Source organism: Carassius carassius, chromosome 6 (assembly GCF_963082965.1).
Source record: "Carassius carassius chromosome 6, fCarCar2.1, whole genome shotgun sequence".
In the NCBI taxonomy this organism is placed as follows: Eukaryota; Metazoa; Chordata; class Actinopteri; order Cypriniformes; family Cyprinidae; genus Carassius; species Carassius carassius.
Window position 1 is genome coordinate 18,276,028 of NC_081760.1, and position 144,179 is coordinate 18,420,206.

At 39.8% G+C, this 144,179-nt stretch overlaps 1 protein-coding gene across 2 annotated transcripts; it reads right to left on the bottom strand.

The window, feature by feature from the left end:
• Positions 1-3,134: 3,134 nt before the first annotated feature.
• Positions 3,135-83,243, bottom strand: LOC132142455 (growth hormone receptor-like). 2 transcript variants are annotated; one of them, XM_059552340.1, is made up of 9 exons: positions 83,045-83,243; positions 41,337-41,431; positions 15,713-15,830; positions 15,344-15,513; positions 11,925-12,103; positions 11,645-11,798; positions 11,186-11,273; positions 7,232-7,301; positions 3,135-4,233 (listed from the first exon to the last, which is right to left on the bottom strand). In XM_059552340.1, the coding sequence occupies exons 2-9, from the start codon at positions 41,422-41,424 to the stop codon at positions 3,622-3,624; spliced, it is 1,479 nt and encodes a 492-aa protein (XP_059408323.1). In that variant the 5' UTR covers positions 41,425-41,431; positions 83,045-83,243; the 3' UTR covers positions 3,135-3,621. The 2 variants fall into 2 exon arrangements, with proteins under 2 accessions (XP_059408323.1, XP_059408324.1); XM_059552341.1 differs by lacking the exons at positions 41,337-41,431; positions 83,045-83,243 and having other exon boundaries at positions 15,344-15,564; positions 15,713-15,831.
• Positions 83,244-144,179: the final 60,936 nt, after the last annotated feature.

A 144,179-nucleotide genomic window follows, 5' to 3' on the forward strand; every position in this document is an offset into this window, starting at 1 on the left:
TCCAAAATTTCACATGGTTCAATGTGTGTGGAATGCCACAAACACAATTTCTGAACATCTTTTGAGTTTTTGTCCACATTGTTTACGGTGTGTGTAAACCAAAAAAACACAATGCACACACGTGTTTCAGTTCATCTTTATTTGACCATATGGGAATGTGATTTTCCCAAAGGTGTCAAAATTTATAAGAGAAACAAAAGCTTATTGAAAGTAGACAAAAATCATCTAATGTACAAAAACTTTATAATTCTAATATATACTGTAATTTTGTTATAGCAGACATATTACTATATTAATCTTTCTTAAAATATATACGCACCTTTCTAGTGTGTTTTTCTATAGTTGATCTGCAGGTATAGCAGTGGAGTGTTGATAACACTTATAACAACAGGAAAAACGTACATGAGTAAGGCACAGACACATAACATTCACCACAGAGAAACAGCCAATGAAAAATAATCCATCAGAGGAAAATGTTTCTGAAAAATCAACTGACATGAGTCTGACAAAGTGTCAGAAAAAAAACCCTGCTTCAGTCTCTCTAATGCACAGATATAAAACCATGTGCACACATGCACACATGCTTACACACACATTTACACTCTTTTTCCACACATGCTTATACTCACAAACACACTTGCACTTCATATATGGCACACTTTAAGAATACAGTACAAAATGGAATAATGTATAGCGAATGAAGGTGCTGAACCTGCAGAAACACGATTAGGTACAACTTTCTGCAACATTTGGGATACGTTACACAATTAAAACCCTGATTCATTTCTAGCAATGAACATTAAACAAATGTCAAAATTAAAAGTGATCAAATAACAAGCACATTTACAAATGACACCAGAGATTTCAATTAACATTTTTGCTTACAATAAAAGCTGTCGCTCAGGCATTTGACGAAGTTCAAAAAAGCTACTTTTCATGCTGTTTTAATTTTGTGTATTATGTGGGGTTTGGGACTAATACTTTAAACACGAACTCCAGAGTTCATTGTATTCGTGGAAAGTGCTGTAGTCTAATAAAATAAAGCCTCAACATTCACCACGTGAGGCCATTATGAACTATTCAGTTTAGCCTGGTGGTGATGCTGCTTATGAACACAGTGATTGTTTTGCTTTATTCACTGTCTGAGGATCAGTGTATAAACTACGATGCATCAGTAGAACACTCTAATGAGATTGCGTCTTGTGGCTCATCATCACAACTATACATTCATTACATCATCAGTTGCTCAACAAGTTTTTTTTTTAATTCATATTTATTCTGTTGGAAATCAGAAACAAATTTCTGCTTCATGCAGGTCACTGTTAGTGTCTGACATTTAGCACACTCATCTCGTGAAGTGTTGTCACAGTGTTATGTTTAGTGTGCATATTTTTGTATTCATGGCTTGTAAATGCTTCTTGTTCCCGAAATAAAAATAAAATAAGAATTACATCTAGACATCCAACAGCAGACACTGGATGAGAATCACAGTGAAGTGGGTGGATGGCAGAATATTTTTCAGTTCTCTCATTTGTCCAGTATTTCAAAAATATTCCTGCATTATCTGATTTTCAAGGTCTGAAAGTGTTCTTTAGTTCCAGCCTGAACGGCCGATTGTTTCCTGACACCTGCTCCAGAAATTCATCAAGCAAGAGGCTGTCACACAGCAGCAGGTTTGGCATGAACAGCCCTGTGATCATGATAAACCTTGAGTTCAGCTATATAGTATATGTGTGTGTTTGTGTGTGACAGTGTAGTCTATGAGAGATTACGCAGTCTGCATGGTTTCATTTGAAATGAAAAAGACATGAAGAGTGATGGTTTGAATCTGAGCGCTGGCATACATGTTTTCCGTATTCTTCATTTTCCTCAGCATATGAATTGAGTGACACATTCTTTGTTCTCATGTCATTTCACCATAAAGCACATCTGGATGAGACTCAGGCTCTAGAAACTGAATAAAACCTGAATCATATGACTGCAAGAGGACACTGATGGGCAAAGGCCCTTGTCCATGACATCTTTATTCAAATAAAGCTATATATTTCTCCACTATACATTGAGAGTTGTGTGCGTAACTGGTCATGGATGACATGTGACGGATTGAGATTTCCCTCTTTAATATTCCTTCTGTCCATTAAATAAACATGATTTCCTTATTTGAGTCGTTTCTAGTTCGACCCCAGAATCTGCTCTGTCCATGAAGTCTGTGATCTCATCTCCTCTATATGATAATCTCTAGGGCTGTAGCTATCGAATATTTTAGTAATCGAATATTCTACCGTAAATTCCATCGATTAATCGAGTAATCGGATAAAATGTGTTTTTGCTTAATTAAAGTGCAATATTAATTATGCAAGAGAAAATAAGACTCCGTTAAACTGTAAATTCTGTTTTTATGACTGGATTCCGCGATTCCCTCCACGTTTTCTGCATCGCGGATATCATAGGGCCCTAGTTGTGGAATGCCAGCTCTATCTTGCAGTGGACACACGCCACAATGTTCTCTTTACGTTTGCCCGCGCCCTCAAATAAAAACACTGCTGACTCCTTGCAGTATGCGATTTCGGACTCAGTGCTTGTGTCTCCTTCCGCTTTTTCGTGGGTGACGTAAACGCGTTGTGTCACATTAAAAAAATAATTGCCAAAGAACCTGACGTGAGATTTTAAATAAATTAAAAGAAGCTTTGAGGCAGAGGAATTTGCCTCGATCATTTTTTGTAATCGAGTTACTCGAGGAATCGTTTCATCCCTAAAAATCTCTCTCTCTTGCTTCCTATAGGCTCATCATCCACCAAACAGCAGATTCTGTTGAAGCTCATGTTTTGGCTTCAAGCTCCATTTATATGGTGATTTACTGATGCTTCTCTCTCCAAACATGAACCGCAGTTATTAAAGATTGATTTCATCGGCTGAAGGATCATCATGAGAAATAACAGTCAGTCTGTTTCTCTCAGCCTAACATTCATTTATTAAACACCATGACTGTCCTGACTGAAAGACTTCATTGCAAACACTCACAATGATTATTGATTATCTGTTTGATCTCTGTATGAAATAAACGACAGTGACTCTTGCCTGTTTCACACCACGTGAAGCTTAATGAAAATACAGCAGCAAATTCAAATGTGACTGTTTTACTTAGAAACAAGCATTATGACGGTCATCAGAATTAAGTTGCTGATAAATATTACAACCTTAATAACCTGTAAAATCTTATTTAGATAAATATGGAAATATGCATCTGAATGGTAACTAAATAATTTACATGACTTTCTCTAATTCAAAAAATGTTCATTTAGTCCATCAACAATGTGTTGTTACTTTAATTGTGCAGGACCATCGTTGCAAAAGTAGACTCATGCTTCAATTTGAACAACCTTATTTCTTAATATAAGCAGTGAAAAAATATGCTGTGCTGACGGTTGTGCTTTGAATCAGCCTTCCTGCATGCGAATGTACTCATTCTGAACTAAAACACCAGTAATATTTCCTATCAAAACAAACCAGCACAGACTGCGTAACACCCGGGCTGTATTAGTGTATTAGTATGAGGCAGAGTGGGTGGGATTGTATGTCACATGTGCATTACCAGACGCTGCAGCATTTGCTGATTTTCTCTCAGTTTGTGCCTGATGAATGAGGTAGCAAAGGCATGGCAGCTTCGCTTGGGTCTGTTTCACTCACGCTCAACAGCGCCTCCATCTGCTTCTCCAGCAGTACCGCTATCTGACTGCTCTTGTCCATGCCATCATCCGCTCCCTCTTTAAACTGCAGGTAGGGCATGTTTTTCAGCATGTCAGGCAGGCAGGGTACCAGATGCAGCACCCCACCAGGCATCAAGCCATTCACACATGTATAGAAGTCCTGAATCGGAGGTGGTGCAGGGGCCGAGTTTAGAATCATGCTGTAGTCCATGCCTGGAGTGGACACAAGCTCAGGGTGGGCGTGACCAGAGTTTTGAGGGGGCGTGGTTCCCTCACAGTAGGAGGCGGGGCTACAACAGTGAGGAGCAGGACTGCAGGTTGTCTGAACATACTGTTGTCCATCGGGGCAGGTGACGTGCTGGGTGATCGGCACATCCTCGTGTTTATAATGAGATGGGAAACTGTTGGCCATCGAAGGCGGACACATGTCCACGCTCACCTGGTACCACGTCTCCATGCAGTACTGTGGTGACTTATAGCCGTGAAAACTGGAGAAATGAAGATTGATCGCGTCAATCTTCCCCTTCTGGGGGGACAAGAAAGGACAAAGGTAAAGCAGATGCTTCTTCAGATTAAGTTCCTCACGTGGTTTCTAATAAATCATTCAACAGTGAATAGGTTTACATGCAACCAAATAATTAATTTGTAATCGGATTGATGGCTAAATCGGAATAAAATTTTGATTGGATTGAAGGTTGTTGTTTATTCCTTTTCTAATATGATTGAGAGTGCATGTATACACTCGATCGAATTGTACCCCGAAATGGAAAGGACTGTGCATGTGCAATGATGCAGAAATAGTGTAATGACGTATGATGTGCTGAATGAGCTGTTCTTCATAAATGGATAAATATGAATTCTGCTGTTAAAAACAAATAAAGAAACCATGTGGAAGAGTGGTTATTATGTGCAAACAGTGCGAAACTTGTGACATATAAACACACTAAATGTGTCCGTAAATCTAGAATAATTACTCCATCTACTAGCTTATCCTTTTCATTAGCTTTCTGTGATGCTGTTCAAACAGTTGACATAAGTCAGTGTGATCTGAGTCCAGATGAGCTCCTACTTAAATTTAACTCGACTTCTTTGATTATCTTGGATTCAATTGCTCCTGTAAAGACTTTAAAACTCAAACCTAGATCTGAACCCTGGATTGACGATAACGTTCGCGCCTCGAGGCAGCTCTGTAGACAGGCGGAGCGAAAGTGGAAAAAGGACCGGCTCCAGATTTCGCTGGAATTATTAAGAGATTCATTATTTAATTATCAGAAGGCACTGAAAGAATCAAAATCAAGGTATTTTGCAGACATTATCAATAATAATTTCCATAGGCCCAAAACTCTTTTTACTGTTTTTAACACTGTTGTCAACCCAACGGTATCAAAGTACCCTGCTGTGTCAAAAACAATGTGTGAGGATTTTTTGAGATTCTTTGTTGAAAAGATTAATTCTATTAGACGGGGGATATCTCACCCTGATTCTGATCCATCCATCTACTCTGTTTGTTGTGCAGAGTTTAGTCAATTCAAACCTATTTCTTTTGAATATCTCCAAGAAATAGTATGCCGGCTTAAGCCGTCAGGCTCTACCGTTGACATCTTGCCTCCTTATTTCCTGAAACAAGTTTTTGATGTAGTGGGTCCATATCTTGTGACTTTGATTAACCGATGCTTTGAAACTAGTTCTGTACCTGATGCGTTAAAACATGCTACAGTATATCCTTTGCTCAAGAGACATAATTTAGATCCTACTGTTTTAGAAAACTATAGACCAATTTCAAATTTGTCTTTTATTACAAAGATCCTCGAGAAAACAGTGCTTCTACAATTGCAGAGTTTTTTAGATGAAAATAAGATATTTGAGGTCTTTCAATCAGGTTTTCGAAAATTCCACTCTACAGAGACTGCACTCCTGAAGGTTTTAAATGATATTCTACTTGCTGGCGACTCTGGAAACCATTCTGTGCTTGTGCTCCTAGATTTGAGTGCGGCGTTTGACACTGTTGACCATGCAGTCCTTCTTACTCGCCTGGAGCACTGCGCAGGCATAACAGGAAACGCTCTTGAATGGTTCAATTCATATCTTTTAAATAGACGTTTTAATGTTAATATGGGTGAACACTCATCTGAGTCAGCTCCTTTAGCATGTGGTGTACCTCAGGGTTCCATCTTAGCTCCGATTCTTTTTTCTTTGTATATGCTACCATTGGGTTCTATTTTTAGGAAGCATGGTCTGTCATTTCACTGCTATGCAGATGACACTCAAATATATTTGCCCTTAAAAAAGAGTTCCAATGGCTTAGAAGCACTCATGACTTGTTTGACTGATGTAAAAGCCTGGCTGTCTTTAAATTTTCTTAATTTTAATGAGAGTAAAACTGAGATAATAGTATTCGGTCCTTCAGACTCTGTTAGTTCACCAAAAATAAATTTGGGTGAGTTATCTTCCTCTGTAAAACCTTGGGCTAAAAATTTAGGGGTTATTTTTGATGATAAACTGAAATTTGACAAACACATCAATACTGTGGTTAGATCATGTTTCTTTCAGCTTAGACTACTAGCTAAAGTTAAACCCATTTTGACGAGTAAAAACTTTGAACAATTGATCCATGCTTTCATTACGACGAGACTGGATTAATGTAACTCACTATATTTTGGGATTAGCCAGTCAGCTTTATCCCGGTTACAAATAGTTCAAAATGCAGCAGCTAGACTCTTAACCAGGACTAAAAAACGGGAGCATGTTACACCAGTTTTACGTTCTTTGCACTGGTTGCCCGTGCGTTATCGAGTACATTTCAAACTTATTCTTTTGGTGTTTAAATCATTAAATGGTCTGGCCCCTCCGTATCTTTCGGAACTACTTACTGAGTATCGTCCTGTTCTTTCTCTCCGGTCATCTAACCAGAAGCTGCTATGTATCCCAAAGTCAAAGCTGAGGTGCAGAGGCGACCGGGCTTTTTCAGTAGCTGCCCCCAGATTATGGAATGCTTTACCTCTGTGTATTCGCTCTGTATCATCCTTATCTGTTTTTAAAACTATGCTAAAAACGCATCTTTTTGAATTAGCATATTCTAAGTGAGGAAGTGGCATTGAAATGTTTGCTTTATTATGATGTTTTTATTGCTTATTTGTTTTGTGCAATTGTCTATTACAATATGTGCAGCACATTGGACAACCTCGGTTGGGATAAATGGTGCTATATAAATAAATTTGACATTGACATTGACATTGACACACATCAACCCGATCACTTTATTTAGCATTCATGTAAACACTACATTCAGATTCATCAATCGGAATGAATTCAGTCTGATTGAACCACAAATTGTGCATGTATACATAGCAGGTGCTGTGCTGGTTGTCATGGTGTTGCTATGCAGTTGATAAGGTATTTGTATACACACTTATTGTTAGAGGTTTGAACAGTAATAGTACTAGTTATGGTTCATCTTAACACTACTAATAACTCAAACAGTATAAGTCTGAGCAGGTGTGTGATATTTGACAGAACAGTGAGACCTTTAGCAGAACAGGTTCAAGCCCTCGGATGCGCGGTTTGGGAATTGGTGGCAGGAAGAATGATCTAATTCTGCAGAAAGAACACAAGGAGAGTAAAATGTCAATGGGACAATAATAGAAAACACACAGACATTGTTATATAAATGATAATAAACAGCTACTTGTAAATACTGTAACCTAACCCTAACCCACACACTAACCATTGCAGACAAATTTTTTTACAATTCAAATTCTTCATTTACTTAATTTTTATACCATTTTTACAAAAACAGGTTTCTGTCAGATTTAAATCACTTCATAATATTTAAGTAGGGCTGGGCAATCATTATTATCGCGTTAATGCATTAATTGATTAATGCCAATAAATATTTTATTGCACGTTAATGCAGTTTTTTTATTATTATGAAAGTCCGTTGCTCACTGGCTCTGAATACACATACAGACAAATCATGGATCACAGGAGGGGATGCTCCCGATCAAATTATTGAGGCTAAGCATTAGCATTCAGCAACAACAGAAAAGAATGCAACAAGCTTGTAATCACGACTTCATAAATGGGAAATAGGAAGTTTCCGATAGCACGTGAAGACAGCAGAGAAGCGCTTTCTCAGCACAGTGGAGTGCATTGTGTTGTTAACTTCGTGGTTTATTATTTTGAGTCGTTTGGGATCCGGTAACACAGCCCTCTCACAATATATTTCTGTACACATCTAGCGCTTTTGCTGCTCATAAATATTCACACAATCATGCAGTACGTATCAGAAGATCTGCACTCTGGTGCAGTTGGGCTCACACTCACTGATCTATATAAAACTAAACCGTGCTCTTGCCCACCTCTTCCAACTGAGCCAGGGACTGCTAAACGAAAAGGATCACACTAGTCAAACGAACCAGGTTTTGGGGGATAAGATTGCAAAGTGTGAGCCTAATTATTCTCCCACATCCTGCACAGACGAGTCTCTACCCGCACATCAAGTGTTGTCCCGCGCCACACTCTGCTGAGTCGAGTCCTGTGATCTTGCAGGTCATTAATTACATTAATGTTATAAGTTAAGATTTCTAAGAAATATTTTAACTGCTATGATGTAAAAGGAATACTGCTGTAAAAAAGCACCTTATTTGTTTAAGTGTTTGGAAACCAATGTTATTGCACTTTTGGTCTTATAGCAGTACTTTTAAATGAAAAAAGGGCACAATACACTACTTTTAAAGGCATTATTAGTTTTGTGCATAACAATGTGATTAATCACAGTTAATCATGCGATTTATCGCGATTAAAACGTTTTTTTTTTTTTTTATACTGACCTAACAGTATCTCCTAAACTCTTACCCTCACAGAAACCTTTTTGCATTTTTTCATTTTCAGATAAACATCATTTTGTAAAAAGACAGTTCACGCCTATTACTTATGAATGGGAGAAAATGCAACAAGCACTATGGCGGAATATGCCCCGCCTACTTAATGAAAGAGTCAATTACTGATTGGTCAAGTCATTGCATCACTGCAGCTGCCGTTAGAAGCTCCAGTTCTCACAGAGAACTACACTGCGACCAAAATGGTCGCATATGCGACCTTTTGAAATGACATTGCGACCCAAATTTTTTTAAGGTCGCAAATGTATCACTGATTATTTTTGTACCTACAGTACCTTATGTTTTAGGCAAGATGCTATGATTTACTATGAGCATTTATTAAAACAGAAATGTGTGTTTTAAAAATACGTTTTATAACGTGCTCCTGAGCATTCAACACATCAAGTTGGCTTCAGCCCCGCGATGCGGGAAAGCTGAACTGAGTAGCTGGTTACTCGCGCGCTATGTTCGGTGCGCACGAGAGAGCCGCGTCTCACGGACAGCAACAATGAACCGAGCTCTCCTTCAGGACGTTTGCGTCCTCCTGCACCTGAACGAACAAATACAAATCGCAGTTTAAACAAACAGAAAAAAAGAGCGAAAAGCGAAAGAGCCCAATTCAGCACCGCGGTGTTCAGGGCGCACGCAAAGATGCTTCTCAAAGTCTTCTTGCTTTTGTACCGACAAATACATACTAAATATGTCAAAATACCTGTCTTGGAAAGAGTGTTCGAAAAGTCTGTGGTTATGTCTTAAGTGAACGTAAAGAGTTGGAAAGAAATCGGATGCGTATCATTATAATAGATGCATTGTCTCTTAAAGTGACCGGGCCTAATTTACTAGCTCTGCTGTCAGTGTCTTTAATGTATGAAAATGAAAGTAAATCACTTACTGCTCTTGACTGAATTACATTGTAATTTTAACAATAATTTATCCACAGTCAAACCAAAAATATCTTTGTCAAATATAATATCAAATATAATTGATTATATTTTTTTACTAGTGGGTGCAGGACACTAGTTCATTTATGTAAGTGAGTATAGCAAAATACAGCGAACTGTGAAATATTATACCCAAAAATTCTTCATACCGTAGACTACCAGTGAAATTGATAAAAAAAATAAAAAAATTAATTAGGGACCTGACCATTTTTTTTGCTTAAGTGTTTCTTTCTATAATTGCTAATGCAATCACAAAATTAAGCATTGCTTGCTTGGTAACTGTTCAACAAAGTATGGATATTTGTGTAAATATTGTCATACTGTCTGAAGTTTTGGTTGATTCCATTACATATTTTTCTATCAAAGTTATCTAACATTATCAAGAGGTATTTGTTCTGACACAGTTTAACTCTGAGTTATTTTCATATTTTATTACCAATTTCTAAACTATAACAAATAAACTGTGATAATGTGAGAAATATTGAAGGTGTCTGAATACATTTTGGTTTGACTGTGCATTTTATTTTACAGTGAAGACTATGCAGTGCCATTTTAAATTAGTTTTCTTGACATTGTGTAAATAGCACAAATAAATAAATAAATAAATATAACGAACATACAGTAAATATTAAACCATTTCAAACAGGGCCCACTGGTACAACCTGCACCAGGGCCCCTCTAACCCCAGCTGCGGCCCAGGGTTAGGGTACCAAGACAGAGCAATGCACTGTGTGTACTGTAAGAAATAAAACAAGAAGACATGTGGTTTAAAAGATGGCAAGTAAAATTAAAAGCACATCTGTATGCAATACAGTTTCATTATTATCCAGAGCGGCTTACTATAAAAAATTTGTGCGACCAAATCATGTTTTGCGCCAGTAACTGAAAAAGTTAGTCGCACAAGTGCCACCAGTGGAAAAGGTTAGTGTAGTTCCCCGTCTCATAAAAACCTGAGACTCATGCTTATGACTGCACATGTGCACTGGCTGGTCTAGCCAGAAAAATAAACTTTAGCATAAGGAACTACAATAAAGGGACAATTAATTTCAGATTTTGTTGCCGATTTAATTTAATTGTGAGTTCAGCTGCCAGTTTTTGAGATTTCAGTATCCCCCATTAATTTAGATTGGACTTGGTTTTGGATGCCTAAAATAACTGCCATGAGGAATTGCAAATATGGCCACCAAGTTAAGTTTTTCCTTGAAAAGGACTGTCTTAAGGTTAGGTTTTTGGTCTGACAGAACCATCTTCAAAAGGTGGAAACATGGATCATATTAGGAAGACTGTGGATTTTTTTTTTCTAAATCTAAAACATTTTTTTCTTCCTAAGTAAAGATTCAAGAGATTTTTTCTTAATTTAATTTATTTATTTTACATGTTTTACTCAAGTATTGTGGTTTATATGTTTTATATGTGTTCCTCAAAGCTAAACATGGTACAATAAAGTACAGCAGATTTTCACTCAAAATAAGAGAAAATGTGAAACATACAGTATATGCTGGTTTATGATTCTTTGTGAACAAACTGAACATCTGATCAAGCCTCTGTATCACATGACCCTATCATGCAGATCTATGGATTTATTCGTGTCGACAGTCATGTCATGTTGACAGTCCGTCAATACTGAAAACAGAGCTACAACGTTCATGACTTCACTGACCTCTTGCCTCGTGGGATGATGCCAAAACCAATAATAAGGAAGGCCATAATGGCAATGCTGGTCACAAGGATGAAGGCCAACATCCGATCTGAAAGACAGACAGACTGCAGCTGTCAGTCATGACAGATGGGTTGATACATTATTGCATGTCTGTGAGTGTGTGTATGTGTACATATTTTTCTTCCCTTTTGGGGACTTAAACCTGAATACATACCAACTCATGTGGACTCCGTCACTGTGGGTACCTAAATTGAGGTCCCCATGGTGAAAGAACCTTATAATTCATTCAGAATATTTTTTTATTTTTATATTGTAAATTTGCAGAAAGTTTTCTTTGAGGGGTAGCTATCAGTGTAGGGCAATTGAATATACGGTTTGTACAGTATAAAAATTATTACGCCTATGGAGAGTCCCCAAAAGGATAGTAAACCAGACATGCGTATCTGTGTGTGTATATACTGGACAGAGGTCTCCCGCTGATGGTGATGTTAATGGACTCGCTCCAAGAGCTCCAGTGTTTGCTGTTGGTGGAGCGACAGCGGACCATGAACTCATATGTTCCCACCGGCAGATCCAACAACTCCACATGAGGCTCACGCAAACGCTCTTTCACCTACAGACACCAAACCACACAGACAACAAGCTTCAGCTACGAGTCCTCCTCCTTCCTTTAAGAGTAAAATGTTTGTTTTCACTTCTGTCTGCTTTATAGTTATGATAACGGAGTCTGTGTCTGTACCCTCCAGTTGTTTGGCTGAGCGAGATGTCTGTAGTGTAGCTCGTAGATGAGCGTAATCCATCCTTCACGCACTTGAGAGGCAACTGGATACAACCATGACAACAAAATACTGTGCCCGGATTCACAGAAACTCTCATTCAGCATAATGTACGTCAGGTTAAAGGGCGGGTCGATCTCCACTGGGGACAGAAGCACATGAGACTCATTAACAAACATGATGAAACATCAGCGCTGATTATGATCTCCAGGAAACCTCATGAGAAACCTAGAACAGGAAAGTTCATGAAGTAACTAAGCTGTGAAAGCCTGAAAGCTTACAACTGTGTGGTGGCCATTTAGTCTGTATGTAGGTCCAATACTTGGACAGTATGAAGAGAGATCAGTAGTTAAAATGACTTGCTTAGTGGTTGAGGAGGTTGGCTGTAGTTGCTTTCACTCTTAAAACTTAAAGGGTTAGAGAATGAGTCAGTCTTTTGTTCGTTATCTGGCTCGGCTCGATGTTCATCTTCAGTTCTCTCTTCACAGCAGTTCAGTCAGTGTACTGTTTGAGTAAATTAATTACTCCAGGATTTTGGTTTGTTTTAACTCAGAGGGAGTGTCAGCCACATTAAAAAAGTTCACAGCTTAAGTCATTTGTGGATTAATGCTTATTGGATTCAAACGATTAAGTTCGATTTGGTGAACTGGTTCAAGAAGATCTGGTATTTTCGATGCTACAAAAAATTCTAACTGACCCTCTGATGTCACTGAGAGCTCTCGGACTAAATCTAAAATATCTTAAACTGTGTTCCGAAGATGAACGGAGGTCATTCGGGTTTGCAACGACATGAGAGTGAGTTATTAATGACATAATTTTGATTATTGGGTGAACTAACCCTTTAAGGTTCCAAAAGGAGCATTCGCAGAAATGCAACAGAAGAACCATTTCTGGTTGGTGAAAGAACCTTTCAGTGACCAGTTCTTAAAAGCACAGTTTTTTACTTTCATTTGAAGAACATTTTAATAATCTAAATAACTTTCTTTTGTTGTTTTGGGTACTGTTCACTGTACCAAAAATGGTACTTATGTTGTATTGCTGCTAATGCTCCTTTTGTAACAATAATTTTTAAAAGTGTAAATAATTTTTTATTCAGTGGAAAGGTTCTACACTCTTAAAAATAAAGGTTATTTATAGGCATCTATGATTCCTTTAAAGGTCCCATTCTTTGTGACCTCATGTTTTAAACTTTAGTTAGTGTGTAATGTTGTTGTTAGAGTATAAATAATATCTGTAAAATTCTAAAGCTCAAAGTTCAATGCCAAGCGAGATATTTGATTTAACAGAATTCGCCTACATAAAACGACCCGTTTGGACTACATCCCTCTACATCCTGCAGTAATGACGTCACTAAAACAGTTTTTTGACTAACCTCCGCCCACATGAATACACAAAAAAGGGGGCGTGGTCTTGTTGCGCTCCGACGGAGAAGAGGAAGAGTTGTGTTTGTGTTTGTCGCCATTTTGTCGAAATGCTTATTTTCAGTCCAATCACCTTTGTTTGGGCTTCCCAGGGACGCTGTACTTGGAGATTAATGGTTACAATTAATGTTTAACTTGGTAAAACTATGTGCAGCACATTTTGCTGAGGACAGCTTGCTCAATCTCAATCAGTTTAATGCCGGATTCGCACAAAGATTATTCTTGAAAGATGGAGCAGTTCCCTTTTTGTCTGGAGAAGGTGTTGTTTATGGACCACAACCGGTAAGTGTATTTTATTAAGTTGGTGGGTTTAACAGTTTCTGTAACTTATTACACAAAGGGCAATGCTGTTTAGCTTTGTTAACTAGATGTTAGGGCTGTGCAAAAAAATCCAATGCGATTTTCATGCGCATCTCATCAGTAAAAATGCTCCTGTGATTATAAGTACATCTCCAGCATGTGCGTTCTTTTACTGTCTATGGTTCAGATCAGGATTGCCAGGTTTTCAAAACAAATCCTGCCCATTTGCTTCTCAAAACTAGCCCAATCGCGTTTCCAGGAGGGCAGCGTGCGCTAAGCTGGTGTCAAATCACAACACACAAACCGCTGGCACAATCAGTACTTGTTATGTATTTCTGAAGGAGGGGCTTTATAGAACAAGGAAGTCATCAGCCGGTTTTTATGACAGTGAAAACAGCGGTATACAGATGAATTGTGTGAAAAATACTGTGTTTTTTTACATGCGAAACATGAACACATGTTATATTGCATACTGTAAACACAATCAAAGCTTCAAAAAAGCATGAAAAACGGGACCTTTAAGAACTTTTAACATCCATAGGACCTTTCCATTGCACAAAAGTTTCTTTACATTGGAAAAGGGTTCTTGGGATTATTCAAATGTTCCTCATGCTAAGAAAAAATAAAAATAAATTCAGCGTAGCACCATTTTGGCAATTCTGAGCAGTACGCAAGTGGCATACGCTCTTATGTGTCAGCAGCGCTGTTGTCTTTCAAACCAAAGTGTAAACACACGTAAAAAAATCTTTGTATCCTTGTGGCATGGCTGATACATAAGAGCGTACGCCACCAGTGTACAGCTCAGATTTGTCAAAATGGCGCTAAGCTGATTTGGAGAGACACAGAGGAGAGGAATTGTTGAATAAAGTGGTTATTTTTGTTTTCTTCATGTACAAAAAGTATTCTCATCGCTTCATATCGTTACGGTTGAATCACTGATGGCAGATGGACTATTCTGACAATGCTTTTCATACTTTCCCTGGACCTTGACACTGTTATTTATTTGGCAGTCTACAGGACAGTCTCAAGACTGTTTTCATCGAAAATATCTTAAATTGTGTTCCGAAGACGAACAAAGCTTTTACAGGTTTGGAACAACATGGGGGTAAGTGATTAATGACAACACTTTCATTTTGGGGTGGAGTATCCCATTAAGGGACAAAAATCTAACTTGAGGGCCAAAATTAAATGTTGCATTAAACCCAAATATATTATTTTTTGTAGCCTAAATCAAATTAATATCCAGTACATTCTCTAAATTTCAAAGCAAATATAGAACAAAAAGTGTCAAACTCAAAGAAAAATTTATAATTGAAGATATGCTGTAATGGTATGTTTTTTCTCTTCTCCTCCCTATTTTATGGCATCCCAGGACATCTAGAGCTAACTTTGGCCATCTCTGTTCTATGTCATCAATGCGAAAACACCTTTTTGGATCTTTTATTTTTAAGAGTGTATGGATGTTAAAGGTCCTTCATGGAAACATTGATGCCAATAAAAAAATGTGTGGGGCAAGATAAACACACAGTCTCAATGTCTTTGGGATATTTCAATATCTGCTACAGGAAAACTGCATGCATGATGGGCTGAAAAAGATAAATGAAAGTCTGTGCTGAGCTCAGTGGTTGATACTGGGAAAACTGCAGGAGATTTAAAGTTACCTATATCGGCCACGTCCAGGCAATGTTTCTTGGAGGTGATGGGCCCAGTGTGTGTGTGTGCTGTCACGTTCATGCAGTACATCTCCCAGATCTGAGTGTGCTTGGCATCAAAGAAACAGCTGTTGATGCCACCGCTCACATAATCGGGACACTCCTGAGGAGCGTGTTCACTGTGGGGCGACAGGACATCTGTTCACCTTTCACAGCATTCACAAGGATCACTGCATTATATAATTACCAGCAGTATTTACACTCTACATAAACAACATTAATCTGGTGAAAAAAGAAAATAAATCCAAGTGACTGAATATTAAACAGATCATTCAAAGAGTTTGACATGTTATAAAGTGTGTTTTATTCATGCCTCACCCCCTGGTATATAGGAGCGTGTATGTGACATTATCCTGATTAGCAATTGGCCGCCACCAGCAAGTGAAGATCTCCATATTGGGCGAGCGACAGTAGTAAATGTATGGCCTTGTTCCATCTGCAATGTAAGAAAAATTTATTTAAGGTTACAATGAAGAAGCTTATTTCATTGTAGCAGTGACAAAGTACATCCTAAACTCAAACCTTTTTTAAAGTCAAGGCACAATAAACTATAATGACAATATTAGCATCCACAGAAATGCATGACACCATTCTGTTTATTTTGAGTGAATGCTGCAGTTTTGTTGTCTATGGTTATTAAATGCTCAATCTCTTTAATGTTGAGTGGAGTTTGATTGGGTGTCAATGTTTTTATCGATCCTGAGAAACCATAACTGAACCAGCTTAGGTCTCAAAAACGAGTGATGAAATTCAGGCAATGGTTCTCATCTCTCATTCTATAATAATTGATAATTTGCTCAGGAACTGATCACTGTAAATGGTGCAGAAACAACTCAAGGGTTGACCTTAACTTGTTTATGATAAATCAATCTCTTTTGGGTTGATGAGGTTGTTCTACTACAAGCAGATAAGTGAAATACGAAACACTGCACTGGCTCCCTATCAAACATTGTATAGTTTTTAAATATTGCTTATTACTTATAAAGCCCTGAATGGTTTAGCACCTCAGTATTTGAATGAGCTCCTTTTACATTATAATCCTCTACGTCCGCTACGTTCTCAAAACTCAGGCAATTTGATAATACCTAGAATATCAAAATCAACTGCGGGCGGCAGATCCTTTTCCTATCTGGCGCCTAAACTCTGGAATAACCTACCTAACATTGTTCGGGAGGCAGACACACTCTTGCAGTTTAAATCTAGATTAAAGACCCATCTCTTTAACCTGGCTTACACATAACATACTAATATGTATACTAACATACAGCTCAAGACTAAGATGGCGGCGCGATCTCATTGCGAGGCTCAGCGTCTTACTAGATTTCGGAAATTAGTGTTAATCTACCTGGTTATTTCATTCGTGTTCGCGCGACTCAGCTACGCGAACTACAGCTATACTAAACAGTCACTTTTGGACATCAACAAACGGTGTTCCAACATAGTTTTAGATCATCCTTTCGACTTCAGCGAACTCCCGCCGGAGCTACTGAGATCACCGCGGACAAGCGGATCACTCGTACCGACAGGAAGGTCTCGCCGTTGGCGTCGAGACCGTAAACAAAGACGGGGAAAGCATGGAGGGCTGCATGCTAAGCTAAGGCTAAACCCACATCGACCAGCTCTGCCCAGCATCTTCCTTGCCAATGTACGGTCTCTGATGAACAAGATGGACGAACTAAAGATCTGGACCCTCACACAGACATGGCTTATGGACTGTAATGTTATGTTTTTCACTGAAACATGGCTCTGCAACGATGTCCCAAACAGCGTGGTGCATATGGATGGACGCTCTTTCTTCAGGGCTGACAGAGTAGCAGCAACCTCTGGTAAAAACAAAGGTGGTGGAGTATGCATTTATGTTAACAAATCATGGTGTAAAGACTGTCATTGTTGATACCTACTGCTCTGCTGATCTGGAGTTCCTGATTATCAAGTGCAGGCCATTCTATCTACCACGTGAGTTTACTTGCATTGTTGCTGCTGCAGTTTATGTACCTCCGGATGCTAATGCTAACGTGGCTATGAAAGAACTTTGTGCTGCTATTAGCAAATTACAAACCCTGCACCCGGATGGAGCCTTTATTGTTGCTGGGGACTTCAATCACTGCACTTTAAGATCTGTTCTCCCTAAATTTCATCAAAATGTCTCCTGCACTACAAGGGGACATAAAACACTGGACCACGTTTATACTAATGTGACTGATGCCTACAAAGTCACACCCCTCCCCCATCTGGGTCAGTCTGACCAGTTCTCTTTGTTCCTGCTCCCCAAGTATACCCCGGTTATCAAATGTGTGAAACCTACAATAAGGACTGTTAAAATCTGGCTGGAAGGTGCTGACTCCACTCTTTAACATCAATTCCAGCACACAGACTGGAGTGAGTTTGCTGCCCAGGCCACCACAAACTCTCAGATCGACATTGACAATTACACCAACTCTGTTCTGGAGCACATCAACAGATGTGTGAGCAGAGTGACCACACACAAAAAAATAAAAAAAATTCCCAATCAGAACCCCTGGATGAACAGAGAGGTTCGCCTCCTGCTCAAAGCAAAAGATGCAGCCTTCGGGTCTGGAGACCAGGAGGCTTACAGCTCAGCCAGAGCCAACCTGAGGAAGGGTATCTGCCAGGCCAAACTCAAACATAAACAGAAGATTGTAGAACACTTCAATTTCATCAGACCCTTGTCGTATGTGGCAAGGCATACAATCCATCACATATTACAAGCCACCTAACTCTGTGCCCCCCTCCAGCTCTGCCTCCCTCCCAGACGAGCTCAATAACTTTTATGCTCATTTTGATCAAAATAATAAGGAGATCTCTCTCAAAGCTGAGCATCAACCCAGTGAACTGCCTCTCACACTCTCCACATCAGATGTTTACTCCACTCTGTGTAAAGTGAATGGACGGAAAGCAGCTGGCCCTGACGGAATACCTGGTCGTGTGCTTAAAGCCTGTGCGGAGCAGCTGGCTGAGGTCTTCACGGACATTTTCAATCTGTCCCTGGCCCAAACAACGGTCCCCACTTGCTTCAAAACCTCCACCATCGTGCCTGTACCGAAGCACTCCACTGCCTCGGTCCCTAACGACTTCCGTCCTGTTGCACTCACCCCCATCATTGCCAAGTGCTTTGAGAAACTGGTTGCATCCCACTTAAAATCCTGTCTCCCTGCTACATTAGACCCATTCCAATTTGCCTATCGCAACAATAGGTCAACAGAGGACGCCATCTCAACGGCACTTCACTCTGCCCTCACCCACCTGGACAGTCAGAACACACATGTGAGATTGCTGTTCATAGATTTCAGTTCTGCATTTAATACGGTAATCCCCTCCAAGCTGATCTCCAAGCTCAGCCATCTTGGAATCAGCACACCCATCTGCAAATGGATTCTAGATTTTCTGACTAATAGACCTCAGTCTGTTAAGTTAGATAACCTCTCCTTCTCCATCATCACCCTGAACACTGGAGTGCCACAAGGCTGCGTACTTAGCCCTCTCCTGTACTCCCTATTCACCCATGACTGTGTTCCTGTTGATGGCTCCAACACCATAATCAAATTTGCAGTGGACACCACGGTGGTAGGTCTGATCAAGGATGATGATGAGTCAGCCTACAGGGATGAGGTGCAGCACCTGGCTGTGTGGTGTGCCACCAACAACCTGGAACTAAACACCCAGAAGAGTAAGGAGATCATTGTGGACTTCAGAAGGACTAGGAATCATGCACACACACCCATCTACATCAACGGAGCTGTAGTGGAGCATGTGTCGAGTTTCAAGTTCCTTGGCATCCACATCTCAGATGACCTCACCTGGTCCCTAAACACCTCCACCCTGGTGAAAAAGGCACAGCAGCGCCTTTACTTCTTACGGAGCCTTAAGAAAGTTCACCTCAGTCCCAGGATCCTTGCTGAATTCTACCACTGTACCATTGAGAGCATACTCACAAACTGCATCTCAGTATGGTACAGCAATTGCTCAGCATCTGACCACAAAGCACTCCAGCGGGTGGTGAAAACTGCTCAACGGATCACCGGCACCCAGTTAACTTCCATCGAGAACATTTATCAGAACCATCATCAGAAAGAAACATCATCAAGGATGCCTCTCATCCTAACCATGGACTTTTCACCCTTCTTCCATCCGGCAGGCGTTACAGGAGCCTACGCTCTCGAACTAGTAGGCTCAGGAAGAGCTTCTTTCCCGAGGCTGTGACACTTCTAAACTCCACAACACCAATCTAACCTGCACCTGCTCTTTTACTGCACTGGTCACAGTACTTTACATACATTATTTGCACTGTTCATATTTTGCACAGACTGCACATGGTTAAAGCTATTACACTATAAACTGTCTAAAGTTGTTACTGTACAAGCACAGTAAACTATTTCTACAAAAAATATCATTGCACTACTGTTTTTTGCAAATAATACATTGTTCAACAATACTTTTGCACACTCATCCAACTGTATTTATTACCACTGTTCTCACGTTCCTGCTTTTCATAATGTATATATAATCATTCATTGCTCTGTTCATAATGTACATACAATCCCTACATTGCACTCATATTTATATTCTGTATATACTCTATTTAACTATATATATACTTACTCTGCACTTTTATGTATATAAAACACTATATTCTTGCACTTCTAATTAGATGCTAACTGCATTTCATTAGCTCTGTACTTGTACTCTGCATAATGACAATAAAGTTGAATCTAATCTAATCTAATCTTATCTAATATGCTTTTAATATCCAAATGGCTGCATTACTTAGGTAAACCGGAACCGGGAACACTTCCCATAACACCCTATGTACTTGCTACATCATTAGAAGAATGGCATCTACGCTAATATTTGTCTGTTTCTCTCTTATTCCGAGGTCACCGTACCCAACAGATCCAGTCTGTATCCAGATCAGAGGGTCACTGCAGTCACCCGGATTCAGTACGTATCCAGACCAGATGGTGGATCAGCACCTAGAAAGGACCTCTACTGCCCTGAAAGTAAGCGGAGACCAGGACAACTAGAGCCCCAGATACAGATCCCCTGTAAAGACCTTGTCTCAGAGGAGCACCAGGACAAGACCACAGGAAACAGATGATTCTTCTGCACAATCTGACTTTGCTGCAGCCTGGAATTGAACTACTGGTTTCGTCTGGTCAGAGGAGAACTGGCCCCCCAACTGAGCCTGGTTTCTCCCAAGGTTTTTTTCTCCATTCTGTCACCGATGGAGTTTCGGTTCCTTGCCGCAGTCGCTTCTGGCTTGCTTAGTTGGGGTCACTCCATCTACAGCGATATTGACTCGATTGCAAATAAATGCACAGACACTATTTAACTGAACAGAGATGACATCACTGAATTCAATGATGAACTGCCTTTAACTATCATTTTGGATTATTGACACACTGTTTTCCTAATGAATGTTGTTCAGTTACTTTGACGCAATGTATTTTGTTTAAAGCGCTATATAAATAAAGGTGACTTGACTTGACTATGCTAATCTGATTAAGCCGCTACTCATTCCTACAAAACACAGACACAGAGAGCGCGTTGTCACCGAGTAATAAACAGCAATGAGCAGTTAAAATGGCTTAAAGGTTCAGCAAAGTCTATAGAGTTCATACAGAATCAATTGAGAAGATGTTTGACTGGCAATTTTAGATGTTTGATGTGTATTTGGTGTAATACATTGTGTTTATGCGATTTAAAGGTGCCATGTGCAAAAATTGAGGTAAAAATATTCAAAAAATGACCTACGCGCATCAAAAGTATGAGAAGAAATAAGGGCGATGATGTCATTAAAAAAATGTCAAGTTATAGTGCTGCAGAGATATCAACCTTAATTAGCAGTAGCATTACTAGCCCCGGCCCGACAGGTGTCGTAATACCAGTTTCGGCCATGGGAGGCGGTATGCGGGCAACATAACCACCAGCCAACCTGCAATACACAAATAACTCGCACGGCTTGTGGGCGTACTTATACCTGATGCCAATCATCTGGAAAGTACAGCCCACTACTTCAGTTCAGGGAAGAGAGCGGAAAGATGACTTAAGCCCTTGGCAAGAGACCACCACCTGCTACAGGGAAACAACCGCGCTCGGAATCACAAATCAAATCCGATAAGAAAAGGAGCCGAACCAGAGTAAACATCGGCACTGCTTTCAATCGCTGGAGACAACTGATGGACCTGAAAGAAATGAGGTTCGACACCGAACTTGCAACATTTCTTTTGGATTGGTAAGTTAGATGCTGTTAGTATTTCGCTAGAAGTTTGTTTTATATGTTTGTGTATTTTTTTGGGAAGTTTTAACATAGAAATGTATCGAAGGCTGTTCTATAAACGTGTTAATGTTAGCGAAGGCTAACCGTAGCTGCGTTTGATAATTAGCTAGCTATAACTTACCCATTTTTTTATATCATAAGTAACCTGCTCTAACTAGTCTGTTGGTCTCCGTGTCCTCTTTGCTTCGTGGTTTTTCTGTACGTGAGAAAATTGATGTGTGGCGTGAAAGCGTGTGAAAAGAGTCAATTGCGTGTGTCTCACGGTGAATGCTTGAGAGTTGGCAGCTCTGGTTACGTTGGTTGGCGCTAGCTTGGTCAACATCAGCTGTCTGATGTTGACCAATGATGTTGACAGAATGCTGTCTGTCAAATTAATTTAATTCAAATAATGTGTATATACAACTCAATGTAATATGAACAAAACGAATATGAACATATTCACTGGGAAAGGTGAAGGGGAGTAGCTTGAAGATGTCATGTTTCAAAATCACTTGACATAACCAAACGTCCTCTTATGGCAGCGGTTCTCAATTCCAGTCCTCGCGCCCCACTGCTCTGCATATTTTGCACGTTTCTCTTTGTTAACACACCTGATTCAGATAATCAGCTCGTTAGAAATGAACTCCGTTCATGAACTGTTTTTCAAATGTTCATTGCTCCCTACTCTCTGAGCAAGGGAAATCTGTTGAAGTTTACCTCACATCGAAACATTCATTCACTGATTTGTGCACTGATTTGAACTGTGACATCATATACCTCTGTAAATCAATACAATTTAAATTCACGTCTTGCACACTTCAATGCACTTTGATTGGAACATATAGCTACGTTCACTTCGAACTGGAATCATGGCTGAATATCCTGTGATGTCCACTTCGTAGGGCACTTATGTTCGAATAGAACAAATGTCTAAAGCCTTAAGAGAAACGTTCAAAATGTGCAGAGCAGTGGGGCGCGAGGACTGCAATTGAGAACCGCTGTCTTATAGGCTTCAGCTATGCTCTAGGGTTGTTGTGAAGGTAGGGGCGGAGCATAGAGACTATGCCGTTTCTCGTTTGTTACTAGTGATGTGTCGTTCGTGAACGAATCGTTCTTTCTGAACGAATCTTTTAGGTGAACGAATCGTTCTCGTTCACATAATCCACTGACTCGTACTTCTCGTTCAGTGAAGTTCCTCCCTTCACAGCAGCGCGGCGCTATAAGCAGCGCATGCGCAGCTCAGTGAACCGGGTAACAACCATTTCATCCTGTCAAAGAATTACTCAACCTCGAGCCAATAGCCTTCGGGTATGAGATGTGACAGAGTATGTGATTTGTTGAATGTAGGGAACGAATACGCCCTTAATGAACGAGTTTCATATGAGTCTGAACTAGATCTGGAGATCTTATCGTTCATGAACGAAATGACTGAACTGGCACCCATGTCGTTCGTGAATGAGTTGAATGAGCTGATACATGTCGTTCGTGAATGAAATGACTGAACTGATACACATGTCGTTCGTGAATGAGTTGAATGAGCTGATACATGTCGTTGGTGAATGAAATGACTGAACTGATACACATTTCGTTCATGAATGAGTTGAATGAGCTGATACATGTCATTCGTGAATGAAATGAACTGGCACATAGCTTATCTCATTCGTGAACGAAATGAATGAGAGTAAACCGGGTTAGTCTGCCATTTAGCATGTCAATCTCGCAAAAATGCAAAGCGCAGTTAAGTACTGTACTGTGCACGCTTGTTTTGATATTTAGCAACTCCACGTTTAATCCCCGATTTATGAATGTGAATATATAATATACAAACTGTCTGACCAAACAATTAAAATGCTAATTAGGCAAGAAAACCTTGTGCTTTGTTCATCTGAAAAACTTAATTAGACTTTATATATTAAATGTGATTATACACACATTTTAATAAAGCCAGATCAGTTTTTGTAACAAGTGAATACGTTCGTTGACTTAAGACATAACACATAATACACTCTTTTTTTGCCATCTGCTGGCTTATTTTGTGTAATACGAAGAAATGGTCACTGAACGAATCAGTGAACGATTCTGAACGAATCATTTTGGTGAACGAACTGAAAATGAACGAATCTCTAAAAAGAATCATAATTTCCACCACTATTTGTTACTCTAGAGTAGACCAATTCACTTTATTGAGGCATACTGCCCCCATCTGGTATGGAATGTGGAGTATGACTTGATTTTTTTGCCAGATATGACAGATGGCACCTTTAAGGTTAAAAAATAATTGTAAAAAAATATTATTTTCCACATAATGTACATTATTGTTGCTCCTCTATGCCCTGCCTTTCTGATTTTTACAAAGCTCATCGATCTGAAAAGCGAGGTGTATGCTGATTTGCCAGCTATCCAGTGTATTGTGATTGGCTGAATACCTCAAGCGTGTGATGGAAATGTTATGCCCCCTAAGATACTGTGGTCTGTGGTCCATCTCCCGGCACGTCGAGACAAAACCAATAATACAAAAAAAATAAAATAAAATAAATACTGATTATAATTGTAATAAGGGTTAAGAGGCATGGGGATCCATTTGCAGCTTTTATTAGAGAGCAGTGTCAGACAGGCGAAGATCAGAGAACAGCAACAGGGGTATCAGAGACAATTCCGAACTCATAAACTGGTTTCCAGGCAGATGTCGGGGCAGGTGGCAGAGAATCACAGAGTAACAATAACAGTCAAAGGTTGTGCACAGAGAATCAGGATACAGGGGAAAATGCTCAGTAGTCTTAGCTTTGGCAAAACACGACTTCACAGTGACTGTGAGTCTGTTGACTGCTTAAGTTGGTCACTGAAATGGGAAACACCTGTGCTGGCAATCAGTCTCAGGTATGGGGTGTTATGGGAAATGCAGTTCTTTAAACTAACACTCTGGAGAGGGTGCCCTCTGGTTGCAATAATGTCTTATACTGTGTTTCTACTTGCTGCGTTGTGTATCATCATGCCGAGTAAAGATAAACTGCATTCATAATCAGAGAAACAACAAACAACAAGCGCTACTCTACACTGCTTAAAACTCGCTCTTTAAATCATCAGTGGCAAATTATTTAAATATAAAAAAGTCAGAAGCGCCAGACTGCCCCACTTTACAGAAACAGCCATTGAGCACAGACTTATTGTAGACTACTCTGCAGGTTCAGGAAACAATCCTCCATAAAATGCCCAGCGCACATCTGAATATTTGGGTTGAACTGTTCTTGGTCAGTGTTGTAAATAAAACTTAACCACTGATTTCTAAAATAGTTCCACTTTCACAACGAAACACACAGTTTCACACATGGCAGGCTTGAGTGGGGAATGGTCAGCTGGCTTGAGAACAAAGCGGCAGGCAGGCTTGCGGCAACCACATTTGCTGACCCCGGGCTGGACGCTGCTTCATCCATGGTGAAAGCCGATCCGGCGATCCACAGTGCGAACTTGATGTATTTCCTCAGCGACCAGCACGGATCAGCTCTAGGCATGACGAAGTGGATATTGTCCTCTTTTGGAAGGCCAAACAAAATAGTTTCACTTTCACAATGAGGGGGTGTGTTTAAACAAGTTGTTTTTGGAGGGCATGGACAGGTCTTAACTTTTATCTCTTTGGATTTTAGACTTTAGTCTTTGCAACTTTACATATCTTCTTTACGCACCAAGAGCTTGTAACTCTCCAAAGAGAAAGGGAAAATTGAAATCACATCATATAACCCCTTTCAGTTATTAAAGTTAATACAGAAACAACAACTAATCTCATGTAACATTGCCCTTAAAGGCCAGCAAGACAGAACATGAACACGCACACACATACAGTTTTATGATCAGAGTAAACTGATTTGTACTGGAACTTCAGCAACGGAGCCTTGTGACACAGATTACACATCCATCACTGATCTTGGGTCAGTGATCACTCTCAAACTCACCAGATGAGCTACAGGAACGAATGACGAGTGATCTAATAAACATCCATCTGTGAACTTACAACATCTTTATGTCATGATTCTGCCTTCATGTCCTGAATTTTCTCTAGTCTTGAGACAGGATCATGACAGGCCCGTGTTTTGTGTACAAGCACGTGGCCTTGTCCTTGGGCCATGTGCTTGTGTTGTCTCGTTTCCTTGCCCTGCCCCCTTGTTACCCTAGTTTGGTCATTATTGATGTACCTGTGCCACCTGTTGTGTTATTATTCGTCTCCCTATTTATATTCCCTTGTGTTCACTGTCTTGTGCGGTTCATTGCTACTTTGATGTTTCATTGCTACACATTGTCTCACCTTGAAGAGTCGTTGTATTTCCCGTGAGTGTTTATCTGTAGTCAGAATCCTTGTGTTAAGAGTCTTTTGTTTATTGTATGTTTCTAGTATTGTTAAATCATCTTGTCCTTACCCTAGTCATTGTTTTCCCCCTCGTGGGTTTTGTTTTCCCCTTTTTGTCCTCATTAAACCCTGTGTGTTGTGCATCCTGTCTGCGATTGAGTTCTTCCTTATCCTCCACATGACAGAATGAAACGCCAAACCAAGAACTCAGCAGACAGGATGTCCTCCGATCGTCAGCGACAAGTGGAGCCTCTTAGGCACTGCTGGTTGTCATCCCCTACTGACAAGAAGAGGGTCACCCTTCCATACTCGTCTGAGGGTGAGTGGATCCTGCAGAATTATGCCCGGCTATGGGAGAGTTTCTCCCAGGAGTCGTCGCAGGTTTCCCCCTCGAGGTCCCCACCTTCGGCCAAGCTGCCAGTGATCCCAGAGGGTCGTATCCTGGCCGTTGCCGCACTGGGGGATTAGGCAAATCCCTCCGCGAGTCCTGAGGAACCTCCCATGCCCATCAGTCTCCACAAGAAGCATGGGAGGCGTTTTTTTCTTGGGAATCTGCCTCGGAATCCTCGGCGTCAGAATCAGCCCTGCCTGAGACCGAACTTGCCCAACCAGTCTCAGACCCAGCTGTGACCTCTGCACCGCGGCCAAGGAGAAAAAGGAGGAAGAAGGGGTCTTCCGGTCCTGCGTCTCTGTCTGAGCCTGAGTCCGCAATGCCTCTCCAACTCGCAGCCGCGGTGAGCGCTGATCCCGAACCAGCAGCAGTGAGCGGGGATCCCGAGCCAGCCGCAGTGAGCGCTGATCCCGAGCCAGCCGCAGTGAGCGCTGATCCCGAGCCAGCCGCAGTGAGCGCTGAGACCGAGCCAGCCGCAGTGAGCGCTGATCCCGAGCCAGCCGCAGTGAGCGCTGATCCCGAGCCAGCCGCAGTGAGCGCTGATCCCGAGCCAGCCGCTGTAAGCGCTGATCCCGAGCCAGCCGCAGTGAGCGCTGATCCCGAGCCAGCCGCAGTGAGCGCTGATCCCGAGCCAGCCGCAGTGAGCGCTGATCCCGAGCCAGCCGCGGTGAACGCTATTCCCGAGCCAGTTTCTGTCTACTCCGATGTTGTCATGTATCCAGAAGATGTTGTTGTGTGTCCAGAAGATGTTGTCATGTGTCCTGAAGATGTTGTCAAGTGTCCAGCGATCACTCCCCACCCTACACCACCCAGACCTGTCCGGACCCCTCGTCGTCAGCCTTCGTCCCGTTCACCTAAGACTCCTGAGCCACCTACCCACCCAGGATTCCCCCCCCCGGGAACTTTGTTGTCCCCCCCCCCCCCCCCCCTTGTTTTTTTTTTTTATTTGCCACCCTAACCCTGTCATAGTCTATTCATGTTTACCTTTATTGCTATTTGTCATGTCTTGTTGGTTTGTGTCTCTGTCTCAGTCAGTCATGTCTCGTGTTTGATGTTCCCTTGAGGAGCGTCTGGAAGCCGCTCCATAAGGGAGGGGTTCTGTCATGATTCTGCCTTCATGTCCTGATTTTTCTCTAGTCTTGAGGCAGGATCATGACAGGCCCGTGTTTTGTGTACAAGCACATGGCCTTGTCCTTGGGCCATGTGCTTGTGTTGTCTCGTTTCCTTGCCCCGCCCCCTTGTTACCCTAGTTTGGTCATTATTGATGTACCTGTGCCACCTGTTGTGTCATTATTAGTCTCCCTATTTATATTCCCTTGTGTTCACTGTCTTGTGCGGTTCATTGCTACTTTGATGTTTCATTGCTACACATTGTCTCAGTCGTTGTATTTCCCGTGAGTGTTTATCTGTAGTCAGAATCCTTGTGTTAAGAGTCTTTTGTTTATTGTATGTTTCTAGTATTGTTAAATCATCTTGTCCTTGCCCTAGTCATTGTTTTCCCCCTCTTGGGTTTTGTTTTCCCCTTTTTGTCCTCATTAAACCCTGTGTGTTGTGCATCCTGTCTGCGATTGAGTTCTTCCTTATCCTCCACATGACACTTTATGTTTGACAGTATGGAATATGCAGCTGTGAATGACTGTATTTGTGAGACGCACATGCACACTATCAAAAAGTGCAGTTATGACACATTTCAGCCCTATGGTCTTTCTCTCCAGACTCCATGGTGACCCGTCTTCATCTGAGTTTACCTTCTGACCTTTCACGTACATGAACAACAAATTTCATAGACATGCTAACCCACAACTGTGATATGTCCTAGGAGGCAAGATGGCGCCAGTGTGTCAGGCATGCCGTCAGCCGTTCCATCTGTTGTATGTGTTTCTGCTGTTTCTAACACTTGTACATACTGTCAACACTCTGTCGCTGTATGAAACGCTGCTAGATCTGAGAATAACGGCTCTAAATCTGCGCAAATTGGATTATTACGGGGGGGGATTTAAACTACTCTTATTTGCTTTTAAAGCCTTGAATGGCCTTGCCCCACCGTATCTCACCGAGTTGCTGCACCCCTACATTCCCAGCCGCTCTCTCAGGTCAGCTGACCAGCTGCTCCTGACAGTGCCTAGAACTAGGCTAAAACTCAGAGGAGAAAGAGCTTTTGCTGTTGCAGCTCCAAAACTATGGAATGAATTGCCACTACACATCAGACAAGTCTTCTCACTCTTTCATTTTAAATCTCTGCTTAAAACCCATCTTTTTACTCTGGCTTTTAACACCAGGTAATCGTGATTAATGTGATTTCAATGTGTTGTGTGGGCAGTGCATTTTAATTATTTATTTGATTTAATTTTACTTATATAATTTCATGTAGTTTTATCTTATTCTATTACTTTTATCTTATTGTGTTTATCTTTTTATCCTATTGTGTCTTTTATTGTTGTGGTGTACAGCACTTTGGAAACCTTGTGTTTATTTAAATTGTGCTATATAAATAAAGCGGATTGGATTGGATGTCTTCATCTGAACATGCTCATGAATCAGTTAATTGCATTTAGTTTCGAGCCACATTTCATTACATGGCCCTCAAAATACAGGCAAGTTTGAGCAAACTGATGATTAATTTGGTTTGTGCAAAGGCATAACTTCAGACGCCAACTTAGACCAAAAATGGAAGAGGAAAAAGGTGAAGTATGTCATTGTTACATCTACACAGAACTCAAATAATGATTCACATGTTTCCAATTACTTGTACATCATTGGTCAGTCAGTCAGATAGCTTTGTCCCAAACTCAGGTGATTGGTTGATGTGTCACTCTAACAGTTCAATGTTGTGAAAATGCCACAGAATCACATTGCTTCACTCATCTGCTAATAAGTTATTTTCAACATGGATCTGGCACTCCAGTACCTAGATCAAAAGCTCAGCAGCTTAATCTGCAAATCTCTTCTGACAAGAGCAGAAAATTCCTCATTGAGGAAGGTCTGTTTATGAGGCTCATGTTTCTGAATAGGTCTATAACATACTGTAACAATCGTTGGCGTTGCCCTGAGCAAAAGTGGTCAGAGAATCACACAAGAAGTGAGTTCTGTAAGAGGGAGAATCAATGGTGTTCCTCTTCAACTTAGAACAGCCCCATCATTTTTTGTGTTTAAGATCGGTTAAAATAAATGGGACTTCATATTAAATGGGATTTTTTTTAAAGAACATTTTTGATGTCAAGTCAAGTCAAGTCACCTTTGTTTATATAGCGCTTTAAACAAAATACATTGCGTCAAGAAACAGAACGACATTCATTAGGAAAACAGTGTGTCAATAATGCAAAATGATAGTTAAAGGCAGTTCATCATTGAATTCAGTGATGTCATCTCTGTTCAGTTTAAATAGTGTCTGTGCATTTATTTGCAATCAAGTCAACAATATCGCTGTAGATGAAGTGACCCCAACTAAGCAAGCCAGAAGCGACAGCGGCAAGGAACCGAAACTCCATCGGTGACAGAATGGAGAAAAAAACCTTGGGAGAAACCAGGCACAGTTGGGGGGCCAGTTTTCCTCTGACCAGACGAAACCAGTAGTTCAATTCCAGGCTTTTCAATTCAAGTCAGATTGTGCAGAAAAATCATCTGTTTCCTGTGGTCTTGTCCTGGTAGTTATCTGAGACAAGGTCTTTACAGGGGATCTGTATCTGGGGCTCTAGTTTTCCTGGTCTCCGCTGTCTTTCAGGGATGTAGAGGTCCTTTCTAGGTGCGGATCCACCATCTGGTCTGGATACGTACTGGATCCGGGTGACTGCAGTGACCCTCTGATCTGGATACAGACTGGATCTGGTGACTACGGTGACCTCGGAATAAGAGAGAAACAGACTAATATTAGCGTAGATGCCATTCTTCTAATGATGTAGCAAGTAAATTGGGTGTTATGGGAAGTGTTCCTGGTTCCGGTTTACCTAATTAATGCAACCTAAAAATCCTTGATGTATGGGCTCTCAGCTCCTCTGGACAGCAGTAAAAACTTCAGCCACTTTCAGGTCCTCACGGGTTTGTACACCCACTTAAATGAATCTATTTATAGGGTTTCTGTGGGTCTTAAAAAGTCTTAATTCACCTCTTCCACAAATTAAAGCCTAAAAAGGTATTAAATCAGAGTAGACATTCTTAAATTCACAAAGTCATGGCATTAAATGTTTACATGCACTGCATATTATCCACATTAAAACACAAAACATCTAACCATCCTTAAATCAAGATACACTCACCTAAAGAATTATTAGGAACACCTGTTCAATTTACATGGCAGTTGCTTCAATGCATTTAGGGGTGTGGTCCTGGTCAAGACAATCTCCTGAACTCCAAACTGAATGTCAGAATGGGAAAGAAAGGTGATTTAAGCAATTTTGAGCGTGGCATGGTTGTTGGTGCCAGACGGGCCGGTCTGAGTATTTCACAATCTGCTCAGTTACTGGGATTTTCACGCACAACCATTTCTAGGGTTTACAAAGAATGGTGTGAAAAGGGAAAAACATCCAGTATGCGGCATGTGGGCGAAAATGCCTTGTTGATGCTAGAGGTCAGAGGAGAATGTGCCGACTGATTCAAGCTGATAGAAGAGCAACTTTGACTGAAATAACCACTCGTTACAACCGAGATATGCAGCAAAGCATTTGTGAAGCCACAACACGCACAACCTTGAGGTGGATGGGCTACAACAGCAGAAGACCCCACCGGGTACCACTCATCTCCACTACAAATAGGAAAAAGAGGCTACAATTTGCACGAGCTCACCAAAATTGGACAGTTGAAGACTGGAAAAATGTTGCCTGGTCTGATGAGTCTCTGATGATTTCTGTTGAGACATTCAGATGGTAGAGTCAGAATTTGGGGTAAACAGAATGAGAACATGGATCCATCATGCCTTGTTACCACTGTGCAGGCTGGTGGGGGTGGTGTAATGGTGTGGGGGATGTTTTCTCGGCACACTTTAGGCCCCTTAGTGCCAATTGGGCATCGTTTAAATGCCACGGCCTACCTGAGCATTGTTTCTGACCATGTCCATCCCTTTATGACAACCATGTAACCATCCTCTGATGGCTACTTCCAGCAAGATAATGCACCATGTCACAAAGCTCGAATCATTTCAAATTGGTTTCTTGAACATGAAAATTAGTTCACTGTACTAAAATGGCCCCCACAGTCACCAGATCTCAACCCAATAGAGCATCTTTGGGATGTGGTGGAACGGGAGCTTCGTGCCCTGGATGTGCATCCCACAAATCTCCATCAACTGAAAGATGCTATCCTATCAATATGGGCCAACATTTCTAAAGAATGCTTTCAGCACCTTGTTGAATCAATGCCACGTAGAATTAAGGCAGTTCTGAAGGTGAAAGGGGGTCAAACACAGTATTAGTATGGTGTTCCTAATAATCATTTAGGTGAGTGTATGTTTACTTCAGATACAAAAATGAAGATGCTTTTTGAAAAATAGCTAAAAAAAATAAGAGAAATAATGATTAAAACAACAAATATCTGTCAATCTGTTCATTCCCTTTCTTCTCAAGTAAACAAAACCAAAATACTAAGGAAGAATTACTTTTTTGTGATAAGTGTACAATTTTTTTTACTAAAAGTTACTTCCATATTCTAGTGTCTGTGAGCAGAGATTTCCAAGCCTTAATCTATTATTTTGTAAACTTAATTAAAAAGTAATATAGATCCTGAAAACATCTTCAAAAGTCTTAAATTTACCTTCATAAAACCCACAGAAACACTGTATTTACTTTCTATCAGCAGGAAATATTCAAGAACATATTTAACACAGAATACTCACACACACACAAACACACACACACACACGCACTCGCACACAAACACACACACACACACACATATATATATGATCACAACTTATTGTTCCTGCTACCAGCTATTTCTTTTACACAGAAATTCAAATTCAAAATTAATAAAAACAGGTTACTGAAAAAATACTTAATACTTATTTTAAAAATTAGAAGATGTTAACTAATTGATTTAGACCATGTATTTGTGTGATGTAAAGTCATTCATGGTCACATGTCCATGGTGCTTTTCACAAAAACTCTCAGATAACCAGAGATACTCTGTAAATAATTCAGCTGACAGTGACAAGAAGCAGAAAAACCTTGTGAATCTGTGTAAGACGAGCAGAATCAATTTCAGGAAAAATCTGGACATGTATAAAGAACATAGCAAACAAGAACCACAACAAAAATGATCCTCCAGATGATCACATGATCTAGATCAGTTTGCATTTCATCATTCCATTCAATCCCTAACTGGAAAAACTGGCCTTTCCTGCATCAGGAGACAAGTGAACATGACTGAACCTTGTGTTACTACTGATAATTACACCGATTACGAGAACGAGTCAATCTTTTGTTCGTTATCTGGCTTGGCTCGGTGTTCATCTTCAGTTCTCTCTTCACAGCAGTTCAGTCAGTGTACTGTTTGAGTAAATGAATTACTCCGGGATATTGGTTTGTTTTAACTCAGAGGGAGTGTCAGCCACATTAAAAAAGTTCACAGCTTAAGTAATTTGTGGATTAATGCTTATTGGAGACGCGAACCGTTTTAAATGATTCAGTTCAATTTGGTGAACTGGTTCAATAAGATCCGGTTACATCGAATGATTCGTTCGCGAACCGGATATCACTACAATGAAGAGTTTTGAACTCTCTCACAACAGACACGGAAGAGAAGACAATGATGAATAGTGACAACAGTCGTCCGCAGGGGCTGTTGCGCTGTTTTGTGTTTATTTTGATTATTAAAGTTTCATTTGATTGTCCGCCGGTTCCCGCCTCCTTCTTCCCGATGAATATGAAGTTTTATCATTACAGTGGTGCCGAAGCCCGGGAGAAGGAGGGACGTGCTGCTGAAGATCCCTCGCCGCTGTGGTGAATCCGCGGTGCCATCGAGCTGGCGAAGAAAGTGTGCCGCCATGGACGCTCGAGGCGGTGGGCTGGAGTGAGTTGCTGGGGACGGCTGCCGTCCCTGAGGGAGCGGAGGAGTTGGCGCCGTTCGCCAGGGGGCAGGAGCCTGCTGCCTCCATGAAGGAATCTGGAGGAGCAGGGAACGGGGGACTCCTGCCGGCTGCCCAAAACCGGAGGAGCTGTCGCCGTCCACCGGGCGGCGGAGGAGTGTCATGCCGTCCGCCGAGGGCCGTCCAGTGCCACCGCCAGACACTGCGGAGGAGATCACCCAGCTGGTGGAGGGCCGAGCAGCAGTGCGTCTGGGAACCGGAATTTTTTTTTTCTCCTCTAATAACTCACTCTCATGTCGTTCCAACCTCAGTTTATCTTCGGAACACAGTTTAAGATATTTTAAGATATTTAAGATTTAGTCTCACAACAAATGGTCAAATTTTTGGTCCAAAAATAGCAAAAACTACGACTTTATTCAGCATTGTCTTCTCTTCCGTGTCTGTTGTGAGACAGTTCAAAACAAAGCAGTTTGTCATATCCGGTTTGCAAACAAATCATTCGATGTAACCGGATCTTTTTGAACCAGTTCACCAAATCGAACTGAATCGTTTTAAACGGTTCGCGTCTCCAATACGCATTAATCCACAAATGACTTAAGCTGTTAACTTTTTTAATGTGGCTGACACTCCCTGTGAGTTCAAACAAACCAATATCCCGGAGTAATTCATGTACTCAAACAGTACACTGACTGAACTGCTGTGAAGAGAGAACTGAAGACGAACACCGAGCCGAGCCAGATAATGACTCGTTCGTATGTATTAATTACATTATTTTCATTTTTGGGTGAACTAACGCTTTAAAAGGGGCTCAAACTTAAACATGCATCTAAATAGTTGTAAACGGTTACTTGCAATGGCTTTGTTGCTGAACAAATGTCCTGATGCGTTAGACAATGGAGGTTCTTGAGTTCTTTTAGAAATAAGCTGGAGATTTTCCTCTGGTTCTTCTGAAGATAGGAAATCAAACTCAAGAGGAGAGTTTTGAGGAGTCCTGGATAGTGTTCTTCTTCTTCTGCCAAGTCTTCTGTGTCTGGGTGGAGAGCCTGAGCTGGTGCGGGTGTGCCTGGTGGGCCACAACACATAGCTCAGGCAGCCTGCGGTTCTGTTAAATTCGGTGGATAAGGATGGAAAGAAAATGAGGATGTGAGCTAGAAACTCTTCTGCAACGCTTAAGTCTTCACCAGGCCTTTGGACTTTCCATTCATCAAGATCCTCTGACTTAATATGGTTCTTTCTCATCACCTAACTTCAGCCAACCAACTGAAGCCACAAAGTGCATCAGGACTCTCTTTAAAACATGGCGAGACGTGCAAGTATCAAACTTACAGTAGTCTTATTAATTGATACATTAAGTATCATTTGCACGCTTTACAAATGTGTGTTTGAACTAAGAAACTGATGTTTCCTCCAAGCTGTTGATCTGCTGAATATCAAATGATTATATTATATAGTGTTTGTACTTTGATCGACATAAAACATCATCCTTCATATCGGCTATATCAGCACAGAGGCGCGGTCAATCAATTTAGCAAAACTATGTTTTGTCGGTGCGATGGTCGTACCAAAGCTAGTTGGTTATACAGAAGCAAGACATTATTCAAAGCTGAAAAATAAAGAAAACTACTCTGCTGTATCGTTTTTCCTTTCCGAACACTTGAGAATCTGTCACAATGAACTGTAATTTAGCACGTTTTTTCTTTTGTTTCATTAATCTGTGAAATATATTTAGTCTATATGCCTATATTCCTTTTTATGTAAGCCTATAGGGGTTCATTTTTCTGTTTTCTACATTCACAGAAGCGCTGCAGGTGCGTGTGATCTGTTGAATTTATCTCACACTATACTCAGATAAATTCTAAGGGTGGTGTCAGGATAGTACTCAGGAGGTGGTTGAATTCAACACAAAGTCTTTATTGAGATAAGGGTTTGTGAGAGGCAAGTTGAGGGTAATTTCTGGTGCGGGTTCTGTGGAGTTCGTTGTGAGTTTGTTAAGTGTCGAGACGTCAAAGCCATACAATACATGAATATCAATACTTGTCTCCTCTTCTTGCAGTAGAAGACCAATGCTCAGAGAAACATATGGGCACTCAGGAGATAGAGGTTCGTAGGAGAATTCAGATCACAAATAATGCCATAAGCGTTCTGGAGACAGAAGAACAAAGACACACAGGTTAGCTTCTCAAAAGGTAAATATACGTTACTGCTGGTGATTCTTTGAAGACGAGGTGAGTAGGGACAAGATTGTGAGGTCGGTTCCTGTTGGAGGCTTGACGGTGAACTGGTGCATAGGTGAGTGCTATATAGTGCCATGGTGATGGAGATCAGGTGCAGGTGATTAGTACTCAGGGGAGTGTGAGCGTTGATGATTGGCTGGGACCGGGTCTGCCTGGACCTTACTCTCTGGCGTCGTGGAGGTCTGCCTCGAGGTCGTGGAGCGGGTTTCTCTGGATGCTGGGCGTGAAACTCTGTGAGCAGACTTGGGTCAAAAATATCTTGGCAAGGCACCCAACACCTTTCTTCTGGTCCGTAATCTTCCCAGTCTATCAAGTACTCTAATCGCCCTCGACGACGCCGGGAGTCCAGGATCTCCTTAACAGTGTAGATGGGTTCAGCGTCGATGGGCGGCAACGGGGGTTCGTCGTCAGGGACCGGGTCTGCAGAGGTAACAGAAACAGGTAAGTGATGGGGTTTCAACAAGGAGACATGAAAGGTAGAGGGATCCGGTACTGTGCAGGAAGTTGGAGTCGGTAGGTGACTGGGTTAATCTGTCGTTCAATTGGGAATGGTCCAATGTACTTCGGGCTTAATTTCTTACAGGGTCGTTGCAACCGAATGTCCCGGGTGGACAACCATACCAGTTGGCCAGGCTGGTAGGTAGGGTTTGCCTTACGGCGAGCATCTGTGAAGCGTTGATGGCGATTGACAGCTTGTTGAAGGTGGCGGTGTGCTTCCAGACCCGTTCACTGTCACGGAACCAGGCGTTCACTGCAAGAACGTTAGAGGGCTCTCCAGACCATGGAAACAGGGGAGGTTGGTAACCAAGAATGCATAGAAACGGAGATAAATTAGTCGATGCTTGTCGGAGGGAATTTTGGGCATATTCGGCCCAGACTAAACACCTGTTCCATAGGTTTTGGTTTCGGTGACAGAAGGTCCTGAGGAAGCGGCTGATGTCCTGGATCTTAAGTTCTGTTTGCCCGTTTGCCTGAGGATGGTAACTGGAAGTAAGACTGACTGTGACGTTGAGCAGAGCAAGGAAGGACTTCCAAACCCTCTAAATGAATTGAGGCCCCCTGTCGGAAACAATGTCTTCTGGAATGCCAAAATTACAAAATACATGATTAAACAGAAGTTCTGCGGTTTCAAAGGCTGTAGGTTTTTTTTAGGGGAATCAGTCTACATGCCTTGGAGAATCTATCTATCTATCTATCTATCTATCTATGGCCACAAGCATACAGGTATTACCATCAGATGCTGGGAGATCAGTGACAAAGTCAACCCCAATGTTTGACCATGGTCGGTGAGGAATCGGTAAGGGAAGGAGCTTTCCAGTAGGTAGTTGTTGAGGTATCTTGGTCATTGCACAGAGGGCACATCCTTGGATGAACTCCTTGACATCCTCCTGCATCCTTAGCCACCAATACTTCCTTTGAAGGGTTGACAGTGTTTTATTTACTCCTGGATGTCCGGTTCCCACCGAGGAATGAACATCGGAGATGAGGGGCACACGGTGATCCTCCGACACGCAGATTTTCCCTACCGGACACATTGGCTGAATGTGTTGGTTTCGGGCCTGTTCACGGAGTAATTCGTCGAGCTCCCACTGAATCAGGTTAACAAATAGTTTGTTGGGCAAGATGGTTCCTGACTCCTCTGGGATTTCCTCTACAGTGTGTAAGCGGGATAAGGTGTTGGCTCTTGTGTTCTTGGAACCTGGACGGTAGGATATTTGGAAATGGAACCGGGTAAAGAATAGAGCCCACCTAGCCTGGTGAGGGTTGAGTCTTTTAGCTTCTTTTAGGTACTGGAGGTTCTTGTGATCCGTGAGTACAAGGAAAGGCTGCCGGGCTCCCTCCAGCCAATGCTTCCATTCCTCGAGGGCCAGCTTCACTGCCAGTAACTCTTGATTGCCAATGTCATGGTTTCTTTCGGTGGAGGATAGTTTCTTGGAAAAGAAAGCGCAAAGCATGGGTTTTGCAGCTTGCTCAGAATATTGGGATAGGATGGCTCTCACTACAGTAGTGGAGGCATCCACTTCCACAATGAACTTCTTTTCCGGATCTGGGTGCTGTAGTAAAGGGGCCCCTGTGAAGGCGGTCTTTAGCGTTCTGGGATGGACAGGGAGTATATTCTGCCCTTAGGAATGGGCTCTCCAGGTATGAGGTCTATAGCGCAATCCCAAGGTCGATGCGGGGGTAGCTTGGATGCTGCGATCGGATTGAAGACATCTGCAAAGGAGGCATAGCATGAAGGGACACTGGTAGATACATTTTCCTTGGGGCTTTCAGTAGATGTGGAGTTAATCACCATGGAATCAGGTTTGTCACTAGGAGAATGTACATGATTTAATTAAATGCAATCGCAGCCCCAGCTTAGAATCTCTCCGGTGGCCCAGTCTAGTGAGGGTTGATGTTGGATCAACCACGGATGTCCTAAGATTATATCGGCCTGGCTGTTCATAAGAATAAATGGGGTGAAAGGCTCGTGATGGGTATTCTGCACACTGAGAGTGACGGGTGTGATTTGTGAGGTCACATACCCTTGGAAGATCATCTCGCCTGTCACTGCCTAGATGGAGTATTGTTTCTTGGTTCTGGTCTTTCGGAGGTCGTGGGCTTTGGCGAGTTTCCCCGAGAAGAAGTTGCCGGCCGATCCGGAGTCCACGATAGCCATGGCTGAAATGACGAGATCTCTAATTCTCAGAGTTACACAGATAGTTAATGGGGTGGACACAGAGGGTTTAGGATGGACTGAACTCACCATTAGACACGGGGGATGAAATGGGCAAGTGCGTATGAAGTGATTTTCATTCCCACAGTAAAGGCATAATCTGTTTTCTCGTCTGCGATTTCGTTATGCAGGTGTCAGTCTCCGTTCTGGCTGTGATTCAGGATTTTTTTTCAGGAGTGGGCTGAGGGTTAACAGGAGTCGGGGCATGTGTTTCTTGATAACATGATTTGGATCTCAAGTGAATCGGCTTGCTGCATGAATTTCTCTAACCCCATATTGTCATCGTAGATGGCGAGCTGTAGCCGTAGTGTGGGATTCAGCCCTTCTTGATACACGGTCAGTAAGGCTTTCTCGTTTCATCCACTCGCTGCAGCCAGGGTTCGGAACAAGAGAATATTCAGACACTGATTTCTTCCTTGACGTAAATGCAACAATTGTTCATTGACTGAGGAATCACCCACCGGATGGCCAAAAACTTCTTTAAAATGGTTAATGAAATTCTGAAACGATGAAGTGACGCGGTTTCCTGGAACCATAGTGCTTCCGCCCATCTCAGCGCAGCCCCGGATAACTGCTGAATAATATCTTGGATCTGTCCATGGGGTACTGATGTGCATGTTGTTCCAGTGCGAGAGAGCATTGTAACAGAAATCCATTGCAGTCCACTTCCCGGCCGGAGAAGGGTGCTGTCCAAGCGATTGTGTTCGCGAGGTACACCAGTGTGGGAGCGAGGTTTGCGGAAGTGCCGTCCTCGAGTTGTGTCAAATTTATATCGTGTTGGTCAAGCCTCAGGAGACAGAGGTGGTTGAATTCAACACAAAGTCTTTGAGATAAGGGTTCATGAGAGGTAAGTAGAGGGTAATCTCTGGTGCGGGTTCTGTGGAGTTCATTTCTGTGAAAGTCAGGTGAGTTCGTTAAGTGTCGAGGCGTCAAAGCCACACAATACATGAATATCAATACTTGTCTCCTCTTCTTGCAGTGGAAGATCAATGCTCAGAGAATCACATGGGCACTCAGGAGATATCTAGGTTCGTAGGAGACTTCAGATCACAGATAATGCCATAAGCGTTCTGGAGACATGAGAACAAAGACACACAGGTTAGCTTCTCAAAAGGTAAGTATACGTTACTGCTGGTGATTCTTTGAAGACAAGGTGAGCAGGAGACAAGATCGTGAGGTCAATTCCTGTTGGAGGCTTGACGGTGAATTGGTGCATGGGTGAGTATTATATAGTGCCATGGTGATGGAGATCAGGTGCAGGTGATTAGTACTCAGGGGAGAGTGAGCGTTGATGATTGGCTGGGACCGGGTCTGCCTGGTCCCTGACAGGCGGTGCATTGCCATTTCGACTTGCCTATGATGAGTTCACAGCTGAGTGGTCATTTTACTCGTTGGCTTCAGCGTCACATTTGCATATGCTGTACTAATGGAATTTGTGATTGGTTGACAGGAAATATCATGGAACTATAAAATTATGTTATTAACCGGTTAATGGCCATTTCAAATTTTTGATTCTGTTCGGAACTCTAAAATTCTATTTTTTTTTAATATAATTTTTTGTAATTTTTTTTTCAGTTAATTTAGAAAAATGTTTGGAGCATTTTTTGTTCGTTAAATATAATTTTTTGTTTTTTAAAGTAATGACCAAGCGGACAGTGGCAGACAGTGAGCCTACAGTATGTTTGATCAATTCAGTTTTCTGAAATCATCATGACTTGCCTATAATAAAATCTATAGATATAAAACAGTTCAAGCCTATAACAAAGTTTAAATGTTAAACCTAGATAAATATGCACTATCCAACAGTTTGTGCAGCTTGAGACGCTTTGTAGGACATTGAGGTGCCAGTGCAATCACTTAAATTTTTTTAAGTGGATACACTGTCATTTTTACTCATAAAGGTAAGAGTAATCATTCGTAACTGCAAAGGGTCTACTTTTATTTGTGTGCTATCACAATATCAACAAAATGTTGTACTTTTATAAAAGAATGACGCGCTTTCTACCATCTTGTCTTTAACAGGAGTTCGAAAATTATCTGAAACTCAGCGAATACATGCCTCAAAGACACAATAAAAATATATCTATAGCAAGCTTTAAATTACTTCATAGTGAAAAACACTAATCGAGAACAAAATCTCTTTCATTATAATCATAAACTATAAAGATGCACTTCTCTCTAAAGGCACGTTTAATGAGGATATGCCGATTCAGGGTCGGCAACTTCATCCTTGTGACACCGACTTAAAAACAGTAGTTTATTAGTGAATAATTCAAATATCTCCTAACTTTCTCCCCGTCACATTTATGGTAATTACTTTTGCCAGTGTTTTGCAGCAAGCTTAAGCCTATTACATACATTTGAACACAGAACTGTTCAGCTGCGCTGATGGTACACTACTGCTGCTGGACACTAAACACAGTCAAGCCACTCTTGACTGTCACGGTAGCATGGTCTTGTGTTGTTTGCACCAGCGTGGCAATTTTTTTCATCACCAATTGATGGATGGCTAAAATATAAAAAATAAGGAGAAGTATAAAACAGGCCCAAGGCCTGGCCCGCGTCAGAACTATGATGTGAAAATTGGCCCGAAGCCCGGACCGAGGGCGTAAAAAAGTCGGGGCCCATCAGGCCGAGGCAGAAATGCAGGGCTCTAATAGACAGATAATAAAAATTATTTATTAAAGACATGCTGACAGCTTCAGTGAATTCATTGCATCATCATCATCAGATAAGACAGATCACATGAAAACCTGCAGGAAAAGTGTATTTTATATTTACTTGTTCTATTGTGTTTGTAATTTGCTCCTTTTTCTAATTTATATATAATATCTAACATAATAGCTATATCGAGATATATATCATTATTGTGAAATAAAATTTCTCATACCGGGTGATCAGATTTTCATATTTTCCACTATTGATGACTAGCAATCAGTGTTTTCACTGACACTAGTGACCTTCACCAACCTTCTTGAAGGGCAGTGTTGTGTGTGGATGGCTGCAGTGCTGCAGTGACTGTCGTCCAGTGGAGTGTCAGGAGCAAAAAGCACAGCATCACGTGTCTGCAACACACACAGACACACACACGTCAGCAAACCAGCAGATACTCACTTCACTGCATATTATACCATTAAATACACAGAATGATCCCTAACATCTTCAACCACACATACACATAACAGTTAAACACATAATGATATGCACAATGTCAACATAATGATTATGTTTCAAATGTCAGCTCTTTTAAAACATGTACAAGTTCAGAGATGTACGTATCTTTACAAATCCTGTGATCTGTTGACAAAGGCTGAAGGACTGGAAATAATGGAACTTCACGAGAGTAAACACCACACCGACTCAATGTTTATCTTTAAATGGTGGCAGAGCCTCATGAGAAAATAATTTTATAACCATTAATGAATGTATAAATTCAGTCATTCACTGTTTCATGAATCATGAATGTGAAATCACACACAGCAGAAAATAAAGCAATGATGAGTTTGATTATGCATGTCCACAATAATTTAGCAGGTAAATCTAAACATCTACACAACCTTCCCAAACTGTCTAGTTAGTTTATAATTCATTATTGATAAAGTTCCAAATGCAAAAAAGCCCAAAGGGGTAAAAAAGGCACGGTGGGCAGTAACATTTGCTTTGGCCTCTTATTCGACCTCTGTAAAGTCATAGTTAATAAAACAGTAAAATCATATCTATGAACCCCATTAATTCAATATTCAATTATCCTCCACAGAGGATTTGTTTAGCACAAAATGTATGTATGTTAAAGGGATTGTTCACCCCCCCCCAAAAAAAAAAAACAGTCATTAACTCACCCTCATCTCCCTAAAACCTATATGACTTTAAACACAAAAAAATCTGATATTTTTTAAAAACACTGGGAACTAAACAACACTGTTCCCCAATGACTTTCATTGTATGGACAAACAAAGACATAGTTTGGAATATATTAAAAGTCTATGAAGTCATACAGGTTTGGATCTGAATAAAATAATCTGAATTGAAAAAAAAAAAAGTAGAAGTGCACAAACTTGCAGAAATAAATGGCTTTCATTTACGTCAAGTCACACCCTCATATTTATACAGTTAAATGAAAGGCATGAGCATACCCGTAAAAAGCAAACGTAGATGATATGTAGATGTAAAATATATTTTCTCTGTTTTGGAGGAATGGACATTAGACCATTAAATTAGACCTTATTGCATCAAAATTTTGTAATACTTTACTATACATTAGGGGTGGATAATATTATTTGTTTATTATTCATGTAAAAATAATTATTATGTAATTGTTACGATGAGTCAGAGACTGGATTCAACGGAGACAAGTGAAGTCAATTAGAAGCACACACTTCCTGGGGGTTGAGCGTACTGCGCAGGCTCAAACTGAGCTTGATGAAGTAGATGTCAGGTGAGCAACCTGTCTGACAATTGTAAGTCTTCTAATAGCTGTGCCAAGAGAAATCTGAATCACCCACCAAATCTTGCAGACGTTGTTGAATAATTTTGTCCCGTTGCTTCTATGCACTCTCTATGGGCTTCTCCCTTGACTTCATGCCTCCACGTCCCCCCGATAGCCTCATAGACAGTAAAAGATTGCCTGCGAGCTTCTCCTCCTGTCCATACGGTAATTTCTCTACTGTGCGACAGAGCACATTAAAATGATGCTTCAAATGTACTTTAACTGTAGTACATGAAATATTAAATGTATACATAAATTGGTTCCAATTTAAGGCTATTTCAATATATTAAATATATTGTAAATACGGTAGATTAAAATTGAACAAACATATCTTGAATTACACTAAATATACTTACAGTTGTTTCAAAATAATACTTTTAATATGTACTTAGTACAGTTTAGTTTAAATATAGTAAGTGTGTCTGAAAAGCACAATTTAAATATATTTCTTTTTCACCTGGATATGTCTGCATATTTGGCATATTTCATCTGGCAACACGGCCACTGCACCCTGCCCATTACACAAAACGGTCTGTTTTTAATTTTTTTTTTTTTTTTTTAAACATAATTATGTATTATTTATAAGCTTGTTTCCTCACAGAAACCCCCCCACCCATATCTCCTCTGATAGTGAGAGTCATGAGATTCATTGCAGCCACAATGACCCACATACTGTAAAACACATTCTGTTTGAGAAGAGAAATTCAAACATTCAAACATTAATGATGAAGATCAGCTATTCCTAACATTAGATTATGTCAAAACGAGAGGAAGAAGTCATCGCTGTGACCTTCATGACATTAAACATCATTAATAGTCTGTGAACTACTGGTGTGATTTCAGAAATCCTGCATCACTTACAACAGCCTCAAATATCTAAACTCATATTTGACTATTAGTTTACATTAAAAAAAAACAAATGACATCAGAGGTAAAACAAGTTTTATAGTATCACAAAAGATTGCATAATAACTAATTCACAAAAAAAGCAAGAAAGTCAATTAAGAGAGCAATTTGTCCATTAAGATTAAAGACTCTTTCATTCACATCTGATCATGCAAATAAAACTCAAGATTAGTGAATGTAATCTCTTAATTAATCTCTGCACCGTTTCCTCGAAAAAACAAAGTTTGATCTAATAATGTGGGACAAAAGCAGAGTGACGACATGCATGTGTTATAAAAGCATCTTTAATTAGTAAAGCCCAGTAATGAAAGCCGTGATTGTTCTGAATGCGACAGTGTATGTGGAAGTCAGGTGAGGCATGATTGCAAAGAGGCATGGATTGCTAATGCTCTCTATGCACATGCCAGTCATGATCTCCAAAACGCAGATCTGTATTTCTATTAACTCAAATCTATTCAATAATCCCAGACACACAAACATAAAAAGCTTCAGAAGTGAAAAACACCTTTATTTATCGAATGCAGTCTTTCACAGCCGCATGTGAAGCTCACGCATGCATTTTGACTAAAGCTTTTCCAATATCTGGAGGAGCTTAAGAGCTTTAAAAGAACAACAAGATGACACGAGATTTACTGCACCACCACCACTATTGTCACTGGATTAAACCGACATGATGGATAATCTTTATTTGTGTCCGATCAATCCAGGCACCCAATACTGACAGCAGTCACTCTACTAACCAGTACTGCCCCTAATAGCACAGATCCCAGACGTCTTTTACATCTGCAAGACATTTTTTAGTGTTTTCTCATTTGCAATACATCTATAGGACGTTTCCCGTCAGACGTCAAATAGACTTTAAGAAGATCTATTTAAGAAGTTTAGAATTTAGAATGTATGTAAAACTAACATCTTAAAGATTTCTATCAGATGTGTTTACACAGCCATTGCTTTCCAGATGAAGAGATCTTTAACAGACATCTGTGCTATCTGGGGACATTACTAACTCAACAACAGTATTGCTTGATAATCAAATGAACATCAGTATTGCCTGATGATAAAATATTATGAATGTAATTCATTATTTGAAATTCATAATTATAATAATAAATTCATAAATAAAATTTATTTCAGTGCATTCCAAGAAATATCTGTAGAAATACAGCACAATGTACCATGTTAACATGATAGAATTTTCAGTATTTATTTTTTTCCAATAGTTTTTTTTTTTATATATTTTATAGATTATACATTAACTATCTTCTGATAAGACCTGATCCATTATACACATATTTTTTTTCTTCCCATGTGGCAGTTAATAAAAAGAAATGAAATTATGAATGTGTGTAGTTCTTAATATCATTGTGATATTGTGAATTTGTATGTCTCCTACTATAGATAATTTGTGTGAAACTACTGAATACTTTTTAGTGTTTATTTGATTATCACTTAACCACATAAAGTACCAGAGTAAAATAGCTGATTAGTGAGTGAGAGGGTTTAAGACTGATCTCTCCCAACCAAGCATTGCTTGCCCTGTTTGTTTCCATCCCATTTTGTCTTTGAAGAATTCAGATTATGGATGATTGTTCTTTAAGTTCTGGCACTAATGTGAGCTTGAACAGGTTCAGACATCCAGATTGGTCCACACACAGTCACTGGTGACCTTTATCAGCTCACTTCAGCAAACAGCCAGATGGACGTCTAGAGTTGAGCTCACGCAATAACACACTCCATTAATTAGCTGCTAAATAAGCTGCTTTTGTCTGCTGAGGGTCATAATGACAAAAAACAAACATGTCTCATTTACAAACACATTTGAGTTGAATCACGGCTGAAAATCATTAGCAAACTACATCAGGCCTGAAGTCACAGACATGTAAGTGAAAATGACTTTTACTACTCGAACTATGTGCTCTCGGTTGAAAGTCCCTGCTTCTGTAAACCGTATGTCTAAATAGATGTCTAATAGCTCAAACGTGTGGAATTTTAAGGACACGGGAGCCGCTGACACATGCATTCCTCCTATATGGCAAATATATATATATATATACATATATATATATATATATATATATATATATATATATATATATATTCTCTCTCTTTTGTGACCACAATATAATTCAAATATATGCTAATACACTGTATTCCAAATTATTATGCATAATAATAAATATAATGCAAAATTATTATAATATGTGTAAGTGACATATCAAAAGGATTTCAATATAATTAACATTCAAAGATTTTTTTGTAGATATCCTTTTAGACTGCATCAATCTCAAACAGGTTTGTTAAATAGTTTGCCAGGCCTTCCTAGGTAAATGGAAATGCAATGCAACAGATCACTGCTGATCAGCATCTTCATCACACGAGCACACCTACACTAACTAACCCTGACTAACCTTAACTATAATAGCATGTTTGGGCTGTAGCTGCATCTTCACTGCAAGAGAGTGATAAAACCAAAGTTAGCATCACAGATTTCAGATGATCAGATTTTGTAAAGACTTTACAAGAGACACATTTTTACTGCTGCATGTTACCGTTAAACCAACCATATTAGACTAGTCAAACAACCACCATACACTGATAAACAGAACAGGCAGTTTTCACTGAACCAGATCTTCATATAGAGGTGTAATAAATGTAGTAATAAAGACAGAACTTCAGCCTGACTTTATAAAGCTTCAGCTGAAACTGGATGAACTGCATGTGCGTGTCCTATAAAGTGTCACTTGTATGGTTGACATCTCTGATTGTGATTTAAACTGAGGTGATCCGCTGTCTGTGAGCACTAAAGCCACTTCTGATCTACTTTTCACCTAATTGTCTTTAAACTACTGGGTTACTAGGGCAACATCTGACATGGGAATCTGCTGCTTCATTCTCAAGACTCCTGCTGTAACAGGAGAAAATAGTCTGTGAATGTGATGAAAAAACATTTAGGCTAGATGCTGAAATTTTATATTTACATTGCTTCTTGAGCTGGAGATATTTCACAGATGTCATCAACACTTCTAGTGACTTAAAGCTGAAAACAGCAGTTAAAAAACAACAATGGCATGTAGCAATAGAGACAAATGGGTGAATTAAAAAACATCTAATGATCATGAAGTTTTCTCAGTTGTGATTAATAACTGAAATAAAGGCAGTTCAACAAAAATACCATGATGTACGGTACAATCATTTTACAATTTAAATAATATCTAGTTATTATTTTTTGCACATTTCAATAATAAAAATATGTGGTGGGATTTAATTGTCATGGAAATGAAATAATAAATCTCAATGCATATTATGCTTTTAAAAATAGGATTAATTTTCATTAAGTAACACAATCTGTCATTTTCTTGCTTTAGGGTTTAACGCGAGCTGGACATGAAGTTCTCAGGTTTCATGAGATTCACACAGACTGACTGGCATGTTTCCAAATGCTGTATACAAAAACTGAAAACACCACTGTAAATAATTTAATCTTTCAGTTTTCTGCCTCTAGGTTCAAGACTCACGGGAGAAGGATGAAGGAGCAATAATTATGTGTTCCTCTTCTCTTTGGTTCCCAAATGCTGTCTGATGTTCTAAAAGGTAACTAGTAAACACACAATGAGCTTTCTTGAATATCAGCTAAATGTTTTAGGGTCCAAATCATCACACGTTTGGTATTCAACATCCTGTATGAGGAACAAACAACATTATATATATATATATATATATATATATATATATATATATATATATATATATATATATATATAAATATATAAATATATATATATATATATATATATATATATATATATATATATATATGGCCTTTCGCACCAAACTAAATGGCCTTTTTGCACAGAACTAAATGTACAGTACTAAAATACTAGGGCGATTTTGCACGAACTATTTCCCAGTACCATTTAAAGGGTTGCATTCACACCGACCGTGTGTACTAGGACGTGACTTAGCCAGTAGATAACCATGTCATTTGTGCACAAAGTTCAACAACGTTAACAAAGAGGAATAATATTAACAACAGGAGGATGGAGGACACTGTAATTGGAGCTGTGATTTTGTTGTGTCTCGCGGGTTTCACAATAATGGACATGGAATGTCAACATATACCTAAAGCAAATGAAAGAACGGAAAGGAGGATTAAGAATCTCCAACAACAACTGGCAGTGCTACATTTGCTACAAGTGCCTGAACTTCAGTGTCCATATATCTATCGCTGTTCATCATACAGTACTTGACACTAGAGCTGTAATCGGGCCTTAAAAGTTAGGCCCGACAGGACCCGAGCCCGACAAGTACATTTTGACTGACAGCTTTTTTAAAGCCCGAACCCCGTTTACAGCCCGACATTATTTAAATGTGCGCATGCACACAACTCTTTTGCCTTTTGTCAATAATGAGTCATTTATACATGTTTTGACATAATTTATTAATAACTAACGTAGACTAGACCACTTGGAAGTCCTCTGTGACATCGTAACATCTCAGCATTCTAGACATAGGCTCATTTAACCTATAAATAGACCATCGCACTAATAAAAACGAGTAATTTTTAATAAATTAAATTAAGATAAATTTTAAATTAAGATGGGTATTTGGCAATAACGAAATTAAGATAAAGGCTGCGCCGGATTTGCTTCGCACTAGCAGATGATATTTAATAAAAGAATAATGCCAACATTAGCGTAAATACTCTGTCCACATTATGCATTTAAGACTCAATGAATATTTAGTTATCATTTGAAGAACCGTTACTCACAGAGATTAGGTTAAGCCTACATGTTTTTGTGGAGGAAAATGATTGAATCCACTGTAGATGTCTTCAGTGCGTTCCTGCGCTTATTGATTGTGCGTCATTATTCACTCATTATTCTCATTATAAACATGGTCAAAACTTTTCCACACCTCAGACTTTGCTTTAGTTGCTGGTGCAACCAAAACGTAATCGCCAGAGGCAAGCCTCCGTTACACCTACTCAGCATCCATTTTCGCATCTTTCTCGCGCTAATCGAAACACATCACATGACCGCTTGTTTACCTCGCAAACCGGAGCGCAAGCCCGAGCCCGGCCCGAGCACGCGTAAGATTATATAAATTAAGCCCGAACCCGACCGAACCCGTCGGGTCCCATCGGGTTCGGGCAAAGATCTTCAGCTCTACTTGACACAATGTTAACATTATGTTACACAGCATTTTAAATCATGGCTGGTGAGGCCGTAGTACCAGTTTTGCTTATTAGACCCTGCTCCGGAAAAGGCAGTCCGGTACCAAAATCACACCCAGTTCCCGTGGTGAGAAAACGCCCAAAAGTCGGTAGTTCCATAATTAGTTCTGGTACTTTGAAAATGTTCCTGCGGTGTGAAAGGCCCTTGTATATAAATTTATATATTATGTTTTGAATGTCTTGGCAGCAGCAGGGTTATCTTCAAGGTGATAACAAACAATGATAAAATAAAAAATTTAAGTCATTTAACAATAATACAAAACTAATATTTAACCCATTAAACATATTTCTGAGTGAAAACATTGTCAGTTTAAATTAGAAAATACCTAACAAGAATCCTGGTTATTATCTACTGTCTGTCTGTGATTCAGTTTTGATAAAAACGGTTTTATTTTATTTCTTGAATGATATATGTCATACAAAAAAGTCAAACTACAGTACATATTAGTAATTTGAATGGAAATCAGATATATATAATGAAATTAACCTAATCTCAAAGGAAGAAAAGAATCAGCCGTTTTATGACCAAACTGGATCCAGAAACACGCATTCATTATAGAGACCACACTGGATCCATTTATTTGGATCCAAGTACTTATTACACCTGTCACAAATCAGACCGGGATCCATAACAGGTAAGTCAACTCTAAGTTTTATGGGCAGGCATTTGGAAAACACAGTGAAGCACACTGGTGAGCACATAGATGATGGTTAAATTGGGATGACTTAACTCAGGAATTGACAGCTCTTTCTGTTGCAGGAACACAATGAAGAGGCAGATAAGGTTGACTGGGATGCAGACTGAAGGACAGAAGGTAAGTAATCACAGGCACGAGTTAAGTACATAGTTCCAAGGGAACGACAAGACCAGACAACAGTAATGGAGATGGAGAGTGACTGCTTATATTCAGTTCTTGATTATCTGGGGCAGGTGCAGGGATTAAGAACTGACTCAGATCGGATGGGAGGAGCAGAGGAATCTAGTTCAGTGAATTGAGTGGACCCTGTGATAATAAATTTTTCAGCTAAAGTCAGAATTCTGAGCATAATCGGCCCAGGGAAATCAGCAGCTCCAGCTGTGTTGATGATTGTGACAATATGACCTTAGGTATCTGCCAATTTCCTGGATTTTCCGCTCAGTCTGACCATTGGATTGCTGATGGTACCCTAAAGACAAACATATTGTGACTCCCAGAAGTTGAAAGAAGGCCTGCCACACTGCATACCAACTGGGGCCCACGGCCTGAAGGTTATGAAGGTTATGGCCAAGAGTTGCAGATATTGTATTTGAACTCTGCCAGGGATAGTGCCAAGGAGCTAGAGAGGGATTTGGGGGTCCAGGAAAGAGATTTGGGCCAATTGTAGAGGAGAGATGTGAGTGATGAACTAATCTGACTGAAGTTGGACATTAATTGTTTGTAGAAGTTGGCGAATCCTAAGAAACATTAGCCACTTTTCCACAATTATAATTGATATTATAATGTTCCACATGAAGCATGCAGCATGTAAATGCCGATACCACAGAAAACAAAGCAGCGAGACTGTTCAAGTTTTTTTTTTTTTTTTTACTGTTCGCTTCGCTCTGAGAGGGATAAGACATAATTAACCCCAAGAAGATGTGCTGAGGATTACCTCAGGATTTGAGTTTTGGATTTCATCAGAAAAAAGAATGAAGCGCTTTATCCAGCAGAGATCATAAACATGAGTAAGTCTCAGTTTTCACATAACGTGTACACATTTTACTACTTTAAACTTTTTCCAATCTATAATTCCTGACTAAATGTATAATCAAATGAAATGTATAATCACATCATCTAAATGTTCGACTGTACTACTAGTATCAGTGACCATCATAATAATGTTAATAATGTAGATTATCATTTAGTTTATTTGAGAGCACATAAACAATATAACTTTTGGAAATGCTAGTTATGTGATGTTCATTTATATATTTCAACATGACACAATACCAGTCAATACCAGTTTGCTAAAGCAGTAATATTGTGAAATATTTTGTATATTTTTAAAATACTTGAATATATTGAATATATTTTAACATTTATTTTATTCCTGTGATCAAAGCTAAATTTTCAGCATCATTATTCCAGTCTTACTCCAAGTGTAACAATATACACTATACCATTCAAAAACTTGGGAGTCAGTATACATAGAAATTAAAACTTTTATTTAGTACACATGTGATGATAAAAAAAAAAACTTGAAAAAATATTTTTATCTCTTTTCAACATTAATAATAATAATAACAAATATAGCTGCAAGCAGCGATGGCGGGCTCAAGCCATCAGTGCAACACCACCCCGGTGGCATCAGGTAAACTGTGCCCAGCAGGAGCATTCACAATAGCCCTCTGGCAGTCAGGTTTTAAGGGATACAGCAGTTAAAGGGTTAATCTGAATCTGAAAGGGTTAATATAGACTTTGAAATCACATTCACAGAACAATATATATAACTTAAGTAACACATTTTTCAGTCTGAGTTAAACCTCTTTTTTTTTGGCTCATTTTATCAGTAAATGAAAAAATGCCTAATAATTCTTCACACCTGAATATAAGTTTTGTTTTTCTCTTCCAGCCTTCATGGTCAACTACACATATATATATCTCACTTGTTGCCTTTTTTAGTGCAGCTCAACCAATTCTCATCCAATTCGTCCATATTTGTGATATCACAAATCCTGGACAATATTTGTTGTAGTCCAAAAAATTTTTTCATTATAGTTTTAAAGTGTTTTTTGTTAAATAAAATATCTCCTTTTGAATTGGATTTTCAGCTTTGTAACTTTGCAGAACTTTTTTTATGCTGAAACAGCAACATTACAGTATAAATAAAGTTGAAAAAGTGAAAAATAATAATAGCACTGCTTTAATAGGCATTATTAAGCAGTTCATAAATACAGCTATAAATGTTTTGTTCTTGAGCTATAAAGTTCAATCATTGTATTTTCATACTTTAAGTATAATTACGTTATTTTCAAACCAGTTGTTTAGGAGTTGTCAGTGGTTCATGAGATCATTAAGAAAGTTAAATTAAATGATTAATAAACTATTTTAGTGTAAATATATAAATCTTATTATTTAGACACATGATAATAGTTGATCAGTGTGTTAATAACTGCTTTATTAACATATATTCCTGCTGTAATAAAGTTCATAATAAAGTCAGGTTTTTATAAAATATTTAGTAGTTTCCAGCTATCTATTTTTGTGAACTCATCTAAAGTGAGGACTATTTATACATTTAAAGCATTCACAAAGGAGATTTAAAGGAACATTCATCTACCAAACGAAAAAGTTAAACAACACAGAGGGATACAGAACACCGAAATATTTTTTTCAAGATGGAGAAAATTAAATTGTACAGATGTAGACTTGATAAAAATGTTTATACATATATATATATATATATATATGTGTGTGTGTGTGTGTGTGTGTACTAGCTTTCAAATATCATTGATAATAGGAGTAAGCAAGTTTAAAACACGTACAAACAGAGTCCATGCAGACGGATGTAGATGCATAACAAATGTCTTTCTTTATTACTTGAGTTCCATTAAACATGATCTCAAACTTCTTGTGGCCTCTCCTTGTTCACATGTACACACAAAGCCATACCTTATGGACTGCATACAACTAGAATCCTCATTGCGAGCTTCTCTGCCATGTGCTCAAAAATGGTGTGCTTCCCAAATACCAACACACACAACCAACATACTCGTGCTCAGGACAGGTGCTCTAATTAAACATAGCCACAGCACCACCCAGTGGACAAAACCTTTACCATCACCAAAATGGCTCCTACTATATATATATATATATATATATATATATATATATATATATACATACATATACATATATATTTATTTCAAGTGCATGGTTTCCTTATATTGCATATTGAAATAAATATTTTTGAGTTCTGTATCAATCTGTGTTGTGTTTGTTTATTTATTTTTTTTATTAGGAAGATAACTGACCCTTTACTGTCCTTTGTAATATATGTGCTTATAAACCAAGAAAAAGTTAATTATATCTGTATTTATAAGCTGCTTACTAATGACTATTAATGTTGGGACAAGACTTTATAAAGCATGAACTGACTATTTACTAATGAGTGCAGTTATTATAAAGTGTTATCAATGCATTTACTAATGTTAACAAATTAGACATTATTTTACAGTGTTATCAAATCCTTTAATGATTTATAAGTGTTTTGTAATTATTTTATTGACCTACTAGCATTTGTGAAAGTTCTGCTTGCAATACAGCTATGTAATACAAGCAGAAAAGGTTAAGCACCTTTTCGTAAATATGGCTTGTTTCCAATGTTTTTTTTTTTTTTTAGGATTTACATTGAAATTTTTTTTTGCCTACTTCAAGCATTCTAAGCAGGTTGAATAAAACCTGTTAATATTTACTATAGACCACTGTAACTGTTTAAAATCTAACAAACAAGTTTATTATGAAAATAAAAGTGTGTACACCAGATAAATTGGACGATAAAGAAATTGCTAACAATAGTATAATAGAGCATGTTTTAGGTTTTTAGGTGTTTAGATGCAGAAATGGACAAATAAACTGAAACTGCAGGCGCTCATCGGAGCGGTGATTTCAGATAGGCAGCCGCAAATATTTAATGGTGTGTTCTAATTGGTGAATGGTGTGATATCGCTGTAATGTTTTCTTTTTAAAAGCTATAAAACAAGAATAAATTCGTTTTTTTCTGAGCTCGTGAATTCACACCCTCGTGCTCAGAGCGGTGATTCATCTCTCGTCTTTCTCACGTATGACCGACCAGACATCAGGGGCGGACTGGCCATCGGGAGCACCGGGACATTTCCCGGTGGTCTGACAGTCATTCTGGCCTGCCGGCTGCCACTGTGCAGTCGATCAGGCTGACGTGCAATAGGCTGGTATGCAACTGCGAATTAATTGACAGTCTTATGAATGTACGAATCAAGTGAACGCGGAGTTAAAATGACACCACTACATGACCAAACATAAGCGAAGCACTGCCTAATTGGCTATATCCAGAGGCAGGCTTTATCTTAGAAAATCCCGCAAAAAATGGAGCCGTAAATGAAAAGGAGGAGCAGAGAGGGAACGTGTAAAAAGGAGAAAAGCCCTGGCCACAGACGCAGCAAGTTGCTGCAAAATCCCAGGCATGTTCACCAGTAAGGGAGCAGGTCGGTCAGAATTACATTTATATTTACTAAGGATGGGACGGTTCACTGAAAAAACCAAACTGTTCAGTTTAGCACACACGGTTCGGCACGCGCTGGGACCGCTGTTCAACTTAAATCTGACAAAGCATCTGTAATATGGTTTAAATAAATATGGTAAAACAAACAGGGTTCAGCTAATATATGTTTCTGCTGATGGAAGCGCATTCTGGATTCCCAGACATTACAAAACCGATGAAAAAAAAAATCTGGACAAATCATTGACTGTTGTTCAATACTAACACTAACACTGCTTCACTGCATCCTTTTTAAGTGACAGTCTTTATATTAATCGAACAGCAACAACAAAGAAATCTCTCTCTTTTTAACTTTAAAAAAGAATAATCTTTAATTTATAGTCCAAAATGCAATGCTGTTTTACATTTCAAAAAATCACCATGGCAAAACCGTTCAAGCTATCCAAAATCCATTCGCAATTTAAGTTCCTCAATGTTTTGGCATCATGTAGACAAAGTTTGGTGTGTATAGTGTACTTCCCCTGTGAGGAGTATGCATTAATTCACAACAATATTCAAATCAAAATAGCTGACTTCCTGTTGGTCGTAGCTCATGACTGTGAATTAGAAAGTTGTCAGTCTTGATAAGAACAATTTATGTACCAAGTTTGGTGTCTGTAGCTAAAACTAACCCCCCCACTTTTGACAAAAGGTGGCGCTATAGAGTGCCTCTTTCATGCCCTTTTAAAAGCTTTTGCCATTGTTTAGCTATCAGTAATACTGATATGTGTTCTGAGTTACATGTAAATCTGAGCTTGTTGTCTGCCTCAAAATCACCATAACAGAATATTCAAGTTTGACACGTTGCCATGGCAACACTATATTAGATATCAATATACCCACAACAGGTTTACATCGGCTGTGTTTTGTCATTATTCTGATGAAGTTTGAAGCAAATCGGGTAAAAATAAGATGCTGTATTCAAAGCATTTTGAAAATGACCCACTTCCTACTGCCAGTTTGTGGCGCTATAAGGTTGACTCTTAATAGTCACATATATATGATCGGCATCATACAATGAACAAACCGATGAAGTTTGATCAAACTCAGGTAATGTATGTGGATGTTATTAGGCATTTCCTATTTCTCATTTCTCGCCATAATTTCAACGCCTCGCCAAGGCCAAACCATTCGAGATATCAACAATATCTCCGCAGTTTAGCATCCCCGATGTCTTGAGATCATGTTCACCAAGTTTGGTGGCAAACGGATGGAGTACCTCAGAGGAGAATATCAAATTCCAGAGCATGCGCTTTTTACATAGCCCTAAATATCCAACTTCCTGTTGGGTGGAGCTTATGACATGCAGTGTGAAAGTTGTTTGGTTTGATGAGATCTATATGTGTACCGAGTTTCATATGTATACGTGCAAGTATGCATGATATATGGCCCTCAGTACTACAGGGGGCGCTGTAGAGCCCCTGTGCCACGCCCGTGTATCAGTCTCTGCCCGGCCCTAATGGCCGCAGGTTTGTGACGATCGCGTTCCAGTAAGACACAGGGAGAGAGATAGATCCAATTGCAGGTATGATTTATTATTGGGGTAATCCAAAACGTAATGAAAACAAGCCAGGGTCAAAACCAGAAAGCAGTCCAAAAACAAACAAACAAAGGAAGGAACAGAAAAGGAAATGGAATGGGAACTCGGAAAATGAGGGGTCTCGGAGGAGGAGAAGACTGGGATACTAAAGGAAAGGACTCCATACAGACAACATGAAAAGACTGGTAAATATAGGGAGGTAATAACAATTAAGTGAAGGCACCTGGTGCAATTAGCAGGAGTGCAGTTACTGTGATGAAAGGACAAGACTAGTGGAATTCTAGTGCCTACGGTGAAGTGCCTAAGGGGAAGTGAGCCCACTAGTGGACACCCAGGGAAACAGAGACTAGACAGCGTGACATTACCCCCTCCTCCACGGAGCAGCTGCCAGATGCTCCACCCGAACCCAAGGGAAGACCAAAGGCACAAAGAGACCAGGAGGGAGGTCGAGCGGCTGGATTCCAGTAGATCAATGCTGACTTGACTGCTCATGAAGATTATTGGTGGTCCACGGTGACTAGCCCTGACTCTGGAAGGTCAACGGTGACTAGCCCTGACTCTGGAAGGTCAACGGTGACTAGCCCTGACTCTGCAAGGTCAACGGTGACTAACCCTGACTCTGGAAGGTCGACGGTGACTAACCCTGACTCTGGAGGGTCAACGGTGACTAACCCTGACTCAGGAGGGTCAACTGTGACTGACCCTGACTCAGGAGGGTCCACGAGCACCTGACTCGACTCTGGAGGGTCAACCGGAACCTGACTCGACTCAGGAAGGTCAACAGGAACCTGACTCGACTCAGGAAGGTCAACGGGAACCTGACTCGACTCAGGACTGGCGGCCATCTTGGGCAGTGGCGTTGGACCGGCAGTCATCTTGGGCAGTGGCGATGAGCTGACGGCCATCTTGGGCAGTAGTGCTGGGCTGGCGGCCATCTTGCGTCGTGACGCTGGGCTGGCGGCCATCTTGCGTCGTGACGCTGGGATGGCGTCCATCTTGTGCTGTGGCACTGGGCTGGCGGCCATTTTGCATCGTGGTGCTAGATTGGTGCCCACCTTGTGCTGTGGCGCTGGGCTGGCTGCCATCTTGTGCCATGGCGCTGGGCTGGCGGCCATCCTGTGCAGTGGCGCTGGACTTGCGGGGGAGTCCTGCGGGAGACTAGGGGATGGAGTCCTTCTGTGACGATCACGTTCCAGTAAGACACTGGGAGAGAGATAGATCCAGTTGCAGGTATGATTTATTATTGGGGTAATCCAAAACGTAATGAAAACAAGCCAGGGTCAAAACCAGAAAGCAGTCCAAAAACAAACAAACAAAGGAAGTAACAGAAAAGGAAATGGAACGGGAACTCGGAAAATGAGGGGTCTCGGAGGACGAGAAGACAAACGAAAAATCTCGGAGGACGAGAAGACTGGGATACGAAAGGAAAGGACTCCATACAGACAACATGAAAAGACTGGTAAATATAGGGAGGCTAATGACAATTTAGTGAAGGCACCTGGTGCAATTAGCAGGAGTGCAATTACTGTGATGAAAGGACAAGACTAGTGGAAATCTAGTGCCTACGGTGAAGTGCCTAAGGGGAAGTGAGCCCACTAGTGGACACCCAGGGAAACAGAGACTAGACAGCGTGACAAGGTTCCAATGTGTGTGCCAATTTTCAAGACTTTTTAAGCAAGTTAAGGGCCCCAAAAGCCCCCGTAACCTTGGAAAAAAATTAGAGGAATAAATAATAATAATAATAATAACAAATAATCCTAAGGAGAACAATAGGGCTCTCGCCCTCCAGGCTTGAGCCCTAATCAAAGTTTTTTGTTGTTATTGTAGAAAATCAGAATATTAGAAGGATTTCTGAAGGATCGTGTGACTGGAGTAATGATGCTAAAAATTCAGCTTTGAAAGTCAGCTTTGATTATTCCTAATAAACTGTTTAACTGCACTGCAAGTGAATCTCAAATTATGTTGTGGGATAATTAAATATATTTTAAATAAACTACAAGCAGTACATCGAGCAGGCGAGGAGGATGCCGCCATGGACGCTCGAGGCGGTGGACTGGAGCGAGTTGCCGGGGACGGGCGAGCTCGCTGCCGGCTGCCCGCGATGTGGAGGGACGGCTGCCGTCCGTGAGGGAGCGGAGGAGTCGGCGCCGTTCGCCAGGGGGCCAGAGCCTGCTGCCTCCGTGAAGGAATCTGGAGGAGCAGGGAACGGGGGACTCCTGCCGGCTGCCCAAAACCGGAGGAGCTGTCGCCGTCCACCGGGCGGCGGAGGAGTGTTGTGCCGTCCGCCGAGGGCCGTCCAGTGCCACCGCCAGGCACCGCGGAGGAGATCACCCAGCTGATGGAGGGCCGAGCAGCAGTGCGTCTGGGAACCAGAAATTTAATTTTTTTTTAATTTTTTTAATTTTCTCTCGTCTCTGTCGCTCCTCCTTCCATCTCCATTTCTCTCGCCTCGTCTGTCCTACCCCCAGGTTCCCGCAGGTCCCCGTGAGCGGTCCCCCCCGGAGGGAGGGGGGGGGGAGTAGAGCGCAGTCTCAGGAGTACCCCCCGGCCTGCGAGGGGCGATGGGGGTATGTGACGAGTGGGGCGGGGCCGAGGGACGTGGGAGCGAGGCCGGTGGAGTGATTGGAGATGAGCTACACCTGTTCGACCCACCAGTCTCGAGGTCCACGGAGGAGATGGAAGGATATAAAACTGGAGCAACGACAGTGAAGGACGAGAGAGGACCAGGCCTGGACTTTATTTTAGGTTTTGGTTTTATTTTGTGCGCATCAGTCGTCCGTGAGGGGCTGGTGCGCTGTTTTGTGTTTATTTGGAATTATTAAAGCTTCGTTTGATTGTCTGCCGGTTCCCGCCACCTTCTTCCGGATGAATATGAAGGTTTTAATTCATTACACATTCATTTCGTCCTCACATTCTTTCTTGTAACTCTTCCTTCTCAGTCACACACCTGACTGAAAGGAACATTATATTAGCTTTGTCTTCTCAGGTGTAAATCAACCAATATTCATGATAGCTAACACCTACTCGCATATACCTTTTCGAAACAAAAAGTGTCTTAGAAAATTTAAATAAATCTATTGTTTTCTGGGAGTGATTAAACAAATGATTTTCATATCATTTTGAAGCAAAAATTCTAGGATACAAGCTCCAGCTTTGACAGTCTTGTGAACAGATGTTCTGTATGTGTTTTATGACCTTATTTCAGTGACTTAAAAATTTTAGTTTTTCACCATGCATAAACGTTGTTTTCTCAAAAACAATCACGTACATACATGCTATTTATATAATATTGTAGCCCACTTTGTAATGAATACAGTGTTTTCAGACTTTAGCCATGTATATGTTTATAAGCACAAAAGTTAGGGCATGTCAAAACTTCTCCAGGCCTCCAAAACCCCCTTAGACCTCAAATGGTTAAACGGACTGGGCGGGGCTTATAGCATCAGATCTGTAGCATCGAGGCCAAAACAGCACTGCGTTTCCAACGTCGCGCCAGAAGGTCCACTGCGCTTCACTTAAACCCGCCCTTTACACGCCTCTCAGGAACAACGTCATGCAACCCCATCATTTACCAACAAAGAGAAGTTATCAGTAAACGAATAAGAAATAAGGTCACTGGAACTAGCGTTATCACAAAATGAACACGATAAAAGAGACCGTTTGTTTGAATGCTTTGTTAAATATTTAAATCCAAAAGCATCAATGTTTTACTATAATTCATGATTACATTGATCATAATGAACTAATTTATCAGGACTGAAAATTAGTCACACATAAATAAAGCATTATGAACATAAACTGCCTATCCAGTTGAGTTTGTTTCTGTTTATTTGAAGTCACAATAGCCTATATAGCTAAATCACATTTAGAAAGAATGATCATTTCTATATTTTTATAAAAGCTCCCGTACAAAAAACATTATCATATTTTTATGACATATACATGGAGCTAAACTCTCGAGATGAGACCTATGACAGATAAAATATGTTACTACATAAATACACGATTGTGAAGCTAACATCTGATTTCTTCAAGCAGTCTCATTTACCATGGTAACGTTAATGTCTAGTGTGCATAGTCTTTTGCATCGCTTGTAAATATTTCTGCCTTGTATGATGAATATAATCTACATCAAATCAAGTTATTTCAAACACTTGCTGCAGACTGAAAGTGAGTTTTTGGTTCAACTTACTTGAAAATGTTTTTAATACTGGTGTTATCTGTTAGCTTTATGAAATGATCCGCAGCGCTGATGCTCTTCCAGACGCGGAGAAACTCCACCTTTGATCATAACCACTCCTCTAGCCCCAGCTGGACACTTTGGCAAGCCCAAGGTTTTCGTCAGGCCAAAAAACCTGTCGTTGGCCCCGAGGAAGCACTGACGAGGCACGATCAAGCACCAGTGGATAGTGACAGTGGAAACACGAATGGCCCTGGTGGGAAGTCGTGGCCTAATGGTTAGAGAGTCGGACTTGCAATCGAAAGGTTGTGAGTTCGAGTCCCGGGCCGGCAGGAATTGTGGGTGGGGGGAGTGCATGTACAGTTCTCTCTCCACCTTCAATACCATGACTTAGGTGCCCTTGAGCAAGGCACCGAACCCCAAACTGCTCCCCGGGCGCCGCAGCATAAATGGCTGCCCACTGCTCCGGGTGTGTGCTCACAGTGTGTGTGTGTGTTCACTGCTCTGTGTGTGTGCATTTCGGATGGGTTAAATGCAGAGCACAAATTCTGAGTATGGGTCACCATACTTGGCTGAATGTCACTTCACTTTACTTTACTTTACTTCACACTCTCACGCTATTGGCCCGACAGTGGAAATGCGGCTATTATAACTCTGACTGTTGATGGTTGGGGCCAATCTTTGACTGACTGCACCTTTCTCTGGTCCATCTGGATGTCTCACTTACTGATTAGATATCCTAGGAAGTGGATGGTACTACAGTGGAAATCGCACTTCTCCAATTTTAAGGTAGATGGTCCTCACAGAGCTTTTGGAGGACCTGTGTCACAAGGTGGCAATGTTCAGCCAGGTTTCTGGAGTAGATCAGGAAATCATCAATATAAACAATGCCAAAACGTTGGAGGAACTCACAGAACACCTTATTCATAAATCCTTAGAATATAGAGGGTGAGTTTGCCAGCCATACGCCATGACCTGATATGCATAGTGTCCAGATGGAGTAGCAAAGGCTTCCATTTATTACCCTCAAATGTGTGAATGAGGTTATACGTGGTCTGCAGGTCCAACTTGGAGAAGATTCGGGCATCTCATAACTGCTCCAGGGTGGCTGGGACCAGAAGAAGGGGATACCGGTACTTAATGGTTTGGGAATTGAGAGCTTGGTAATCAATGCAAGGCCACAAACCTTCCTTTTTCCTACAAAGAGGAAACTTGAAGTGGCAGGGGAGGTAGGTAGATTGATGGATTAACTTTTTGCAGTGTCTCCTTGATGTACTCCTCCATGGCCTTCTGTTCCAGGATGTAAAGGGTATAGATCTTTCCTCTAGGTAGAGTTACCCCAGGCAGCAAGTCGATTGCCAGTGAGCTGGTAGTTTTGTGGCTAGCTGCTAACTAAATACTTCCTGGAATGTCAGGTACTCAAAGGGGATCTTCTGTTACACCGTTACCTCTGGGCTTTCAATGGTGATGTAGTTAAGATTGAGGGGTTGTGATGGATCGGATTGGATATTGACTGACCTCTTGGTTCTGGGCTTCTTGATCGAATACAGTCATATACCAAAGCAGGAATCTCCCCAGCGCTGGATCTCTCTGCTCCGCCAACAGATCATAGGTGCATATTGTAACAGCCACAGGCGTCATTCCAGGATGACATCAGCAGTGGAACCCTCCGGAACCAGAAAGAAGATCTCCCCCCAATGAAAATTTCCTATGCGGAACATCAATGTGCGGGTGCAATATCGAATACACCCTCAGCCCAGTGACTTTCCCCAAATTTTATGGATGTTTATTACTTTTATGCATTTCCTTTTAGTACAGAGTTTTTTAATTAGGCCAAATGAGATGAAGGTGCCTGCCAATCCGGAGTCAATGAGGGCTTGTGCTGAAACAGAGGATTGACGAGAGGTTACTATAATGTGTGTCTTAGTTAGAGATGCAGTCATGGACAAATATGGATGGTACTCACCACCGAGCATGTGGGTTGAATTAGTCAGCTGGGTTGAAAAACCTTCAGTACCACAATACAGACACAGCTGATCGAAAGTTTGGCTCTGAAGCTCTGCATTACACACATGGAATACGTCTAATTGCATGGTCTCTGGTGCTGGAAGAAGGACAGATGAGGAGGTAGGCAGAGGACCGTGAGCAAGTTGATCCATCATGCAGGCAATTAGGTGTTGAGAAATGCGGAGAGTTTGTTGAATGTAACTATCTAGCCCAATGCCATTATTATAAATAGCCATCTGTTGATGGATGGTGGGATTAAGATTCTGACAGCAGGCAGTTATTTGAGCCCTCTCGTTCCATCTGCTGACTGCCACTAGTGTGGGGAACTGCATGGCATACTCACGGTTGTAGTGGAACTGCCTTGACTGAGAACTGACTACGTACAAAGAATGAATTGGCAGTAGGGCTGGGTGATTTTCCCGATTAATTCAAATGTATTGGTTTTTTCCAGAATTTTTTATTTATTTTTTTAATCCAGGAATAGCGACTTTGAACAGAAATATTACCAAATGTTAGAATTAGACACTTTTACACATTATTTTTTTAAGCAAGGTTTTTCAAGCCTGCTCTTATCAGTCAAGACTAGAGCCAAACATCTGTGACATTTACTTCCAGTAACTGCTTTCTGAAATAGGCCAGAGTGTTCTGGAAACTCAGCATGTCCCCGGCAACGAGACTAAAACCCGTCAGATCAGATTCCCTTGCACACGTCTCAGTGTAGTGTACTGAAAAGTTTCAAACATGACAGAAACATGCATAAAAATACAAATGTTCTTCCTGTCGATGGAGGTCATCAGAACCTGTGAAACTGCTGCCATTACTGTAAAGTGGGATTTTATACTGTTATTAATGAAACTTTCTGAAGGTATAAAGTTTTTAAATGGGCCTGAGTTACTGTAATCAGCCTTTATAAAATCACACAGAACTGATTTTATTATGTTTACAATGAATCTATGAATTTCATGAAGCTCTATGCAGGATTCGTACATATTTATCAGTCTCTAAACTTGAACATGTAAATGTGTGTCATCATATTGCTATTGTACATTTCAGTGTCCATGCAACTGTAAACAAACAGATTCTCTTGAAGTCTTACTGTCGGTTTTACTTCTAGATGAAACAATGAACCTTATGTTGTAAATCTATTGTAAATAACAAAATATCAACACTGCTCTTTTCTATACAACAAAAACACATGCTTGTCACTGGTTCTCATATTCACAACTCAACTCAATTCAGTTCAAGTTTATTTAAACGACTACCATCCTATAGCACTGACTCCAATCATGATGAAGTGCCTTAAGAGGTTAGTCATGCACAACATCAACATCCAGCCTCCCCAACAAACTCGATCCAGCTTTCTGTTACGAATGCACGCAGGAAACGAGAGATCCAATTGCAGTGTTTTAATAGGGTAATCCAAAAGCAAATCAAAAACAGGCAGGAGGTTAAAAACAACGAAAGCAGTCCAAAAAACAAGAAACATGAAAAACACAAGGGAACACGAGAAAGCCGGGTGACGGAAAACAAGGACTCCATGAAACAGACAGAAACAGACGGGTTTATATAGACAGGTGAAAACGATGAAAGTGGACACAGCTGAGTGCAATTAACAGGTGTGCAATTAACAGTGATGAAAAGGACAAGGTTTTGTGGAAAATATAGTGCCTGCAGTGGGGTGACTATGGGGAAGTGTGACCACTAGTGGACACCCAGGGAAACACAGACCAGACACTGTGACACTTGCATACCGTCCAGACCGCTCTACAGACAATGGAATTTCCTCCACCCTCCACCTGGCTCTTACCCACCTAGAGAATAAAGACTCCAACTGTATGTTAGAATGATGTTTATCAACTTTAGCTCAGCATTCAAGACAATAATCCCACAACAGCTCCTTAATAAATTAAACCTGCTGGGGCTAAATACCTCCCTCTGTAATTGGATCCTGGACTTTCTAACTGGAAGACCTCAGTCAGTCCGTGTCGGTCACAACACCTCAAGCACTAACACACTGAGCACAGGTGCTCCACAAGGCTGTGTGCTCAGCCTGCTGCTCTTCATGCTGTTGACCCACGGCTGCACTGCCAAGTTCAGCTCCAACCACATCATCAAGTTCCCTAACTGTGGTAGGTCTCTTCAGCAGCAGTAATGAAATGCACTACAGAGAGGAAGTGGCACAGCTGGCTGAATGATGTGGCGCTAACAACCCGTCTATCCATGTAAGACAAAGGAGGATGTGATGGACTTCAGGAGAAACTCCATTGACCATCCCCCACTGACCATCGACAGCTCGACTGTGGAGAGAGTCAGCACAGCACTAAATTGCTGGGGGTGCACATCACAGAGGATCTCACCTGGACCACCGACACCATGTCACTCTCCAAGAAGGCACAACAGCACCTACACTTTCTTTGCCGACTGAAAAGAGCAAGCTTCCCTACACCCATCCTCACCACATTCTACAGGGGCACCATGAGCGTGCTGACCAGCTGCATCATTGTCTGGTATGGGAACTGTATCTTCCAGCTCCTACAATCAGGAAGATGGTACCGGAGCATCAGAGCCTGCTCCGCCAGACTGCTCAGCAGCTTTTTCCCCCAGGCTGTGAGAGCCCTGAACTCAAATCACCCTTGCCTCCTCTGAAACCCCACACCAACCCCCTACCTCCTGAAACATTGACCATCTCACCTCCAGTATACAGTATAGTCTGTTTTTTTTTTTTTGTTTATGTATAAGTAAACATTTATACATAGTATTAATAGTCAAAATCTGTCAGTAGGTTAGTTTTGTAAGGAACAATATTTATCTGAAGCATTTGTATAGTTTGTATTTTTTAGTTTATGTATAGGTAAAAAATTATATATAGTAAATTTATAGTCAAAAGCTGTCAGTAGGTTAGTTGTGTATAGGCTTACACTGTTTTACTTAACTGTTGTAGGTCTGTCACCATGGTACTGTGAGGCACAACATTTTTCTCTACTGTATGTCCACACATGTAGCAGAATGACAATAAAGCTCAACTTGACTTGACTTAATTTTTGAGGCTGATCACCGATTGCCTCTCACAGACAGCAGTATCTCCCGATACGATCACAGATACCAATCTTATAAAAGCCTTATTTTTATCATGAAGAATTATTTATAGTAATACTTCAATCAGGATTTTTAGACATTTATTCAGGGCCTGAATAGATCTTGAGAAGATCTTGTTTACATCAAAACTGAAACCAAGCCATTCACACAGAACACATATTTTGTGAATTTTCTAGAGGGACATCTATCACCATTGCACTCGTATCTCACACAAAGGAGCAGCATGTTTAGAAGGCCATGTAAAATGAATTCAAGTTTAACTTTGAAAAAAACATATCAATACTTTATGGTGGGGTTTTTCCCCCATCCCAATGCATCTCATATTTTTAAATGAAAATTTTAATCTGTGTGATTGGCTTTCTGCCCTTTGTATTAAACTAGGCATACATACATGACGCTGTTTTGTTTATAGTTGTTTAAGCAACTTATGCTTGGAATAAACGTGCATTAGTAATATTTTGCTCGATGCGCCCTCTAGTGGCCTTTAGAAGAGAAGCCAAAAGCTGTTCTTCTCCCTAACTGAAACTATGCATTTTAAATTCAAATATATTTAGAATTATGATAATATTTAAATACAAAATTCATATAAATTTTTTCAGCCATCTTGACTGCCGTAGATCAAACATCCCAACACGATTATTGGCCAATAGTGATCAGAAGCCGATCAATTGGAGCACCCCTTCTGGTGATTGCATCAATATATATTCATGCAACAAAAATCGCTTCCAGTTCTCAATCTGAGGAGTTTTAACTATTTATGTCATAAAGGAAAAATCAAGAAAAATCAATAGCTTTCAGGGGCATTTCACTGTCCATTGAGGCATGTGGACACATCAGCGTAGTCAACATTTCCATCTGGGTCAGTGAGAACCACTAAACCATATAACACACACAGACACACACACACCTCACCATCATCTGATAAAAACCTGCTATCCATAATTTTAGATCTTTCTGAACTATAAGACTATGTGAGATGCATTAATTGTATGAGAGGAAGCACTACACTCTTAGAAATGAAGCATGGGTGTAGTTTAATTTAAATACTAGTTTTATGGTAAAATTACTAAAAGTATTATGTTTATATAGTAAAAATAAGCAAGTTTCATTGCATTAAATTAATAGTATAATATTTCAAGTCTACAAAATGTTACAGATTCAAACCAACTTAACCAGATAATTTTAAACCTACTAGCGGTTGAAGATTGTCCCAAAGCACTTTCCGTACTTGCAATTTCGCACATGCACGGGACGACGCATCCATTTTCCACCTGTCCTTAGCCAACTTTTGTAAATCCGATATCATCCATAAATTATTTGGTAAGTAGAATGTTTTTTTAGTATTATATTTTACAATTGTACATTTGTGAAATGTTTTTTGTGCTTAGACGTATACTTTGTTGATAGTTTAAAACGATTTCTTGCTAGCTTAACACAGAATTAGCCTGTATCCTTGTCATAGCTAAGTTTTAGAAGTGGTAATTAAATTACCGAAATATTAGAATTCTGTGTAGTTATTTTAGTTTAGTTTAGTTGTGTTGTAATGTAGCTTTAAACAATGTGCTTTATTTTTTTATTTATATTTAACATTAGCCTAATATAACACATGGCATAGCCATGTTCTTTTTTAATGTTTTTTTTTTAGCTCCAGTAGGCTACAGTTTTAAACTAGTATTGTTCTTGTTTTGTTTTTTAAACTCCATTATAGTATTAAATTAGTGCTGCTGTCTGTTATTAAGGCGGGCATACACTGCACCCATCATGAGATGAGCCAGTCAGTGGCTCAAATATAATTGCTATAGATTTGGAAGGGATTCTGTATCATTAACACTTTCATGTCTTTTTTTTTTTTGGCTCTGAATGTGGAGGTGCAAACAGTGTCCTGAAAGTGAATCTTCAAGGTACCAATTACTAAAACACTATAAATTAATCCATGGCCATTATGGTCAGGGACACTCCAGATATCCATGCACATACTATGAATGCCCATGCTCATTCAAAACATGGAATGCACTTAAAACTCGTTTGAGTCGATGTCATGTTGATGTTTTACATTTAAGGACTACAGAACAAGTAATATTGACATGCCCTTTGTGTCCAGGAAGTGAAATAGCATCTAGTACAGATTACTTTTCTCATGTAAACAACCATCTGAGGAGTTATGAAACAGTAACTTGTATGTTTGAAAATTGTTGTTTTCAAACCAATATATATGCTACTTTCAAATCCCATAAGAATATTGCACTATAAAAGACTTTAAAGTTGGACTATTGAAAGGATGCGATACAAATGCTGAGCATCAACTATCTGAAAAGCATTCAACTGCTGAAATTCAACTGATTTAGATTGCGACAATTTGATTGAAGCTGAGGCAGAAAATGAGAACTTGCAAGACACAATAATTATAAAATTGGCATCAGTCCTTCTGAAATTAGAGACTTTTTCACATGTACCAAGCTCTACAATTGATGAGTTACTGGAAGAGTTGCATTTAATTTTTACCTCTGCTGCAGTGCCTGTATCACACAGTACAGCTTTTGACATTTTCAATAAGCATAACCTACAGGTTAATCAGTTACTAATTAATGAACTCATCTTAGCCATTTCTACCAATAATCCTTTGGTAATAGCTATAGCTAAGGGTGGTCCATTAGCCTCAGCCTTCAAACATTAACAGTACTATAAAGAAAACTTTAAGGTTGTGGAACCTGTTGAGTATGTACTAGAGGCAAGGTCCAACAAAACCTTTCAGTACATTCCCTTACTGAATTCTCTACAGCAGCTACTTGGACGTAAAGATATAGTTGATAAGCTTCTTGATAATCATGCAGTTTCTTCTGCAAATGTAGACCACTATGCGTCTTTTCAGAACGGTGAGTACCACAAAAACAACCCTTTCTTTTCAGGTGAGGATTTAAGGATTAGCTTATGTTTGTACATCGACGACTTTGGGGTTTGCAATCCGTTGGGAACTTCACGCAAAAAACACAAACTGTGTGCAGTCTACTGGATTTTAGGTAACTTGCCTCCTGGTAGCAGCTCAGTCCTGTCCTCGATCTACTTAGCATTGTTGTGCAAAAGTGATCATGTTAATGCTTATGGCTACAAAAAAATATTTGAGCCTCTATTGCATGATATAGTGACTTTGGAGCAGCAAGGGCTGTTTATTCCACAACTTGGTTCATTTATCAAGGGCACAGTACAATGCGTTGTTGCGGATAATCTGGGGGCTCATGGGCTAGCTGGATTTGTTGAGAGTTTTTTGGGAAAATATTTCTGTCGGTTTTGTACAGCTCGGAATTGTGACATTCAGGGGAACGAAGTGAAATCAGGGGTATTTGAGCGTAGAACCAACGAAGTTCATCAGCTTCACGTAAAGACGGCTCAAGAAAAAGGGGAAAGCTGCTTTGGTGTAAAAACGTCTTGTGTTTTAACTGACAGTCTGTCTTACTTTAATGTGACAAGTGGTTACCCCCCAGATATTGTCCACGATCTGATTGAGGGCACAGTTCCTGTAGAACTAGCACAGTGCATTAATGTGCTTTTATCTAAGAAGTTCTTCACTCTTGAACACCTTAATAATCTTATCCATTCTTTTCCATATAAAGAGGGGGATAAAACAAACCGCCCTCATTTGCTACCTAAAACTTTTCAAAAGAAATGCACAGACAAAAACTGGTGTGTTCTTCGATTACTTCCTTTTATCATTGGTAAACTTGTTCCAACTGATGAACCTGCTTGGCAGGTGATTTTGGATTTAAAGGATATTGCTGAATTGGTTGTTGCCCCTGTTCATTGTCTAGAATTGATTGCATATTTGGAGTGCAAAATCTCAGAGCATCGAGAACGTTATCAGGAACTCTTTCCTGAACAGAAGTTGTTGCCTAAACATCATTTTCTGGAACACTATCCAGAAATGATTAAATGTTTTGGTCCCCTCGTGTCATTATGGACTATGCGGTTTGAGGCCAAACACAGCTTTTTTAAGCAAGTTGTTAGGCATTTAAATAACTTCAGGAACATAACTCTGTCATTAGCTACAAAGCATCAGTTAATGGTTTCCTATAATATGCTTGGTCCTGACAATGAAAAGCCCTCCTTGGATGTTGCGAAAGTTTCAAAAGTCCCCATTGATGTCCTTAATGAGGATGTATTGAACACAATTACCCAGACATACCCTATCATCACTGATGTAAACCTTGCCCAAAGTGTCACTGTTAATGGCATAAACTACAAAAAAAGGTATGATAGTTGTGTATCGATCATGTGGGGGTCTTCCAGAATTTTCCGAAATAATTCAGCTGTGCATTATAAAAGATGATTTTATCTTCATTGTTAAAAAACTTAACTCATGGTACAGAGAACACTATCGAGCTTATGAGTTACATCCAACAAGAGAGCTTGCAGCTGTTGGTTTGAAGGAGCTTGCTGACCAGTGTCCTTTGGCTGACTACAAAGTTGGAACCCTACGAATGGTGACTTTAAAAAGATTTGTACATGTGACAGGTAAACATTTTTAAAATTGTATGTGGAGGCTTTTCTTTTCTAATTAATTGGCTAATCATATAATGTTGTGTTGCAAAAGTGTGCTCAAATTCATAATACAATAACGAATTACATTTTATTATTACATAGGGCTATCATAAAAATTGTTAATCGGGGAGAAAAGGAGGCATCTAGGCCTTTTGAGACAAAGTTAATTATTCTTAAAGAAACTTTCCTTTTGTTTTGCAGAATAAATTCAAGATGTCTGCAACTCTGAGAGTTGCATCAAAATTAATTCTGCCCAATGGAATACCCAAATTACATAGAGGACCTTAAAGGAGAGATTGAAAGACACTTCGGCCTGTCTGGAAATTTCAGGCTGCAGTATAGAGACATTGATTTCGACAATGAGTTTGTGAACTTAACAGAAACTTCAGAAATCAAAGACAAGAGCACAGTTAAAGTTATTAACTTGCCAGATGAGACTATCACACTCAGACTCACTACTGTTCCGCAAGAGGAAGATGATTTTTTGCTGTCCTCAGCATCAGACACAGACATACTTTCCTCCGCTGAATCTACATCTTCGGGTACTTCACTTAGATCACAGCCATGGCCCACAAACTTTGAAATACCTCAGTTCAGTTATGAGGTACAGATTCAGTTAGAAAAGGCAAAACAAGCCTTCTGCAGCAGTGGAACTCTTCTTACAAGTAACAAACTGAGGTCCGATATACTAGACGGTCTGGCATCAGAAATCATCAAATACAAAGTTTATCCTTCTAGTACAGAGCTTGATAATGTGGCTCAGGCTCTGATAACAAAGTATCCCTTTTTAAAGGAGAAAGGATCTGTAACTGGCTTTTATGGCTGGAAAAATTAGTTTAAAGTACAAAATGGTAAACTACCGCACCAGACTAAGGAGCATTGGCTGCCCCGAGTTGAGCATCAACGCTGTAAAAGAAAAGCAAGGTGCCATGAGTCATGGACCTAACCAGGTTAAGAAGCCACGTAAAGCAGAAGTCAACTATTGTCCTGATAACCCTGCAGGCGAAACTAAAGAGAGCCTTGAGGAAGATAGGAAAGAACTTATATTGGAGGTGAAAAAGAAGAACAACCAACAGCTAATCAAAAGTAAAATGGAAAGAACCTTTGCCTATAGAAGACAGGAAGTCGTTAAAGATATGCCCGTTAAAGTCGTTAAAGAGTTCAAAAACAGATGGCCAGCCCTGTTTTCTGAGAGCCAGGTAAAGTATTATTCATCATCTGTATTTAATTTAAATACGTGGAATTAATGTCTAAATACTGTATTTGGGTATAAAACAAATGAGCACATATTAAATTGACAAAGGTTTGGAGGCAATGTGGTAAGAATCCATGCATGTGGTTGTTCTACTCTATATTACAATGCACATTACACATACATCCATATAAATTGGTTACAGATACATTGAACCCCCAACTAAAAATAATCATTGCAGAAATGGACAAGGTATGTGTTTTGGGTGTATTGGGCTCCGACCCCTGGGGGTTTAACATTTACTCTAAACATAATTATGCTTTTTTTTTTGTATTATGGTCTTTAACCTTTCTATGGAAAGATAAATTATTTGCAAATACAAATACTACACTATCTACAAATATGATTTGCTATCCACAAATACAAAATTCTATGATTTGTACAAATAGATGTATTTCTGTAAATGTTTTTAATTTATAAAAAGGATACTTTATATTTTGTGCACATTTATCATGAAATGTCAGTTGTACATCTGCAACTCTGCTTGTGAAGTGTTGAATATGCTTTTCTAAATTGCCTGATGCAATTTTTCATTCGTCCATTCAATTATGTTTATTTTAGTTAAACTGAACAGTACTGCCTCCTTCAAGGTGTCAATGGTATAAGCTTGAGAAACACTTGAGCTATTTATGTAAAATGTGGCTCACTAAACAGTGAAATTATTTTCTCAAAATGATGCCCTTAAAAGGAATGAGTGTGTATCAGGCAATTGACAAATGCAGATTCAACACCAAAAGCTGAACTGCAGATTTACAACTGACATTTCATGAAAATTGCACAAATCAATTAATTAAAAGCATGGTAGAATAAGGTCGTAATAGATTTGTCAATGTGATAATGGCAGTTTCCTCAAATAAAATGTTCAAAATCAGTTGTTGTTTTCCCACAGAATCCCAGTGTTGAAGTACGATGGACATGCATCCTAAAGGCGTTGTGCGTCTACTTAAATGAAAAGCCTGATAGCCTTATTAAGGAGTACTGGGTAAGTCGCATTCTTTGTCAATCATAAACAAATTGATACAGAAAATATGTATTTTTTTTATATTTTAATTTCACAAACCTGTGAATTGAAATGTGTTGTAGGCTCAGAACATGCATGTTATGCTATATTGATTTTTGCCAATGTTGGCAATATATCAAATAAAAAATAAAAAAAAATTATATGATGATTGATCAACCAAAAACATAATGGACAACAATTTCTAAATTGGTGTATAACATTTTGTAAAGTTAAGCCAAAGAAATAAAAATCTGTCTTATTTAAACACAGGCAAAATAATAAGCAAATATACTTCTTGGGAATGAGTATTGTGTTGTCTAATTGTAAACTTCACATTATGACCGCGTAACTGTGGCAGGGGGCCGCGTGAAGTCAATGACTAGAAGTTATGTACAGCGTGCCTCGAAAAAACAACAACTGTTACGTTACTCTAACGCTAATATAGCTTCCTTTTTTAGCAAGCCCCTTAAATGCTTGCTATTAACTTGTTTGAAGGTGGTTCTTCTTAAAATTGACAGCGGTGTGTTCATGACACTAACGTTAACCATTCAACTTCGAATTGATTCCGTAATCTTCCGGTAACAGTAGGCTAACTTTACGTTCGCCAGCGCATGACGATGTTTTGATTCAGACTGCACAAAGAGAAGAGAAGATGTACGGGTCCGTTGTGAATGTGTCTGTGAGAGCAAATAGTGTAGTTACAGTAACTACAGTAGCTGCGTCAGAAATGATAAAACCAGAGGGGACATGTAAATAAATGTGAGCTGAACAAGCGCTTTTTTTCTTTTTTACATATTGTTTCAAAGCAACTTTACAGACATAACAGGAAAATGTTGTAATAATATTGTTAAATATAAGTAGGTCATACCTATTGCTTGAAAAATAAAAAAATATATATATTTCTAATTTTTGCCTATGTAGGAGATCCCTGTTTATTATTATTATAATTCTAATGATGACATGAGTAATGATACATGGTGATATTATTAATACACATGCTTGTTCTTTCTCTGTCTCTCTTTCTGCCTACAGATGGCTGAAAAAGGTGAATGCTGTAGCAGCAAAGTGTGGGACTACTTCTGCAAATACTTTAACTTTAGTATTATAATTTATTTACAGTACACACACAGACTGCTAAAACCAGCTTCAACTGGAAGAAAGTAAAAGTGTTAAATGTTTAAAACCAGACTGTTTTTTGATCATTAAAAAAATATATACTTTTGATGTGCAATTGTTTATTCATTGAGACTGTAATCTAAGGCTTTTTTTAACATAATCCCTTCTGGAAAATGGTTTATACAGCCCACATACATAGAACAGGCAGATATTTTGCTATTGAATGTTGTGTAAGTGCAGTTTATAGGAAATGGGTCTAATATCCAGTTTATTTTCAAAATCAAAATATCGGCCTTTAAATCGGCTCTTTTCAAGTTAATATCGGCATCGGCCCCAAAAAAATCCATATCGGTCGGGCTCTAGTTTCTTGTGTCATAGATGCATGGAGAGACTGGCTTTGGGTTTCTACATTGTTCGACATGATGGAGCAGATGCATTAGATCCACCTGAGGATGTTGGCGTCGTCATTGAAGGCTGCACAGTGCTGCGAGATCTGAGAGAGGTTGCAAATGGATGTGCAGTCCTGTTTGGCTTGATCGACTGTTTAAACTTGAGCTATCCCAAGGAGCTGCGATACACTTTCGAATTTCTTCAGAAAGTGTTTATGGAATTGGATGGGAACAAGCTCTCCACTAAAGTGCAGGTCCTCAAAAACAAACTGCATGAGTAAAATCAAATGCACCAGACAAGACTGGACCTGGCTTTGGACACTTTAATTGTGTTGACTGTTACTTTATATTTGGACTGCTGCTAGACAAAATAAAGCTGTGATCAATGATGGTTTGTAATAAGCAGACAGGACTGCAGTTGGTCATGGACCTGCTTGGGGAGGCTCAGTTCTTTGGATTTTGGACTGCTGCTAGACAAAACATCTAGCAATCTAAAGACAATGTTGGTTGTGGTAATTGGCATTTAAACTTCTCTTGTTTTCTGATTTCTTCAGAATCAAAAGATGTGAAATACAACAAACACTGGTTTGTTACAATGAAACCATCTCAAACAATTTAAGGTGAAGATTGTTTTTTGTTATGTAAACATTGCTGATTTTCTATTTCTCCTGTTGATGCAAACTATAAACCTTGTATTTTTCATAAAAATGTTCTTGATAAGTCAGCATGTATGTAAAGTCTGAACTTAGTATGTTCTAATGGTGAAGTGAGAATTTTCTGCAGCATAAATCCTCTTGATTGTAAACTTCAGTTAATTTAACCTCCCTCCATATTAGTGTTAATTTCGTCACCTATTTTTAATTTAGTCTTAGTCTTGTGCCAAATGTCCTTGTTAGTTTTAGTCATATTTAGTCATTCACATATCTTTTTTTGTTAGTCAAGTTTTAGTCGACTAAAAGTCTTGTCATTTTAGTCTAGTTTTAGTCAAAAGAAAACTCAAGGTATCTTAGTCACATTTTAGTCGACTAAAAGTCTTTTAATTTTAGTCTAGTTTTAGTCAAAAAAGAACTCAATATATTTTAGTGTAGTTTTAGTCAAAATTTTTTTGTCTTTTTTTAAAATAACACATTATTACTGAGATTATTACTGATAAACATTTCAGTAAAAAAAAGTGTTTCACATATCTCAAACATTGGTTAAATGTCATAATTACCTGACAAAATACACTTGTTGAATGCAAATGTTAAACGTGTCTGGTTTACAATTTCTGATTTAGGACTCGAGCTTGACTGCACATCACATGTTTTACTTTATTGATACTGCTAATCGTAATGAAACGGACCGGTCATCGGGACATAAGACAAAGAGCCTGCGCAGCGACAGGAAATATGATTTAACACAAAAAGCTTGCCTAGATGGTGGACTTGCGCTCAGGATTTTTTTATTTTTTATTTTTTTTTTTTGAGCGGCGTGTGCGGACGAATTTTTCTACGCACACACTATTTTATTTCTTGATAACAGACCGCTGCTAACTATAACACACCGTTGCCATGAAAAACAGAGCGTTGCCATGAACACACAGGATTCTAACCGTAGAGACGGAGCGCACTATTTTCTTTAGCGGAAGCAATACAATCGTTTAAATCAATAAACTCCTTTTTAAATCATAATTTTGTGTCAAATTATTGATTTATTTGGTAGGTAGCAATGTAATAAGTGGGATCCGAACTCATTCTGAATATTTTAAAGGTGTAACAGCTGATGAAAAAGCAGAGACGATTGTAGACGAAAATTAAGAGAGATTTTATCTTAGTTTTTATTTTATGAAAAACATTTTCGTCTCGTCTTTTTTCGTCAACAATAATGCATGTTAATTTAGTCTTAGTCAGCGTTTTTGGACAGTGTTGCAGTCTTGTCATCGTCTCGTTTTAGTCATAAAAAAAAGGTCGTTGACGAACATATTTCGTCTCGTCTCGTCTGACGAAATTAACACTACTCCATATAGAAAACAAGGATTTGCCTCTTTAGTTTTTATTTCAGTAGGCAACACCTGTTAGACATTGTTGACGTCAAAGTTCAGATTTGCTATAAAGCTATAATGGGATTGAACATTATCAGATGGTGAAAGATTCACAGACAAGTTTTTTTTTTTTTGGAATTCATCCTTTTGATGGGAATTGAAACATGTGAAGTGCTAAAGTCTACTGAGGCCTCAAGGTAAAAAAATGTATTTGTTTAAAAATATATTTTGTTCTTGGCAGGAGTTTGGCTCTCAAACTTTCAACTAAAATGTAATGGTTAAATATGTTAGGCTACTGCATATACATGATTATTTAGGCTCATTGTATTTCTGACAGTTTAAAAAAAAGAAGGATAAATTACTGTATAACTCATTGTCCCAATGCCAATGATGTATTTTGTGATAAAATTTGATGAGGCACATCAAATGAAATCTGGCACATAGTGGACATGCAGTGCAACAATGATTTTTCCATTTATTTGAAAGTCATGTTAGTCCGAGTTGTCAAATTGTTTTTTTTCCTTGAGAAAAGTTTATAGTTAAAGGAGTTTATTAAGCTAAAAAACAATAAGGATTTGCCTCTTTTTTTTATTGCGGCAGGCAATACATGTTAAACATTCTTGATGTTGTCAAAGTTCAGATTCACTTTTGGGACTATAAAGCTATAATGGGATTTAACATTATCAGATGGTGAAAGAGATTCACAAACAAGTTTTATATTTTTGAATTATTATTTATATTGGTCTATTTGCATTTTATACGTGGATTTATATTGGTATCTTCAATTGTATTTGTACACTTTGTATTCGTATGTAGGTTTTGCTTACATATTTATAATAATTTTATCAGTCATGATAATCCCAGATATAGTAATGTACCTTGAAGGTCAAAATTACTTTTTGACTTAATTATATTTCAAAACCAAAGGTGAATAAAGTTAATTAAAGTGACTTGAGTAGGGTTTTTTTTAAACCGAGCAAGTATAATCAACACAAATGGATAACATTAGCAAAGCTTATTTCTGTTTAATAAATTGAACTTAATCAGGTAATGTTAGTTCAAGCTATAGTCATTAAATTCAAGACAATAATTTACATTTATTCTAAATAATTGTGTAATGTATATCAAGATACAGGTGTTGGTTTTCCTGCTGGACATCACTGCCTGACGCACCTCCTCCGGTGCCTTTTGTACTGGTGTGCCGTGACACCTCACTGAACACTTCTGTGAGCCTGAACGGGTCGTCAGCTGGGGACCACCACTCAGCGACGTTTCGCTCCTTTATCCCCAGTACGTCTCGTGGTGGCGGAGCGATGGCAGGGATCTCTCCCTGCCACCCCCTGCTGATGCCCTAGGTGTTTGCCCCCCAACCCTTCTCTTTCCTCTTTAGCCACAGCCAGAAGCTGCCTTTCTCTGCCTCCTCTGCCAGCTCTTTCACGGCTTTCCGATGCCTCGTGCATCCCATGTCGTGGAGTAGGCGAGAGGTTGAGGAACCTACAAAGCCCCTACACCCCACTTCCACAGGGCAGATAACGGCTTTCCAGCCCGCCTCCCTGCACTCTGCCGCCAGATCAGAGTACTTGGCTCGCTTCCGCTCATACGCGGCCTCCACCCCCCCCCCCCTCCCCTCCCCTCCCTCCCATGGTACGGTGAGTTCCACAAGGAGGACGGTCTTGCAAGCCTCTGACCACATGACGAGGTCGGGCCACAGGGATGTTTCCACTATTTCCCTGGGGAACTGGAGCTGCTTTCCCAAGTCGACCCTCATGGTCCACTCACTTCCCGGTGAGAGGAGCCTTGCTGTATCTCTCTGGCGGGAGGGTCTGACACTCTCTCCAGCCCTCGCGAACTGGATGGAATGTCGTCCTCGAGCGAAAGGTCTACTTTACGCCTCCTTTCTGCATGACTCTGACACCTCTGCCAGCTTTTTCAGTACTTGGTCATGTCGCCACCTATAGCGGCCTTGGGACAATGCCGTCGTGCAGCCCGACAGGATGTGCTGGAGGCTTGTGTTGCTGGTGTTACCATTTAATTAACACCGTTATGAACGATTTACTTAAAACATTATGTTACAATTAATTGTATATTACATTTTCCATTTAAGCAACTAAGTTTTGTGGGACCGGTTGACATAACTTTATTAATTAAATACAACATTTCATTTCCTAGAGTGTATGTTATCTGATTTACCCTCAGATGATGAAAACAAACTGACCTTTACTGTCCCAGTGGATGCCTGAACAACTTTTCTCAATAATGTAATCTGTTAATATGATCTGCTTAACCTGACAGGAAAGCACAACAGATATATTTTGGAAGCAGTGATTTTAATGATAGTGTATCAGAGACCATAAAATCATGTCTAATCCCCAAACCCTCAGTAAGGTCAAGCCAACTTTATAGGACTTTATACTACACAGATGGTGTCAAAAGCAGTTTCACAGTGATAAACATGAAAAAAATCTGAATCAATTACAGAGAAAATACAGATTCTGTTGTAGAGCAGCTATAAAAATACAATAGTGTCATTTTCAGCTCAAGACAGTGCAGTGTTGGTTCAGTTCAGTTCAGTTTACCGGTAGTTTAGTTTTGAACAGTGTGTGAAGTTCAACTTTAAAATAAGTTCAAAGCAGCTCTACCAAAAACAGAAAAGCCATTATTCAGCTCACAAAGAACTAAATTACCCATAAGCCTGAAGAGAGATCAACCAATCACAGTCAGACAGACAAGTCACCATGAAAGCACAAATAATGGTGAAACCGCTCTGCAGCAATGGGTCAATAAATAATAATTAGAATCAACCTACCAACATTACAACTACTTATATATGCAGCAGAATATTTTATAATACATATTCACATATACATTCACAATATTCACATACAATGTTTTTATACTTACAATCAATAAATTCAAAGGATCAGAAGTCTGTACTGGAGAAAATGAAATGCAATCGGACACAAAATTATTATGACTTTAATTATTTAAGACTTTGCATATACAAGTATAAATTCACAGCTACTATGAATTAAGTTCATAACAAATACTTAAAAACAAACACTGCTTGCAAATATTTAACTTTTATTACTAGGATTGTGTCCAATTATATATAATTGTATATAGTGTGAAGTCCAACCTTGATCCATTACTCTACACTTACCTAGGTCTGTTTCAATGCCTCCAATAGATTTTAGTTATCAAAGTCTGTGTGTCCAATAAAATGACATTTTAACACAAATTAATTGTGGGTCAAATAAAGCAGAAGTCAACATGGACAGGTTGTGTGAAGCCCTCATCCTCAAAAACCACTAACAAAACTATTCAAGATGTCAGAAAATATGAGTCAGGTCACGTTTACTATGGCTTCACCTAATTAAACTCTTAACTTTGTGCTTAATGCAATGTGTTTTCTAAAGGTAAATTACTGGGTAACTACATCTAAAACTAATATGTCAATGTTTGATTTTAAGTTTATTCAAACTAAAATCAGGGTCCTGAAGAAAAACCACAACACAACCACTGGTGTATACTCACTTGCACATTTTGAGACGCAACGATGATTATCTGTTTTAATTCTTTGGTACTATCTTTGACTTTCCTCTATGTGTGGTGTGGAACATGTTTGTGAATGATGTCATTATGCAATTAGTTTCAAGACAATGAGGTTTTTCTCCTTCATAAAACAAACAATCTGACACAGTGTTAAACCACAGTGTTAAAGGCAGCATGTTTAAACTCGTCTCCAACACCAAACCTCATTTGTTTGTGCAAACGTCTTCTAAAATGAGCCTGAGGAGACAATTATATTCTCCTTTAAACAAAAGTATCTTCCTAAAACAAGAAATTGCTCTTCATCGCAGCTCATTTATTAAAGGCTAGCCATCTGCTGGGATGGTAGCATGTGGTGGTGTTTGCATGTCTGCTTTACTATGACATTTGATGAATCATTAGTGAATAACAGAGGCAGACAGTGGTGAAGTATTTTTACTTCACTCAAGTAAATTTAAAAAGTATCTGTAGTTTATCAGAGTGTTTTTCTTTGGAAAACTTTACTTCACTACATTACAAAGAATAATGTCATACTTATTACTGCACTTCATTTCATAAATAAAAGCTATTGTTTGTTTTACCTTTAATACAGCAATTGCTTTAAAACAGCAATTTCTTGTTCTAAAAATAATCTTTTAATTAATTTCACTTAAGTAAAAGTAAGAAAGTAATAGATTTCTAATGTAATTAAGCATTAAATGATTTAATATAAAATGTAGTGCAGTATTACTACAATATTATGCTTTGGAATGTTGTGAAGTAAAGTTTTCTATTAAAGAATAATTCTGTGTAAAGTACAGACACTTGAAAGGTACTTTTACAGCAGAGAAAAACATTTCAATACTGTCCGCATCTGGTGAATAACTATTAGTTGGCACAGCGGACTAGTCGTTCGACTGATTAACGATTTGAATATTTTACTGTTAGTGAAAAAATAATAATAGGCCTACTAATTAATAACTCAATGGCAAATTAAGGGCACTATGGCGACATCCATCAAAGCACTTGTGCAAAATATTACAAATATCTTCAAATATCACAAATCATCTGATGTCAGTATTCCCAGATTATTCACAATATAAATATTAGGCCTACTTACAAAACAAGATAAATTCATGTCTGTCTTCCAGGGGCGATTCTAGGGTCAGAGCTTTAGGGGTGCTGAGCACCCAATGAGCCCCAATGCCTCCACCCACCCTCTTTTCACACGAAAACAAAAAATATGTCTATTGAAAAATAACTATAATTTTAACATTGATTCAACTAACTCCAAAATCCAGTTTTATTTTTATTTTTTTGAGACCTTTTCAAAACAACAGCTTAATTGTGAGAGTTCACACAGACAGCCCCCTGTAACGAACACAAAACCTTCTTCACTCAGCTGGTTTTCCTGACCGTTAACTCCATGTGCCTCCTTTTGTATCAACAGTCATCAGATTGGTTACATTAGATTCAACTTTATTGTCATTGAACAAAGTAACAGGTACTTGGACAACAAAATGTAATTCATCTTCTGTAAATTATTTACAAATGGCCATCTCTAACATATCTGGATGCACACCTGTCTGAACTTTCATAAACCAATATGTCATCAATAAATAATAATAAAACAAGCTTCATATCAAGAGTCATTTTAAATGTCTTTATTATTATTATTATTATTGGGCTTAGAAACTTTTTTTAAATGACAAATTCCTTTCACAAGAGAAACTTGTGAGTTTGAAATAAATAAATAAAAAATAAAAGCAGGGGACCATTGCCTAGATAAGTAATTTGATACAAAAGCAGCGGGTTTGCATTATCTGTTACTTTAACTTAACTCTTTTCAGCAGAAGAAAAAAAAAACAAGACAGAGGTCATTATGGATGGTCTCGTCTCTCACCTGAATCTGTCTTTTTTCTTTTAAAGAATTGTCGTATGTCCATTGCTCACTGCCAGGCTACAGACACACACACACACACACACACACACACACACATACACACACACACACATACACACACACAGAGAGAGAGAGAGAGAGAGAGTAATGCTAGGAGTTCAGGAGTTAAGCCTGGTTCAGGTTAAATCCTGTGTGTGATGAATGAATAAATACAGCAAAAGAAAAACATGAAACTTTCTTTTATTGTCTAGTTTGATTGTCAGCCACAACTGAAAAATAACAGATATAAGTCTAGGAATTAATAACAATTCTTTTAAAAAGCAACAGTGAGTGTTTTCAGTGATACGTGTTTTCACTCAAAACGCCAGGGCTTCATGTTTCCATGACGACTGACGAGAAAAGACGCACGTGACTTCATGTTTACATGACTCCCGAGTATTAAATTAACGATAAACTTTAACAACAGAGACACACGTACGCAGTACACAGGTACGCAGTTTATTTGTCGCTCTTCTGTTTTTGTTTCACGCTCTAGCAGTTAATAAACAGAACTGCATGCGTCTTGCGGAAGAACATTGTAACCGGCGTTACTTCTCTCCGTTTATGACTATGGACGAGTCACCCAGGTCCTGTGCTACTCCACAGCGGCGGCGACCCGCCGGACTAAAATAGTCTGAAAATAAACACTTATTATAGATGTACCACCATGGTGATTCAGGATACTGACTCCAGTATTCACCGATATGGTTTCGGAACTTAGTTGCACCACAACCGATCACAACACTACATCACGGGTTCTCACTCTGCGTGTGTTTCGCGCTGGATGACGGTCGTGCTGAGCGTTGCAGGTACACAGAAGTAGAAGAAGAGAAGAAGTTGACACCATTTGCTATGCGAGAATGTTTTCATTTTCCTCCTTAACACATACATTTTAAACCACAAACTACGGAGTATGTTTTGGACAATATTTAACCGTGTAAAAGACGAACAAAAATTTTAGAATAACAAAATTTCTTACTCCAAGTTTTAGGGGTGCTGAGCTCCTTTTTGGGGGTGCTTCAGCACCCCTAAAAAGGGGCTAGCCTCGCCCATGCTGTCTTCTATTTATAATTAACGTGCACTGATGAATAAAAGCAGGGAAATAGAGTCCAATTGGATTTCAAGTTGACTTTAAAAACCCAAACTGTGAGTTTTGCAAAAGTGGGGGAGGTTATGTACAGTACATGTACAGTTGTGTATATGCGTTATGTACTTTTGCATGTGTTTATATTCGAGACTCGTGGCAGAGGATGTGTGATGGTGATATGCGCTATCTGTTTAACTCAAGCGCATGTGGGTCCTGACAGTTTCAGCCCGACGCATCGACCCCTGATGCGCGGACTTGGGTAATATTCATGCCGATTCCTGCGCTGCGGCCATAGATGGGATTTTGATACGTGTTATTATGAAGGGCTTGTGTAGTTTGCGTGTCGGTTATTGCTTCTAAGAAACTGGATGGAATGCAACGCGCCCCCGGCCGCGAGCCGACAGAGAGCGAGGTTAGATTAGCACAACAGGTTCACACACACTGAACACACGCGGGCTTCTGAAGCTAGTGTGGCATAATGAATTTACTCTTCCTGCAGCTCAAACGAACCCAAACCTGTTGACATTAGCTTTACAGCAAACATGATTTGACCGATAAAACGTTTTCTTATAGGCTATTTACTTATCAAACTTAGAGAACATAGCTACGTTCCTTAATATGAGATCTTATGAGGCTTTCCTTCATCTGTCGAAGCTATTCGGATACTGTACATCGAATGCCAAGAATAAACGCGATGAGTTATGTTTTAATTATTCTGTGACTGGTAATGCAAGATATTACATTTGTGATTAGAAAGGTGAACTAATGAGACGCGCAAGTAAACACGGATTCAGTATAAACGTATGCGTCGGATGAATTAACGCGTCTCATCAAACATTTGCTTTTCTCAACTCGAAGGTAAACACAGTATATAAAGGAATAACAGACTGACACCCAATTAAATATCAACTGAAAACACAGTGTCTGTCTAACTGACATCTCTTCAAGTGAAACAAAAAGTATAAACATCATTTTTATACGCGTCTTATATCGCACAAATAAAAGCAGAAATTTCGCATATAGGCCTAAGTGTCAAGTTCAACAAGTGTCTCAGATGTTGTGTTCAAATTTTAAAGCCCATTTGTTGGAAACAACAAAATGTCTTACCTTCTTACTAATCCTTGAAAACGTTCCTAATTTGCCTAGAAACCATTAAGGCAGCCGCGATACTCGTACGAACCGCGACAGGAACGGCGACAGCAGCAGACGCCAGGCTCCTTGTTTCCTTCAGATGTTCGGGAATCAGATGTGCAGCAGTAGACTCCCGGCTCCGTGTTTACTTCAATATTCGGGAATCAGAATTCCGGAGCTACGCTCGATACCTAACAGCAGATCTGCGTCGCTCCACCTGATCGCACGTCATCCTGCCGCGGCTGCGCCGCGCCGCGCGCATTGGTTGCTGTTTTCCACACAAACTTGCAATAATAATAATAATAATAATAATTAACTGATGCTAGGATGCGACACTCAATGGAGGTAAACTTAAAACTTAGTTTGACATTCATTAGACATTCAGTTTCATACCAATTAAACTCTTTCCAAACTAACGCAGACATAAATATATGCCCTTTTCGTTGCACGAGGCTTAATTTCTAATATATAAAAAATAACTACATGACATTATACTATAAAATCAATACTAAAATCCTCAGAAAAACATCCCTGTTATTCCACAAGGCTCCGTTTTTGGAATTGGCATTTTATATGTTTTATAATAATTTTTAAACTTTTAATGTATGCAATACTATAAACGAACAAAACCATGTGATCTAAAGATATAAAACCAACTGTGAAAATCTCTAAATTATTCCCTATAATGCACAAGGCTTTTTTTTTAAGATTATGCCTGTATAGTTTTATATACAGCACTGAAACTATATTTTTTAATATGTTTACTATACTGTACCTACTTAAATTCATTAAACTCTGACACCGTTTGAGATAAAGATATCAAACCAACTATAAAACTCTCTTAATAGTATTCCCTATAATGTTAGATATTAACACATGTATGGGTGTTTTCGATAAACTTGTATCTACATCAAACTAGAGAATGTACATATCTGAAAATTATATCACCTTATAGGTAACATATATTGCAAAATAATTTTTATAGGATATTATAGGCCTACATTTCTGAATGGGAAGAAACAAGACTAATAAATAATCAGCTTGATTTCTCAAGCAGTGCTTTTGTATGGTGATTTCAAATATAATTTTTTTTATTCAACGTTTGTGAATTTTATTCTAAAATTACAACATCATATTTTGACATTTAGTTAAGAGTCACTATATAATGAAGGTAGATCTGAACTGAAAGATCTAACTGTGTTTACAGATAATAATTAAATGAATAATTAATGTAAAGTTCTGTCATCAAACTCTAGATGGCAGGGCGATTTTGAATCAATCTGACAATGACATCACTATTCACACAGCTGATTTTTTTTTTCTTTTTTTCTCACATCAGCAATCAATGAGCTTGCTACTCAACATTCAAATACTTGGCTAGTGCTTGCTGAGCAGTTGCAGCACGTTACAAAAAGAATCTAAGTGAACAATCTTTTATGCCATTTCACTGTGCATATTGTGTGGTCTGCCTTATTAATTTTTAAATGAGCAACCATACGTTTTAAACCAAGTTTCATATTTTACAGTCTTGCATCTAGGGCTGGGCGATATACAAAAAAAAATGATATCTCGATATTGTCAAATTTTTTACGATATTCGATATATATCTCGATATGTTTGCATTTAAATAATAAAAAATAAAACATGATTTTCTTTTGCCCATAAAAAAACAAAACAAAAAAACATTTAGATTAAACAGCTAATTTAAGCAGTTAAAAAATCTAGACCAAGAGATCACTTACTGCTTTTTATTAATGAATACATGTAGGCCTATATGTAACTGAAGCAGTGCAAATTAAGTAACAGTTACAGAAAGTGCATTCTGTCAACTTTTTAGTGCATGCAATTCACAATTTAAACTATGCAACTGGGATAAGTATTTTATTTTAATTTTTTAACAAGTTTTTAAGCTAAGAACACAAGTCTGTCAACTGTGTGGTTTTAAGAGAAGCTCTGTGGCATGAAACTATGTTCTTACTGACACTAAAAACCCTCTTAGATGGGGAGCTAGTTGCTGAAGCACATAGCTATTTCTTATATATAAATATATATAAATGAATACCAAAGACTTTTGCATTTTCTCTGTCTATATTATGGAAACTGGTAAACATATCAGTGAAATTCCCCAATAGTAATTCCAAATGGCCATAGCCTATGTTTCTCTATTCAAACATCAGCGGTCGAGTAAGTGCATTTATTTTGCGATCACAAATGCAAACAATACAGTTGAGATCTCACGACAGAACACAGACCGGCTGAACGACGCTTTCATTAGATCGCTCAATTCCAGCTTGTTAGTGTTTTCAGATTATCATCGGCGGCTCTTCCGCAATGAGGGGTGAGCACGTGCGCGTGGTTGCCAGATTGCTTAAAATAAGCAAACACCGGGAAGAAAATGTATCCTTGTAACAGTGGAGCTCTGATTGGGAGATTTAAACTCTTGTTATCTGGCAACCGCTATCATTACAGCTCTCGTAGTAGAGGGGCGTAGAGCAGTCAGCAGTTACAGGTTCCTTTTTTGGACATTCGGCGCGTTCTTTTGGGAAAGTATGCTTGAATTTGAAATATTCGATATTCCCGATATATTCAAATTGTACATCGTCGTCAAAATTATTCCGATAGTATCGCTAATATTCGATATATCGCCCAGCCCTACTTGCATCAGTATGTGGGAGCAAAATACTAAGCATATAAGCTGTAGCATTTATTTTACACAACTGTCTAATTTTAAAACCCCGGCTACGGCCATGGCTGGAAGTCCTGAAAATTTACGGGTGAGAGTTTGTTTGCAGAATGCAGTTGTCATGCATGAAAATAACCATATTGTGTGTGAACGTAAGGACTGAAATACAGGATGGACAACTGTATTCTTCTGCTGTGTTAAAGTATGTAATTACCGTGAGGGCACTTGACAAATTCCGGACACGAGAACAGATTTAAATGAAATAAGTATTAAAATTTGGATACACTCTTTGGCTGCACATAGCATTAGAGTAAGCTATTTTTATTGCTCCTAACGGCTACTATTCAAATAAGTGTATAAATGTTATGTCAATGAAAATGAATAAAGTGAATTTAAATTATGATATTCTGGTTCAGGTGGTTGCTGGGGTATATTATCTCATCATCTTGCAATGTATATCTATTTGTTAACCATACAGTGTGGGTAAAGCTGGTCAGCATAATAGCCCAGGCACACATTGTGTGTGTTCGACTTGAAGTGGCACTGGACAGATCGATCGGTATATGGTATTAAAGTACAGTGAGAGTGATAAGACAGCAGACATCGCTTTCGAATTGCTCTTGCGGTACTTTGATGTCATACACTGATTGGTCTGTGCAGCACTGCATCAAATAGAACACACCTATGTAGTCATAGACAACTGTTAAAGGGGAAAATCGGATAAGTAAGGTTGCGTTTGGGGAGGTTTTCAGTTGCTTTGTTACAATCTCTATTGTTAAAAGGGCTATATAAATAAAGGTGACTTGACTATAATACTTGGAATATGAAACTAGTGAAACTGAAAATTAAATGAAGTGTTGATTACAGTATTAAATTTAGACTGGTTCACATCATATTTCTTTTTCACAATTGCCAATCAGATTAGGTTTATTTATTTTTTCAGTGTGTGTGAGTGCTGAATGAATTCTGAGTGCAACTTGCAAATTCTCTCCTCATAAGCAACAGAGTGCAGATGTATAAACTATGCAAGTAAGATATTAATTTATCATACAGTGTATCACAGTGTATGTTTGCTGGATGTCACAGGATTAAATAGGGAAGATCTCCATGACATTCTGGGTCATGTGATGACTTTGTTGTAATTAGACTCGACATATGCATGAGTAAGAGAGGTAATATTCTGTGTGAAGCACTGCCTCTGGCGGTCAGTAAGAAAAAAATAGAACTACACCATATTAGATTATTAGATCATTCTGCATGTGGTGTAGAAATTAATACTTGTGGTGGCCAGAGGACCTTGTACTCTGTACAGTGAGACAAGATACCCAGGTCATTCACGCGGCTAATGTGACTTTTACTGTGTCCACAACTGTTAACTCCAATAAAGCCTAGAAGATCAGCAATGCCTTCAGAGCCAAAGCACTTGGTCTGGAATAGCATACACACTCAGTCAGTGTCCTGCAAAGGAAATTCAAGCATCTTGCTGGGTTACCTCTACAAAAGCTGGATAATGTTCATCCTGTGCTTCTCATTGGCTCTGATTGCGCCCCACCTCATAACGCCCATACAGCCAGTCAGACTGGAGCCAGCTGGTGAGCCAACGGCAGTAAGAACCCTTGGGGATTGACAGTGCATGGTCCAGCTGAAGAACTGAACAGCCATCTTTCTCCCAACAATTCCTCTTCACCTCTGGCCAGTCAATGACCTTTATGCAAATGCAAAGAGAGGGTGGCAAATGGATTTTCTAGGTCCTGCATACGCACAGAATTGTTCAGATTTATAAATCCATTCATTCACCAGAATCTGCAAAAATCCTTTTATAAATCCCAGTCAGAGAAAGATTATGTATACGTACATTTCCACCCTGTCTCCTCCCCGAAATCACCATATATGGAGCTTACAACGTCTAGTTTTACTATGCATAACCTCATCTGCATATCATTTACATGCAGATACCCATCCACGTGAAACCATGTTTAACTCCATCAAAAGTACAAGACATTAAGGAGATATAGACTATAAATGCCATTTCTGCCATACAGTTTACATTGCTAAAAACCATCAAGATCCTTGTTATGTTTTAGGATAAATATATAATAAATACATTAAAAAAAAATTGTATAAAACACTTCTCAGGGAAACATTTTTAGAAAATAATTGATTCATTCTTTTACACTGATCAAATAGTAGGTTATTTTAATTGTTTTAAATAAATCAAACTTATGCCGTTTTACTGATAATGTGTGCATATGTTTTAGGGTATTTATATAGGCTAGTTTGGCCTACTTATATTTTGCAGTAAAAAATGCACTTGTCTGACTCAGGTGTCACTGACAATAAATAAATAAATAAATTACAAACTAAATGTGCAAATCTTACTGTTTCCTTTAAATTCTGTCCTTCAAGTAAGTATCACATCAATATATCTGTGAAGCAGTAGTTGCGTAGTATTTTCATTTGGCCTATTCAAACCGGCTGATGAACCGTTCATCCACCGAATCCAGAAGTCTTCCGAATATATCTCACAAAAAATATTTTCCCATAATGTGAAATCTGCAGTTTAATTTAAGGAGGAATTATTGTGCACCTAGCACTTCGCCCTGTCATTAAAACATAGCATGCCACAGGAAAAGTCATCAAAAATATAGCACATCCACTACAAATGAATAATCATATAATCTTTAACTTCTACATAATGACTTTATGTAATGTCTATTAATGAGTGTCTAATCTAATTGTTTATATCAAAATGAAAACAGTTTAAAATACTTCATTGTTTTGCTTACTGTAGTAAAAGTGTACAAATGCATGGGTCAGAGTTTGCATGCAGGTTTGAAAATTTTCCCATCAAGTTTGTTTTTATAAATCCCATATTTTGTGTAGGAAGTGGCATACGCCTCTTTCAGGGCATGATTTGCGTGTACTTTCAACTACTTTAGGAAAACACTGTGTTGATGGTGTCCAGCGTTAAGCTACTCCTCTGCTTTGTGTCAATCTCTATGCACAAACGGATGGAAGGAATTGAGAAATTACTGGAAAGACACCACATCTTAGCTGCAGCATACCAAGAGGAGATGGTTAAGCTAGTGCAAGCTGGTTATGTATTGAAGCTCAGTTTCAGAGAGTCCTGGTCTATCCCACATCACATGGTACATCATAATGGGAAGAATAGGGTAGTTTTCAACTGTTCATTCTCATATGAAGGGCACAACCTGAATGAGTTCCTACTCCCTGCCCTGGTCCAACACTTGGTCTGTAACTCTTAGCAGTCCTTCTTCTTTTCAGCAGTGACATTCATGGTATATTCTATTAGGTACGCCTCTTGATAAACCACTGCTGAGATACATTTGGAGAGACCTTTACGGAAGCATTTTAGATCACAGCCAGCCTTTAGAAGACACACACGTTTCAGTGGAGAAATCATTTTATGTGGACAACTTTCTTCAGAGCTTTGCTTCCTGTGACACTTTGAATAATCTTGTAGACAAACTCTACAGCCTTCTAGCATCTGGTGGCTTTGATCTACAAGAGCAATGACCCTTCGGTTATCAGCCATTTGCCAGCCAACATTCAGTCTCAGAGTAGCATCCTCTGGTTCAATGAAGGCCACCAAGAAGCCCAGGAATCAGCTCTTGCCCTACATTGGAATTGCCAATTAGACGACCTTTTGTACAAATAATACAAACCAGACTGTCATGTGCACACAATGTAAGGTCTTTACCAGGTCCTTGCCAGCCAGTATGATCCCCTTGGCTACATTGTACCATTCACCACTCAAGCCAAGGTGATAGTAAAGAGGTTCTGGGACAAACGGAGGGAGTGGGATGACCCACAGCTATCAGAGGACCTTATTAAACACTAGGAGAGTGAATTGGAAGATCTGCTGCATATTAGTTTGGCCAGATGTTACTGCAACAAAGAACTGGACTGCTCGACTACTATTAAGCAACTTTACATCTTTTGTGATGCCTCACAGAAAGTGTATGTATCTGAGGCTTACTTAAGAACAGAGAACCCTCAAAGTAAAGTGGAGGTGGCCTTCGTAACAGGTAGGTCCGTGTTGCTCCCAAGAAATAACAGAGCATTCCTCATCTTGAGCTGTGTGCAGCACACCAAGGCCCAACTCTGTGGTTTGATTCCACTACAGTACTAACCTGGCTTTTATCAGATTACTGCCACTGTAATGTGTTTGTGGGGACCAGAGTGGCAGTGGTACAGGACTTGACTGAATCCGACACCTGGCATTATAAACAGTCTGTCAATAACCATGCAGATACCAATACAAGAGGAAAGTCTATCTCTGAACTCAACAGAGAGAGCAGATGGAACCAAGGGCCAGCATTCCTCAGACAAACACCAGTCAGCTGGCCTGAAATGTCTCCATTAGCCCACACCATTGAAGATAGTGAACAGAAAAAGTCAACTTTCTGTGGACTGTTAACCTCTGCACTGTCACTGCCAGATCTTCAGCAATTTCTCATCTTCACAGACTACCTAAAGACTCCTACACAACCATGAGCTGAAAGCTCTACCTGCATTGAAACTACAGAAGATTATAAAGAAGCCAAGCTCACAGCTTTCCATCGGATCCAAGCTGGAGTCAAAAAAAGACACAAAGTAGGTTCCCGAGAGTGAATCAAAAGCATTACCTTTCTGCTCCATATTGCTCATGAATGTCACACAACCTGGATAATTTAAGCAATATTAAAATCCTGGCCAGTGATTCATTCCTGAAAGCCCTTCGTCGCTTCATTGCTTGATGAAGGAAACCCTTTGAAATCATGTCAGATCAGGGAATGAAATTCAAAGGAGGGGAAAAAGAGCATTCCGGTTGCCTTTTTCTGCTCTTCAACCTCATCTCAACTTGACAGCCAGCAAATCAAGTTTATGTTCAACACACCTAATGCCCCACATTTTGGTGGATGTTGGGAGTGGGAGATCTGATCTCTGAAAACAGCCCAGCAAGTGACCCTCGGAGCACAGACAGTCACTGAAGAAAAACTGAGAACAGTTTTTTTATTGAAATTGAGGGAATCCTTAATGATAAACCCCTTGGTTAAACATCTTCAGACATCACTGACCCTGTTCCAGTCTCCCCCAACATCCTGTTGATGGTGTGGTGGGACTCCTCACTTCCACAAGTGACGTACAAAGATTCTGAGCTTCTGAGTCAACAGAGATCGAGGCATAGTCAGCTGTTGGCTGATTACTTTTGGAGGCAGTTCACCCATAACTACCTACCTAGCCTTTAAACCAGACAGAAATCGATGTCAGAAAGTGAAAATCTACGAGTAGTTGGCCTCTTTGGCCTGTTGGAACTATTGTTCAGGTTTAGACAACAGAAAGACAACAGGATCAGATCAGCTTAGATCAAAGTAAAGGACAAAACATACAGGTGCATCTCAATAAATTTGAATGTTGTGGAAAGTTAATTTAAGTAATTCAACTCAAATTGTGAAACTTGTGTATTAAATTAATTCAGTGCACACAGAATGAAGTAGTTTAATTGTAATGATTTTGGATAACATTTAACAAAAACCCAGCAATTCAATTCATCTCAACAAATTAGAATAATTCATTAGACCAAAAAAAAAAAAAACTTTTTAGTGAATTGTTGTCCTTCTGGAAAGTATATTCATCTACTGTTAATGTACTCAATACTTGGTAGAGCCTCCTTTTGCTTTAATTACTGCCTCAATTCGGTGTGGAATGGAAGTGATCAGTTTGTGGCACTGTTGAGGTGGCATGGAAGCCCAGGTTTCTTTGACAGTGGCCTTTAGGTCATTCAAGGAGTCATCACCTCGTGTTATCTTGGATACCCAATGCTCTATTATAGTCTTTCAGGCACTTCTAAAAAAGAAAATGTGAAAAAAAATAAACACAGAGCTCCTCAGACCCTTATTTCTAAAGGCATTATTGTCTCGCGAGATCTGATGCGATGTTTTGGCTAACCCGCGACGCGCCTTCATTTGAAATAACGAAATTGTGGTCGCCAGAAAAAAATGGTCCAAAGCCTCGTACCGAACGGTTCGATACGAATACGCGTATCGTTACACCCCTAATTCTTACAGAAGCCCCACTAACTGAAAGCTATTTTCAGACTGCATGTTTTGCATGAGTTTGTCTAATAATGTTTAGTGGTATATTGTTTTCATAATTGCATTTAGCAAACAGTTTTAGCCACTGAGCATGGACTCCTGTACCGTCACTACTGTTGTGTAAAACAAAGTGGAAAGATGTGGCTACAGTGGCTAGCATTCATAGAGTCCATTCCCCGTGTTTACCTCGAAGCTAACGTTACATACATTAGCAGCATTAGCAGTTAGCTGTTGTTTGTTACACACAGTAGAGCAATAAAACACAGTCTTACCGTTTCAATTTCAGGCAAGTCTCTGATGGTGGGGATGGCACCTTTTCCCAAACGGAGCTTCGAGGCCAACTTAGCCTGATATTGCCCAAAATTTGTGAATGAATCCTGTGTAAAATGTTTAGCGCAGACACCAAACGATACGCCGGTTGAAAGGGTTGTAGGAACCGCGTCATTAAAAATGAATTTCATCCACTGGTCCTTGATAGTTTCGTCCGTTTTTGGTATAGGAAACACATTTGCATGTTGTTTATGGCAGTCAACCACAGAGCAACTCAGGTGTGCACTACGTTTCTCCATCTTTCTTTGTCGAATGAATATGAGGGGGAGAGGGGGAGAGCGGCAGGGCGCGGCTTCCTGCTGCGGTGTCCATATTTGGTATATCGTCCCCCCGTCTTGACGTCAAGTCGGGGCTGAAATCAAAATCTCGTATTTGAGTGCACGTGCACGTGCGCTGGTTTATAAACCCTGAGGTAAACAAACGCTTCACTTTTAAATATCGGCTTCCCGGCCAGTGTATAATCGTTAGGCAATCATAACATACATTGATTCTCGTGGAAAAGTGCAAATTGTGGGTCATGACTCCTTTCAGGAGTTTGCTGGCCTGTCAAGCACACTAATACCATGGTCATTTAACCAGCTTTTGGTGCTTTTGGCAGTGTGGGCAGGTGCCAAATCCTGCTGGAAAATCAAATCAGGATCTTCAAAAAGCTGGTCAGGAGAAGACTGTATTTGCTACATTTGAGTAAGCAGTACACATAAAAACATGAACATTAGCAATTAATTAGGTAAACCAGAACCGGGAACACTTCCCATAACACCCAATGTACTTGCTACATCATTAGAAGAATGGCATCTATGATAATATTAGTCTGTTTCTCTCTTATTCCGAGGTCACCGTAGCCAACAGATCCAGTCTGTATCCAGACCAGATGGTGGATCAGCACCTAGAAAGGACCTCTACATCCCTGAAAGACAGCGGAGACCAGGACAACTAGAGCCCCAGATACAGATCCCCTGTAAAGGTCTCAGATGACCATCAGGACAAGACCACAGGAAACAGATGATTCTTCTGCACAATCTGACTTTGCTGCAGCCTGGAATTGAACTACTGGTTTCGTCTGGTCAGAGGAGAACTGGCCCCCCAACTGAGCCTGGTTTCTCCCAAGGTTTTTTTCTCCATTCTGTCACCGATGGAGTTTCGGTTCCTTGCCGCTGTCGCCTCTGGCTTGCTTAGTTGGGGTCACTTCATCTACAGCGACATCGTTGACTTGATTGCAAATAAATGCACAGACACTATTTAAACAGAGATGACATCACTGAATTCAATGTTGAACTGCCTTTAACTGTCATTTTGCATTATTGACACACTGTTTTCCTAATGAATGTTGTTCAGTTGCTTTGACGCAATGTATTTTGTTTAAAGCGCTATATAAATAAAGGTGACTTGACTGACTTGACTTGATTAGAAACGCAGTACATACCAGATCTGTCGTAATAATGAGTCATAAACACATCCACAGCTGTAAATCCCGGTTTAGTTGGAAAGGTAAGTGTTCACTGAACGACATCTCATGAAGCACGTTTGGTCCAACAAAGCAATAACGTTGTAATATGGATCATAATTCCTTTGTTTACGTTTCAGTTCTTCAGCGATAGAACTGTTTGTGTCCGTTATGGAATAACTCAGCGTACAGTGTCACAAACAGAATGAGACGATCCACCGGAAAAAAGAATGAATGAAAGATAGGCAAAAGATAGTATATTTGAATTTTGGCGCTCTCTGCTGAGGGCTGGTGATGCGCTCTGACGCACCTGTCAGCTGATGGAGGCGGAACGTATAGCGATCGCCTTTTTCTTTGTTTGTTTTAAAAGGTTTTTATATATGTGAGAGTGTATTTTATGTTGAATTTGAACATATCTGCATGATTACCATCTGTTTGAGTGCAAATCAGCCCAAACCAGCTCGCTATTACTGCATGATCACGGCTATCAAAGTGAACGCGTCTATATGAATAGAGAGAGTTGATTATTTTTTTTATGGTGCATTTGTGTTATTACCATCTCTATAACTGGCCATCAGCACATCAGCACTTATTTGCATCGTAATTCATTGTAAATGCTGCATTTCTAGCAATCTCAGGATTTTCTGTAATTGGCAAACAAAGTTAAATCTTTTTTTATTTTTCTTATTATTCTTATTTTTCTTACTCAAATTATTCTTATTGTATTTTTCTAGTGGTCAAATAAATCACTTATATGAAGTCTATGTTTCTGTCTAGTGCTTTATAACAAAAAAAAAACGATGCAGTGGTATGTTTACTGACTAACTAGTTTGTAGAAGCCTTCAATACTATTGGGAAATATATTTTTTATATTTGGGGGGTGGGGGTGTAGACATAGTCTCATAAAAATATTTGCAGGAGTCTCATTTTTCATGATATCTTCTTCAGATTTGAAATAGAAACTCATGAGTCATGTGGCTTTCAACCCATTACTTTTCTAGATTGCTCCAGGACCGATTTCATGTATTTTTATATCAAATAAAAAAAAAATATTTAAGTGTGGTAAAAAAAATTCAAGGCACTTCAGTGTTTATAACTTTTAATATTTTTGAGCATTATCAAATCTGGTTGATAAAAAGCCCAATGGGTCTTCTTTCTAAAGACACCAAAATTATGTTTGTAACACACTGAAGTAGGAAACTGTTACAATTATAAGTTAGGTAGAGCACTTTCAGCTGTGAGTCCCATAATGGGGGGTGCTGGCTAACAGGTTAAAAGAACCAAAGACTTAAACTACTTCGGTAGTTTCACAATTTGAGTTGAGTTACTGAAGTAAATGAACTTTTCCATGACATTCTAATTTATTGAGATGCACCTGTACCTAAGGCTAGTGGTGAAGATTATCAGCCTGCCCCTTTGCCTGGGTGACTTTACTATTGTCAAATTCACATTGTGAATTTGGGGGCAGCTGTAAGAAAAGGTCGCCCCTTGGAAATGGATTCTTCTGGACCCTCCAGCCTGTTTCCTTGATTTGGACTGTACCAAAAACTTTCTGCACAGTGGAAAACAAGACAGTACTGGGGCTGGACATATATACATGTGACTGATTTTAGTAATAAGTTAAATTAGAAGTGACCCGTTTAAGGATTGTGTGGATGTATGGGTATGTGCAACTAATTGTAAATACATTTACACAATTCACTGTACAATAAGTTCATGAGAGAGAGTGATGCTGCTACAGCAGCATTCCTCCTAAATGTTTACATTGTTAATTATATTTGCACATTATCCTGTCACCAAAATGTTATAATCCTCCTTTCTAATTTTTTTTGTTTGATGTAATATAATATAAATGTTATATTATATTGTATCAAAGATTATTTTTTTCCATTGTTTAGAAGTTTATTTTTCATTGTATGGAGTTCTTTTGTTTTCTAATACGTTTCAATTTCATTTGCTCAGTCCTGATTCTTCCTTTAATTAGCTGTTCATTCACCTGTATACACCCTTTGTTAATTAGCCCATCACTGCAGCCTTGTACTTATGGTTCTTGATTTATAAATGCCTGCATTAATGCACAGTAGATTAAGACCTTGTCCACACGTACACAGGTATTTTTATAAAGAATTTTTCTTTTTTCCATTAAAAAAAAAAAAATCTCTGTCCACAAGAAAGCTCAAAAGCAAGCTATGAAGCACTGCCAAGAGCATGCCAAGCAAACAGGTGGCGATGATATAATCTTAAAAATAAAGCCATGTTGGCCAATCAGAAGCCTGAAAATGTTTCCAGTAGACGGAGATAACAGCGTATGCTCCAATGTCACAAGCCAAAATTTCGCTGTCTACACAAAAACACTGACAATCTGAGTTTTTGAAAATCTTCACTCTGGCAGGAGTTTTCAAAAATCTTCAATTTCAGTGACCTGGTGCAGTGTTTACATGTGGATGAATGGCCAAATGCATAGAAAAATTTGTGGTTTTGAAAATGCCTGTGGAGAGGGACAGAGACTTTGGAGCTGCCTGATGTTTGTGAGGTGTTAGCATATACATGAGCGATGCAATTTTGTTTCTTTATTTATATTGTGTATCTTTGACTATGTAACTTTTAGTATGGTTTATTTGATTCAGTTGTTTCTGTTCTTGTTTAGAGACCATACCTATATACTGTACACCTATACAGCCATGTATTCATCTGATGTATTTTTTGTTCATCTGTGATCAGCCTGCTTCAATCAATAAAATAAAGTGGTCATATGGCATTGTATTACCGGACACTGTGTTCTTGTAGACACCTCTGCTGGACTCAAACCAGACATTCCAGAAAATCCTAAACTCCTTTACATATATATTAGGCTATACTGCATAGACTTGATAGGCGTCTCAGGGAACATGATCGTGCTTGTTTACATGACAAGTTAGACATGTACACTAGGCACGTGAGCTAGACACGCAGTGCAGTAGTGCAATAATTGGAGATTGTATTTGTATTTATATTTTATTCATATTGCTCATCTCATGTTAAGCTTTCAAATATGCCATTTATTGTGTTGCTTCTACAGTAAATGAGTATTCAAGTACTGCTATAAAGATCTGTTTTTGTTATATTTATTTGTTTATATTTGTATACTGTTTTACATTTACAGAACTACACACACCTTTGCACAATAAATCACCCTGAAGTACCTACACTCCTGGTGTAAACCTAATGTTCTGACCGGAAATCCTGTTGCCATTCAAATATTCTTAACCTGAGTTAAACATTTACATTTACATTAAACCATTTAGCAGACGCTTTTATCCAAAGCGACATACAAATGAGAACAATAGATGCAATCAGATCAACAAGAGAACAACAAGAGTATACAAGTGCCATGACAAGTCTCAGTAAGTCTAGTACAGAACGCATAGCCAGGTTTTTTATTTATTTATTTATTTTTTATATAAGAATATGAAAGAAAAGAAAAGTGCTAGTATTATTGATTAAGTGCTGGCAAAAAGATGAGTCTATAGAGTTTTTTTTTTTTGAAAATGAGTAAATGAGTAAAAAATGAGCTGTTCGAATTGAGAATGGGAGGTCATTCCACCAGTTGGGTACAGTCCAGGAAAAGGTCCATGAGAGTGATTTTGAACTTCTTTGAGATGGCACCACAAGGCGTCGTTCACTTGCAGAGCGCAAACTTCTGGCGGGCACATAAGATTGAACTAGTGAGTTTAGGTATGTTGGTGTCGTGTCAGTGGTCGTCTTGTAGGTAAGCATCAGTACCTTGAATTTGATGCGAGCGGCTACTGGTAGCCAGTGTAACCTGATGAGGAGCGGAGTAATGTGAGCTTTTTTTGGCTCATTGAAGACAACCCTCGCTGCTGCATTCTGGATCAGCTGCAGAGGCTTGATAGTACAAGCAGGAAGGCCCGCTAGGAGAGCATTACAATAGTCCAGTCTGGAGAGAACAAGAGCTTGGACAAGAAGTTGGGTGGGCTTGCTCTGACAGGAAGGGTCTAATCTTCTTAATGTTGTAGAAGGCAAATCTGTAGGACCGGGTCATTGTAACAATATGGTCTGTGAAGCTTAACTGATGATCCATCACAACTCCTAGGTTTCTGGCTGTCCTGGAAGGAGTTATGGTTGACGAACCCAGCTGTATGGATAAGTTGTGATGAAACGATGGGTTAGCTGGAACCACCAGCAGTTCTTAGTAAAATTGAGCTGAAGTGATGGTCATACATCCAGCTAGAAATTTCTCTCAGACAGGCTGAAATGCGAGCAACTACCATTGGGTCATCTGGTTGGACTGAGAAATAGAGTTGAGTGTCATCAGTGTAGCAGTGATAAGAAAAGCCATGCTACTGAATGACAGATCCTAATGACGCCATGTAGATGGAGAAGTGGTCCAAGTACTGAGCCTTGAGGAACCCGAGTAGCAAGTTGTTGTGGCTAAGAAACATCACCCCTCCAAGACACCCTGAAGGATCTATCGGAGAGGCAGGACTTAAAGGGATAGTTCACCCAAAAATCTAAATTATGTCATTAATAACTCACCCTCATGTCGTTCCAAACACATGAGACCTCCGTTTATCTTCGGAGCACAGTTTAAGATATTTAAGATTTAGTCCGAGAGCTCTCAGTCCCTCCATTGAAACTGTGTGCATGGTATACTGTCCATGTCCAGAAAGGTAAGAAAAACTTCATCAAAGTAGTCCATGTGGCATCAGAGGGTCAGTTAGAACTTTTGAAGCATCGAAAATACATTTTGGTACAAAAATAGCAAAAACTAAGACTTTATTCAGCATTGTCTTCTCTTCCGTGTCTGTTGTGGAGAGTTCAAAACAAAGCAGTTTGTGATATCCGGTTCGCGAACGAATCATTCGATGTAACCGGATCTTTTTGAACCAGTTCACCAAATTGAACTGAATCGTTTTAAACGGTTCGCGTCTCCAATACACATTAATCCACAAATGACTTAAACTGTTAACTTTTTTAATGTGGCTGACACTCCCTCTGAGTCCAAACAAACCAATATCCCGGAGTAATTCATTTACTCAAAATGTAAAAAAAAATTGTACAAACAGTACACTGACTGAACTGCTGAGAAGAGAGAACTGAAGATGAACACTGAGCCAAACCAGATAACGAAAAAAAAAAAAGTACTGTATGATGCCAGAACAACTTTATATGAGTTAAAATTAAGATTCCATTAGCGTTATTGACGTTATAGAGTACATATAAGCATAAAACACATACAGAGACAATGAAAGTATTGAACATCACACATGGATCAGAGAGGCGTACTACAGACCACAGCAGAATGACAGTATCATGAAGCTTTCAGAGTCTGACTCAGATGTCAGTGAAGTACTCAACATCTTCAAAGGAAGTTGATGCAAAAGACTTTACATGCAGGCTATTATTCAAACAACTGCATCAAGTAAAGTAGCTAAAAACAGGAATAATGTGCTTCTGACGTTTGCTCTGTGGTCCTGGTGATAAATTAGACATTGCAGTGGATACAGATGTATTAGAGAGCAAAAATCCAGACAAAGTATTTTATGATTCATAATTTACGCCACAGTCTGCAATACATTTTTAAAAGGCTGTGATTGAAAGCAACGTGTGTAGTGGTCAGATAGAGGTAACTCATTAGATCAGCCAGATTTAAAATAACCCAGTAATGATGCACGTGAGCAGATGATGCTGTAATTATCAGTTCATTCTCATAGAACGAGCCGCTCATGCTGAAAAAATCAGGATGGATGTTTATCACTGAACACACTAAAGACAGACACATAATCACGGTAGACAGAATCACAATCTGTATGAAAAAGCCAGGATGTGATGAATGTTTGACAAGCATTAAAAAAAATACCACCAAGTAACTTACTGAACATGATTCTCCAAAACACAAACACACACAGGCTTGTTTGAAAAACAGCATTTTGACTGGATAATGGTCAGACTTTTATTTCACAGAATGAAGAAGAGCTAAAAATCATTACATTTACTGTTTAATTACAGGAACTCCAAACTATATATCATCTTATTTAAAATTGTTACAACACTGATCCTGAATGTCTCTCTCTCATCATTTATAACTCTAACATTTCATGTGTGGTTTTGTTCAATCATTAAATGGAAAGGACAGTTATTAATAGATGAATGATTATACATTACAGATTAATCGGCTCTAGACACATTTGAGTATCACACATCCAGCATTCTGCATTAAAATATACATGATTCTATCTAAAACATTGTTGGTCTGAACCGACAGAACAACAACAAAAAAAAAATGTTAAAAACACACACTTTATCAACAGCTCTGACAACTGGAACATTCTGATAACAAACCACATTAACTGAAAGAGAGGAGACATGCAACATCCCATAAAACAACCCATATTGCTAGATTAGTTTAGATTAGATTAGTTTTTCATTCCAAAACCAAGAGCTCCTTTTTGCCTTTATTGCTACAGTATGTCTCTCTGCATTGTCTGTAAGTTGTTCTGCACTGGAAGCTCCTGTCACCAAGAATAAATTCCTCTGAGTGTGTAAACATACTTGGCAGTAAAGCTCTCTGAAACTTTTTTTTATATATACGTTTTTAAAATTTTATTGAAAACAAAGAACAAAAAATCATCATGGGTTTTACAAATCAAATAACAGATTATTTCCAACATCTTGATATACTGTACAATATCACACTTTCATCAATGGTCTATGTACATTATACATTTTTCCCAATGCTTGTTACATTTTTCACATTTGAGCCTTAAAGGGATAGTTCACCCAAAAATCAAAATTATGTCATTAATAACACCCTCATGTCGTTCCAAACCCGTGAGACCTCCGTTTATCTTCGGAACACAGTTTAAGATATTTTAGATTTAGTCCGAGAGCTCTCAGTCCCTCCATTGAAGCTGTGTGTACGGTATACTGTCCATGTCCAGAAAAGTAAGAAAAACATCATCAAAGTAGTCCATGTGACATCAGAGGGTCATTTAGAATTTTTGGAAGGATCGAAAATACATTTTGGTCCAAAAATAGCAAAAACTACAACTTTATTCAGCATTGTCTTCTCTTCCGTGTCTGTTGTGAGAGAGTGCAAAACAAAGCAGTTTGTGATATCTGGTTCGCGAACGAATCATTTGATGTAACCGGATCTTTTTGAACCAGTTTACCAAATCGAACTGAATCATTTTAAACGGTTCGTGTCTCCAATACGCATTAATCAACAAATGACTTAAGGCCCTTTCACACCGGATGCGTAACGAAAAAGCGAAACGAAAAAGCGGATAGTTCGCGTGCGAATAGTTCGCGTCAAAACCGTTCACATCAGCCGCGACGCGAATTTGCGATGTCTGTGACGTTCAGAGAGCTTCAACATTCCAAAACTTTCGCGCCGACAGTTGAGAAAATGGACACTTCAACATCATCATCCAGTGAAGACGAGATTTTCATTATCTTTAAAAGACAGAAAAGAAGGTTTTGGGTGCACCCAGTCCTAAAGAACAGAGAGTCTGAAGGGGAGTATGCCAATCTTGTACAGGAGCTAAAACTTTATCATGGCCGGTTCCGCACTTACTTTCAGATGTCTGTGGGACAATTCGAGGAGCTCCTTCAGATAGTGGCACCGCATCTGACGAGACAAACCACAAACTTCAGGGAACCAATTGATCCGGAGCAGCGTCTGGCAGTCTGCTTAAGGTGAGCTGTCCTCTTAAAAACATCAGCCCATAGAACTACTGCTAAAATTCGCGCTCTGCAGCGTCTGTGAACACAAAGCCCGCCTACTTTGATTTGATTAGTCATCTCAAATATTCTGACACTTTGACGGGCAATGACAGGCCAATGAGACTCAGATGAACACACACACACACACACACCCTCCCCTTTGTTTCTGACATGCGACCCGTTTCATGTTTTAAAGGGGACTGAAGCGATCGCGAAGTTAATAAAACAATTTTAAGGGGGCTAGGCAGAAGTTTAGCTAGCTAGACTATGACTTCATTATAGATGAAACATGAACTATGCAGAAGACAGTTTTACTTTTTATAGTTAATAATCATGTCTTAATTTTTTTTTTTACTATTGATAAAGTATGGTCTCAAATATAGGCTACATTATTCAAATAAATTAATTCTCTTCATTTATATTCCTCAGATTCCTTAGCACTGGGGATTCTTTCACCACCATAGCCACCAGTTTCCGCCTTGGAATTTCCACTGTGTCCACTAGTGTGAAACAAACCTGCGATGTCCTCTGGGAGACCTTAAAAGACACCTACATGCCAGTCCCCAATGAGGAGCTCTGGAAGACAACTGCTCTGAGATTCTCTGAAAAATGGAACTTCCCCAATTGTATCGGTGCTTTGGATGGAAAGCACATTGTAATTCAGGCACCAGCTAATTCTGGCTTCCAGTTTTTTAATTATAAGGGCACCTTTTCTGTGGTGTTGTTTGCCTTGGTTGATGCCGACTACCGCTTCCTAGTGGTGGATGTAGGGGCATCAGGCAGCAACAGTGATGGTGGAATATTTTCCAATTCTTTATTGGGACAGGCCCTAAATACTGGGAGTTTAAACGTTCCGGAGCCTTTTCATCTGCCATCTGCACCAGAGCTGGGGGCGTTACCATTTGTGATTGTTGCAGATGAGGCATTTCCTTTAAAACCTTTCCTTCTCCGTCCCTACCCTGGAAGACGCCTACCAGATGACCAGCGCGTGTTCAACTACCGGCTCTCCAAGGCTCGACGTATAGTTGAGAATGCTTTTGGCATTCTCAGCCAGTGCTGGAGAGTCTACCAGCGTCGTCTACATGTGGCTCCAGAGACAGCCGACAGCATTGTAAGGGCAACTTGCATCCTGCACAACTTCCTGCGAAGGGCCAATGAGAACCACGGTGCAGAGCCAGACAGTTCTGATAGTGCAGAGGGCAGTGAGCTGGGTGACATTAGAGGTCTTCGAGGGAACAGGGCATCAGCTGAGGCACTGAGGGTGCGGGACATATTCAAACATTATTTTAATTCACCTGCAGGCCAAGTTCCATGGCAGCTTCCTCATGTGAACCGAGGTCTCCCTCAATGAAGACTGCCTTCTTCTGAACATATGAAAATTGTTGCATTAAATGGATTCACAATGATAAGCGCACTGTAGCATCCTTTGTTAAATGCAGATTAAAGGCCCCTTGCCTCCGAAGCTGCATTTAACAAAGCACACTACAGTCCGCTTATCATTGTGAATCCATTTAATGCAACAGTTTAAAAAAATGTGAATCAGAATGTTTTTTTTTCTATTGACAACCCCAGTTCTTGATTTACTCCCTTTTTTTGTTTTGTTTTTCATCATTAGATTATAGTCTCAAACAAAGTTATTTTATGTTATATATTTTCCATATTTCATATTCTATTCATTTCTACTCTTTAAATGCTTATTTCACTTTAAAGGGATAGGCCTAGTTCACTTTAAAATGAAAATTCTGTCATCATATACTCACCCTCATGTTGTCTCAAACCTGTAAGAATTTCTTTCTTCTGCTGAACAGAAAGGAAGATATTTAGAAGAATATCAGTAACCAGACAGTTTCTGGTACCATTGACGTCCATGGTATATTTTGTTTCCAACTATGGAAGTCAATGGTACCAGAAACTGTCTGGTTACTGATATTCTTCTAAATATCTTCCTTTCTGTTCAGCAGAAGAAAGAAATTCTTACAGGTTTGAGACAATATGAGGGTGAGTATATGATGACAGAATTTACATTTTAAAACGAACTATCCCTTTAATTATTGGTCTTGGGTAATATTAATCAACTATAATTATATAATAAAAAGCAATAAAAGGGAGACGTTTTATTAAAAGGGGTTACATTATTAATTAGTCCAATTGAGATGTTCCAAAATCCCTCAGTTTGAATTTCTTCCTGGTGGTGCAGGTGGAACTGAAAAAGCAACATAACATGATTCATTTTAATTGTTCAAAAAGTAAATAATTTCAGTTTGCCTGTTGAATTGAAATGTATTTCATGAAAAGTAAATCTTATATTTGTATATTTGTTAATAGTTTGTACTTGATAATTTAAGACCTTTAAAGCCAGTGAAAAAACACCAATCTTGTCTTGCTTATTTGATTATTATTTATTTGATATGATGTACACAGTAATGAAACTGAAACAAGAACAGATAGAACTTAAAGGACACAAAATAATAATAATAATTGACAACAATATTAAAACATAAACTTATAGGACAGTGTACGTTGACGTAGATGGAAGGCTAAACTCCGCCCCATAAACCATCTCCTGAATTTTAATTTTTAGCCAGGACCGCCGCTCTGAAGGCAGCCTTCTCATGGCTGGGGCCAGGCTCATTAAAAAATGATACATCTCATCTTTCTCCTCTCGCTGCCTGACTTTCTGGTCCTCTCTGGCCTCTTTCCTTGCTAAATAATCCTCAAAAAAGTCCTTGGACTTCTTTTTCTGAGGAGGTGGACAGAAAGGCTCTCCCTCGCTCTCGGATGTGCCCTGACCTGCATCATCTACCACCTGCTGCTCCTCCTCAAGATTGCTGCAGACCCTGTTCAAAAGCATTCTATAAACTTTCCTGTGCCACCTCATTATACAAACACTGCATTATTTTTCAACTTCATCGCTGTAACTTACTTAAGAGAACTTTCAGAGAAAAAAAACTTTTATAACTAACAGGCTACAGCTACCTTCTGAAAGAAGTAGAAGCCTCAAGGAAGCTCATGCACTCCATATACTTCCACCTCTTCCTCTGTTTTCCAGCCTGTCCACTTTTAGTTTCCTTTTCCTCTCTACTTTTTCTCACATAGGTGTCCCTTAGGTTTTTCCACAGTTTTTTTGCGTCTTCAACTAAACAAAGTGCGTTTTGTAAAGTCAATACACCTTATTGCATGTAACACACGAAGTTAAATCATTCGACTAGAAACTGGATATCACACAAAGAATGTATATACAAAAGCAGCTCTTAAATAGTCACTACATTTTTGTTACATATTCAAAGTAAACACGGTCTGTATTGCTATCTTTGACGATAGTGTTAGCTTTCTATCCCCTGTTGTTTTTAGCCTGCTAGCCTACACAGCACGGACTATACAACGACTAAACTATCACACAACATACTCACAGTCGTGATACCCTAGTTGGTTGGCAATGCTACGCCACACATTGTCCTTCAAATCGTTGTCCTTGTAGTTTTTATTAGATTTGTCAAACAAAACGGGATTCGCCGACACACAAGTTATCAGAAGATCCGTCATTTTTGTTGTGACGTCACCTTTGTTTCCTTGTATGTGATTGGCTGAAGCCTTTTTGTCGCCTCAAAAGTAAAAAAAAATCGACATCGAAGCGAAAAAAATAAAAGTTGTTTTTTCGCCTCAGCACATTCGCGTTCGGTGTGAAAGCACTCATTACACAAACAGCTGATCAAAAAATAAAACCATCGAGCGAATTATTCGCGCGTCAAAATCGCGTCCAGTGTGAAAGGACCTTTAAGCTGTTAACTTTTTTAATGTGGCTAACACTCCCTCTGAGTTCAAACAATCCAAATTCCCGGAGTAATTCATTCAATTCAATTCAATTCAAGTTTATTTGTATAGCGCTTTTTACAATACAAATCGTTACAAAGCAACTTTACAGAAAATTATGTTTCTACAATATTTAGTAGTAGCTAGTAGTTTGTGCACGTTTGACAGAATTTTAGAAAAATAAAAATAATAAAAATAATAATACAAGACGTAGTCAGCTAGATGATGAACTATCAATATTATTAATTAATAGTAATTATAGGATGCAGTCACACATGTAGCAATAATTGTTAGTTCTGTTTGTTGATTCAAGGTTAGCATCATCTGGGGTCCTCTGAGGGTCAGCATCATCTCTTCTCAGGTGTTCTGGATCCAGACTGGAGCTTGTGTAAATCCTAGTTACCACGGGATGTAAATCCCGTGGCAAAACATAGAAACAAAATAGAGACATCATTAGCATAGCTGCTGATCCAACAAAGTAAAATTAGTTTAACCCAAGCTAAAGAATAAAAATGCAGATGCAACTACACTCACAATTTAAGAGATACATTATTCGAATGCTTGGCGAAAGAGATGCGTTTTTAATCTAGATTTAAACAGAGAGAGTGTGTCTGAACCCCGAACATTATCAGGAAGGCTATTCCAGAGTTTGGGAGCCAAATGTGAAAAAGCTCTACCTCCTTTAGTGGACTTTGCTATTCTAGGAACTACCAAAAGTCCAGCGTTTTGTGACCTTAGGGTGCGTGATGGGTTGTAGCGTGGTAGAAGGCTAGTTAGGTACGCAGGAGCTAAACCATTTAGGGCCTTATAGGTAAGTAATGATAATTTTTAACTGATACGGAACTTAATAGGTAGCCAGTGCAGAGACTGTAAAATTGGGGTAATATGATCATATTTTCTTGACCTGGTAAGGACTCTAGCTGCTGCATTTTGGACTACCTGTAGCTTGTTTATTGACGAAGCAGGACAACCACCTAGAAGTCCATTACAATAGTCCAGTCTAGAGGTCAGGAATGCATGAACTAGCTTTTCTGCATCAGAAACAGATAACATGTTTCGTAGCTTGGCAATGTTTCTAAGATGGAAGAATGCGGTTTTTGTAACATTGGAAATATGATTTTCAAAAGACAAATTGCTGTCCAATATAACACCCAGATTTCTGACTGTAGAGGAAGTAACAGTACATCCGTCTAGTTGCAGATTGTAATCTACAAGATTCTGTGTGGTGTTTTTTGGTCCAATAATTAATATCTCTGTCTTATCCGAATTTAATTGGAGAAAATTATTTGTCATCCAATCTTTTACATTTTTAACACACTCTGTTAGCTTAGATAATTGGGAAGTTTCATCTGGTCTCGTTGAAATATATAGCTGAGTATCATCAGCATAACAGTGGAAGCTAATTCCGTATTTTCTAATAATATTACCAAGGGGCAACATGTATATTGAAAATAGAAGGGGACCTAGGACGGATCCTTGTGGCACTCCATATTTTACTGATGATAAATGAGATGACACCCCATTTAAGTAAACAAAATGGTAGCGATCGGACAGGTAGGATCTAAACCATCTTAGAGCCTGCCCTTGAATACCTGTATAGGTTTGTAATTGATCTATGAGTATGTCATGATCTATGGTGTCGAACGCAGCACTAAGATCAAGTAAGACTAGAAATGAGATGCAGCCTTGATCTGACGCAAGAAGCAGGTCATTTGTAATTTTAACAAGTGCAGTTTCTGTGCTATGGTGGGGCCTAAAACCTGACTGAAATTCTTCATACAGATCATTTTTATGCAGGAAGGTGCTCAACTGAGCAGACACAACTTTTTCTAAAATTTTAGACATAAATGGAAGATTTGAAATAGGCCTATAATTTGCCAGTACACTAGGATCTAGTTTTGGTTTCTTAATAAGAGGCTTGATAACCGCCAGCTTGAATGGTTTTGGGACGTGACCTAAAGATAACGACGAGTTAATGATATTGAGAAGCGGTTCTTCAGCTACAGGTAACAGCTCTTTTAGTAATTTAGTGGGTACAGGATCTAATAAACATGTTGTTGGTTTAGATACAGTGATAAGTTTATTTAGCTCTGCCTGTCCTATATTTGTAAAGCACTGCAGTTTATCTTTGGGTGCGATGGATGAAACTGAAGTGTTAGACGCTGTAGAATCTACATTCGCTATTGTATTTCTAATGTTATCTATTTTATCAGTGAAGAAATTCATAAAGTCATTACTATTTAACGTTGGTGGAATATTTGAATCAGGTGGCGTCTGGTAATTTGTTAATTTAGCCACTGTGCTAAATAAAAACCTTGGATTGTTTTGGTTATTTTCAATGAGTTTGTGGATATGCTCTGCCCTAGCAGTTTTTAGAGCCTGTCTATACCTGGACATACTGTTTTTCCATCCAATTTTAAAAACTTCCAAGTTAGTTTTTCTCCATTTGCGTTCAAGACTACGAGTTACTTTCTTGAGAGAGTGAGTATTGCTGTTATACCATGGCACAGTACGTTTTTCTCTAACCTTTTTCAATTTGATGGGGGCAACAGCTTCTAATGTATTAGAGAAAATAGTGCCCATGTTGTCAGTAATTTCATCTAATTCATGTGTATTTTTGGGTACAAATAGCAGTTGCAGATAGATCAGGCAGGTTATTTGCGAATCTGTCTTTGGTGGCTGGAACAATAGTTCTGCCCAGACGGTAACCCTGAGACATATAGTTAATATCAGTTATACGCAGCATGCACGATACAAGGAAATGGTCTGTAATATCATCACATTGGTGTACAATATCTATAGCAGTAAGATCGATTCCATGCGATATAATTAGATCTAGTGTATGATTAAAACGATGAGTGGGCCCGGTGACATTTTGCTTGACTCCAAAGGAGTTTATTAGGTCAGTAAACGCAAGTCCTAATGTATCATTTGCATTATCAACGTGAATATTAAAATCTCCCATGATTAGCGCCTTATCAACTGTAACTAGAAGGTCTGAGAGGAAATCTGCAAATTCTTTTAGGAATTCTGTATACGGCCCTGGTGGTCTATACACAGTAGCCAGAGCAAGAGATACATTAGATTTCTTTTGCATGTCTGACAGTGTAACATTTAGCAGAATTATTTCAAAAGAGTTAAACCTGTATCCTGTTTTCTGGGTAACATTGAGAAAACAGGATACAGGTTTAACTCTTTTGAAATTCATGTACTCAAATAGTACACTGACTGAACTGCTGTGAAGAGAGAACTGAAGATGAATACCGATCCGAACCAGATAATGAACATAGACTCGTTCATGAGTCAAGAACCAGTTGCATCAGTTTTCGGATCACCAGTAGTTCTTTCGGACAGTTCAAATAAACCGGTTGAAGAAAATGCTTCACTGTTTCTTTTGCGCTCGATGTAATGGCGTCCTTGGCAATGATTGCCCTTGATTCAAGCCTTCGGTTTACCTGGGCTCATAAAATTAGCACAGAATCAGTTCAGAATCAATCACCAAAAGAATCAGTTCAGTTCAGATGCTCTGTCAGTCTGCTTCACACTGTGTCACGCAGTATCATCAGCTCCTCGGTTCTCGAATCGGAGGCGTCTGAAACGGTTCTTGACTCGAGAACGAGTCAGTCTTTTGTTCGTTATCTGGCTCAGCTCGGTGTTCATCTTCAGTTCTCTCTTCACAGCAGTTCAGTCAGTGTACTGTTTGAGTAAATGAATTGCTCCAGGATATTGGTTTGTTTGAACTCAGAGGGAGTGTCAGCCACATTAAAAAAGTTAACAGCTTAAGTCATTTGTGAATTTGTGTATTGGAGACGCAAACCATTTAAAACGATTCAGTTTGATTTGGTGAACTGGTTCAAAAAGATCCGGTTACATCGAATGATTCGTTCATGAACCGGATATCACAAACTGCTTTGTTTTGAACTCTCTCACAACAGACACGGAAGAGAATACATTGCTGAATAAAGTCATAGTTTTTGCTATTTTTGGACCAAAATGTATTTTAGATGCTTCAAAAAATTCTAACTGACCCTCTGATGTCACATGGACTACTTTGATGATGTTTTTCTTACCTTTCTGGACATGGACAGTATACCGTGCACACAGTTTCAATGGAGGGACTGAGAGCTCTCGAACTAAATCTAAAATATCTTAAACTGTTGATGAACGGTCTCACGGGTTTGGAACGACATGAGGGTGAGTTATTAATGACATAATTTAGATTTTTGGGTGAACTATCCTTTTAATATTAATGTACCTGTAAATATCTCCATACAATATATTGCATTTACAATCCCTAGCCATCCCTTGATGGGGGATCAACCTGCAACCATTTACGAGTCATGGCTTTCCTTCTGCTTGCTAAAAATATCTTTAAGAAGTATTCATCCTTGTCTAAAACAGTTTCTGGTATTTTCCCTAGATATAATGTAATAAATGAATAGGCAAACTTTATTCCTATTATCTTTCCAATTTCTTTTTTTTTTCGGACCCAAACAATATGAAAATGATTAGCCATCTGGGTTTCACATTGCCTACAACAAATCCAAGGTTCTATGTGCCTGTAACACTGTTTATTTGGGAGTTATAAAAAATCGTACTAAATTCTTCCATCCAAACTCCCTCCAGGACCTTAAGTTTGTAGTATTTGCCTGTATTACACCTAAATCGGTCCAGCATTTATCTGTTATTTTAGAGTGAGAACCAATTTTTTATTTTTTTTTATCTATGTTGACAAACGGTTTCTAGATGCCTATATACATTCATATAATCTTGAAACAAGCTTGTTTCTCTAATTGTGACTTCTTCAATACCATAAACCATACCCTCATTGCAAATACAGTCCACATATTCAATCTGTTATAGCTCCTTTCAGCTAGATTTTTATTTCCTAGTACTGACTGTATAGGTGTGTTTATCTGTGAAACTTTCTTACCTGCAGTGTTTTAAACTTTACCCTAGGTCTACTACCATTCCACAAACCTTGAAATCAAACAATCCCATTCATTAAATTGTTTTTGCCGTACCCCAAGAGGGAGTGATTGAAAAGGATAATGAATCGGTGGTAAAAATGTTCAGTTTAATTATTTCTGTTCAAATACTCATGGATCAGAGTCCATGGTGAAATATTTGATTTTACCTCCTTATTAATGGGGCCATAGTTACTTTCAAAGAGTTGTGATATATATTTTGTTAGGTTTATCTCCAAATATTTTGAGAGTTCCAATTAAAAGTATAGTGAAAATTTGTTTAACCGATACAATATTCAGTTTGTGCTGGTCTGACTTAATCAAAATAGTTTTTAAAAATTACTTTCTGTTTAAAGGTGCCATGTGCAAAAATTGAGGTAAAAATATCCAAAAAATGACCTACACGCATCAAAAGAATGAGAAGAAATAAGGGCGATGATGTCATTAAAAAAATGTCAAGTTATAGTGCTGCAGAGATATCAACCTTAATTAGCATTAGCATTACTTGCCCCGGCCTGACAGGTGTCGTAATACCAGTTTCGGCCATGGGAGGCGGTATACGGGCAACATAACCACCAGCCAACCTGCAATACACGAATAACTCGCACGGCTTGTGGGCGTACTTGAACCTGATGTCAATCTTGTGGAAAGTACAGCCCACTACTTCATTTCAGTTCAGGGAAGAGAGCGGAAGGATGACTGAAGCCCTTGGCAAGAGACCACCACCCGCTACAGGGAAACAACCGCGCTCGGAATCACAAATCAAATCCGATAAGAAAATTGATGTGTGGCGTGAAAGTGTTACAGATGTGGTGGTGCTAAACGTAAAACAAAGGGAGAGAAGAGGAACTGGAACAAATAAGGAGTTTACTGATGAAGAAGGTACAGACTATATTAACAGGATTACATTTAGCATACATACACATCAATGAACACATCAACAACGCTAAACAACGATAAACACATCAACAATGATCAACAATCACAGACGAGGAGGAACTGAACAGAACGGGTAATTATACACACAGAAGGTAATGAGGGAACTGGAAACAGGTGGGGATCAATCACTTAATTAAAACAAGAAAAGGAAGGTGACCAAATAAGGAAACAAAGTTCAGAAACATGACAGTTCGCCCCCTCCCGGAACGGTGTGTCCTCGCACCGCAAGAGGAATACCAGCTGAGGGAGGGTGGGGGTTCTGGAGGCGGGCGAGGAGCAGGCCAGGAGCAGGTGACGAGGGAGCATGGAGGTAGGGACCAGGGCGGAGTGGATGGAGGGAGGAGCCAGGGAGGAGCCCGGAGCAGGAGGAGCCAGATGGTCCACCAGAGACCAGCCAGGACAGAGATCCATGGTGGAGTCGACGGCGGGAGGAGCCATGGTGAAGGGGCCGACGACACCAGGGGGCCGACAGGCGGAGACTGCACCGGTGGGTGAGGAGCCCAAGATGGAGCAGCACAGCCGCAGAGCCAGGGTGACGTCGAGGATCCGGAGGGCCTAGGTGGAGCAGAAGGCTCAGGCGACCAAGGCGGAGGCGGGGTCCTGGGAGACCGCTGTGGAGCCGGAGCGACCGAGGATGGAGGTGAAACCGGAGGGAAGGAGGAGCCTGACAGAGCCGGAGGGATGGAGTGAAGAGGAGGAACCAGAGGAGTGGAGTCCCAAGGCGGCGGATGGTCGACGACTGACCAAGGTGGAGCCGGAGGGACGAGGGAGCCCAGTGGAGCAGGTGGGATGGCAGGCCACGGTGGAGATGAGGGAGCTAAGAGCCGAAGCCGCTGGGTCGAAGGACCGAGGAGGAGTCCAGGGCTCGGAGGCTGGAGGCGGAGACAGGGCCTTAACGCGCCAAGGCGGAGCTGGAGACTGGCAGTCCAGCGGCGAACCATCGCGCCCAAATGGCGTGGACTGAGGGTGAGCTGCAGGACTGACTGGCACCAGCAGGGATGATGAGGAACTGGCTGGTCTAGGAGGAGGAGAGAGAGGAAGGATGGGAGGAAACACAGGAGGATCAGGGCTGGACGGAACCAGCGGAAGTGGAGCAGAGGGACCGGCAGGTCCAGGAGGAGGTGGGAGAGGGAGGCTGGGAGGGAATACAGGAGACACAGAAGATTCAGAGCTGGGCGGAACCAGCGGAGACACAGAAGATTCAGAGATGGGCGGAACCAGCAGAGAAACAGAAGATTCAGAGCTGGGCGGAACCAGCGGAGACACAGAAGATTCAGGGCTGGGCGGAACCAGCGGAGGCACGGGAAATTCAGAGCTGGGCGGAACCAGCGGAGAGACAGAAAATTCAGAGCTGGGCGGAACCAGCGGAGAGACAGAAAATTCATAGCTGGGCGGAACCAGCGGAGAGACAGAAAATTCATAGCTGGGCGGAACCAGCGGAGAAACAGAAAATTCAGGGCTGGACGGAACCAGCGGAGAAACAGAAAATTCAGGGCTGGGCGGAACCAGCGGAGAAACAGAAAACTCAGGGCTGGGCGGAACCAGCGGAGAAACAGAAAATTCAGGGCTGGGCGGAACCAGCGGAGAAACAGAAAATTCAGGGCTGGGCGGAACCAGCGGAGAAACAGGAAGATTAGGGATTACCTCCATAGACCAGTCCATTAGATCCATAAGTTGCTCCAAATTTCCCGAGACTGAATACAGCTCACCCTCAGTTGCAGGAGTGTGGGCAGGGCTTTCCTCCACGCCCTCGATCTCCACGAGGACTCCCACGATGCACGGTGTTGCCGGCTCACACACCTGGTCAGTCGCGCTCTCGAGGTCCTGCTTAGGCTCGGGCTCTGCGGCTGCGGTGGGCTCTGGCTCCGTGTGGCTTGATGGTGGCTGGCTGGTCTCTGGGTCGGGAGTGGGGCTGGAGATATCCTCTTCGGCGGTGCTGATGGTCCATGAAGATCCATTTTTCTCCAGCACCCACTCCACAAAAGCGGCGAAATCCTCTCGGGGACGGTTCGCTGGTATGCGTGCCTTACTCCGCTCGCTCAGGCCGGTATAGAAAAAGTTAGAGAGCGAGCGGTCGGGGAAGTGAGTAAGGCACGCCAGTTCTAAAAAGTCCCTGGTGTGGTCCTCCAGCGAACGGTCCAGTTGCTCCAGGCATAGGAGACGGACTGCTGGGATGGCCATTCCGGGAGAGGAGAAAAACAAAGCAAAAAATAAATGAAAGAAAAAACGCCGCTAAAATAAACTATACTGTTTAGGTCCGTGATTCTGTTACAGATGTGGTGGTGCTAAACGTAAAACAAAGGGAGAGAAGAGGAACTGGAACAAATAAGGAGTTTACTGATGAAGAAGGTACAGACTATATTAACAGGATTACATTTAGCATACATACAACGAACACATCAACAACGCTAAACAACGATAAACACATCAACAATGATCAACAATCACGGATGAGGAGGAACTGAACAGAACGGGTAATTATACACACAGAAGGTAATGAGGGAACTGGAAACAGGTGGGGATCAATCACTTAACTAAAACAAGAAAAGGAAGGTGACCAAATAAGGAAACAAAGTTCAGAAACGTGACAGAAAGTGTGTGAAAAGAGTCAATTGCGTGTGTCTCACGGTGAATGCTTGAGAGTTGGCAGCTCTGGTTACGTTGGTTGGCGCTAGCTTGGTCAACATCAGCTGTCTGATGTTGACCAATGATGTTGACAGAATGCTGTCTGTCAAATTAATTTAATTCAAATAATGTGTATATACAACTCAAAATGTAATATGAACAAAACGAATAGGAACATATTCACTGGTAAAGGTGAAGGGGAGTAGCTTGAAGATGTCATGTTTCAAAATCACTTGACATCACCCAACGTTCCTCTGGAGGCAAAACGTCCTCTTAGGCTTCAGCTATGGCTGTAGGGTTGTTGTGAAGGTAGGGGCGGAGCATAGAGACTATGCCGTTTCTCGTTTGTTACTCTAGAGTAGACCAATTCACTTTATTGAGCCATACTGCCCCCATCTGGTATGGAATGTGGAGTATGACTTGATTTTTTTGCCAGACATGACAGATGGCACCTTTAAGTCAGTTTTGTGTTTCTATAGACCATAACGCATAAAAGAGCATTAATGGGAACATTAAAGAACGTTCTTTAAAAAAGTAACTGAAAAGTTACTTCTAACAGTAATGCATTACTTTTTGGTGTAAGTATTCAACAAATTAATTGAGTTACTTTTTGAATGAAGTAACTAGTAACCAGGGACGACCCTGACCAATTTGCTGCCCTAGGCAAGATTTTAACTGGCGCCCCATGCATCACAGCCCATTTCACCCTGTCATTGTGTTCATGATTTAGCATAGATATATATATATATATATATATATATACAGTGTTGGGAAGGTTACTTTGGAAATGTAATAGGTTACAGATTACAAGTTACCCTGTTTAAAATGTAATAGTAGTGTAACTTTTTCAATTACTTTATTAAAGTAATGTAACTAATTACTTTTGAGTACTTTTTGATTACTTTTCTAAATTTGTGAAAATTAAAGAATAATAAATAAAAGCATATACATCAACTTAAATACAGTTATCTAATAAGCATGTGACGTATTCTGTGTACATTAAGTGACACAAAGCAGTTCTAGAAATTATGTTTATGTGCTCGTGTACTCCTATATTGAGGCAGCAGAGGTTGAAAACGCTGCGAGCTTCAGTAGGCCTATGTGTAGTAAATGAAACCATGACTTTGCCATTAATTTACAGGAGGGGCGGACTGGGAAAAAAATTCAGACTGGAAAATTCAAACTCATACAAACAAATTCATGGACAAAACTATTTTTTGTATGGACCTGACATAAAAAAAGGTTTAAATCTTTAATTTGGGGACATGCAAAATAATTAAAAGTTCTCTCCTGAACTGCACCTTCACTTTCCATTTTTCTCTTCAGTCTCTTTAATTTGCCCTGTTATCCATCTCTCTCATGACTTTAATACTCAAGATTGAACAAAACTATACTTTACAATACAATACTCTACAATACTAAAATATCTTTATAGAAAAATCCTAATACTGTACACGAGTCATGTTTTTCCCTTACAAAAAATTACCATGCTTTTATTAGCCTATATAAAAGTAAAATAACCTTGTTTTGTTTTTTTGCAAATGGATTTGTATTTATTTTTAAATAAAAACATTTGTAAAATAATTTTACATTTTTGGTTACCACATTTAAACAATAGTAACCATTTTCTCTGGATTTATAGTTAAATTTTCGTAAGGGTTGTGTTGTTGTTTGTCGTAGCTCCACCTAAACCTATAAAAAAATCAGATTTTTTTTTCAGATAAATTCCTGCTGTAACATTACAACTGATAATAATGATGTCCTTTATATAGTATTTTGAGTGATGACTGATGAGCAACGTGCTGTTGCTTGATTAAATAAATAAAAAAAAAAGACAAAAAAGCATCTTTACAGATGAAACTGACCTGAAAACCCTGAACAGTAGTTCTGCTTCTCTGCTCCAGCAGTCCACTGTATTCTCTCTCTCTCTCTCTCTCTCTCTCTCTCTCTCTCTCTCTCTCTCTCTCTCTCTCTCTCTCTCTCTCTCGCATTGATTACTCGGAGTCTGATCCAACCCGGAGGCACGGAGAGCGCGCGAGTCATGACTAACAATTCATGATTTATTAGAGATTTAATTATCAAATGGCGGATTCGCAAATGATCGCTTTAGTACATTCGGCAGGCAATTACACAATAATGATATTAAATAGTAGGGCAAAATCGGCTGCCAGGCCACCGGGAATTGTCCCGGTTCTCCCGGTGTCCAGTCCGCGCCTGATTTCCACAGACACGCAGAATGTGCAAGTCATATAGGCTATTGCATTTTTGGGGCTTAATATTCACAGACACTAGTCCATGTCATGTTTTGATTCAAGTGTACTGACCTACTTTTGATTTAGTCATCCAAAATGTGGCATATTCCGTCCGCGTTAGGCATTCCGTTTTTATGACTGGATTCTACGAACCAGACTGCATTTCCGCATCCCGGAAATTATTAGGGCGGTATGTCTCAGAATAGTCAGTGCAATTTGGGAAAGAAATCAGTTAAATCTGTATGTGGATGTGTGTAAATATTCAAATGTAATCCCCTTTGTAATCGTAAAAAATTTCATAAGTAACTGTAATTTAATTACTCATTTTTTCGTAGTAACTGTAACTAATTACAGTTACAATAATTTTGTAATTAAATTACGTAACGCCGTTACATGTAACTAGTTACTCCCCAACACTGTATATATATATATATATATATATATATATATATATATATATACACACACACACACACACACATTACAGCAGAACTGTTTCCAACACTCATAATAAATCATCATATTAGAATGATTTCTAAAGGATCATGTGATAGAACGGATGTCACATGTGACACTGAAGAATGGAGTAATGATGCTTTGCATCACAGAAATAAATGGTAATTTAAAGTATAATAAATTGAAAACAAATTATTTTAAATTGTAATAATATATCACAATATTAGATTTTTTTCTGTATTTTTGATCAAATAAATGCAGGCTTGATGAGCAGAAGAAACTTCTTTCAAAAACACTAAAAATAGTAATGTTTCCAAACTTTTGGCCTGTACTGTATCCCCCCAAAACTGCACAACTGTAGAGTAAAACATTAATAAATAAGTGATAATAAGAAATGCGTCTTAAAACTGACATGATTGTACAAAAAACAGTCTGGGGAGTCAGAACTCAGAACAACTGCTAACATTAAGTTTAAGGTAAAAATAACTGCCATGAAATTATAGTATCTTACTCCTATGCAATAAATTGTTCATTCACTACATCTCTTTACCTCTGTCTTTATCCTCTTCTCTTCTTTTTGGCACTGTATCTATCGCAGACTATGCTCATTTATAATGTGTCATGTAAATTCGGCCTTCCGTCACAATCAGGAAACTTTCACCATGTCTAGAACTGGCGCGAGCTTCCAGGCCTGTTTCTACGAGCTGTGTGTTAACAAAAGCAGTGCTGTCTACATTGGATGCGGCGTCGGGCACGCTACACAACAAATTACCAACAACTGATCGTGCGCGCGCTCTGTTTCTGATGCACTTCAAGCACTCGATGGGTGGGGGAAGATTGAAGAGCCTGACTTTTTTTTTTTGCTTTATTTGGTAGTATTTCGAATGAATGATTTTTAAATAGTAGCCTATTATAAAAAAAAAATGTAAAAAAAAAAGAAAGAAAATGCACTCGTTCACACATTCTGGCGCCCTTAGCATTTGCCTATACTGCCTACGCCGCGGGCCGGCCCTGCTAGTAACTGTAACTAGTTACTATTTCTTAGTAACTAGCACAACACTGGAGTTGGTGGATGGCCTCCATGGCCGTGACAGGATAGGATGAGAGTTCTGAACGTTTGGCTTGAGATGTAACAAGGCTCTGAAAGTTCAGCTGAGACGTGACGATGCTCTGGAAGTTCAGCTGAGATGTGACGAGGCTCTGGTAAACCCGTGGTGACTTGACTTAGTTCATGAAGATCAACTGTGACTTGACTTAGTTCATGAAGATCAATTGTGACTTGACTTAGTTCATGAAGATCAATTGTGACTTGACTTAACTCACGGAGTTTAATGGTGACTTGACTTTGCTCATGAAGATCATTGGTGACTTGACTTGGCTTATGAAGATCAACTGTGACTTAACTTGGCTCAAGAAGATCAACTGTGACTTGACTTAGTTCACGGAGGTTAAGGGTGACTTGACTTGGCTCATGAAGATCATTGGTGACTTAACCTCTTTCATGGAGATCAATGGTGACTTGACTTGACTCAAGTTTAACTTTGGTTTTACTTGACTCATGGGTGTTAATGGTGACTTGACCGAACCCTGGACGGTCAGCGATGACCTGACTTGACTCTGGAAAATGGACAGGCACCTGACTTGACTCTGGAAGATCAACTGCGGCTGCCATCCTGTGCAGCGGTGCTGGGCTGGCAGCCATCTTTACCGAGATGTCACGTTCCTCCTCCGCGAAACCCACAGTAAAAGCAGAGCCTAAAAGAAAATAAAGCAAAGTCCAAAAAAAATCACTTAAAGTCAACGGGGATCCTCCAGAATCAGTCGTGATTTGAGGGGTTGGTTAATGCCCTTGCCAAAAAATCTATTAACAAACAATCTGGCAGATCTGAAAGATTAGCCCCGCTTAAATATTCCATAACATAGTCTTCGAGCATGTGCCCTGGTTAAGGTTTAATAACAGACTGGCAATGTCCAAACCTAAAGTCCATAAAGTCCAAGGCTTAAAGGGTTATTTCACCCAATAATCAAAATTATTTCTAAAATTAAATCTACGACTTTATTCAGCATTGTCTTCTCTTCCGTGTCTGTTGTGGGAGAGTTCAAAACAAACCAGTTTGTGATATCTGATTCACGAACGAATCATTCGATGTAACCGGATCTTTTTGAACCAGTTCACCAAATTGAACTTAATCATTTTAAATGGTTCGCGTCTCCAATACGCATGAATCCACAAATGACTTAAGCTGTTAACTTTTTTAATGTGGATGACACTCCCTCTGAGTTCAAACAAACCAATATCCCGGAGTAATTCATTTACTCAAACAGTACACTGACTGAACTGCTGTGAAGAGAGAACTGAAGATGAACACCAGATAATGAACAAAACATTGACTCGTTCACGAGTCAAGAACCGGTTGCATCGGTTTTCAGATCACCAGTAGTTCTTTCGGACAGTTCGATTCAATAAACCGGTTGAAGAAAACGGTTCACCGGTTCTTTTGCGCTAGATGTAATGGCTTCATTGGCGATGATTGCCCTTGATTCAAGCCTTTGGTTTACCTGGGCTCATAAAATTAGCACAGAATCAGTTCAGAATCAATCACCAAAAGAATCAGTTTGGTTCAGACGCTCTGTGTGTCAGTCTGCTTCACACTGAATCACACATGCGCAGTATCATCAGCTCCTTGGTTCTCGAATCGGAGGCGTCTGACAGAAACGGTTCATGACTCGAGAACGAGTCAGTCTTTTGTTCGTTACCTGGCTCGGCTCGGTGTTCATCTTCAGTTCTCTTTTCCCAGCAGTTCAGTCCGTGTACTGTTTCAGTTAAATAATTACTCCTGGATACTGGTTTGTTTGAACTCAGAGGGAGTGTCAGCCACATTAAAAAAAGTTAACAACTTAAGTCATTTGTGGATTAATGCGTATTGGATATGCAAACTGTTTAAAACGATTCAGTTCGATTTGGTGAACTGGTTCAAAAAGATCCGGTTACATCGAATGATTCGTTCGCGAACCGGATATCACAAACTGCTTTGTTTTGAACTCTCTCACAACAGACATGGAAGAGAATACAATGCTGAATAAAGTTGTAGTTTTTGCTATTTTTGGACCAAAATGTATTTTCGATGCTTCAAAAAATTCTACCTGATCCTCTGATGTCACATGGACTACTTTGATGATGTTTTTCTTGCGTTTCTGGACATGGACAGTGGCCGTACACACACTTTCAATGTAGGGACTGAGAGCTCTCAGACTACATCTAAAATATCTTAAACTGTGTTCCGAAGATAAATGGAGGTCTCACTGGTTTGGAACGACATGAGGGTGAGTTATTAATGACATAATTTTGATTATTGGGTAAACTAACCCTTTAAGTAGGCTGAGTTGATTGACTGCAGATGTGTTATCAGGTGAGAGTGTGATTAGGAAAGTGGCTGATGGGAAATGTAGTCTGAGGTGATGTGTAATAGTCTTTGTGTTGTGAGAGTTCATAGTGGTGTGGTGTGAGAATGTCCATGTGGTGGCTAGTGACATTTGGTGGTGCCTGGACAGAAGGGCAGGCATCGGATTCCTAACTATATATATTAATATAATTTTTTTTTTTTTTTTTCAGAATACAAGTTATGTTTTTAAAAGCATCATCAGTTTAGGAATACTAGACTCCAAATTTGCCATAAACAGTAAGACATCATCTGCATGCATACAGAACTAATGTTCATCTCCTCTAATCAAAATCCCTTTGATCTCTAAATCCTCTCCTATTGCTTGGGCCAATGGCTCAATAAACAGAGCAAACAGAGCAGTACTCAAGGGGCAGTCCTGATTTGTCCCTCTATCTAAATGAATTGTTTCAGACAAGTGACCATTAACTTTTATTCTGGCTACTGTGTGAGGAATTTAACGCTTTAATACATTTAATAAAATTACCAGTAAACCTAGAGCTGCACAATTAATCAAATTTCTAATCGCGATTACAATTACAGATGCCAAAATTACATAATCGTTCAAATTGGCAATTAATCGTTCAAAGTTCACTTATGTTATTCAGCATGCTTAAGATGTGTTTTTTCCTTTCTACATGTTATCTTAAAAGTTTTTCCCATTATTTAAATTTTAGTTTTAGTATAACATTATAATGCCATTCCTATTTTTACTTTTTTTTATAATTTAACTCTTTCCCAACCAGCATGTTTTTAAAAAGTTGCCAGCCACAGCCAGCGATTTTGATGATTTTCACTCAAATTTGATGGATTCCAGTATATTTTGCTGTATGAACATTTGAATATGCAATACACCAAAATAAAGATCAGAACCTCTATTTAAAGTAAGTTTTATTTTAGCTTACAGCATTCTTTTTTATCAACACTTGAATATAGGTAGGTTCATAAAAATGCATAATTTTTAGCAAAGAGTGAAAAAAAAAAAATATTTTTTTTTTTGTCAAATACTACATCTGGATAAAATTCAGTATGATAATCAAAGCATAAGTCCAGTAAATCACTTCTAACAATACCTTAAAAGCTTGCACAGACATATGCCACTTCCTGGATCAAAATTTACTCTGTAACTTTATGCAGTTTTCATTTATATGCTGTCCATTGCTGATGATCACATTATTTTTAATATGCATCTGTTTACATAAGAGATAGCTTGTTTCTCAGTCCTGGGGGCTGTTTCATAAAAGACCCTAAGAAAAGCAGGAAATAACCAAGATCCACCGTGGCAAACAGCGAATATTTGTGCCGTTTTAATGCATTTGTGACATTGTGTTTTCCTCAGTGCATAACTGACACGTCCCAGGTACATTTTTTCATCTGTAAATGTTAGAAAGTCAATGCAAATAATGCAATAATTCTGATTAAAATATGCATTATGCTAAAACATTTGTTGTTGGACATTAAATGTGACATATGTAGATTTTTAATCCTATGTATAAGCATAAGCCAAATGTAAGCCAGCTAATATAGCCCTAATTACTAGCTCTAATGGGCTATGTGGTCCTCTTGTAATTCATTAATTAATAATAATTCCTTACATTTAATTTATCCAATTACCTATGTCGTAATTCCATTCTGGGGGACTCAGGCGGTGGGAGAAGAAGGCACAGGGATGCACCTTTCCATCCTCGTGCGACCGCTGAGATAGGACCGCGCCCACACCGACATCGGAGGCATCCACCTCAACAATGAATTGACGTTCAGGGTCTGGAATAGACAAGACAGGAGCAGAGATAAAACGGGACTTTAATTTATCAAAGGCCTCCTGTGCCCCATTATTCCACTTGAACGGTACCTTGGGAGAGGTGAGTGCCGTTAAAGGTGCAGCAATCTGACCAAAGTTCCGGATGAACCGCCGATAGAAGTTGGCAAACCCCAGGAACCGCTGCAGAGCTTTACGAGAGTCAGGAGCTGGCCACTCGGCAATGGCCCTTACCTTACAGGGGTCCGCTTTGATCTCCCCCTCAGAAACAACGAACCCCAGGAACGGAACCGACTGGGAATGGAAGACGCACTTCTCCACCTTAACATAGAGCTAGTTCTCCAGCAGGCGTTGTAACACCTGGCGAACATGCTGAGTGTGTACCTGCAGAGATGGGGAAAATATCATGATATCATCAAGATACACGAAGACAAAGCGATTCACCATGTCTCTCAACACGTCGTTAACCAGGGCCTGGAAGACAGCTGGGGCATTGGTCAGACCAAATGGTAGGACCCGGTACTCAAACGATGCCAGCACTTCCTCAACTTCCGTTCATGCCAGTCCAATGGCCAGGCCGGCGCCCTACTCTGGTTCGGCGGAGGAGTGCTGCGGATTCCTCCTTCAATGCACGCTGGTCCTGGAGATGCAACCGCACTTATACCCCACCGAGAGATCCAAGGTAGCATTCGTAATTTCTCAACTGCAAGGTAAAGCACTACTGTGGGCAGATTCTATATGGACTCAAAATAACCCAGTTATCCAGTCTTATTCCAGCTTCATCGACCATTTCCGAGAAGTTTTAAAAAGACCCCTCTGCATGTTTGTACTGTACTAGTGCAACGCTGTCAGATAGAAAGGTAAAGTACTTGATCTCATACTGACATCCAAAGATGAAATGAGCAAAATCTTCGGGGTTTTTCAAAAGTTTAGAATTAGCGAGATTTTCTCTTAAACAGAATCGTCCCCAAAGACTGTTCAAAAGTAATTTCATAACTGACCTTGGAGCAGGATTATAAACTATCTTTTCAGCATCAAGTTTAATCCCTTCTTTTTTATGATAGTCATCGATGTACGCCCTTTTGTCATCCTCAGTGATTACATATGAGGGATAGCCAGAGGCTTGCTGTTTAAACAGCAAAAACATCTTCACATAATCACAAAACAGACTGACAGATCTCTGTGGAAAATGCCACACCTCATAGATCTTAACCACTACATAACCCTTCTCAATGGCTTTTAACAATTCAAGACCAACCCATGTTCCCGAAATTGCTCTTTCATCATCGGTGTGAGTACAAGGTATGACATTACTTTGCTCTTCCGCACATGTGCGGCAGAGGGAAAACATTAATTTCCCAGCGGACCTGATGGGAAGCAGCGGATATAGTAATTTTCGAGGAGGCAGCATCTTTACCTTGACAAGACCATAATAACTTTCAAGATTTTCAAAATCGCTGAAAATAATTTCTGGATGACCGATAGGATAGCTCTTCGGAGCCTGACAGTATGGGTAGAGGCTAGTGAAATCAACATATCTGATCTTCTCACCATCAACAGTTTTGTGGTACAACTTGTACGCATTGGTCCTTCCACCAAAAAGGGCATCACAAGATTTCAGTCTCTCTGGTGCTGAATAAGTAGACATAAAATCAATTACATGAGGGTCTGTTTGCTTAAGACTAGCCCACTGACATTCCCACATAACCTCTGTGTCTAGATGGTGTACACGTTGCAAAACATCAATCCTGTCATAGAACATAGTCATGAGTGTTCCAAAAGGAATTTTGGACTGAGGGTTAATATAATCAGCTCTATAACGACAGCAATGTCCATGGGAAAAACAATCTGCAAAGTTTAGAGCCTTTCTCACACCATCTTTCTCATAATAACCGTTTACATAATATGATCCAAACTTCCTCTCACCATGGTTAAGGGCGTGGTGGATATCCACCCCACGGGTATTTTTCACATATTCAAGCCATTCGATCGAAACATTCGAGAATGTCTTGTGTTGGTGTACGTATGCATTATTGTGAGTCAAGGCTATGGTGTTAGGCTTGAGGAAGTGTGTCTTAAACACACCCATGCAACATGATGCCAAGGTGGTGTAGCTAAAAGGGTCGATCTGAGTACACTGTATGAACTCCTCTCTATATATCTTGCAAGCTTCACGTAGTAAAACTACATCATTCATACAATACAGCCCAATCTCTTTCCTGAAGTCGAAGATCTTTCCTGCAAGAGTATCGTACCACTGGTCAAATTTTGTACTAGCCCTGTCTGTCATGTTGCTATAACCGTAGTAATGCTTAGCGGGGTATGGACCTACATAGCTCTGATTCTCCAACCTATTGAAAAGATGGGGAAAGTAGCCCTTCTCAGCTGTGGTCAGATTTAACGCTGCAGATGTCTTCGCTAAAGCCATAGGCAAAAATGAATAGCTGTCAATGTAACGCTGCTTGGTCATCTCATCAAACATGAAGAGTAGTCTACAGCCTTGCATGAGGATCTTAAGTTTAAGACCTACTTTGCAAAAATACTCCAGTCTTAAAAAATTATCAAAGCCTGAAGCGTTGTGTGCTACAAGTGTGTAATTTTTAAATTTGGGCTGCCTGAATTTATTGACGAGTTGTTTCACACAGTCTTCACCCCTAAATTCATATTTCTTCCCGTCAAAAGTCATGGCAGAAGCGTAATTCGCAACGTGTTTTCCGTTATCACTACGTGATTCAAAATCATAATAGATGTAACGGGTTTCAAACTCTTTAGGTTGTGTAGGCTGTATGAAGCATTCATGAGCCCCTTCATGACTTACATTATCACCGCAATGCAGACAAAATTCGGCAGGACATTTGTGGGGTTGTGGATTGCTTGAGGCGACGTGATAACGTCTACTGCATTTACTGCAGTATTTAATAGTATCGCAAAAGGATCTACCCGACACGTTACCACCAACTGGTCGTTTATGAGCATTAAAACAGTATTGTGATTTACAAAATCGCAAACAGTCGGGACAATGAATTGTGTTTTTGGGTTGTTTGTGACATTCACTGTCATTGCAAACAGAGCATGCAAATTTACATTCATGATTCTGTCTATTTTTAGATCCTGCATAACAGTACTCACACACATAATCTGATCCAATAAATGCTGTGACTTTCTTTATCATGTAGTAATGACTATTATGGAGATATAGAAACACAGTTTTGGGATGCGGCTTTTCATGCGTTTTATACTTTTCTAATTGATCCTCACTAGATCTGTGGAAAACCACAATTTTTATGTTTAAGACCTTCTCAAACTTCGCTACATCATTAAAACCTATAAGACTCTGCGATGTGAAACCAGTCATAGCCCTTCCTTCTAAGTCATGGTGTGGTGTTTGTGGTTCAAGAAAATGGGCTAAACAAATAGCAAAGCATAGATTTGTTCCAACATTGTTTGGACAAAATAAATGCATCTTCTTCCTCTTAATCACATTGTAATCATTACCGGGGGACAGTACAGCATTCACATCGCGTTTTAGACTAGGACCTCTCAAGCTAATGTTAATAAACCCACCCTGACCTGCCATCTGTCTGGAAAATGACACCATCTCTGACAATACATTTTGCACAAATATAGTGTATGCAGCTAAATTGGGGGATGAAATTTCTCTCAGATTCAGATCTCTATGTAACTCTAAACCATTAAAATGTGGTCTTGGTACTACAGTGTATCCTCCTACAACAATCAGGATCAATTGTTCTAATCTTTCACATAGATCAGGATCAGTTGAGTCTAACATTTCAGCCTCTGTGGTTATTAGATTCTGTAATGTCAGATTTTATACTGTCTCAGACATGTTATTGTTTAAAATCATCCCATGCTGTTCGTCATTAGACCTTTGTGTTTGTACAAGACTCTCTAATCTATCTTCTAGATTTACATAGTCTGGACCAAAGGCCTCAATCTGCTGATTAATTATGCCCTGCAACCGCACTACTATAACCATGTCATCATCATCATCATCATCATCATTATCATATCTAGCTCTTGCAGAAGGTCTCTGTTCATACTCCGATGAACAGCTATGTAGATCATCATCTGAACGTACTCTTTTACCAGCCATATTTAAAAGATGTTTTTCATTTTTCAAAATATATACATCTGATTACAGATGCATACTAAATAAACAACCCTAATCAAAAATAAATCTCAATGCTAGTAATAAAAAAAGGTCAACACCACTAGCCCAACACTGTTAAACACGTCTATACAGAGAGTAATTAACCAAAAATTAAAAAATATATTTGTATTTTCGAAATATATACATCTGATTACAGATGCATACTGTGACGAGTCAGCTGCCTCCTCCCTAATTGTCACCGGCACCCCGTCCTAAATCGCCGCCCTTCACCAGGCTCCCGACTGGAGTGGGTGTGTGAGAGGAGGGGTGCTGGAAGAGTCAGGGCTGGCAGCGTGTGATGGGGCACACCTGGAGGAAATGGAGCCTCATCACCGCCGCTGTTTAAAAGCCCAACGCGCCTCTCCTCGGGAGACCGGTCTCTTCCCCGTGCATGCACACTGGTGTCCTCGTGGGTCCAGGAAGGGTGCGGTGAGGGACTCCCGCGCCACTGGAGATGTGAGCTGCCGGACCCGCGATCCGGATGGGAACCGCACCTGTTTGCACGGCCGACGGGCCAGGATGCCGGGCCGTCCATCCCCTACCAGCGCCGCGGCCAACGAGAGAGATGCGGCCGCTAGAGGAAGCCGCCGCCCCTCGCGCCCCTGACCGAGGAGGGGAGCGCGTGCGGCCGCCGGACTCCGCCCCTTACCTGGACCCTTCCTCCATGAACACTGCCCGACCCACACGAACCCCGCAGCACTACGACGACACCAGATTCCCTATTGCTTTGGACACACTTCCCCTTTGGCCACCTTTTATCCCTTGTTTCATTTGATTTCTGTTAATAAAAGCCTCTCCGAGGCCTGACGCCACGCCCACTGTGTCTGTCTTGTGCTCCTCCCATGACAATACTAAATAAACAACCACAATCAAAATAAATCTCAATGCTAGTAATAAAAAAGGTCAAAACCACTAGCCCAACACTGTTAAACACATCTATACAGATAGTAATTCACCAAAAAAATTAAAAGATTTACCCATCACAAAACCCCACCATTTACACAGAATGTTATAATACAAATCAATGTGAATAAAACTAATTTAACCTAACAAACACACCAGCAGTACAACACTACGCAAATGCAACTGCAGTACAAAGCATATGAAAAACAATTAACACATGGTAACCGTCAGCCCAGAGTGTAATGATAAAAACTCCGTAATCTTCAGGAAGAAGGAGGCGGGAACCGGCGGACAATCAACTGATATTTAATAATGACAAAATAAATACAAAACAGCACGTCAGCCCCTTCACTGTCGTCGCTCCTGTTTTATATCCTTCCATCTCCTCCTTGGGACTCAAGACCGGTGGGTCAAACAGGTGTCGTTCATTTCCCAATCACTCCACCGGCCTCGCTCGTTCCCGCGTCCCTCGGCCCCGCCCCACTCGTCACATTCGCCCCTCGCAGGCCGGGGGGTACTCCCGAGACTGCGCTCTACTCCCCACCCCCCAACCCCCCTCCGGGTGGGACCACTCACGGGGACCTGTGGGAACCTGGGGGTAGGACAGACGAGGCGAGAGAAAAGGAGATGGAAGGAGGAGCGACAGAGACGAGAGAGGAAAAAAAAAATTCCGGTTCCCAGACGCACTGCTGCTCGGCCCTCCACCAGCTGGGTGATCTCCTCTGCGGTGCCTGGCAGTGGCACTGGACGGCCCTCGGCGGACGGCATGACACTCCTCTGCCGCCCGGTGGACGAAATCAAAACTTAAAAATCAAAACTTAAAATAAAGCCCAGGCCTGGTCCTCTCTCGTCCTTCACTGTCATCGCTCCTGTTTTATATCCTTTCATCTCCTCCGTGGGACTCAAGACCGGTGGGTCGTTCATTTCCCAATCACTCCACCGGCCTCGCTCATTCCCACGTCCTCGCTCAAAACTGTCTGATCCTGCAGAATTGCTTTATTTAACATCAAGAAGATAAGACTCTTTTTTTCGGAACATGCTGCCCAACTCCTTGTTCAAGCTCTTGTTCTGTCCAGACTGGACTATTGCAATGCTCTCTTGGCAGGTCTTCCAGCCAGTTCTATCAAACCTTTACAATGAATCCAGAACACGGCAGCAAGATTAAATTTTAATGAGCCGAAAAGAATACACGTCACACCTCTGTTTATCAATTTGCACGGGCTGCCAATAGCTGCTTACATAAAATTCAAGGTATTGATGTTTGCTTACAAAACTACTACTGGCTCTGCACCCATTTACCTAAATTTATTACTTCAGACTTATGTGCCCTCTAGAAGCTTGCATTCTGCTAGTGAACATCGCTTGATTGTGCCATCCCAAAGAAGTCCACAAAGTCACTTTTACAGACTTTTAAATTAAATGTTCCTTCCTGGTGGATTGACCTCCCCAACTCAATCCGAACAGCTGAGTCATTAGCCATCTTCAAGAATTGGCTTAAAACCCATCTCTTCCATCTTTATTTGACCCTCTAACTTAAGCACTCAGTATTCTAATTCTTAAAAACTAGCTTGCTCTATTCTTTTTCTATTCTATCTGTTTTCTTTTTATTTATTATATTATTTAAAAGCCCTTGCTATGTGTATTGTGTTAAGCTAACTGAGACTTGTTATAGCACTTATATATCATTGCTCTTTTTGTTGTTTTTGGTTGCTTCCACTGTCCTCATTTGTAAGTCGCTTTGGATAAAAGCATCTGCTAAATGAATAAATGTAAATGTAATGTAAATGTAAGAGACCTCTTTAAATTATTTCTAGGTTATAGTATTGTATGAATATTGTCCCACTGGTAAATACAGTGCAACTAGTTCTCCTTGGATAAAAGTGAAGTGGAAATAAAAATAAATAATAGACTGAACAGTTCCATGACAATGGGGGGTGCTGACTAACAGGTTAAACGATGCCCAATTTGCACTAAGGGGCCTAAAGTGTGCCAAGAAAACATCCCCCACACATTACACCACGACCAGCAGCCTGCACAATGGTAACAAGGCATGATGGATACATGTTCTCATTCTGTTTACGCCAAATTCTGACTCCACCATCTGAATTTCTCAACAGAAACCGAGACTCATCAGACCAGGCAACATTTTTCCAGTCTTCAACTATCCAATTTTGGTGAGCTCGTGCAAATTGTAGCCTCTTTTTCCTATTTATAGTGGAGTTGAGTGGTACCCAGTGGTGTGTTCTGCTGTTGTAGCCCATCCGCCTCAAGGTTGTGCGTGCTTCACAAATGCTTTGCTGCATACCTCAGTTGTAACGAGTGGTTATTTCAGTCAAAGTTGCTCTTCTATCAGTTTAAATCAGTGGGCCCATTCTCCTCTGACTCTAGCATGAACAAGGCATTTTCGCCCACAGGATTGCCGCATACTGGATGTTTTTCCCTTTTCCCTTTTCCCTTTTCACACCATTCTTTGTAAACCCTAGAAATGGTTGTGCATGAAAATCCCAGTAACTGAGCAGATTGTGAAATACTCAGACCGGCCCATCTGGCACCAACAACCATGCCACGCTCAAAATTGCTTAAATCACCTTTCTTTCCCATTCTGACATTCAGTTTGGAGTTAAGGAGATTGTCTTGACCAGGACCACTCACTCTACCTTCAGTGTCTTTTGGAGCTTCGGTGCAACTCACCTTGAAAGCCTCTTCCTCTGGCTTTTGTAGCCCACGGGAATGAGCTATAAAGTGCACCACTCATTACACAAAGGTGTTGTGACTGGTGTAGCTGTTTTTATTTTATTTTTTCTCTAGAATCTCTATCTTACTATCACTCTGTTTTTAAAGTGGTAAAATATAACTTAATTCACACCATATTTCTGATATTATCGATCAATCTTATCAGATTAACTTTGATCGTTCACTTTTATTTTATATGCGTGAGTGCAGTAGACCTGCAAAGCGTTAGCACACGTTAGCTTGTCATTAGCGTTTTCATTTCTCCTCTCCTCTCTCTCGCTCCAGTTTTTCACAAGTTCATCAAACAACCGCAGAAAGAATATTTCATCAAGCACGATGAGGAATGGCTTCTCTTGCTATTGTTAATTGCACCTCTTGTCACATGTACATTTTATCTATCTCTGTCGCTGATGAGGGATTCACATGTGATAAATGCAGTGAAATAGTTAGGCTGACAGAGAAGATTTCAGAATTAGAGACACGCATCCAAACTTTAATTGAGGACAGTAAGAATGTTAGGGCTCTAGATACGGCTTTGGATGCGTCTAGCTCAGGGATTCCTATACATTGTTCGGTTCCGGAAACAGAGCCCCTGCAGCAGGGCAACTGGGTGACGGTGAGGCAGCGTAGTCGTGGGTCAAAACACCGCTCTTCTGTTCCGATCAAAACATTAAACAGGTTCTCCCCACTCAGTGATGCACCCACTGAGAAACCTGATGAAAGTGCTCTAGTTATTGGTGATTCTATTGAATGGAACATGAGACACCAGCCACCATAGTCAAATGTTTACCGGGAGCCAGAGCACCTGATATCTTGGCAAATTTAAAAGTGCTGGCTAATGCTAAACGCAAATACAGTAAGATTGTTATTCATGTCGGCGCTAATGATGTTCGACTTCGCCAGTCAGAGATCACTAAAAATAACATTAAAGAGGTGTGTGAACTTGCAAGCACGATGTCAGACACTGTAATATGCTCTGGTCCCCTCCCTGCTTACCGTGGTGACGAGATGCATAGCAGATTGTCATCACTCAATGGCTGGATGTCTAAGTGGTGCCCACAGAATAACATAGGTTTCATAGACAATTGGACGAGCTTTTGGGGCAGACCTGACCTGTTGAAAAGAGATGGTCTTCATCCCTCCTGGGGTGGCGCCACTCTAGAAATATGGCAAATTCTCTCTAGAAATATGGCAAATAGTCTTAGTGTTTACACTTGACTAACTGGGGCCCAGGTCAGGAAGCAGACAGACTGGCTAAACTGACCGTCTGCTAGCTGCCTCCCGTCACAGAGGTCAGTTAATTCTCAGCACATAGAGACTTTTTGTACCTAGATATCACACTATAGAGACTGTGTCTGTTCCCCGAACTAGAAAATACAAAAAACGTCCAAACCAAGTTAAGATTAACAATTTAATTGAGGTTCAACAAATAAAAACAGAAGCAATATGGATAAACAAATGATAAAGCTTGGCTTATTGAATATCAGATCCCTTTCTACGAAAACACTTTTTGTAAATAATATGATCACTGATCATAATATAGATGTACTCTGTTTGACAGAAACCTGGCTAAAACCTGATGATTACATTATTTTAAATGAGTCCACTCCCCAAGATTACTGTTACAAACATGAGCTGTGTCTAAAAGGCAAAGGTGGAGGTGTTGCTTCAATTTATAACAACGTTTTCAGGATTTCTCAGAGGGTAGGCTTCAAGTATAACTCGTTTGAAGTAATGGTGCTTCATATAACATTATCCAGAGAAACAAATGTTAATGATAAATCCCCTGTTATGTTTCTACTGGCTACTGTATACAGGCCACCAGGGCACCATACAGACTTTATTAAAGAGTTTGGTGATTTTACATCCGAGTTAGTTCTGGCTGCAGAAAATATGTCAGCCAGATAAGAAAGGGTTAAAAGCCATTTCTCATCACTGAATTGGCTTGCGAGAGGTGACAGTTTATCAGTAAGAAAAGCACATATTTCATCCCTCAATTCGTACACTCGGCTGAGCACCCTACCCTTCGACAGCCATCTCACGTCTGTATGAAAGAATAAATGTTTGTGCTCGGCTCCCATTTCAACACACAGAGCCTCGAAAAGTCGGCTATTAAGAGCACTGCCTTTAATGTAGTTCACAACTTTGACAGTGTCTCTCATCACTATTTCAAGCTCAGGTGGGATTCCTTTTGATGCCAACGTTTCACGATGAATAAAACAATGGTACCAAACAATGTTTTGTCCTGCTGCATCCTTAATCCTTCTGACAACTTTTTGCCAGTGAGTTGGCCGCCCCATCTCTGGTGATGCCTTTGCAATTGGCCCAATCCAGACCGCTTTTTGTTATGAATGCATTTAATTGTTCAAAAATATGTGCTCCTGACGTGCAAAGTTAGGCAGCACAGAAGATCTTCAAGAAATTCACCTTGCCAAATGTGCCGAACATAAACAAGTAACGTAGCGCTTGATGCAACGTCAGTGCTCTCATCCAGCTGAATAGCAAAATCCCTCGCTGACTTCAGTCTCGCTATGAGCTGTTCTTCTAAATTCTGGGCAATATCCACAATTCGACGTGACACCGTATTGTCACTAAGAGGAATTAGTTTTAGCTTTTCAGATGCCTTTTCATCCAGAACTGTATTAACTATGTCTAGTGCAGCAGGCAATATTAATCGCTCTGCAATTGTGTGGGGCACTTTTTCTTTGGCAACACGATATGAAACTTTGTAAGATGCCAAGTGCAATTTGTCATTGTATGTCACACTTCTGCTGAGTAACTGAGCTGATGACTTAATTTCTTGAGACTTCCTCTGAAAAAAAGATAATGGTTTGTCCGCAAGATCTGCATGGCGTGTACTTAAATGTCTTTCCAACTTCGCTGGTTTCAAACTTTCATTTGCCAACTTTTCACCTCATATTACGCACATTGTTATTGCAGCACGGACTGCGTCCGAACAGTTGACAAACCCAAACTTCAAAAAATCATCTTTATATGGCCTTACTCCGGATTTCTGCTTTTTCTTTGCTGGGCAAGTACTGCTACTCTGTTCACATGCATCGCCTTCGTTATCTTCCCTGCTGTTCTCCGCTGTTTGCGGCAGGGTTTGACGACTGGCTGCGTTTTCTGCTGCTTCATTTAAAGGTGTCTCTGTCTCTGGCCCTCTTTTTCTTGTGAAAAAATCATAAATGCTTTTTGACTTTGGCTTGCTCATGTTCAGCATAAATTAAATTAAATACGGGCTACTAATGTCACGCTACCTAAGATGTTGCATCATCTCAGTGAGAAAAAGAAAATGGCTGTATCAACAACACTGCGTGCAAGATTTTTTTTAGTTTTTTTTTTTACATTTATTTTATTTATTTATTTTGCATGTATTTGAATGATTTTTCAGTGTACTTCTATTCAAAGTTATTATTATTAATATTATTATGATTAGAAAACGGAATTAATTTTTTTTAGTAAAAAAAAAAGAAAAATCACTGGCGACCCATTTTTTAATTCTCGCGACCCACCTGAGGGTCGCGACCCAGGGTTTGAAAACCACTGCCTTAGTCAACAAACAGGGATGGGTGGTACCAGCTTACACCAAAGGGGTCGCTGTTCGGCTCAACATGCGATGTGGTCAAACCTTAAACCACACGCTGGGTTTCTTCCAACCCTCACCTGAATGTGTGGAACTCGGACTCACACTTGAAGCCACACCCCTCACTGAAGTGTCATCTCGTGTAGTCTACATCCTTTTCAACAACTGCACGGCAACTGACATCAACATTCCCAAGGCCTACCGGCTGGGATGGCTAGTGAGCCATGACTTTAATGACTTAGTACAAACAATACATTGTTCACTGCACCCTTCAAATCCGTCGCCATCACATCTGTCATGTCGGTGACCAAAGACCAGGTGTGCAGAATGGATCTGACAGAGGACCAACACCTCGCAGTATACACAGTCTCCCACCAGAACGTCGGTGAGACTGATGAAGCTGCTACACCTCCCAATACCAAACTAACTGATGACACAACGACGGAGGAGCCTTACCCAGGTTTTGAATCTCAAGTGCAGTAAATGCTACAAGACGCTCATGCACTTCAGTGCAATACAGCTTGCCAAAGACTCAGACAAGTTTTTAAGCTCAAAGAATCCTGTGCCAAAGACTCTTTAGACTGTGGCCTTACCAACCTCCACATGGTGCGAAACCTCTGGATTCTGGACCATTCCGGTGCACCCGGAAAACCAACACAAGCTGGCATTCACATTTGGCAACCGACAGTTTACCTTCAACAGGTGTCCGTTCGACTACTCAGCTCACCAGCTGAATTCAACATCTGTTTGAACAAAGCCTGTACAGACTCTAACTATGCTAGACTCAGTTTTTTGTGCCATCTTCTAAACAGGAAACAGGGTGGTTTTAAAACAGCAAACAACAAGCCAGTCAAACACCAACACCTGTTCCAGCAATGTGATAACATCATAAAAACACACAATGTGAATGTGTACTGGAAGAAGGTAAAAGGACACTCGAAGCTACCAGGTCTAGACAAGGACTTAAAAGATCAAACTGACACCCTCACCAAAACTGGCGCACTAAACAACAGGCTGTGGTCACTCCCAACCCACCCACCCACTTTCAAGGTTAAAGTGATTACACACAGCATAAGAACTTTACTAGCTAAACTGTCTACCTCAGAGCCGCTTACACTGGCTCCGCTGTCTACAAAGACCATAAGAACTGAATTAATTTTGAACTCGATTTTTGGCGGATGTGCTGTGCTTGTGCAGCCGCGGTCGTCTTCATTTCGTCGGGTGAAACATCTCTCTCACTCGCAGCAGAGTCTGTGAGAAGCAACAACTTCCCCTCCACGTGCACTGATACCAGAAACACGCTTCACCTTCACTCCGTGAATAAAGTATTTCAGTATGTTTGAAATGTTATGTTCATAACATAGCATATAAAATAATAATAATAATAAAAAAAAATAACAGGAGAGTTTCAAAGTGGCTTAAGCTATTTTGTGTAAACTTTTTTCCCTATAGCCTATCACATGCCAAACTAATAACATTGTAAGCATTACATCTTTAATTGCTGCTTTCTGCAGTGAAAATTTTGTTTGTGATGAAAATAACAGTATATTTTTGTCAGTTATTTTATCTAAACAGATCGATTAACTTTAAGATTTCAAAATCAGATAGCATGCTGATAATGTAGCACTGTAAGATTACATTTGTTTGAACGCATTATTGCGAAAGCGATTGAGTGTGAATCTGTTTAAATCATGCTTTAACCCGAAAATAATCAGTAAAAGAAACAGACAAACTCTTAACATCCCGCTCGACTCTTGCAGTCAACCTTCTGATCAGGCTAAATATGTTGGCTGTTGGCATGAATTTTACTCGTCATAAGAAGCTCATATTCAAGTGTTTGTGCAAAAATGATTAATGTGCATTAATGACAGGGAGGCGCCGTCTCATCACTTTAATTTTTCATGATAATGAATGTATAATTTTTTAATTAACATAATATCGTGGTGTCTCACATAGGAACATTAAAAATATATTTTCAGAAAGCTTGAAATGTTTTTAGACGAAAAGGAATAGTGTAATGTGTGAATGTTGCATTTCACTCGTCGGAGAGAGCCAGCACTGTGAATATAACCAAAACAACAGTCCTATATAAACCAGTTCAGCAAGTGAAAGCCTCATAAGACACTGTCCGTATGAAAGAGCAATTCACACCTTTATCTCGACCCCCACAAGCCATGAATAACTATCCAAAACCCAACCCCCTCCAGCTGAACAGAATTCGGTCTGTGTTTTGGCTCTGAGGAACGGTGTGTTACTGGGCTGAAACATGCTTGCACTCAGCAGCACTACTTTTGTATTCATAATTTTCTCGCAGCCCATATTATTATTTTCACAAGACCATAATGATAATAACAAATCATCAATTAATAATTAATCATTATTTGTGATCGTGGATGTTTGCGGGAGGCTTTAAGACCAAGCGGAATCCTCTGTTCCCGCCTCACAGCTACAGCCCGAAGCCATTTGTTTTGAGAATAATGGCTGGCTGATGAAGTTATTGGCTGGCTAGCCGGCTCAGCCAAAACCTAAATGGCTGCTGCAGCCGCCAAATTTTTCATAGCTGCAAATGGCTGAAGCTGCCACTTCGTGTCTACAGATGTCTATGTTATACTGATTAACTAGATCTCAATCTTTCCAAGCAAAGCATGGCTTACACTATATTTCTATAGTCAATGAGATCGCGCATTCAGTCTTTTTACTTTCACAATTGGTTGCTGATAAAAAGGAAATGACCATATTTGGATCCAACAGGACTGTACAGAAGAGAGAGAGCTTAACGGTGCATGATTGAGAAGGTGACGGCAGAGATCGCGGAGAAGTATGTTGATTAAGAACGCAAACTTTTGTTGAATTTATGAGAAATCTACAGATGCAAACAGACGAAGTGTAGTAAAATAAAGACCTAAATGTGTATTTCGGACTTTTGTTCACCACAAGTCTGAAAGAAGATATGTTATTGAAGACAAATATCCAAAAATCTCAAAAGTGACCAGGAAAAAAAACAATGTTTTTGCCTGCCGTGTCTCGCCTTAATATAAACACACACTGTTATCAGTATTATTTTGGACAAAGTTTTGCACATTTCACTTCAATGTACACTGAAGCATGCGTTGTGAATTAGCAATGTGGAAACGGTGGTTTGTTACTGCAGTAATATCACGTTCAGTGCTATAAATCTCTCTGTTCCAGAATATTTGGTTCATAACATCAATCTTTGATTCAGGTGTTTGTGCAACTGTGCCCTGAAGATTTAACAAAAAAAAAAAAGTACGTAGGAATTAGGAAAGTAAGTGAGAAGTGAGATCAAAATTACCTTGCTTGTTTCTTTCCGCCATTTCACCTCAGTGCGAGAAAAAAAAATGCATCGCTTCTTCTGCACGGAAAACGAGCAATTTTAATTGGTCGTCAATGGGCTAGTTGCACAAGATGGCGCCGGTGAGCTTCAGCGACGCGAGTGTGTGCATACTTATTTCCGGTCTTGCGATGCTCGCATTGACTGTAAGGGAAACTTACATACGAAACTTGGCTAGATGTATATAATTAATGATATTCAAATTTAACAGCGGATAGTGGAATATCAAAAACATGGGGAAACATCCTCCCTACATTTTGCGTACCTCTGTGTGGAAATTCATCAAGATACAACATTGCTTTATTTTTCTGTTGATTATGAGATCAGCGTCAGGTCAGGTCAGGTCCACAGGGATTTCTTCTTTCAAACACAAACCACTCAAATATGCAATACTTTTCATTTTCGAAGAGCTGGTTTTGTTCTGACTCTTATGTAAGATCAATGTTTCTGACTGTCAAACAAAACGCACAGAGATTTCTGATAAAGCATGTTTTATTAACTTTATTTGATAACATAATTTATAACTCACTGTACAATTAAACGTAATATAATTATGGTAGGTTTGGCTTATATAAAAGAACGCTGTTTGCATTCATGTGTGTTTTTATCTATGTTTATTTGTTTTGTGAAAGATCAGCAGCATAAATCATTATCTGTCTATGAGCAGCCATGTATATTGTTTGCATTAATTATCAGATTAAACAGATATTAAAATTAGTCACGTATTTTTTACTGTGTAAAATAATAAAATATGTTGTGAAAATAACGATGAAACAGACTGATGTATGTATACAATTGAGAAATGGATACTTCTGAAGATAAATCGCAGCCCACGTCTCACGAGGTAAATATTTCATAAAAAAAAAAATAATAATGCAAACATTTTCGAGAAATAAGTAATTTGTACATTCACATATTTGGTAAGATAAAAATACATTATGTAGCTGTGTATACAAACCATGAGTTCAACTTTCATCTCGTGAACAGTAGTGAACATTAGTGTATTTAATTCATTCACCAGACCCAAACATACACTAGTTTCAAATCCACTGGCTCAGTTAACATTTATAGTATAGTAATAATAGCAGTGTATATCTTATTTGCATTTGAAGTGATATTATAAATCCTGTAAACATATAGAAGGTAATATTTTGACTTCTCCGGTTCTCTGCACTGATGTTTAGCACAACCGGAAATATCTACGCACACACTTGCAAGACCGGAAATCCAAGATGGCGGAGATATGCAACTAGCCCATTCACTTTGAGTCTGTGTATCGTAGCAACGAGCACAAGACGGTGCTGTTATGAAGCCAGTGGGAAAATAGATCTCGTGTATTGTTTATATATTTCGTGTGTGTGTATGTCTCTATGTGATAGAATTATTATATGATGCAAATAATTCTAGCCGGCTCAGCCAAACTTTATCAGATGGCGGGCTCAATTTGGCTTAGGAAATTATTGGCTGGCGGCGGCTGAAATTCTAAATGGCGCAAATGGCGGTGCCTGGCTTCGGGGTCTACTCACAGCGAGTCCCGCGCGCTCAGTGATGCAGCTTCACTGTCTGCGGTTTGACTTTACTGAATCAGATTGAGGCCAATACAACTTATTGATCATGAGCCCAGGGAAGAGTTTTTAATTTTTTCATTCTGCAAAAAGGTGAAAAGGGTACACAATGCAACAGCTAAGTATAAATTCTGTTTTATAGGCTAATAGATAGTGTACAGAATAAAACTAAACATATGCACGCATTTTTTTAGCTCACAAAACTGGAGTTTTTGATTGTTTTCTTGACTGATACACACATTCACACACCTACATTTCAGAAGCGTGCGCGTCGGGCTTTCGCAGCGGCAAACGCTTTGATTGCGTCCTCGAGTTTAACTTGTACTTCGGAGATCATTTTTATCAGTTTAAGCTTTGAGAAACTGCGTTCTCCATAGCTCACAGTGACAGGGAGAGTGAGAAGCACTCTCAATGCTACAAAAACATTTGGAAAAATGTTTTCCATCCCTTTTTCACAGATGAATTTAAGCGCATCCAGTGGTTTAGATCCAGTAACCAGGCGTCTGCCCAAAGCAGTCAGCTCTTCAAACAATTCATGCCCATCAACATCCCGCGAGTCTCCATGAGTCAGGGCCTTTTCCAGTCCTAAGCAATCCTGAAGAACTAGGCTATTCTATTCACCTTTTCTTTGAGAGATGCGATGTCATATAAAAATCCAAATACGCGCCCATGGTCTCTAAGCAGCGAAAAGCGCTCTTCCACGGAGGCGATTACTCATGACCAGATAAATTTATTCATTTTGACATTTTTGAATATACATTAAAGTATTTTGCATGCATATAGCTTACTAATAGGGCGCTGTCATGCGGGAATTTTTATTAGAAATGTAAAGTTTTTTTATTTATTTATAGCTTTTATTTTATTTATACCTAATGTGAAACAAACAAATAAATTAATAATTCTCTCTCTCTCTCTCTCTCTCTCTCTCTCTCTCTCTCTCTCTCTTTCTCTCTCTCGCCTTCTCTCTCTCTCGCCTTCTCTCTTGCCGCCCTGGCTGAGCTGCCGCCCTAGGCGGCTGCCTAGTTCGCCTATAGGCACGCGCCGGCCCTGCATGAGCCCAACATTTAGCAAGGCAGGAAAATTCTAACGGAAGGAAGACGTATATCATTGAGCTAATGCTGTTAAACAGAGAGAGAGAGAGAGAAACTAGTCTAGGGCTATTCTTAAACTTGGAGCTCATTATATTGAAGTACAAATCCAAACACCAGAAACGTTATGAAAATTATGCATTTTATTTATTCACATGCTGTATGGTTGAAATAATATTTTAGTTCACAACTTTAAGTTCCGTTGTTTAAAAAAAATGCTTTATTGGCTAATAGTTCATAAACCTTCATGCTCTTCATGCTCTCATGCTCTTCATGTTGTTATGCTCTAAAATCCATGCCATTATTAATTTCACAGTATTTTTACCACCTAAATGACTAATCTTTAAAGTCACAATTCTATAATGGTCAAAATTACTCAGGCCAATGGTATTTTTTAATGACATTATTTTATTATTATTATTATTTGAATAATTGTAGCTTACATAAATAGGTAAAGCAAAACAAATATTCGCATTGTCCCTTATTTTTTCCCTTGTTTTCCTAAAGAATAAACACGTATTTTTTACAAGAATAAACATGATAATATATTATTAATTAATAAAAATAATTTAAGCAATTAAAACCTTTTTTTAACTTGAATTTAAATACTATTAAACTAACTTTAAATTCTCAAGGAGTTTATAAGTAAAAAAAAGTACTAAATGAACTTGTGTTAACAATATAATTAGAACTAACAATATAATTAGATTTTTTTAAATGAACAATTCCTGTATAAAATGGGACAGCAACCTTTATATAAGTGGTTCTCAACCTTTTTTCCAGCGGGCCGCACTATGGTCTAAGTGCAAGTCTACGCATATAATTTACATATTACGTCAGCAATACAAACCAACCTGATTTATAATATATACTATTATGATAGGCTATATAATCTATCACATTCATTGAAATAAACAATTCTACTCCCCATAAATAAAATACCTGATGCTGTCGGGAGCTGACCAATTTTGTGAGATTCAGCTTGAAAGCAGTAACACAAAGAAGTTGCGATTGTAACGCCTGTGTTATACTTTCCGCATGAGCAATCCGGACGCGTACACGGCCAGCGCGGACGCAGACTTCTTCAATTTATACTTCTGAATGCTGATGGCCAGCTCTGTAATTGCCCAGAATTTTTGCACATCTGACTGTCTTTATATTCTTTTACTGACGGATTGCACAGGTTCGAGTAGCAATGAGCTTCTTCACTCTGCCTGCACATGTGCAATTTTGCTTTTGAAGCCTTCCTCTCCATCTGCCCGTTTGACTGGGGATGGTACCCGGAGGACAGGCTGATGGCCTCACCTAGGAGTGAGTGGAAAGCCTTCCATACCCGGGAGATGAACTGGGGGCTTCGGTCCGAGACGATATTCTCTGGGATGCCGAAGTACCTGAAGACATGATTAAATAACAGTTCAGCCATTTCCATGGCCGTGGGTAGACCCTTCAAAGGAAGAAGACGACAGGATTTAGAAAATCTATCCACTATGACAAGAATGCAGGTATTGTTATCTGAAGGAGGAAGATCGGTTATGAAGTCCACCCCTAGGTGTGACCACGGGCGATTGGGAACGGGCAGAGGATGGAGCTTGCCTGATGGAAGATGGCGAGGGCTTTTGGATATGGCGCAGCTTGTACATCCATTCACGTACCTCCTGACATCCGAGGCCATGTTGGGCCACCAGAAGCGTTCCTTCAGCAACGAGAGGGTTTCATTGACCCCCGGTGACCAGTGCCACGCGATGTGTGAGCGGAGTGTATGAGTGGAGTGCACCTTGTCCTGGGAATATACTGAAGTTCCAGTGGGCAACCCGGCGGGGTGTTGGTGGTAGGCTTGGTAGGAGGAAGGGTCTCAGCGGACCAGGTAATAGGAGAGACGATGACACTTTCTGGAAGAATGGTTTCCGGAGTTTCGGGATTCTCTTCGGGGGCGTAACACCTGGAGAGGGCGTCAGCCTTCACATTTTTCACCCCTGGGCGGTATGAGATGGTGAAATGGAAGCGGGTGAAGAATAACGCCCAGCGGGCTTGTCTCGGATTTAATCTTTTGGCCACTCGAAGATACTCTAAGTTCTTATGATCTGTTAGGACCAGAAAGGGGTGTTTGGCTCCCTCCAACCAATGCCTCCATTCTTCCAAGGCCAGTTTGATGGCCAAAAGTTCCCGGTTGCGATATCATAGTTGACCTCCGCCGGGTTGAGTTTCCGGGAGAAGAAGGCGCATGGGTGGAGGCGACTGGGATTCCCCTGCTGCTGAGAAAGGACCGCTCCCGTGGGATGGACCAGGAGTGGGGTGGTAGTAAAGGCCTCCTTAAGGATGTGGAAGGCCTCTGTGGCGGCAGGAGTCCAGGAGAAAGATTTGGGTTTGTTACGGAGGAGACTGGTGAGAGGGCTGGTGATGGTACTGAAGTTTTGTATAAACCGTCAATAGAAGTTGGCAAAGCCAAGGAACCGCTGTAACTCCTTGATGGTGGTTGGAGTGGGCCAATCTCTGACGGCGTTTACCTTCCCCTCGTCCATCCGGATGCCACTGCTGCTGATGTTGTATCCAAGGAACTGCACTGAGGGGCTGATGGAAAGAGCACTTTTCGGCCTTGAGATACAGTTGGTAGGCCCTCAGGCGTTGCAGGACCTCCGCAACATGGCGTTGATGTTCTGCCAGGCTCCGGGAGTAGTGAGGATATCATCAATGTAGACTAGGACAAACTTGTGGAGGAACTCCCGGAGCACCTTGTGGATGAAGTCCTGGAATACGGAGGGGGCGTTAACAAGTCCATATGGCATCACGCAGTATTCATAGTGTCCTGTAGGGGTTATGAAGGCGGTCTTCCACTCGTCCCACTCTCTTATCCGGATGAGGTTGAAGGCGCTGCGGAGGTCCAACTTGGTGAACACAGTGGCACCACGGAGATGTTCCAAGGCAGCTGGGACGAGGGGAAGTAGGTACCTGAACTTAACTGTTATATTGTTGAAAGCCCGATAATCATAGCATGGTCTTAAACCTCCGTCCTTTTTCTCCAGCTGGACTCCTTTGGCTCCAGATCCCTCCTGTCTCCTCCCTCCCTGGCTCCTCCATCGGTGGTCTCCTCCCTGGCTCCTCCATCGGTGGTCTCCTCCCTGGCTCCTCCCTCCGTGGTCTCTTTCTGCTGGCCCCCTCCCCGGAACTCGTTCTCCACCAGAACTTCCTCTCAAGTTCCCCACGCTTCCCTCTGTTGTTGATATGGTGCGAGGACGCACCTTCCGGGAGGGGGGAGTAATGTCACAACACTGGACTCATTTAGTGGTTTTGCCCCTGTGACCCAGTTTCTGTCTCCCGTGTTTGATTTGATTAGTTCCCAGGTGTGTCTAGATTCTTCCCCATGTGTTCCATGTCCTTGTTAATTTATTCATTCCTCTCACCTGTGTTTTCCCCAATTATCCTGCCTTTTTAAAGGTCCTAGTCCTAGGTCCTAGGATTTTACCCCTGTGTTGGATTTACCCCTGTGTTGGATTAATAAATTTTTATTTCATTTATCCTCGACTTCGCATTCCTTTCGGGCAGAGTAGCATAACAACAATAGTCTTTTCTACCACTTTAATTCAATTTTATGTATCCTTGCTATTAATTTCTCCTCCCCAAAAAAATCTTTTGACCTGTAGTGTAGACAAAATATTGTCCAGCACAACTGTTTTCAACATTGATAATAATCAGAAATATTTCTCAAGCAGCAAATCTACATATTATGATTTCTAATATGTTGATCATGTGAAATATGAAAGATCATGTGACACTTAAGACTGTAGTAATGATGTGGAAAAAGTAGCTTTGATCACAGATATAAGTTATACTTTAAAATATATTTCAAACTTTTGACCAGCAGTGTACATTGCTACAGTACATTTAAATGAAAATACAATATGCAGTAAACAATGCACACATTCTCAAAGAACTTACATTCTGATGACTACTTCCTTTCCTAACTGCTGTCTTCTTCAGTCGTTCCCAGACTTCCATATTTTTCATATTTTCCTTGAATCTACACAAACATAAACAAATAAAAATAATTTTATTGACAATTTGGATTAGTCACATGAGACTTTTTTTGATGGTGGCCACAAACTGTGAATCTTCCTCTTTGAAAACTTAAGTATCTCTCTAGCTTCTAAAGGAAAGGCAGATTCTTGGGCCTTTTCACTAAAAACTTTATCTTACTAATAGGTGTCCTAGCTAGGATATTTCACTTAAAACCTATTAACAAAACTATTAAGGGGTCTACAGTTACTAAAAAGAGGGCTGAGTCATTCCAATGAACTTCTTCTTTGTTAAATTTCCATGCTGAGCATGAGTTGGAACACTTAATATTAAACTCTCAAAATGCACCAGATTTACGATTGTGGTCCTGGGGACCCACAGCACTACACAGTTTGTATGTCCCTCTTGTTAAACACACTTGATTCAGATAATCAGCTCCTTAGGAAAGAGCTCCATGAACTAAACTAAGCTTGTGTCAGTTATGAGAGATGCATAAAATGTGCAGTGCTGTGGACGTGCAGTGCTGTGGGCCCCCTGGTCCAGAATTTAAAAAAAATCACTGTAATAAGGTACTCTTGCTCAGCTCATATTTTTTCTCATCAAATAGGGGTGTGCGATATGACGATTTTTGATCATGGACTATAAAAATGTCTCCACGATCTACTCTTGAAGAAACATTGAAGTATCATGCTACAGCGCATATTCTATCAGCTGAAATGTCATGCCAAATATTGGCTCATTTTGGATTTCATGAGAGCTACACTTTCCACAAAAGTTGGGACAGGTAGCAATAAGAGACCAGAAAAGTTAAATGTACATACTGTATAAGAAACAGCTGGAGGACCAATTTTCAACTTATTAGTTCAATTGACAACATGATTGGGTATAAAAAGAGCCACTTAAGAGTTGCAGTGTCTCTCAGAAGTCAAGGTGGGCAGAGGATCACCGATTTTTACCAATGCTGTGGTGAAAAGTTGTGGAGCAATATCAGAGGAGTTTCTCAGAGAAAAATTGCAAAGAGTTTGAAGTTATCATCATCCACAGTGCATAATATCATCCAAAGAACATCCTAAACATGATCCAGAAGCGCAGGCATTTTCTCTGGGCCAAGGTTCATTTAAAATGGACTGTGGAAAAGAGTAAAACTGTTCTGTGGTCAGACGAATCAAAATTC

Bases quoted from the DNA above. Each gene is read 5' to 3' on its own strand.
- LOC132142455 (XM_059552340.1), bottom strand. From the start codon at position 41,424: ATGCTGTGCTTTTTGCTCCTGACACTCCACTGGACGACAGTCACTGCA. The intron at 15,831-41,336 runs GTTGGTGAAGGT...CTTACATTGCAG, and splicing joins CAACACTGCCCTTCAAGAAG to ATGGAACAAGGCCATACATT. The intron at 11,799-11,924 runs GTACAGACACAG...TGGTGTCTGTAG, and splicing joins CTCAGCCAAACAACTGGAGG to GTGAAAGAGCGTTTGCGTGA.